We start from the raw sequence: 140,828 nt of genomic DNA, 5'->3' as shown, positions 1-140,828 counted from the left end.
ATGCAGTTATGTGGAGTAATATTATTTCAATTTTAAATAATTTAAAAATGTAATTTATTCCTGTGATCAGATCTGGATTTTCAGCATCATTCCTCCAGTCTTCAGTGTCACGTGATCTTCAGAAATCATTCTAAGATTCTGATTTGCTGATTTCAGATTATTATCAATGTTGAACACCGTTGTGCTGCTTCATGTTTTTGTGAAAATGAAGTTTTTGAAATGGAAGTCTTTTGTAACATTATGAATATAATTACTGTCACCTTCAATCAATTTATTGCATCCTTCCTACATAAAAGTATTAATATCTTGATTAAAAAAAAATCTTATTCACCCCAAACACTGCTGTTTATATTTCAGTATCATCTGTTTATCTGTTTTAACAGCAGCTGGCAAGTGTAAAATCCAGGAAAGTAGCGATGCTGCTTTTTGGGTGTTCATGACTTCATCTTAATTTCAGATCAGGTTCATTCAGTTCAGTTCACTTAAGTCAGGTTGACACTTTACCAGTATAGATTGTTCAGTTCAGATCAGTTCCATTAAACATCATTATTGCTGTTAACAGTAAAGAATGTTACATTCAGCTCATTTCACTTCCACTTCCGTTCAGCTGCTTTATTAGTTTTGACTATATAAATGGTTAAATTCAGCTAATTTCAGTTCAGCTTCACTGGTCATTTTAATATAGCTAGATATTTCAGTTCAGCTTCACTTTTTGTGAGATGCTTCATTTGTAAAACCTCTAATCGAACCACTGGACGATAAAAACAGCAAAAACTCTGTAAAGAACCAAACCTTGTTAACCAAGTCTCAAAAAGAAGACCCCAAAAACACTCGAAAGAGCAGTTCAAGAGATGTGTGTAAGAATCAGACACCAAGAAATACCAAAATATGTTGTTTAGTCATTTAATGACACGTTATGTTAATAGCACATTATTATATTTTTTTCTTTTACAGCTGTTTTGTGTGCAAACACTGCAAAACGTGATTTATTTATACCCTCAGTCTGACCTGCCAGTTTGCAGAATGCATAACTTTCTACATACAGAAGTAGAAATAGAAGGAGGTCAGTGAGAACTCTTCTGTAAGAGTTTTGCTGTTTAAACAGCTACTTTACAAGGAGGTGTTAACATTGAGATGCTCTGGATGGTCTGCTACTTCTTGCTGAGTTTCCTTGGCAAAACCAAAAAACCAAAAACTGTTTCCAAGTCCTGGCAGCTCACATCACAAGAGTTCAAAAATTCATCAGGATTCAAACAACAGATTGGATTGAATACATATGCATGAGAATATGCTAATTAGTTTCATTCTTGAAGCAAAAGCAGCTCCTCAGATATAAAATGTGCTTATGTTCAAATATAAAAAATATAGTTTTTAACATTCTTTTTCTTCCTATCCATCCATTCTCCAAACTATAATTATAATACTAATTAAGTAAAGTCACCTTTATTTATATAGCCCTTTTAACAATGCAGATAGTGTCAAAGCAGCTTTAAACATGAAAATAGTGTGTCAATAATGCAGTACACAGTAAGGCAGGTCATCATTGAATTCAGTGATGTCATCGTCCTGCTCACTTCAGTTTACATAGGATCTGTGCAATCAAGTCGACGATATCACTGCAAAACAAGGGATCAGAATCAAAATATATATTTTTCTTCTGAGTAACATAATTCATTAGTTTGTAACAACTGTAACAGCTCAAAGTTAACTTGACCATGTCTAAAAACACACCCTAAACAGAGCGACCACATAGTAACACCCTTGCAACCATATACTCTAAATCCTTGACACTTTATCTATCCATCACTGTTTTTTCTTTTCTTTATGATCACCCATAATAGATGCATTTTCTCCTAAACTTCCAAGAGCATGTGAATTGTAAATGCATGATGTATTTTTAAAGCCACGATTTAATAAGGATGCTGGAAGTCATATTAGGAAATATCCCTGTGTGTGTGTTTGATTTTGCTGTCTAATCTATGCTGATGCTGAGAGATTAGGTTGATTGATGGACAGGGAAGGCAATCATTCAGTCGGAGGGGCAGAATTGATCTTTGGGACACACACACATCTGAGAGTCATCAGTGGACTGTTTGTGTGTGTGTGTGTGTGTGTGTGTGTGTTAGTATTTTATGGGTGTGTTTCATATATTTTCACGTGCACTGTGCATCTCATTTTGCTTGTACAGTAAGAATATGCCTGGCAGTTTGCTTGTGTGTGTGTGTGTGTGTGTGTAAAGGCAAGATGCTTAACCTTTCAGTTTATTATGATTTTTTTTTTTCTGCTGTAGGAAGCAGTGCTGAGCTCAGACTATATCTGGCTCTAATGCACACGCACACAGTTCACACATGCAAACACACACACACACACACACACACACGCTCACTGTGTGATAAACAGAATTAATGGAAGTCAGTCCTAAACTGCAGAATTACCCAGTGTCTCTTCTCACAGACTGGAGTTTAGTTAGTGGAGCTTGTTAAGTACAGATTGCTGTTGCTTATGCTCAGTGTTAAAGCTTTGTTCAAATCAGGGTTATTATAGTTAATCTAAAGAAGCTTGAAATGTGCTTAAAAAAATAAAATTGAAATAAAATAAAACAAAATAAAAACGTAAACTTTTTTTATTTCATCTAGATGCCAGCCTTACTCATTTTTGTTTTAATTTGAAGTACTAAAATAACTAAAACTAGAAAAATAAATAACAAAAACTATATAGATATAGATATATATTTAAAAAGCCCAATAAAAATGACGAATGACATCAAATACATTTAAACTGAAAATATAAAGATAAGAATAAGATGTAAAATATTAACACAAAATATACAAGTATATCTGTGATACTAAAAAAACACTGGTTCAAATTGCTAATTTTAAGTATTAAACTTAGACTTGCATTGAACTTTGGACTTGAACTGTATCCAGAAAATACATATCATATAAATGTTTTTCATTTCTGATGATTACCTAAACAATTAAGGCATTATATATGCAAAAGCCACCATTTTTTAAACATGTAATAGGACTTAACTGCAGTTAATCAGACTTATATTTGATGTTTATTATTAATCGAAAACAATTACAGTTTAAACTAAATATGAACAAACATGAATCATCATTATAATTCACTCATAATAATATTTAGCTACAGAATATCATCAGATGATGTTTCTTTGTGATGGCTTTCATTATTTCCGTGCACATTTGCATAGAAAATAGTTTCTGTACGAGACAGCTATTTGCTAACATGTTATTGTACACTTTTGCACATTCATTTCCATGCTAAATAATTTATAAAACAGGTGAAAAACACAGATCAACATTTTAAGCACCAATCTGGCAACTTTTACACAGGCACCACTCACATTTTGATCAGAAAATGTAAAAATCTTGTTATATATATATATATATACAGTGTGTGTGTGTTTGTGTGTGTAAGCAGTATTTGCTTTGACACCAGCTGTTCGGAGAGAAAGAGGGCAGTTGATAGTTGGATTGTCGCACCATATTTAGCATTATATTTGCATAAAATAGCAGCAGTTGGTCCTGCGAGACTCTCCGTCAGTGACCAGCTGCAGTGATATGATGTTTCTCCCAGTAATGCGTCTCCTCTAGAGTTTCAGTGCAGTAGTTCTATTCATAAAGAATTTCTTATAAAGCAAGAATCCATTAAATTGATCAAAAAGTGACAGTAAGGACAATTGTTACACAAGATTTCTATTTAAACTGAATGCTGTTCTTTTCAACTTACTGATCATCAGTGAATCCTCTAAAAAATCAAATATATCAAAGTTTCCTCAAAATTATCAAACTGTTTTCAACATTGATAATAAAATGAAATGTTTCTTAAGCAGCAAATCAGCATTTTAGAATGATTTCAGAAGTATCATGTTGAGTTTTGATGCTGAAAACGCAGCTTTGCATCACAGAAATAAATTACATTTTTTTATATATTCGCATAGGAAACAGTCATTTTAAATTATGCAATATTTTACTGTATTGTTAATAAAAACAAGTCTTCGTGAGCAACAACCCTAAACTTTTAAAGTTGTGTGTGTGCATCTTTGGATGCCATTTAAATACCTTCATATTTATCAAAGTATTGTAATATTTCAGCTGAAGCCGTCATTGTACCATGGTAATGGGCCAGTGCTGCTTTGTAAGGTTTACAGTGTAAGCCTAAGATCATTAGTGATGAGAAAGCTGACATATTTTACTACTAACACCATATCATTGCTCAGATGTTTCTGGGCTCAGCCATATGGTGTGTATTTTCAGAAACCATGGCAACAGTGAGGCTCTTTTTAGCAGACTTTAGCAGCGGAGGACAGGCTTTGTTCAGGCTCATGTAATCAATGAAGAGCCCATCAGCTGCACACTGATGCTTCAGCACGGGCTCCCTGATAACACTCTGCTATTTACATGCTGGATCTGTGGCGTGTGTTTTGGTGATTTGTGGCGTGAGGTGACAGAAGTAGATCAGTCGCTGGCGGTGTTCACACACACACACACACACACACACACACAGTGTCAGTCTTTCTCGGGGTGACACGTTGGTAATTTGTTACCATGGTGACGCGGCAGCGGCTCTCCTCTGTGCTGAATCGCCTCACTAACTGATTCTTTCACTTCCATCCTTCTCTCCACATGTGTCTGCTGCTCTCATCCCTCCATCCTTCATCCTCCGCTCATTACACAGAGCCCTCGCATTCACCCGCTCGCCTTCCTCTTCCTCCTCCTCCTCCTTTCTTTTTCTACATCATTACAGGCTAGCAGATCATTTATTAGTTTATATGCTTCTTTCTTTCTTTTTCTTTCTTGCTTTTTTCTTGCAGTCTATTCATTCACTGTTTCTAACATTCCTTTCCTTCCCTTCCGTTTCCTTTCCTGTCATTCATTCCTCCCATTTCCTGTAATTTCCCTTAATTAATTAATTCATTCATTCATTCATTAATTCATTTGTTCATTCATTCCATTTTTTCTTTCTTCCTACTTTTGGTCATTTTCTTCCTTCCCTTTCCTCTAATTCCCTTTCCTTGCTTCCTTTTTTCTTTTCTTTTTCTTCATTCCTCATATTTCTTCTAATGTTCCTTCTTTCTTTCTTTCCTTCTTTCATGTATCATTCCATTTTTCATTCATTCCATTTTTCCTTTCTTCCTTCTTTCTGTCACTTCCTTCCTTCCTTCCTTCCTTCCTTCCTTCCTTCCTTCCGTCTTTCCTTTCTTTTTTTCATTCCTTCTGTTTCCTGTAATTTCCCTTCATTTTCTTTCTTGCTTTTTCCTTTCCTTTCCTTTCCTTCATTCCTCCCATTTCCTGTAAATTCCTTTCATTCATTCATTCATTCATTTATTCCATCTTTCCTTTCTTCATTCCTTCCTTCCTTCATTCATTCATTACATTTTTCCTTTCTTCCTTCTTTATGTCATTTTCTTCCTTCCCTTTCCTTTCCTCTAATTTCCCTTCCTTCCTTCCTTCCTTCCTTCTAATTTTCTATCCTTTCTTCCTTCTTTCCTTCCTTTCCTTTTCCTTCCCTCCTTCCTTATTGTAATTTCTTCTTTCTGTCTGTCCTTTCATCCTTTTCTTTTCCTGTCCTGTCCTTTGTTTTTCTCTAATTTCTTTCCCATTTTTATTTTCTTCCCTTCATTCTCACATCTTTCTACTCTGTTCTTCCTCGTCTGACCTTTAAGCTGTTCATTTTCCTTTTTCTTTAATTTTTTCCTTCATTATTTCTGTTCCTTTTACTTTCTTTATTTATTTTTTCTTCCTTCAGTCCACCCATCCTTCCACACTTTCCTCTTTTCCTTCCTCTAATTGTCCTTCTTTCCATCCTTCCCTTTCATTCTTTCTTTCTTTCTTTCTTCCCTCCTTCCCTCCATCCTTCCATCCTTCCTTCCTTTCTTCCTTCCTCTTCCTCTTTTCCTCATGTTCCCACAGTAAACACAGACAGCAGAAGTAGCCACGTGTGTTCTTCAGGGTTGTCTTTGCTGTTTGGTTCAGTTAGGAAAGTGCTTCAGGCTCATAATTACACACAAACACACACAGTAATGTGAAATACTTTGAGTGTGTGTGTGGCAGAGAGGATGACTACGTTTGAGTCACAATCGTGTTGCTGAAACTAGCTGCATATTTGTCTGACTCTGTGTTAAAGGGGCCAAGGAATTTTCTTGCTCAAACAGCTTGATGTACTATAAAGGCATCTTGCTGTTATTCAGTTGCAGAACATTCTGTAGACTCATCAATCACAGATTCATCCATGTACAGCGAAGAGATTACACTGCTCACACACTGGGAGTCATTCCGGTTTACGTTGAATGATATTGTTAAATTTGAAATGCATTATATATACAAATATACAAGCAAATGCACAGCATGTGTAGCATGTTACATGTATTTTGTGTGTAATAAACATATTTGTCTTGAATGTGTCCTGTATGTGAATGCATATTAACTCTGTTCTGTTGGTGTTCAGCTGGACCCAGAGCAGACTGGTTTTATAGCAGTGGAGAACTTCACCAGTCTAGCTGAGCACCATGAGTTACAGCTGGACCCCAGTAAACTGGAGATGCTGCTGGCGCTGGTACAGAGCAACGAACACGGACACGTCTGCTACCAGGAGCTCATAGAACTGGTGAGACGCATGCATTTTATTTATATGAACACTGAGAAACTCACTGTTTACCATGCTGAGAAAATTAGCACTTTTGAGGATGATTGCACCAACTAGTCAGTTAGATCTACTCCTAATGAATGCATTTAGTATGTGCAAACTAGTCATGGGTTACATGACTCACCTCAATATTTGCTTAAACTGCATCCCAGTATAACTGAGTGACATCTCTAATGACCAAATATATGTGAAATAATATGAATGTGACATCTGAGATTGGAGACATGTAATAGTCAAAATATACTATATATATATTCAGTTTTAACTATATGTTCTGTTTTGTTTCTTGAGCTACGCTTATGTTCAAAACTGAGAGATTTTTTCTTATGCTCGCCAAAGCTGCATTTATTTGAGAAAAAATACAGTAAAAACTGTTATATTATTACAGTTTAAATGAACTGTTTTTTATCTGAATATATTTTAGAATGTAATTTATTTCTGTGATCAAAGCTGAATTTTCAACATCATTCTAATATGTTGATTTGATGCTCAAGACATTTCGGATTATAATCAATTTAGGTTTTTTTAAATGAATGAATTAAAAATTGAAAAAAAAATCACATTTTTTTAGAAATAGAAATGACAGTAAATGTCATTGTCACTTGTTGTCAAATGTCATGAGTCCTTGCTGAATGCAGTGAATTTATTGGAGATTAAAAAAAATCTTCCCAAAGCCTTCAAATGTTATTTTATTGTTTAATCTTATTTTGTGTGTTTGTGTTTATGTGTTTTAATGCAACTGTATGGATCTCTCGATGCACAAATACTGAGTGTGACATTTGATTGTCATGTTATTTCTATGAGACCCAGAGCAGATGAATGCTGTGTGTGCGTGTGTGTGTGTGCTTGTGTGTGTGCGTGTGTGTGTGTTCATGAATGAAGCTCTTTCCACAGTCAGTAATAGACTGCAGGTCTTAGCTCTGTAATTTCTGAACCTCCACGTGCTTCCTTTACAAATCCAGCCATGTTCCTCTCAGGACCTTCTTCACTCTCTCACACTTGATACGAGGGGGCGTAAGTGTTTTCACTCTGGCACAGACAGTTGAATCAATTTTGCCGCAGGCTCTTTTAATACACACACACACACACACACACACATGACTGCGTTTCTCTGTGTTGACTGTTCTGGTTCTCTAGCTTGACTCATTTAGAGATGTGATACAAACCCTCACGTAATCACAGCCTGATACACGCGTGTGCACAGATGCTTTACCTTTTCTGTGGCTTGGATTCAAGACGTTCCATGATTTAAAACCATGTTCTACAGGAAGAGAGACTGAGGCAGAGGCAGAGAGAAAGCTATGAATTTAAAAGGATTTGGGTGAAGTGTAAATCTGGGGCATGTGGGAGATGGAGGAAACAGGGAAAAGAAAGAAGAGAGTGTGAGAAATCCTGCATACATTGGTGTAATCTGTAAGAAAGTCACAGTATTAAACTGTTCCGTGTCTCTGTATGTGTGTGTGTGTGTGTGTGTGTGCGACTATTATGATGGTGATACTTTTGTCAGGATGTTTTGATGAATAAAAGGTTAAAAAGAACAGCATTTATTTCAAAATGAAAACCTTTTGTAACAATAGAAATCTTTACTATCACTTTGTATCAATTTAGCACACCTTTGCTGAATAACAGTATTAATTTCTATTACAAAAAGAAAGAAAGAAATGTACTGACCCCAAAACTTTGAACAGAAGGGTATATTTTATATATATAGATTTTTATTTTAAATAAATGCTGGTCTTTTTAAGTTTTTATGCGTCAAAAAATCCTGACTAAAGTGTCACAGGTTCCAAAAAATAATTAAGCAGCACATCTGCTTCCATCATTGATTATGAATTGGCGTGTTAGAATGATTTCTGAAGGATCATGTGACACTGCAGATGGGCGTAATAATGCAGAAAATTCAGATTTACATCACAGGAACAAATTATATGTTAAATTATATTAAGATAGAAAACCATTTTTTTTTAAATTGCAATAATATTTCACAATATTACTGTTTTTTCTGTATTTTTGATCAAATAAATGCAGCCTTGATGAGCAGAAGAAACTTTTTTTTTAAACCAAATCCCAAACTTTTGAGCGGCAGTATATGTTGAATTACCCTACTCTCTCTCTCTCTCTCTCTCTCTCTCTCTCAGCTGAACAGTAAACGTTCCAGTAGTTTTCGCCGAGCCATTGCAAATGGGCGTCGCACCCTGCAGCGTGAGATCCTATTGGATGAGACGGGGTTGGGCGTGTACAAGCGCTTCGTGCGCTACGTGGCCTATGAGATCCTGCCATGCGAGACGGACCGCCGATGGTACTTCCATCAGAGCAGACTCTGCCCTCCTCCTGTGTTCATGGCCATCATTACCATTGTACAGGTACAGCTCACTGAGCTCGTCTGCCTCTTTCTTCTTTAGGTTGCATTATGGGTTTTTGGTTATGTTAGAAGATACACATATTACCTCTAAATGAACATTATAATCAAAGCTTTGCTAAAACAAAAAAAAATCTACTACACGCCCTCCAGCATCAGATTAATAGTTTATAATCACTTATTTTTAGTATAATTGTTTAAACATCTACCTTCAGGTCACTGTTCATGTGTCTTTATGCTATGATATCTGTACAGATTTTTCACAGAAGTAAACACTTATAACTTTTATATTGTTTGTAATATTTCAGGTTGTGCTCCTTCTGGATTAAAGCAATTTAGGCTTATTTAATTATCCATACATCATTTATGAAAAATAATGTTTAGATGTACAGTATCAAATATGACCATCAGGCTTTTGAGGATTGTTTATCTGTTCATCTTTTTCTCATCATTGTATTGCATTGTATTTTATGTTTTAAATGAAAACAACAGAGCTTTGGTCATAAAACTAAGCATTGAAGTATATTTTTAGGACGTTATACAAGAAATCAAAAAATGCATTAAATGTAAGTAGTCTGCTATATTATTCGAACAATTTCATTGATTTACATTACAAGCTATAAAAATATTGTCTTTAATATTGCATATTTTTGCTCAGTTTGTTCATCTTAAATTGAGTTTTCACTCTGTATTCTCACTATATCAGATATGTGAGCCTTTAAAGCCTGATGTATTAAATATGACCATGGACCACAAAACCAGTCATAAGGGTCAATTTTTCAATATTGAGATTTATACATATTCTCAAAGCTAAATATATAAGTGAAGTGAAGTGACATTCAGCCAAGTATGGTGACCCATACTCATAATTTGTGTTCTGCATTTAACCCATCCGAAATGCACACACACAGAGCAGTGAACACACACACACACACACTGTGAGCACACACCCGGAGCAGTGGGCAGCCCGGGGAGCAGTTGGGGGTTCGATGTCTTGCTCAAGGGCACCTAAGTCGTGGTATTGAAGGTGGAGAGAGAACTGTACATGCACTTCCCCCACCCACAATTCCGTCCGGCCCGAGACTAGAACCCACAACCCTTCGATTGGGAGTCCAACCCTCTAACCATTAGGCGACTTCCCCTTTTTTTCTTTTTTTTTTTTTTGCATCATGTATCAATTAAAATATAAGCTTTTAATTGATGCATGGTTTGATAAAATAGAACAATATTACAACCGAGATACAACTGTTTGAAAATCTGGAATCATAGGGAGCAAAAAAAAAAGAATTCGCCTTTAAAGTTGTCCAAATGAAGTTTTTAGCAATGCATATTATTACTCAAAAATTAAGTTTTGATATATTTACAAATGTAAATGTACGTGCACACGGCTACTATTGCATTCCCTCGATTTACTATTTCATTCACTTGATTTATAAATCATGTGCACGTTTTAGTACATTGAAGGAACGAATTAGTAAATCATGCGCACAATTAATTTATTTTTTCTTGCATGTCATGTGCGGGGCTCCGTACTTTTGTGCTCCAGTGTCACAAATATGACACTCAACAAAAGCCACACATGCAAACTTCTATAGATTTTTTTCCTTGAGTTTTGTATAAAGGTTCACTGAACTGTTTCGTTTCCAAACATGAGATTTTTCAGACTTTAATTTGACATATGAGGCCCTACAGTTTAAACACTGCTGAGTGTGTCTGTGTTTGTTCCAGATCATAGTGTTTATGTGTTACGGCGTGATGCTCAATAAATGGGTGTTGCAAACCTACCAGCCAGATTTCATGAAGAGTCCGCTGGTGTATCATCCCGGACACCGCGCACAAATCTGGAGGTTCTTCAGCTACATGTTCATGCATGTTGGGTAAGAACTTTGCGCAGTGCTTGACAGGGCCAGATGAACTCTTGTTTAGATCTCCATTTATAAATAAATGAGCATCAGCTGTAGTGCACTTGGTTAATTATGCAACTAGCAACTGTTCTTCGAATAAACAGTGTACGCCTTACAAGCTTTAAAGTCAGATGCGAACATATTTCTTCATGCATCTTCCTGGTTTTATTGTGCACGATTTGTTTATTTTAAAGAAAACTGTTTGTCTATGTCATCTTTTATCAAAATGCAATAAAATACTCCACCTCTGAAATGACTTTGCTTATCAAAACCATTTTTCAGCCCAATCATCTGTCATGTAGAGATGCTTTTCAATCTGCAATCAATTCCTAATGGAGAAAATTAAGTGCTGCCCACATTTTTCTGAGAAATACATCACATTACAAACTACAATGGCCTGGGATTGAACAACCATTTCACATTGATGTCGACTTTAAATGCACATGAAATCTCACTTTTGTTGTAACAGATGGATAATAGATTGCTTAACAGGTTTAATCTGTCTGGGATCCATAAGGCCTTTATGTGTTTTGTAAGCGTTTGAGCAAGAGACAAAAGTTTGACTTCGACTTCTAAGGCTGATGAGAATTTCTTAGTATTCCTTTGTCTAAATTTAGCTGTACAGACCTGTAGCTGCAGCTGATGTTTACATTCTGGATGTGTGTGTGTGTGTGTGTGTGTGTGTGTGTGCAGATTAGAGCAGTTGGGTTTCAACGCTCTTCTCCAGCTGATGATTGGTGTTCCTCTGGAGATGGTTCATGGGATCCTGAGGATCAGTCTGCTGTATATGGCTGGAGTCGTCGCTGGTGAGTGAGTTAGTGTGTGTGTGTCCGCATACGTCTTGCTGTCCTTGCACCCTGACAATTCACCAGAAGAATGTGCTCATATTTATGATGGACATGTCACCAGTGGGCAATGACCTAATCAATAATCTCTGAATTATTCACCCACACACACACACACACACACCATCTCTCTCTTGTGACATACACACCAAAGCCGCAAATATACCACACCTCTGGAGACTGTGTGTAGTGTAATAGAATACATTTACATTTTAATGCTAGCTATGTTTTTCTTATTATAAAACAGAGATATATATTGTCCTCTATCAGGGCTATTCCATTCCTAGAAGGGCCACGTCCTTAAGAGCGTCACGCCAACCCTAATTAAACACAGCCGAAACAGCTAATCAAGGTCTGCAGGGCAAGTGTATTTAATTATATATATATATATAATATACCCATTTAATCATCCTTGTTGATCAGCATGTAAATTCTTCAATTAATTTTCTTTTCATAGTAGTATTTGAATTTTTTTTTATGTTTATAGTAGAATTCTTATTTAATTATTTTGTTTAATTACAAATTTTTGATGATTCTGGATAAATTCAGAATCAACATTTGTATTATTTTTATTTATTTATTTATTGTTAAATTGTGATTCTGAAAAAAAATTGACAAGTAAACAAAATAACATGTAATTTACTAGAGGTTAGGACAAAATGTTCGTTGATCATTAATGACTTAAACAAAAGTATTACATTTTATAAAATTACACTTCTTAATTTAAATAAAATAAAAATAATACATTTAAAATTTCAAATGTAATTTGAAACAAAAATTTAAGACTTGTTTTGTTTTGTGTCTGTTTGGGTGAAATAGAAGAGACATAGATGATATGCAGTGCTTTTAAATTTAAACAACGTTCTGCTGAATTCAAAGCCTAATCAAACACATTTGTCTGTAATTTATTAAATAATCCTGAAGACCTTGATTAGCTGGCTCAGGTCTCTTTAATTAAAGTTCCTGCAAAACCCTGCAGGACGTGGCCCTTCAGTCCAGGAACAGAAGCAAATGATGGAACTACTGCAAATGACATGGACAGCAACATGCTGAAATTAAATGAGCATTATGTTTTATCATATATACTCAAAATATACCGGATACTGCAACTAGGCAGCATTTTGACATCTAGAAAGAAAAGTGTCCATGCTGCAGACACAGAACATGAGATGGAAATTAAAAGAAGGAGAAAATAGAAAAAAAGACTATATGTGAGAAAGAGATGAAAAGACAAGGAAAATGTGAGAAATGGAGTGAGAGAAATGTGGAGTATTGAGAAAATGTAACATAAAAAGAGCAGAATGATGAAGACGGTGGTGGAGGAAGAGTGCTGAGCGCAGCACTTTAAAGACTATCTGTCACACACACACAGAGGATATGCCAATATTCAATTATCTCACCTCCTTCTGCTGTATTTTGCATGCATGTTCACTTTCCTGTGAGATTTTAGACTACAGAATTAGCTTAACTCAGTGTGTTTTGTGCTGCTGTGAGTTTGAATGTTCTGTATTAAATTAAAGTCCACTTGGGAGTGGCTACCTAAAGAGCGCTTTATTATATTAATGAAATGGGTCGACAATAGTGACAGCTGTAATGCAGAAATACAGGTCAGGAGGGGTTTAGATATATACACATCATTTTAATGTGTTAATCTATAGTACTATATAAATCATAACACAATAAAAACTAAATCATGCCTCCAGAGCTGGATGTAAATTCGGTCATTTTTAATTAAATGTATTAAATTAAATACATTTGATGACATATAAATTTGCATTAATTTAAAACACCTTTTGCTATTATAACATTCTTCATGATTTATTAATAAACCACCTACAGGGGAAAAATAATAATTTGATTATATTAAACATGAATACATTCAATAAAGTTAATTAAAACTGTATATAGTTATTATTACATTTATTAAATACACAGTTAAATAAAAAAAACATAAAATGAATAAAGTCAGTAATATTGAATTTATTAAATTGATTAAATTAAAGAATCAATTCAGTAAATTATATAAAATTACATTAATTTATTAAATTACAAATAAGTTAATAAATCAAATCAAATTACAGTAAATAATTTAAAATAAGAAGTAGAAGAAAAATAATTTAATTACATCTATTTTATTAAAAAAAAATTTTATTTTGTGTGTGCATACATATATATATATATATATATATATATATATATATATATATATATATATAAAACGTCCTTATAAAAACTTTTATTAAATTATTTTTAAGGCATGTAAGACACTCTCTATTAAACTTAAAATAATCCAAAAAAACATGCAGCAGTGGTGTAACGGTCCCTATGCGGGGTCCCTTATGTCATTACGAGGCAATTATATTATGATTAAATTTGCCTATCAATTTTCTCTATTGGGCAATTTTACTCAATCGAGGCTGTTTGAAATCAGCAAATGTACAGTGTGTACACAAGTGTTTTAATGTTGCACACAAAACGAGAGTCGCAGGAAACACTGTATCACATGCTAGAATTTTCAAATGTATCAGTTCATATGATTCCAAATGGAGTCCCTACTTGTGGGCGGGGCTTTGTCATATGATTCCTTTTCAGGATTTGCAGGACAGAACCTATCAAATAATGCGACTCTTTGTCATTGGTGTAGACTAACCATGTGTCTCCTCAGGTTCTCTGACGGTGTCCATCACAGATATGCGCGCTCCGGTGGTGGGGGGGTCCGGCGGGGTCTATGCACTCTGCTCAGCACATCTCGCCAACGTTGTCATGGTAACCGAAACTAACTGCTGCCATGGCGACTTGTGTCAGAATGAATGAAAAGGGGAAATCAGGCAGAGGAGAGTAGAGAAACGAGGAAGGATAAATCTCTTTATATTGCGGCTTCACCAAAGATCAAAGAGTCTCTAATCGACCACACACACACACACACACACACACACACACACAGACATAAACAGAGTCTGCTGTGTGCTGAGGGATGCGTCTCAACTCTTACTGTTCCCTGTTCAAGTGCCTTTTAGTGTGTTTGTGTGTGGATTTGAGCTCTATGATGTCATCAGTGACACGCTGTCAGTCATCACAGGAAATCATTTTCATTGGTTCCTCAAGCAAAAATCCAAGTCCCACCCACTGATCTATAATATAGAATATAGAATATATTATATATCTATATATATATTAATATTATATATATAGATTAGTGGTCCCACCACTAAAAACAGCCCAAATAACTGCGCTTTTTTATTCATAAGAATTCATATAAGCACAAAGTCAAAATTTTTATGACTGGATATTCAGCAAAATAGGTTGCAAATGGCAGTTTTAGTAATTTTATTAAGTGCCTTTTCATTGTTTTTATTAAAATTTCTATTCATCTTTAATTTATTTTTGTTTACATTTTAGAAACTTCAGCCTAAACTAACTTTTAGATCTAAGTGTACATTTCATTTAACTGTTTATTTTTTATTTTATATCGGTTACCTTTTTAGTTTTAGTTAAAAATAACCACACTGATGGCATTTCACATTAGCTTTACATTTGAGCCTTTTAATCAGAAGTCCAGCATAAATCTCCAAAGATTTATTGACATTTTCCAGAATCTCCAGATTTGTTTAAGTTTTACTTTTTATGAATCATTTCAAAACAAAACACATGCATGGATGAATACAGTAAGAGCAATAAGATGTATTTGTAAAATAGATGGAGTGAATTTTCATTATGTTGACTTTGTAAAAGTCTTTGTTATGCCTTTTAACATGCATATGTTTGTGTTTCAGAACTGGGCTGGTATGAAGTGTCCATACAAATTGCTACGGATGATTCTTGCGCTTGTTTGCAGTAAGTAACTGGAGTTATTGCAGTTCTCATACTTTAGTAAATAGGCTTTGGCTGAATTCACAATAGCATACTAGTGCGTTACTGTGTACTATTGTGTTTTACCATTTGTTATATTCACAATGCAAGACAACAATATAGTAGACTATATATATATATATATATATATATATATATATATATATATACTAGATACTGCATACTTGAAAAATATTGTATTATATGTGCAATATGCAATGATTTCAAATAATTGTATGCTGCATTATTACTCGACCTCATCAATTTTTAATTCAACGTGTTTGTCTCCAATTATCTGAAAAATAAACATTTTTAAACATTTTAATAAAAAACAATTGTCGATATATTAAAAATGGAACACATTGCATCTTTTGCAATGCAGTTTTTATCTGGAATTCCATGCATACAAAAAAAAGAGACATATTCCAGAAGTAGTGTAAGTAGAAGAGTCGTATGCTATTCCAAACATCTGCCGGTCTCTTTCTCCGTCTTTGGCAGTGAGTTCAGAGGTGGGCCGTGCCGTATGGCTGCGTTTCTCCCCGCCCCTCCCCTCCTCCGGACCGCAGCCCAGTTTCATGGCTCATCTGTCGGGCGCAGTGGTGGGCATCAGCATGGGGCTTCTGATCCTGCGGAGCTATGAGGAGTCTCTGCATAAACAGTGCTCCTGGTGGGTCCTCATCTTCTCCTTCATCACCTTCCTCCTCTTCGCTATCTTCTGGAACATTTTCGCTTATGAGCTGCTCGGGGTACAGATCCCGCCCCCTCCCTGATGACACGCCCCCCTCTGGTGGCCCCCAAAAGCCACGCCCCCCTGTCCGACACAGGTCCCACCTCAATCTACTCCGCTCGACCAGCAGTGGAGACACGGACGTAAAAACCGGAAGGTGTGAAACGAAAACACATACTCACATTCCCTACAGAAGCAGCGAACACAAACGGCGTGGTATTTTTAATGAACACTCGGAGGGAGCTCAAGGGTCCGGTGAGCTTATCTGAACAGACCATCAGTACGTCATACACTCAAAACATGCACATACACACACACACACACATCAAATTTGTTGTGTATTTCAGCCCGAGGCTCATTCATGATGCCTTTCTGTATAGTTTAGATTTGACTCAGCCTGTTATGCATTACAGATGCCATCCGTAGTAGATGAAATCTCACAGACTAAACACAAAGCCTTACACTTGAAGACACAGCGAGGTAGTCCTCAGTGAGGTAGGGGGTTGATGCTGAGGTCATCTGATGCTGTTTGTTTTTGGATAATTAAGGATCGGGTTCGTTAAAATTATGTTTCTGAAGCTGTTTCATGCTTTACTTTGTTCCTAAACAGACAGAAACGGAAACATTCACTCTGTTCCAAATCATAGTGGGCTTTCTATGTGGGCAGAATGTAATAAGTGTTACCTTTTTCCAAATATGAGCACAGAATTTTCAAAAAAGCAATTCCAGAATGTATTGCAACAAGCTCCAAAAATTCTAAAAATGTTTATAAATATGTTTTTTGAAAGACGTCTCTTATCCTCATCAAGGCTGCATTTGTTTGATAAACAATACAGTATAAATATGAAATATTATTACGGTTTATAAAAAATATATATATTTTAATGTATTTTAAAATTTATTTTATTCCTGTGATGCAAAGCTGTATTTTCAGCATCATTCCTGCAGTCTTCAGAGTCACATGATCTTCGGAAATCAGAATAATATACTCATTCACTGCTAAAGAAAAATTTCTGATTATTATCAATTTTGAGAACAGCCTAATATTTGTGGAAACCATGAGATTTTTTATTTTATTTTATTTTATTTTATTGATTTTTTAAAAAACAAAACTGCATTTATTCAACTTTTTAAATTTTTTTACTGTCATTTTTCATCAACCGAATGCATCCTTGCTGAATAAAATAAATTTTTGACCCCTTTAGAACTACTTCAAAATAGACAACCTAATATTTTTATGCATATTAGATTATTGTTTTGTAAGTCGAATATGTTTTTGTAGAGCATTTCTAATCAGGTTCTGTTATGATGCAGCTGTAGAAGGGAGCTCACTTGGTTTGGGACAGACTGAATATCTGAAATGTTCCAGTGAACACACAAACACAGGCCAGTGAGAGACTCAGGAGTTTTACAAGCAACTCACTGAGAATTACTTCAGTATTGCAGTTGTTATGATAACTGCCATAACGTGATTAAAGATGCTTTTGATATAGAAACCAGTGTCCCCACCACATATACCGAATGTGTTGCAACTCCAGTCACGGTAAAGTTTCATCTGCCTACATTTTCAACAAATGATCATGACTGGATTTATATGAATAATACAACTCAAGATCCTCGAGACAAGATTGCAAAAAAAGAGCATTTCATGACCCTTAACTCTAAGACACGCAAATATTACAAAATTCAGTAGTGCCAAGTTATCATTCGCTAAGCTGCTAAAAGATAATTAACGGGAATTAATTGAATTGCTAAAGGAAAGATGTGTATAAGATTGCTGTTCTGAGTTTCTTTTCATTTTGGAAAAGCTTGACCGTGTGTCAGTTTAATGTTGTGGATTTTTATGCCATAGTCCTACATTTATATTTATTCAGAGTGGCTAACAGTGTTGGATTGTGGCGTCTGTAAAGATTGTCTTTAACTGAATCATGATGATGATGATGATGATGATGATGCAAAACCTGAAATGAAATGCATTTACACTCACAGAAACGGAAAGTGCTGGAAGCAAAGCAGAGAATATTAACAACACAAATGTTTAAATAATAAATTCAGCTGTGCCCAAAGGTCACACTTATGTAACAAAACACTAATGCTTTCCAGGGAACATCTAAGTTATTTGAATATTTTAAGGTCAGCATGAAATGGCACTCACAACCCATTAAAAAAAAGGATATTTGAGGACAATTGGCAAAAAACAAAGGCTTAGTGAATACATTTCAGTAGTAATAAAGTAAATCCTGTCAGTTTTGGTTTGATGTTGACTTGAAATGTTCTGATCTAGCATCCAAAAAAACTTTATAGACTTGATAGAGTTCCAGTAATATTAAGCTGGCTGGCACTTTTAGACAGGTGAAAAATGAAACGCTGATGAATATTTATCAGACACACGTATAAACTGAGAAAGAGAAGAGAGAAATGTTATAAAAAGCTAAAAACCATATTGGGATATGTGAAAGAAGAAAATGAGGCGAGAAAGACGGGACAAATAGCTGATAAAATTAAGGAAAATGGAGAGAGAGCAGTGAATGATGGATGTATTATTTTTTTGAACACTCATCATATGGATGCTGGAAGTGTGTGTTTGTGTGTGTGTGTGTGTAGTTGCTGGTTTACAGACTGTTATAAGCACACATACTGTAGTCTGTATGTGAGTGTGGGAAACACTGAACCTCGGTCTTAAAATGTTGGGTTGTGTTCGGAGTGGAATACTAGCGTATTTACTGCATACTTTGCCGTTTGTACTGTATACTGCCTAATATTTGTTTTTTATATATAATGTGAAACAGTATGCATTTTACAATCATAATGTTTCTAACAGTAGTATACAAGATGATCATGTGACATCGCTGATTAAATCAGCAAATGGTATATATTTATCATGTTTGAAAAACAAATATGAGAAAGTAATGTAGTAAAATTAACTCTTGTAGCATTCAAAAAAGACAAACTAAATATTAAAAGTTGATTATGTGGTTAATTTATTTTAAGAACTGTTATTTTAGTATTATATATGTACTATAGTTTATATTAATATTTTGAAGTAGCTTTTATTTTTAGATAGTAATTTATAAAGTAATTTATAGCTTTTGCCATTTTTCCTCTGCTTTTTGATATTTCTTTTTTTTCAGTTTTAGCTTTAGTCATTTTTTAGTTAGTTATTTTATGTACTTTTCTAATTTTATTCTAATTTTTTTTATATTAATGTTTTTATTTTAGTTTTGCCATTGTCATTTTAATACTTCAATGTATGTTATTTGTTAGCTGCTGAGGCAAAATGTTATTTTAAAAGTTTTTAATTTTTAAGGTTTTTTTATATAAATATTTGAATATATTTATTCAGCTCTATTTCAGTCGTTTTAGCAGTTGCTCAAGCAATTTTAAGTTTTTCATATATTATGTAAATTTTTACATCAACTTTATTTCAATTTACAAAAACAATTTTTAATAGTTTTTAGTTAAAAATAGCAACTCTGTTTCAGAATGCAAGGTCGAGTGCATTGCATCTTGAGATATGTTTTTTAAATACTTTACCCTGTATGCTGCACATTTTGGCAAATGTTACCAATAAATCATCCACGTATGATATTTATACTACTGCATTTACATAATATACCAGTGTGCATACTGCAAAAGTAGTATGGTTAGTATGCCACTCCAAACACACCCGGGGTGAAGAACTGTACTCAGTCAATCCACTTAAAACTGGGAACAAACTCATTTACCAAGGACCTCCCCCTTGATCCCACCCACATTACGTCCCAGCCAATAGCTGCTCTCGAATCTCATGCTTAACATCAGTAGCTGGCCAATCAGCACAGATTGCGGTGTCGTGCGTTTATTTTCTCCATGATGTTGTAGGGTGTAGTTCGCAAGAGTGTTGCTTTGAGTTCATCGCTGTGCTCCAGTGAGATCCTCTGTGTCACGCCACAATTGTAGTCCTACTGAGAATCGTAGTTCATTTACTGATTTAAAAATGGTGCCAAAAGACGAGATGACGACTCGTTGCAGTAAAATATTCTGTTTACAAAAAAGCAAAAGAAGCTAAAGCTGAAAATATAATGCTAATAGTTTTTTCTTGATCAGATGATGATAAAAAAGAGATGTAAATATTAATAGTTTCTATCAAATTCTTTATCATTTCATGATGTGTTGTAGCCTACTTCTGAAATATTGGGACTCGAGGCAATTATGTTAATGTAGTTTTAGTTTGTATGGTTTTGTGTTTGCCTTCATTTCTCAGCTGTATGAAATAAAGACCATACTGTGAGGAGATGTGTGAGTGTGAGTGTGTGTCAGAGCTCACAGTAACAATTTCCACCGATGGGGAACAAAGTATGAAACTCCTCTTGAACAAAACTTCCTTCTGTTTCAACAAATTATCAGGAGGTGCTTTTTTGTTTGGTGACCTTAGGCTAATATTATGTACATGGATTATTTTCATTATTTCTTGCTTTATGTGGGGTTTGCCATTTTTCTTTTTTTACAAATTGAATTTTATATACATCAGCATTGAAAACAGTTGTGCTACTTAACATTTTTGTGGAAACAATTAATTTTTTCCCAAATTCTTTGAAGAATAGAAAGTTCAAAGAACAGCATTTATTTGAAATATAATTTTGAAAAATGTGAATATCGTGAGTTTTTTTTGTAACTTATTTTAAAAAAAGTGAAACTTTCATATATTCTAGATTCATTACATGTAAAGTAAAACATTTCAAAAGTTTTTTTGTTTTAATTTTGATGATTAGCGCTTACAGCTCATGAAAGTAAAAAATGCAGTATCTCAAAATATTAGTATATTTCCTTAGATATATCAAAAAAGAATTTGAAAAAACAGAAGTTCTTTAAAGTATGTTAATTTATGCACTCAATACTTGGATTTATATACATACATATATATATATATATATATATATATATATATATATATATATATATATATATATATATATATATATACAGTATATGTAATTTCTAATTATTCAAAACATTAGAAAAAACACTTAAATGGTTGTAATTTTTACAAAAGTTTTATTGCTTTATTAAAACATTTATACGTAAACAATTACAAATTCAGAAAAGCACTTGTGAAGTGTATTTCGTGATCTTTTCTAATATCTCAAAAAGACATTCTTTTGCAAAGGAAAAGTGCTGAATATAATATTATTCAGATAAGCAGACAGAAGTGCTACTCTTCAGGATCTCTCCGTCTTCTGTCTCTTCGAGGGCTCATCATCAGCTGTCTTCCTCTTCTCTGGCTTCTGATTGGACAGAGAAAAGTGTGTTGCATCCATCAGACCAAACTCCTGTAGTAACGAGGGCTGAATCTGATTGGCCACGGCCCAGGCCCATAAACACTGCTCCACCCTGTGAGGAGTCCAGTCCCGCTGGCTGTCCGCTGAGACCACAAACATCAGGGTCGATCCCCATGAAGAACACTTGAAGATCAACATGCATCTTAAATCTCTTACCTTTATTAAGCTGGGATGTTTTGTTCAGTATTTTCTGGAGGAAAAGTGCATAATGTTTGGCCGTGTACTCGACCGGCCTGAGTTCAGCGATGCTCTCCACTGCTTCATCAGCCATGAAGGCCACTTCACCCGGAGCTCCAGCCGCCAGCACAGCTTATAGAGACCGATTAGATGCATATTAATACAGTTAATGCATGCATGCGTGATCTGATAGGTGTGTGTGTACCTGATGCCGTCGCTGGCCCGACACCTTTGAATTTGCACAGCTCTGTAATCGCCGCTTGGACATCAGGTAACAAACCGAAAGCTTTGCTGGTCGAGCTTTGAACCGCCTCCTCGCTGTTTGAGCCAATCAGCTGCTGCAAACGAGGCCTGAACTTCCCTTTCTGTTAGAGAGCATCCATCATGCAACCAGTGAGTCACTCGCCTATTTCTGGCATCATGGTTGTTGTTAATTACGTAGGGTGTGAATCTATTTCTGTTGTGCTTACAGTCAGTTTCCACTCCATGATCTTGACGAGCTCAGCGTGTGTGAGGGAACGCTTGGATCGGGCTGAGATCGCTGCCGGCAGCTCCTCCTGAAACCTGACAGAAGATTTACTACATCTACAGTTGTATTCTATTCTGATGCATGTCTGACACAATGTTCTTGTGATTTAGAAAAAAAATATATATATAATGCATGATTTAATAATATTTTAATTTCTATAGTTTATTATGCTTTTAAATTTGAGTCATTTACATAGACTGTACAAAGGTCATTTATGATTATTAATATATAAATTAATATTCAATTCTATTCTATCAAATAAAGGAAAATGTTAGTAAGACTGCATTTACGGCTCTGTCAATTTGCAAGTTTATGGTTAATTATGATGTGTAGGTCGAAAATATAAATTAAAAGGATGCAATTAATACATTCATTTTAAATGTAATTAATTTAACAATATTTAAATGTATTATTTATTTTATAAATACATTTTAGTATTTATATTTGTAATTTATGATTGTTTATATATAATCACATATCAAATAGACACTGCTACTAAAGTTGCATGGTTTTGACTAATTTTGATAATTAGGTAAAAATTAACATTATTACAATATATATTTTTATCATTTTATTTATAATTTAATAAAACAACATATAAAGTATTATTTTAAATGTACTGTATCCTTTTTTTTAGCAATATTGTAAATTATGTAATTATTATTAATATACAAATGCTGCAATGAACCAAAAAATGCAACCTAAAGCATTTGAAGTGTTTGCTTGTAAGAACTCAAACCATCTGTCCAGCTGCAAGAGTTTTCCTGATGTCTTCCCCTTCACAGCTGCCTTGGCTTCTACTACAGTCCAGTATTTTCCATGAACTGCTCTCCACACTGCTGGAGGTTCACAGTTATACAGGCTTTCGTTCACAGACATGACTGACACAGAGAGAGAGAAATAATGCAAACACAGAGTTCATAACATTAACAAACAAATGTTAGCAAGCGACATCACAGCATATTAACATACCGGGATGTGTTATGACAAATTTCTTTAGTGTGAGGTTTTAAAGGCGTTGTGAACATAGACAGTAAAAGAAAGGTTGTGAACAGATTATGCAGCTCGAAGCAGCGCGCCATGCGACCGGAGGTGACGTCAGCAGCGAACGTAAACAATGCTTCTACATCCGCTTCTCATGAACGGACACATTTGTTTTTAAAAGGGTAAGTTGTTCGCGGTTATTTCAGCGGTATCTAAACTCATATCACAGTTGAACATTAATATTCGAAGGCTGTATTACTGCCTCGTGCTGCATGAGTTATAACCGCTGTACTGAGCTGTTTTTAAAGCAGCGTAGCACTTTTATTAAGGCGCGTGACTGCACACCTAACGTTACATCTAATACTGCATACTTAATAAGATACAGCTATAATATCATTTTGTTATAATACTAAATGTTTTCTATTTTTATAATCTCGATTCTCGAAGCCCAGTATGCTTGAGGTGAATATGATGAACTGTGCAAAACCCTTATATAAAATAATTACATTTTTAATTGGTATTTCTGTGCATTATAATAACAAAGCACTGCTCTTGTTTTCCTAATGTTAATGAGAAAACAGTATTTATAAACTGGAATTATTGGCTGTGAACGCAGTCAGCAGCAGATAAAATATTTACAAAACATGCACTCTACCAATAAATCAAATTTGTTGTGTCTATTTGTCTCTTTCTATCACTATATATAACTTTTACAATTTCCCTTATTTTATTTTTATTATTATTATGTATTTATTTATGTTTTCTGGTATCAATTTTACACTTCATTTATTTAATGTCTTTGTTGCTGATATGTTTTTCTGCTGTTCTGCAGGTCGGTGTGTAATTCCGTGTAAAGATGTTAGCCGCGATCGCGTGAAGGTGTGCGTGACGTCACGCACCGACTGTCACGCGAGGTCTGTAATTTTTAGCTCGAGCTGTGAGCGAGAAACACAGACGGTGAGATGAAAGAAAAAAACACTTGAATTGTGTGTAGTGTTAAATTAAACAGTATAAAAATTTACTTAGATGTGTGTGCTTTTAACACAATAAATGTATGTTTGCATAAATTTACATTTAAATGTGTGAGTGTATATATATATATATATATATATATATATATATATATATATATATATATATATATATATATATATATATATATTTTTTTTTTTTTTTTTTTTTTTTGTGAAATATTAAAACACAATGAAACATGTTTTCTTTTTCTGACTTCATTTTCTCATAGGTTTTGAGTCAGTGAATGAGCAAGTGAAAGGTTATTTTAAAATAATAAACTCAACACAACGGGCTTTGGACACGGCTTAAGTGTGAACCTCTCACTTTATTACTTTATATTTTGACTTTATAAATGCACCTCATGGCTCGTGCCCGCGCTACCTGGAGATGTTCATTGCTCCACCTGCTGGCCAGAGAAGGTACTGTTCTAGCTACATCTATTCTTTTTCTTTGTGTTTTCACCTCTGTTTGCTCTCTTTCTCTTGATTGTGCAGCTTGAGATGGAGAAGATGACCAGGGTCAGCAGCACTATCAGTGGCTGTACCATGTTTTGTCACCTGGATGCACCTGCCAACGCCATCAGCGTGTGTAGGGATGCTACGCAGGTGAACAAATGAGATGAAAATTATATTCACAACACAAGCCAAAGAGACCAATTCAATGGTTGATGGTTCACATTACCAAAATGATCAATAAAGAATTTTTACAATAACTTTGACATTTATATAATTTATAATAAATCAGTATTTAAATGTATATAATTTATTCATTATTAAATGATTTATATGTAGTATTATTATCAATTTATTATTATTTAATATTAAATGTATATATTCTAGTTATTTACATGTACAAATTTATATTTACATTTAATTTATATCATATTAATATGTAAATTAAGTTGGTATTTATTCTGTTAATGACTAATATCGGTTATTAATAATTTAATTGTCAATACTTAATATTCACTTTCCAAATGCTATTTTTGGATATCATTTTTATAAGATGTAGTTAACCCTTGACTGATCAGAACATATTTCAGGTGATGTTTGATTCTCAAAATAATTTAATGTCTAAAATTTATTAATTCATGATTATTTTTATTTATTTGTTTATAATTTTTTATAATTTTTCACAACATGTTTCAAGTGATGGTTGCCATGCAAAATATTATAAATATTTTAATTTCAACAATTTGTCATTAAGATATATATATGTACAGTATATTGTTTTGCTAATTAAATCTAAAAAAAATGTAATCTAATTAAATTTAATCAATTTATTATTATTTATTAGTGCTGTCAAACGATTAATCGCATCCAAAATATACGTTTTTGTGTGTATACTGTGTATATTTATTATGTTAATATAAATACACACACATACAAATATTTACATGTATTTATATTCATATAATTTATATTATAAATATATAGATTTAATATTAACATATTTTTCTGAAATATATACATGCATGTGTGTATATTTATATAGGCATAATAAATATACACAGCACACACACATATATTATGCAAACAAAAACTTTCATTTTGGATGCGATTAATCGCTTGACAGCACTATTATTTATATTTATTATTAATTTAGGTATTGCTTCAGTATGTATATATTTGTCATTTAATTGATTAGTAGTATGTAAATGAATATTCAGTCTGTTATTGATCATCGCATGTTTCAGGTGGTGGTTGCCGGGCGGAATATTTTCAAGATTTACGGTCTGGAGGAGGACGCTTTCGTGGAGCGGCTGAACCTGCGTGTGGGACGCAAACCCTCACTGAACTTCAGCTGTGCGGATGTCATGTGGCATCAGATGGAGGAGAACCTGCTGGCCACCGCCGCCACTAACGGAGCCGTGGTGACGTGGAATCTGGCCCGGCCCTGCCGTAACAAACAGGAGCAGCTGTTCACCGAACACAAGCGCACGGTCAATAAAGTCTGTTTTCACCCCACTGAGGTCAACATGCTGCTGTCCGGCTCTCAGGACGGATTCATGAAGTGTTTTGACCTGCGCAAGAAGGAGAGCGTCAGCACCTTTTCTGGTAGATGAGCGTCTCTGGCTTTACTACAGCATCTGCACATGTGACCCGTGCTGGCAGAATGAGTGTGAATGCACACGGTCTAACTTTGAGCTACAGCCAAAAGAAGAGAAAAAAGGTCCAATTTAAGGTTTTCACAAAAATGAGTTCATTAAGTCCTCTTCTAGTGACCTCAATGCTCAAAAGTAATCAAACATCTGAAATGATCTTTAGTTGTATGCTTTCTTCTGGACGACTGCTGCTGCTTCTCAACATAAGTTGTAGGGCTGTTGTTGCAAAGTACTGCATTACAGCTTTGTGGATATTTATATTGAGTTTAAACCATGATGATGTTTGCAAAGCATGTGCATAATCTCCCTATTAAGTACATTATTGCAAAATATGTCTAGACGAGAGTCGCACAAACATAATCTGTTCTATCTTATCTGATGTGTAACATTATATTAGATCCATGCATTACAGTAGGTCCCAATGTTAATTACACTAAACATTAAAAGAATAGAGGCTCTTGATTAAACTACTGTTTTTTGTATCTTTGTTTCATATGTTTAATAACAAAGATAAAAAATAATAGCAATATTGTGATTAATAATATAGTCATTATTAAGAAAAGAAATGGAAAAAAAATATGCAATGTTGCTTGGTGATTTTATTCTTGGGAAAACTTTCACTCGATTTTTCTCAAAAGAAATGAATCTCTGCTGACTCTTGTAGCCTTCAAATGGCTGTAACTCTACAAGTCATACATCATTATCAATAAAAATAAAAAATTTTTGACTATTTCCTCATGACGACTCATTTTGCCAGCAGGGGTCACATGTCAAAAATCTAATTCTTTCATGATTTACACATATTATACATCTACAGAACATCACCCAAGAACCTATTTTCAACGAGAAGCACATCTGGAGTATTTTAGACACTAAATCTGACATTACACAGAGACTGTACACCACGTGAACACCAGTCTGTGTTTCGCAGGTCAGTCTGAGAGCGTGAGAGATGTGCAGTTCAGTATTAAGGATTATTTCACGTTCGCGGCCTCGTTTGAGAATGGAAACGTGCAGCTGTGGGACATTCGGAGACCCGACCGATACGAGAGGATGTTCACCGCGCACACCGGACCCGTCTTCTGCTGTGACTGGCACCCTGATGACAGGTCCATGCACAAACATTTAGGCTACAACGGCCGAACGTAAAAGAAGATAACTCGAGAAACATCTCAGTATTGGTTGTTAGCACAGTGAAAGTCACTGGTAACCAAAATAGCTTTGTTACCAACAAAATAGGTTCTTCAAAACATGTACTGCAATATAAAGGTTTAAAATGACATGAGGGTGAGCAAATAATGACAGAATTTAAGGAAGGTATTTTGAAGACTGTTGGTAATAAAGCTGTTTTGGTTATGTTAGATGACATACAGGACTGAAGGCAGGGAGAGTGCATTAACTTTGTAAAAAAAAAATGAATTGCATTATTTTTTATAATTAATTAATAAAGTTAACACGTTAAACTGACAGCCATAAATATAATATATAATATAATATAAAAGCTCAGAATATAACAATTAGCATACAATTATTATTGTTAATAATAATAATAATAATTATTATTATTATTATTACTACTATTATTATTGTTTTTGTTGTTATTATAGTGAAATTCAATTTAAAATATAAAGCTTACTCTTAATGTAAACATTAAGATGAAAAAAAATGAGGGAAATAATAATAATAATACAGTTGTTTTATTACAAATACAAATGTAAAAAAGTTTATATTATTATTGTTATTATAGTAAAATATAATAAAAAAAATTAAACTTACTCTTAAAGTAAATATTAAATTGAAAAGGGAAAATAAAATGAGGGAAATAATAATAATAATAATAATAATAATAAAATTGTATTATTACAAATACAAATTAAAAAATTATTATTATAAAAATAAATAAACTAATGACTTATGAAACATACAAAGTGAGCCTTTTTTTAAAAGAAGATAAAATGAGATAAAAAATAATAACATTAACAATTGTAAAATTCTTAATTAATAACTAAAGAAACTTTAAATAAGAAAGAAGATTTAAAAACTAAATAGTTTTAATTTGAAATAATTTCTTCAAAATTTCTACTTAATAAATACTCAAAAGCAACTTTTTTTGCCTAATTTTAGTTGGTAAAGGTTACACATTTTCTCTCTGGCTGTGTTTTGTATATGTAACGCTTGTCTCTGTCTTGCAGGGGTTGGCTGGCCACAGGCGGACGTGACAAGATGGTGAAAGTCTGGGACATGTCGACCAACCGCGTGAAGGAGATCTACTGCGTTCAGACCATAGCGTCGGTGGCCAGGGTCAAGTGGCGTCCGGAGCGCAGATATCACCTGGCCACCTGCTCCATGATGGTGGACCACAACATCTACGTGTGGGACGTCCGCCGGCCGTTCATCCCCTTCGCAACCTTCGAGGAGCACAGAGACGTGACCACGGGAATCGTATGGCGGCACCAGCACGACCCCTACTTCCTGCTGTCGGGGTCCAAGGACAGTACGCTGTACCAGCACATGTTTAAAGATGCCAGCAGACCCGTCGACCGCGCCAATCCTGAGGGACTCTGCTTTGGGCTGTTGGGGGACCTGGCGTTTGCTGCTAAAGAGAGTCTGATGAGCGGTGAGTGACCCGCCCGAGTGGACTGCTGCAAACCCTCCTGTGGTGCTGAAAAACTGGGTACTATTTGTGTGTTAAATTGAACATCACTGATTTCAATGCAGTTCACCATATTCGACACTAAAGATGCATGTAAAAACAAAAAACTATGCAAGCACAGACATTTTTTTCTTCACAATTGTGACTTTTTTCTCAGAGTTGTGAGATATAAACTCTTAATTGCATGTGATAAATATCCGATTCGCCAGATATAAACTTTTGAGAACATATCATACCCCCTCCCCAGAGTTTAAATCTCACAATTCTGTGAAAAAAAGTCACAATTATGAGTTTATTTCTCAGAATTATGAGTTTATCACACAGTACTGACTTTATAACACTCAACTGCGAGTTTATAGCGTGCAATTATATAAAAAAAAGTCAAAATTGTTTGATAAAAAGTTACCTTTTAAAATGTTTTATTCAGTGGCAGTAAAGGGCTTGCATAGAAAACTTCTAGTTTGTTAGAGACAAAAATTATCAAATGTGAGTTTTAATAATTTCCATCTATTTTATTGTGTTATTTCTATACGGGGTTCGATTTGACCAAAATTATTTTTGCATTCAAAATTAGCTGCACAGATACAAGATATTTTTTGTTATGTATTTATTGTACTTGCCTTGACTTTTTTATGTCTTTTTTTCAAACCCTTCTCGTGCTTTTAATGGTGTTCATTCTTTATAGCGCCACAATCTGTAGGGGACGTGGGGCGTAAAACCTACCCGGGGGGCGATCGGCGGTACCCCATCTTCTTCTTCAAGAAGCCGGATGTGACGGAGCAGTTTGCGCAGGTGTCGAGCGCGCTCAGTGTGTTTGAGAGTGAAGCGGGCAGCGGTGTCGGGATGGACTGGTTCATTAACACCGCACAGAGTTACCTGCTGAGCGGGAAACCCTTCGTCGAACTCTGTGAGCATAACGCTCAAGTCGCCAAGAGACTCAACAGACCGCAGGTACGGATGGATTTTAATGGGGTTTGGTTGTATTTTAACCTTTTTTGTCAGCTGAACTGCTACATATTTATTTTTTTTGAAGTACCCCCAGAGATTTTAAGTTAACATCTCAATGATTTTAGACAACATTTGCATGTTCATGGTTCTCTGTTCTCTTTTATTAAAAAACTAAAAAAAAAAAAAAAAAAATATATATATATATATATATATATATATATATATATATATGCAAGTTAACTAAATAAAATAAATATTTAAACATTAAAAAAAACATTTTGCAATTATATAGTGCATAAGGCCAGTATAAAATTATTTAATATAGGCTTCCATGTTTATTTTTTTAATTGATTGCATATTATTATGATTAATACTGAAAGACTAGCTTATCATTAATTCACAAATCCCCTGCAGTTTCCTTACAAACCCTGTTTTACAGAAGTTTTTATGTTATGTGTTTATACTATACAGGAATCGACCACATGGACCATGCTGCGAATCATGTTTTCAGAGCCGGCTAATCCGTCCTTGTCGTCCAATCACAATCTGAACAAATCAGGAAACCTCCCACTCGTCAACAGGTACTGACATTACCACATGTGATGTTTCATTTCTGAATCCTAACTCTGATATCATTCATCACTGTGCATCTTTTACCTGCGTCCTGCAGCTTCAGTATGAAGGAGATGAGCGCTGCTCTCAATGAGAGAAACAAAGAAAACAGACAAGACAACCTCCACAGTCTGGAGACCAACCTCAACAACAATGACGGTGAGACACAGACATATAAACACGCAGCCGTCCTGATGAGAGACCAATAACAGAGGAATGCAAGATACAATCAGCCAGACTGTGTTTACAGAGCAAACTTTGTGCTTGCTCTCTCAAAACGACTGCATTCCCCAAAGATATGTTGCCTTCAATCACAAAACGTTTACATTTCCTGAGAAATTTTGCATTTACACATAAAACAAATCGTCTTTACCAGAGAAACTTTGCTTTCATTCATAAAACTTTTGCTTTTTACCAATAAATTAAATAAGATATATGAGAAACATAACTTTTGCTCACAGAGTGTCCGCAATATTGTATTAAATTCCAACTTTACATCAAAGAAACTTTACATTAGCTTTACCAATGTGTTTCCACAATAAACTTGTTAACCCTTATTTTTTTCTTTGAAGCTTTGTGTTTGCTTGCAACTTTTGTATTTTTCCCGAGAAACCTTGCGTAAGCTCACAAAACTTTTGTTTCTCAAAAAAACTTGTTCGCAGAACCTTTTAATTTTCCAGGGAAACTTTGCTTTTCCTTGCAAACCTTTGTTTCCCGAATAAACTTTGTGTTTGCTTGCAAAACTTTTGATTTCCTAGAGAAACGTTGCATTTCCTTGCAAACCTTTGTGTTTTCATTTGCTCGCAAAACCATTCTGTTTTCCCATTAAACTTTGCTCGCAAATAACGTTTTTGCAAGCAAATGCAAAGTTTCTCAGGAAAACACAAAACATTTGTAGGAGACCAGATAGGACACCCAAAAAGAATAATTCTTTCATCATTAAGCCTCATATAGTTTCAAACCTATATGATTGACATTAAGCAACAGATTCAGTTTAAGTCTGTTCCTCTAGAAAACCGATAATTTTATGGTGCATTTTCAACTTGGAGCAACTTGGACATTTTGCTAAATGTCTCCTTTTATGTTCCACAGAAGAAATAAAGCCCTGGTTTCACAGACAGTGCTAAGACTAAGCAAGGATTAGGACAAGGCTACAGTTCAAGGTTATTTAAGTATAAGTCAAGGCCATTTTTATAAATGTGTCTTAGAAAAAAACATGATTGGTGTCCCTCTTGTTCTTCTTTCAGATTAAACAGCTCAGACTTACATTTTAGTCTTGAGCCTTGTCTGTGAAACCAGCGGATGGTTACACATTAGCAATGACCTGTAAATAATGAGAGAAAAATTAATTTTTTCAGTGAACTAACCCTTTAAAACTTCAGGGTTAATGAGCTGCCTCAGTTATTATAAAGATGGTTTGATTTGTGAATGCACAATTACTCCGTAAGTTTCTCCGTGGCCTTCAGCTGTCAGTCCAGATGTTTAGCTGCCAGGAAATCCTTACAAACGGTGTATAAGGATGTGTTTCTGTGTGCAGAGAACGAGGAGACGGAGGGCAGCGAGGGTCAGGCCGAGTATCTGTTTGGAGACGCTGAACTGGACGACGATGATCTCTACAGCATGGAGCACGAGAACCAGGCAGGTTGGTCAAGAAGCTGCAAATTGTTAATATTGCCTGTGAGAAGTCAACAAAACCAAGCATATCTCACAGGTGCATAGGTGTAAAAAGTGAAATGAAAAGCCTGTTCTCTCTCAAGCAGAGGAGCCCGAGTACCTGCTCCCTCAGGAGGCTTTCCCGTTACGCCACGAGATCATGGACCATCCCTCGGCCCCGGAGCCAGTGCAGGAGAAGCCCGAGTCACCCCACGTCAGCGGGAGCGAAGCCGAGAGCACGTGTCTGACTCCCATGGAGTCCTTCAGTCTCATTTCCGTCTCGCAGCTGCTGTTCTCGCCTCACTTGCCGCCCAAGTTCTTCTGCCCCATCGTAAAGGAGATGCTGTGCTACTACGCCGAGCAGGGCGACGTGCAGATGGCCGTATCCGTGCTGATCGTACTGGGCGACCGCATCCGTAAGGAGATCGACGAGCTCACACAGGTGAGGAAAACCACCCGCTTTGACAGGAAGTGTAGCTTTCTTCATGTGGGCTGTATCCGAAATCACCCACTGTACCCTCAAATAGGGAACAGTCATTTTTAGTGTTGTCCGAAACCATAGTGGATGTTTTCCAGTGCAAACGAGTACCACGATGTACACTAAGCAGCTAGAGAAAACTCATAATGCACTGATGCACATAATGAGAGTTCCTGCGTCTTGCCAAAAGATGGCGCTCACAGCTGAATCATCCATTAAAGGAACACTCCACTTTTAAAAAAAAAAAAGCTCATTTTCAAACTCCCCTAGAGTTAAATAGTTGAGTTTTACCGTTTTCGAATCCATTCAGCCGATACTTGGGTCTGGCGGTAGCACTTTTAGCTTAGCTTAGCATAGGTCATTGAATCTGATTAGACCGTTAGCATCTTGCTCAAAAATGACCAAAGAGTTTCCTGACTTCACAACTCTTAATTTTCAGTCAGTCTATCAGTACACGATGCAACTACAGAAGAGTCAAGTTTCAAATAGGAAAACTATGGAAACTCTTTGGTCATTTTTGAGTGAGATGCTAACGGTCTAATCAGATTCAATGATCTATGCTAAGCTAAGCTAAAAGTGCTACCGCCAGACCCAAAGATCGGCTGAATGGATTCGAAAACGGTAAAACTCAACTGTTTAACTCTAGGGGGTGGAATGAGCCTATTAAAAAAAAAAGTGGAGTGTTCCTTTAATTGGTGTTAAAAGCACCCCTCCATGCTATAATACAACACATGTACAAATTCATTGTAAATGGACTATTAAATTGTTTAACTAGGCTTTATACATAATTTCAATGACAGAGTTCAATATAAATCCTTTAATTTTACTACTGGAGCTGCCCATTTCAAATGATTATTAAACAGCAGGCAAACTATGCAAAAGCGGCAGTCCTTCCATTGCCCTCACTCACTCGTTTTCATTCACTCCTTCAAGTGAACTGTATGAGTGGACTGATGTAGGTGAATATTGAATGAGGGTACAGCCGTGATGTTTTAATCTGTGTGTTTGTGTTTCAGGAGCACTGGTACATGTCCTACATCGACCTGCTGCAGCGCTTCGAGCTGTGGAACGTCAGTAACGAGGTGATCAAACTGAGCACGTGTGGCCCCATCATGTGTCTGAATCAAGCCTCCACCACCTTACACATCAACTGCAGCAACTGCAAGCGACCAATGAGCAACAGGGGCTGGATCTGTGACAGGTACCACCTCCAATCCCAATCCCTTTTTGTTCAAATCAAAAATCAACTAAACTGTGAGTTTCAGTCCTTATTCTGTTTAAACTGTTTAAAGCTCATTTAAAGGTATATTTTTCTCTTTTAATATGGATATGGACAACTAAAATTAATAGATTTTTGTTATAAAATTTGTTGAAATTATAATCTATTACAAATGTATTATACTTTATCTTTTATGATATATTTATATATTATATACACAGTTTGGATCCACTAAATAAAATGTATATATTTAATTTTAAATTCTAATTATAAATAAATATATTATTATTAAATTGTATAATAGATGTAATAAATGTATCATGAATTTATTATAATTTCTGTACTATATATGAAATGATAATGAATTGTATTTAATCTATTAAAAATGTAAATAGTTTTTAGAGAATTTTACACTATTTTTATTCATTCAAGAAGTAAATAAAATATCTTGTATTTAGAATTATGGTTTATTTTGTATTATATATATACATTTCTATAAAAAATTATTTGTTATAACATACTATTATATCACTTAATTCACTTGATTTAATTTATTTAAATATCATTGTGAAATATTCCTAAGATTTTAGAGAACTTTGCACACTTTAGGCCTACTTATAAATAAAGAAAATTTATATATTTAATTTTAAATTATAATGATAAATATTTTTGTGTAAAATTTAAAATAAAAAAGGACAATAAAATAATGTATTATTATTATTATTTTTTATAATTTATTTAATATTATATCACTTGTCAAGTAATATATATATATATATATATATATATATATATATATATATATATATATATATATATATATATATATATATATATATATAAATGAATTAAAATCTTGTCATTTTAAAATATGTGAAATATATTGATTGGGCATTGTATGTATGTGTTTGAACTCTTCCTAGGTGCCACCAGTGTGCGAGTGTGTGTGCAGTGTGTCATCACGTGGTCAAAGGCTTGTTTGTGTGGTGTCAGGGCTGCAGTCACGGAGGACACCTGGAGCATATGATGGAGTGGCTGAAACAGTCCAGACACTGTCCGGCCGGCTGCGGACACCTGTGTGAATACACCTGACACACACACACACACACACACACACACACACAGGACTCTCTCTAGCAGAGGAGCGATCAGGCTGCTACTTATGAGGAAAAATATGTAGGACTAATGATTTTATGATAATCAAACACAAAGGGAATCTGAACGCAATCATATGTGTGCTGAAGATAGTCAGCAAAGTCTTTTTTTAGTTTTTGAAGAATTTGTTTTATAAATAGTCTAATGTACATAAGAGATGTACCTGCTTTGGGAATGTGTTTCATGTATCTTGAAAATATTCTTGAAAACTGTGTAAATGCAGAACACATTGCATTGAAATCAGATTTATTTAGAAAGAAACGGTGTTGTTTAAGAATAAAGCCAGTCTTTAATTATCATCTCTGTGGGTTTGTATTTATGAAGCCATGGAAACATATTAAAAGTTACTTTTTGGGGAGCAGAATTTGATCTAAATGTGAGCCGAGTTTATAAAACAATAATAATGATTTTTATTAGTTAGTAACTGTAGGGGGCTCCAAAGTCGCAAAAATACACAAAACTACATAAATTTGCTTTAAATGCTTTATTTCCAGACTGGATTCTTCTACCTTTTATGTTACACAATTACAATAAAGACTTTGTTTTCATAATTGATAGATAAGCTGATTAGCATTAAAAAATATTTTAAAATTGATAGTGTAAAAACAACAACAACGGAACATTTAAAAATAATTAATTGACAGTAGCTCCAATAATATGACCATAAACCTGGACATGAAACACCAGCAGAATTCATTTCTATGTGTCTTTTTGTTTTTAATCGGAGAACTAAATATTATGTTAAAAAAAGTTCTAATTTGTTACTGGATATCTTGAATTGTCTTGTAGAAGTAGCAAGAACAATAATAATAACAAACTATTGTTTTTGTTGCATATGCTCAGCTTTGGCCATACTTTTTTACTTACGCTCATACTGATAAAGCTATTTGAATGAACTGAACTGAATATGGCAGTTTGCATAACAAATGAATGATTGTATTTATAACATACACAGTATTTAAGAAAATATTAGACTAACAATTGTGAGTAAAGATCTTCTGAGGTTTGATTTTATGCAAGAAACTGCTTAATTATTCAGGATTTAAATAGGCTTATTTGAAATCTAATCTAATAAGAGGTTTGAGTCGTTGTACAACAATAAACAGTATTTGTGCTTGCAGTATCCACACACTTCTGTGTGCACTGAATTCCTGACAGGAAGTTCAAATCCTCTGGCTCCGCCCTGTCTGACACAGCTCTGTCTGTGATTGGTCAGTTCTCTTGATGAATGTACCACGTAACTGGAGCACAGGCGAGAGATGCTCTTCGCCCGCTTGTCATTTTTGGCCGCCTGTCGTCGTCTCGGTCCTCGTTCGGTCCATCATCTCCATCTGAACTCATGTTACCGGAGCATGCGACTCCTGCGGCCATCTGTGTTCAGGGTGGTTTTTCACCCTCCGTCGGTAAAAGCAAGTGTCCTACAAGCAGAAACACATCAGAAACACAACTTGAAAATTCAAGTTTCAAACATTTTTTATTGTAACGCACACTATTTTTCAAACATTTGGGGTTGCAAGATTTTTGTATGTTATTAAAGAAGTTCGTTCCGTTCAACAAGGCTGCATTTATTTGATCAAAAATGCACTAAAAATAATAATATTGTGAAATATTTCTAAATAATTTAAAATAAGTTTTCTATTGTAATATAATTTAAACTGTAATTTATTTCTGTGATGCACAGCTGAATTTTCAGCATCATTCCTTCAGTCTTCAGTGTCACATGATCTTCAGAAATCATTCGAATCATTTCTGATGATTATCAATGTTGAAAACTCATATTTTGTGGAAACCCTGATTTTTGATTTCATATAAATGATGTTCAACCAACCCATTCACAGCCGTTAGGATTCTTCCCAGTTTTGTGAGCGCTTCTCTGAAGTGCTGAGATGCTGGAGACTGTGAAGGATTTCCTTCAGACCGTCAGCTGGACAGAGAAACATGATGTGAAGTCACACGTCCACGTGAAGGAAACATTATACATGCACAGAAACAGAAGTCTTACTGAGCTCCGCCATATGAGAGTCCATCTTAGACAGCAGCTGAGAGCAAATCAAGCCATCACCTACCACAGACAGACATCAGAGCGCGCATCAGTACAGGCCATTCAAATGATTAATAGTGTTGATGACATACTTCCTTCAAGATGGTCCAAACAGAAGATGCATATGGCAAGTGATAATATTCTGTGGTTTGCTGTTAGAGTCGTGCATGTTTTGTTTTTGGCTATGCAAAACCATCTTTTTTTTTTTTTTTGATTCTCAATATAATATATATATTTTTTTTTTCAACTTTTCATACTGCAGAAATAAAAGTAAAATAGTGATAAATTAAATTGTTTAAATAAAAATTCATGAAATAAAAAATAAAATGCATTATACAATAATACTGTTAAAAAGTGATTAAATAGGAATCATGATAAAAAAAGTAAAAATATATATTAAAATAAAAATATAATTTTACTATAACAACATTTTTATATAATGCAAATTTTAATTTTAATAAACATTTATAATTGCATTTTGAATGCAAACTAAAGACAAAGACAAAGAAAGGTGTTCTGATTGATTGCAAGGTGGTTGTTAGGGTCTGGGTGGTTTGTAGGCAACCTGACAGTAGGAGTGTTTTCTTAAAAGTATACAGCTTTTCAATGATTCTGGTTGTACTGCATTATTTGCAATGCATTCTGTGAATTATAAAAGCATTGGCAGGTTCAGCACACCTCGAGCGTCCTCCTGCGTGAGAGTGCTGCGTAGAGCGTGTAGTTTCCCGCTCAGCGTCTGAATGCGTTTGCTGTTCTCCTGCAGCTCCGCCTGAACTCTCTTCCAAGACATCTTCTCCTCCATCAGACATCCCTCCATCACAGCACGCAGCTCCTTCTCCTGGGTCACCTGACCCTGCAGAGACTCCACCTCCACACAACGCTACACACACAAAGAAAGTCTTAAAGATGCACAATGTAATATTGACAGCTAGTGGTAGAAATGGGTACCGCAGTCCTCACAAGGGTTGCCGGATTTAATACACAGAACAGTAACGAGTTAAATTCACAATGGAAGGCAACAAGCCTTACACTGTAAGTATCTGCATTTTAATAAGTCTCTGGTCATAGAGCTTTTTATATGGATGCATGTTTTTTTTTAAGGTTGGGTAGAATGTACAACCTCTGATCCAGTTCATTTGCTGGCTTTTATGGCTGGGGTACAGTGTTTTCAACCAACTGGCAACCCGGGCTGTTGAAATCCTATTGGTTAAATTGGCCAAGACGAAAACAACGCATGTTTTAAAGTAGAATAACCGGTTGTAGCATGTATTGTTTTGGGAGAAACAAGTATGCAAATGAAGCATGCTTTTCCTAAATATCTCCAATGGTATTATCTGTTTATGCTTTATTGCAGACAAAAAAATACATGCAACTCCTTTAAGAGAACCACCCATTAACTACAGCAAACTTGCAGTTATTATGTGGTGGATTTATGACTGTTTTGTTGCCTGAACAGTACTGTTTTTACAACATCAGTTTTATTCATGGCAACCCTTGAGCTCAACTTATTTTGATGGACTGATTTTATAGCATGTTGTTCATTTTATTGCGACCTATTACACAACCAGATTGACTTTATACATTTACATGCAAAAAGGTAAAACCGGGTTATATAGTACAAACTCTACCTGTTTTACAAGATATGTCTTGTCTCTGCGTGCATTTTAGATTCGGTGTTGATGTCACAGTTCACACTTAATTACAAACTAGGTGCCAGTTACATGGCAGTTTCCTGACTTTAGATACAGTCATGCAATCCTCCTCACATGCAAATGAGCTTTATGAGGTGAATGGAAGTCATGCAGTCAGCACCTTATGAAGCTGAATGGCCATTTCCTGCATCTCGGCCTCCAGTTGGTCTGCATACGCCTGCTCTAACGCATCACTGGGTGGCCGTGCATTACTGTGCCAGCGGGCTATCGCTGATGTCATCTTCCTCTTAGGACCAAACAGACTATAGCGTGAAAAGAGTACAAATAAATAAAACTATTCAAATAAAGTGATAAAATAAAAGGAAAATTATATATATATATATATATATATATATATATATATATATATATATATATATATATATATATATATATATATATATATATATATATAGTAGTAAATACATAAAATCATTTAAAGTAATGCAATTGTAAAAATAAAAAAATGAATAAAATAAACATTGTACAGTACATAAAACAGTTAATGGGATCAAAAATATAAATACATTTTAATAAACCAAAAAGCACAATTTAAAGTGATAAAATAAAATAAAAAACACTGTATAAACAAAATGCAATAAATAATCAAATAAAAAATATATTTACAAAAAAGTTAAATAACTGAACAGGGATAATCAAATGGTAAAAAAATTTATAAATAAAAAAAGTAATATTAATGAACTGACAAAAATTAGTGATACAATTTAAAAATAATAATAATAATTTTAATAAAATAAATGCTTCATTTATTAAAAATATTTTAAGAAATCACTTTAATGAATTTTACATTTGATTAAAACACAAAATAATAAATAACTTTTTAATAAAGTGATCAGTTTTATAGAAATAAATAACAAATAAAATAAAATAGCAAACAGACTCACGTGATCCCGACTTCCTTGAGGTCGTTCTCAGTAAGTGTGAGGAAGATCCTCAGGTCGATGTCTTGTTCCTCCAGCAGGGGAAGGTACTTACTGAACCCGATCTGATCAAGGAACCCTGCGAGATCCTGCAACACATTTAAATACTCTTTATCTGTGCATGTTAACTCACACACACATGCACTGAAGGGACTAGATGAACACACACCTTTGGTCCAGTGTATGAAGGAGGAGGTCCAGAGGAAGACGGAGCCTCGCGGTAACCACTGCTGCTGTTTCCAGGACTCCTGCCTTTGGAGTGCTGGAGTTTGCTGGATCGACGTGGACAGCTCCTCTTTGCTTGATCAGAGTCCTGCAAACATGATGAGACGTTGAGAGAACAGTTTGCTGTGAGCTGCAGTGATGCATGATGGTTCGGACCTCGTTGCTCTCCAGTGACGCCTCCCTGCTGAGTCCGAGGAGATGAGACAGACCCTCGCTGCTGCTGGAGCTGCTCCTCATGGTGGGCATGTCGTTATCAAAGAACAGCTCATCTGCGTGCACAATCACATCGAATCGCATGTTGTCAGCAGATGCATTGCTAAGATGGACATCCTGCTGAATCTCTCACCTCTACTGCTGTTGCTCTGGCCGTCGAGCTCATTGATGGGGGAAGTGACATCACGATTGCAGATTCCTTCGCTCTGATCGCCAACGTCCCGAAACGTCACATATCCAGGGGGACTCACAGGAGCCTCTGCGGTGAAAAAACACATTATATAGATTCAACGTCCCTTTCCACTATTTTTTTCTATAAAAATGTTTAATAAAAAATAAAATAAATGTGAATATAATTTCAAAATTTACAATTTAATCAGATAACTATTTCTTTAACTATTTTGATTTTATTGAATTAAAATGTACTTTTTTAAATATTAAACATTAAATAATTGTAATTATATTTATTATATGCTATAAATATTTAATTTCATAAAATAACATTTCATTAAATATTTTTAATGCAGTGAAAAAACACTTTTCTTTGTCTGTATAAATTCAACATCCATTTCAACCATTTTATATTTTTATATAGATATATTCAACTTAAAATAACTGTGAATATGCTAATAAAATAATTTCAAAATATTTACAATTTAATAAAATATCAATAAAAACATCAAATACACTTTTCTTTGTCTGTATATAGATTCAACATCCCTTTCCACTATTTAATTAAAACGTACTTTGTTTTTTAAAATTAACTTCAAATAAATTTATAAAATACAAAAAATATATTTATAATTAAACAACTATTTCATTAAATGTTTAATGCAATGAAAGAACAATTTTATATATATATTTTAAATATATATAAAATTTTAAATAATAAGGTTTTCACAAAAATATGAAGCAGCACAGCTGTTTTCAACATTAATAATAATCAGATAATATCAGAACAGCAATCAGAACAGCATATTAGAATGATTTCTGAAGATCATGTGACACTGAAGACTGGAGGAATGATACTGAAAATACTGATTTGATCATGAGAATAAATTCCATTTCAAAATATATACTGAAACAGAAAATAGTAATCATATATATATATATATATATAGCATATATAGTGCGAGGACCGTGTTTGGAGCCGACTCTGAAGCGTGCGATGGCTTGAGGGCCGTCGTGAATGCTGGGTCCTCTGGTTCTGCTGCGAGCTGATCGGACTCTAGGAGTCGCACTCTCTTCTTCAGACGAGCTCAGCTCATCATAGATAGCTACAGACACAGATCAGCTGGGGTTATTTTCTGCATTCACAACAAAGAAGGTCAATTACTAAAGCTAAGGTGCGTGACTGACATGATTTGGCTCTCATGACGTGCATGTCGATGAGGCTGGCGATTTTAGTGTGTCCGTACATCATAGCCAGAGCTCTCGCCGTTTCTCCCTTCATGTTCCTCTCCTCCGTCCGGACGCCCTGAATCACAAAGAACCACAAATACTGAAAACACACGACACAAGCCTTTTTTAACATTTGGAGTGTAAATAGTTGCTCTGACTATGATTCAGTTATGATTATGTAGTAAGTGACACTATGTTGAACTTTAGCCTCTATAGCTATATTTAAATATAGCTGTATACTTTTATTTTTAAGTGAGTTTAACTAGAGAGTAAGTTTATACCAAGAAGAATGTTAATAATTTATTATAAGTTTTCATTATGGATGCATTGAGTTGTCAATGTCAGATTGATGCAAATCCATAATTATTCTACATATAATCAGATTTTTGAATGTAATGTAAGTCACGTTTCAGAGTAAGGTCACACTTGCATGGTTGAGCAGGTATTGAACGATGATCTCATGGCCGGACGCAGCAGCTTCCATGAGCGGGGTGAATCCTGACAGCGGCTCTCTGTGAGGGCAAAGGTCAAAGATGTAACATGTTTACTAGATGTTTAATCAAGATTATGCCTAGAATGAAATGCTAGCATTTACTGCATGCCAAGTAGTAAATACAGACAGTTAATGTATAAACTGTGATGTTGCTGTCACACAAGTGACGGAGAGTTATCATCTTGGAAATAAAAAGATAAAAATTCATAACTTTGGATGCAGTTCTGTGTGAGAGTGCAAAAAAGCTACCAGCAAATTTATGATCAAAATATACATCAAGAATCTGGTGATATCTCATCTAATTTTTTCACCATGTCGTATTTATGTAATCTGTTCCTGTGATTTAAATAATGGCTGGTGAAAATCCAGCTTTGCATCGCTGGAATAAATTATATTTTAAAATATATTCAAATAGTTGTGTTGAACTGAAATACTATTTCACAACATCACTGCGATTTCTGTACTTTTAAAACATAAACATAGCATAAATGCAGCCTTGGTGAACATAAAAACTAACCTAATTATTCCAAACTGTTAAAAGTAAGGAAGAAGGCGAGTTAAAGAACATAGATTTTGTATAAATGAATGCACATGTTACTTACTTGATATTTGCATTGGCGTGATGCTCTAATAAGAATTTGACCATCTGCTGGTGTCCAGTAGCTGTGCTGTGCAGCAGAGCCGTCCACCCGCGCACATCCTTACATTCAAGCTGCGCTCCTTGCTAGTGTTTAGAGAGAGCTTTCATTCAGTATTGTATAGCAAGCGCTGGCTTTTTTGCAATCTTGTAATGGTCACACAAATAGACAGTATAATGTAACTGGTTGATAAGAGCGGTTCATGTAACCCTGACCTGCAGGAGGAAGTAGGCGATGCTCTCGTTCCCGCAGCTGGCGGCGAGCATCAGAGGTGTGAGTCCTTTAGACGTGGTGGCGTTGACACTGACCCCCGTCTCCAGCAGCAGGTTAACAATGTTATCATGACCAATATATGCAGCGTACATCAGAGGACTCCAGCCGCCGACGTTCTTCCCATCCAGATCCACATCTCCCCTGAATAACCATTGATCAGAATCAGACACAAGTCTGTGTGCTGGCCAGTGTTGGGTAAGTTACTCAAAAAAAGTAATCCACTACAAATTACTAATTACTGCTCTAAAATTGTAATTTGATTACATTACTGATTACTGCATGCAAAAAGTAATCAGATTACTAATTACTTTACTTTCAAGTTACTTTGAAAACCTATTAAGCATACAAGGAAAAAAAACTACAAACAAAGTGAAACTCAGTTCTTTCCGTAATTTAATATTGACTGAAAAATATTAGAGAAATATGAAAACAGCAACTTGAATAAAAAATGCAATGCATTTCTATAACTTAACATTCTTAACATAAACTTGCCTAACAATGAAAACTGTAGTCTTTTTAAATGTATCTACAGTATGTCTTAACTACATGGGTGTCATTCCAAGGAAGCTTCTATTATTACAAGTCCAGATGTCTGCGGTTGTGGAGATATTCCAAACGATCGAATGTTTTTTTTTAAGAACATACTCCATATCCGCATAGGGCTGTCACTTTTCGTTCGAAAATCGATTGCACAATCGATCGGACCAACCAAAAAAAGTTTCGAAAATGAAAATAGGGAATCTATTTTGAAATAATTATCGATTTATTTAAAAATAATTAAACAATTACAAAAATATAGATGTAAAAAACTTGTGTTATGGCTTACTTTATATCATGTTACGCTGGCTCGGGCTTGCGCTCCAGTTTGTGAGGTAAATGAACGTTCATGTGATGTGTTTCGATTAGCGCGAGAAAGATGTGAAATGGATGCTGAGTAGATGCAACAGAGGCTTGCCTCTGGCGAAAATACGTTTTGGTTGCACCAGCAACTAAAGCAAAGTTCTGAGGTGTGGAAAAGTTTTGACCATGTTTATAATGAGAATGAGTGAATAATGACGCACCATCAGTGAGCGCAAGAACGCGCTGAAGACATATACAGTGGATTCAATCATTTTCCTCCACAAAAACATGTAGACCTATAGCCTAATCTCTGTGAGTAAAGGTTTTTCAAATGATAACTATATATTCATTTAGGCTTAAATGCATAATGTGGACTGAGTATTTACGCTAATGTTGGCGTTATTCTATTATTAAATGTCAGCTGATATGTGGAGAAGCAAACCCGGCGGAGCCTTTATCTTAATTTCGTTATTGCCAAATACCCATCTTAATTAAAAATGTATCTTAATTTAATCTGTTAAAAAAGACTCGTTTTTATTGGTGCGTTTTTTTATTTATTTATAGGTTAAATGAGCCTATGTCTAGAATGCTGAGATGTTACGATGTTACAGAGAACTTATTTTATTTCTTTATTCCAACTTCCAAGTGGCCTAGTCTACGTTAGTTATGAATAAATTATGTTAAAACATGTATAAATGACTCATTGTTGACAAAAGGCAAAAGAGCTGTGCGTGTATGCGCATATCTGAATGTCGGGCTGCGCTGCACACGGGTTCGGGCTATTAAAAAGCTGTCAATCAAAATGTACTTCTCGGGCTCGGGCCGAAACCTGTCGAGCTCGGGTCCTGTCGGGCCTAACTTTTAAGGCCAGATTAAAGCTCTAATGCCAATAAATAAGAAATATTGCTGACTTGTGCGTTTCCAAGCGCTCTATGTGGCAGCGCTTGGAAACGCACAAGTCAGCAATATTTCTTATTTATTGGCATTAGAGCTATTTTTTTTTAGACATGGAAAATCGATTTTACAATCAATTCAGTGAACACTTATGTCTTAAAAATCGAAAAAGCTTTTTACACAAAAGTGACAGCCCTCCATCCGCATAGCATTTATCTAGATACCTTGCAAATGTCTTTCGGTCCTGCAAGGGTACAGAGCTGTCCGTCACTATCATCGTAAGCAAGTCTCTAAATGACTGCGATTCCACAGTCGACAAGCGCAGCATTTCCTCCACCACATACGCTACAGCTCTCTTCACCTGTCCAGAAGTTACCTTCCCTCCCGATCTTGAACAAAAATCTCCGTCCATTTTAACAGCACGAGTTCTCCGGTAATTCATTAAAGCGCATGCTCAATAACTGACGCAGCCGCCCCAAAACGTGATTAGAAATGCATTTTAATTTATTTACTTTAACATTTTTTCTTACCAATACATTTGTAACGCAAGTAACGTAATTTTATTGACATCAGTAACTGTAATCAAATTACATTTATTTTAAATGTAATGAGTTACATTACTGCGTTATCACGAAAAGTAATTAGAATACAGTAACTTTGTAACGCGTTATACCCAACTCTGGTGCTGGCTGCTATTGCTCATGGTTGATAAATGAAAAAGACAGATGTCTGTCTCTCTGTCTATCTCTCCATTTATCAATCATCCATCCATCTCTCTCTCTATAAATAATCTCTAGTTTAGACATATTTCTTTAAACGTCCAAGCACACTGAACGAAGAGATGTCAAAAGCTGTTAGATGGAGACATGCACAGAAAGAACAGCAGATTCTTCCTCCTGACCTGCGGATGCACTCGGACACCACATCATACTGTCCGATGGAGCAGGCGGTGTGGAGGTCCAGCGGCACGTTCAGCTCCTCCGGGCCGATCAGAGCGTCTCCTCCTCCGGCCTGCCACACGGACAGGCTCGCGCCCAACAGATCCGACTCACTGCTCGCTTCGTCGCTCAGCTCAGACATCCTCCTCTGGAAATGAGGTGGGATATTAAATTTTACGATTATGTGCAATAATAGTAGCTAAAAACGTATGTATATCAAAAATAAAACAATGTATTTGATCCCTCTCAAAATAACCCTTTTTTTCAGTGAAATGTTCCGTTATCTGGTATCAGAACTATTATCCGTCAGTCAGTTCAACTCGGATAAATGTTATCTCAAACTCTTATTCATATGTTTATAGCATAGTTATGATGCAAAAAAGCTTTAGTTACAAAAGTTATAACCAAACTCTTAACATGGAAATGACAGTCTTTTACAACAACCGTTCATGCCACAAACGTATAACTCAGCAACCCAATAAAGCACCCGACAAATAAAAGCGAACAAACCTTGAAATAATTACAACTTTCCAAACTGGTAAATCAATGTTTTGTTCAGAAATTGCAACAGCAGCGGCAACTCAAGGAAGTTTCGTGTTGCAGCCGGGGCGTGTTGTTAAATGTGTCATAGGGAGTTGTAGTCTTTTGCCTGTTTCTGCTAATACAGTTTAAACGGCCAGTGCACACTACAAGACTACATATCCCATTAGGCTCTGCGTCAGCACTCATAGCTTACACGCCTGACGACATCAGAGAGTAACACGTTTGTTGATAAACTGCAAAATAATTACACACATAATAAAATATCTAAAAATAAAATGCTCGTTTTCACTGAGAGCATTGGTTTAAGATGAAATAATCCCCTTGAATTGTTAGAGAAATATCATGCCATTTCTAATATAAGCCTTTAAAATACGTTGCCATAGCAACTCTTACAATACATCATTCACACGCTACATATACAACATTTACATTTGTATTTTAAATCATCAGTATTAGACAATTAAAAAAAATGAAACCCAGTAAATTAAAATGTAAATAAATAATATAATAAAAATTGAAACAGCAAAGTTTTGGGCATAATTCATTTATTTTGAATTTTTACTTAAGTGTTCTCTATGAACATTACATTTAAAAAAAAAAAAAAAATGTATGCTTAAAAAAATGCATAGAGAACATATCGAAATATTATGCAACAGAGAAACATGATATCTGACCATGCATCTACTTTAGGCACAAATCCTGTTGGCTGATGTTACAGTTTCAGATCATACGTTGAAGTTAAAGCAAAACTCTTCATGTGTTTTAGTGAAAACAAAAGGTTTTGTGTATCCAGCAGTCTTTGTGTGTTCATTGGTCTCCTGGGGCTCTTGCAGTGTGTGTGTCTCCTGAGATCCGTCTCTTTGGTTTTTGGGGTGTGTGTGTCTCTCAGCTCGCCGGTGAAACACTGGTTTGCACTCAGAGACACTGGTGACCCGGGCGGAGGTCACTGCTGTGGAAAGAGACAGCAATTTTTGTTAAAATATTTTTAAGCCAGTTTTTTTTTTTTTTTTTATAAATGGCCCCTTTTGGAAAGTTTGTGTTTTTTTGAATGGGGACTGTTAAAACTGCCAAAATAAATAATTTAAAATACATTTCTAATTACCTAAATTAATGAATACACATATATAGATTAATTCTAAAAATATGTATTTAAAATTATTAAATAAATAATAATTTGATTTAAAATAAATGTATAATACATTTATTTTAATATAAATGGTTTTATATATTAATAATGTAACATTAGAAACTAATTAGTTAACAAATATTGTAAATTAGCAAACAAACATTTATAATATTTTGTAAATATTATAGCTTCCCTTTAATTAACCTGCTAACTGTCACTCACATCTACAAAGTGCATGATCCAAACCTACATTTTTGTAATTCATGACTGAAAACCTTTTGTAACATGATTTTGATGTACCATTTTCATGGTAATGTAATGTTTGAATTTAAAATGGGTAAAATTTTAAGTTTTCAAATGATATATATATATAATTTCTGATCATTTCTAAAGTGTGATAGAGAAAAAGGCAACAAAGAAAACTATTTTTTGACAAAGGTCAGAACTACTGTTATGATGTAGGCTTTTGATGTGCACTCTTGCCATAAATAAATCTATTACTTTTCCTACATCATTATTTACAAAAAAGATTGGTAAAATATCTATTTAGGAGTCTGAGACCTTTCCAACAATATATAGTTTGTCATGATTAGATTAGGAAGTGAAGTAAACATAGGTGTACCACCGAGGGGATGGGTGGCAGTTAACAGGTGAAAATATATATATATATATATATATATATATATATATATTAGACATCAATTTTCATTTCTGCCACTGCCTTACCTGACTGTATGAGTTTGAACTGCTTGGCTCTTTCCTCTTCCATCTTCTTCCTGTAGTCTCCAGAGACCGCTCGCATTACCTGCCTCTTCTTCACCAAGGGAGCTTTGGAGCTGTGTAACGTCTTCAGAGCGCGGCTTGCTTCTTCCCCTAAATAGAGACATACATGTAAACAAAACAGAAGGTGAGGGTCTCTTCTCAACAAATGTATTATTTGGAATAAACCCCTTGAGATGCATCATCTCGTTTTCAAGGGGGTCTTATTACACAAAAAAAAGGAAAACATAACACAAAAACAAACAATAACACACACACAAAAAACACTTTCTTTTGTCCTGGGTTTGTGTAATATATAGATGTTATATTTGTTGTGTGGTCTCACTCACGTTGTTTGCTGGAGGTTTTTTGAGTTCTCAAGCCGAGCTCGAGCTGTTCGATGCACCAATCCAACTCCTGCCTCAGCTGCTCATCAGGAGTCTAACACACAAACACACACACACGCCACAGGTTATAAATGAATAAATAAATACACACAATTATATATATATATATATATATATATATATATATATATATATATATATATATATATATATATATATATATATATATATATATATATATAGACACACACACACAAAACAGGGTGTATATGTGTGTGTGTGTATATATATATAAATATGCTTACCAGTTCTGTGGTCTCTTGTTTGGGTGTTCCCTCATTGCTTTTTACCCCTTTCTGTGGATTATCTTTTCCATCACCTGTTTTCTTTTTCTTCTTCTTGTGTTTTTTAGCATTGGCAGGAATGTCAGTATTTTGGACTGTTGTTTTGGGGTCCTCTTCACTCTGGCCGTCCGGGTTTTTCTCGTTTTCCAGTATTCTGGTTATTTCTGGAAAGCATTAACAAATTTAGAGCATTTTCAAAGCATTTAGCTGCACCTTTATTGTATGCTATTAAGTCATACAGTGCAAGTCAATACAAAAGTCTGCAAAATCACACGTTAATTCAATATATTCAGCTGATATGGTCTGTAGTGAAATCTTACCTGTTTCAGTTGATTCCTTTGCCATAATTGAGGTTTTAATCTCCTGATAACACAAATGCACTAGTTGTGTTCTTTCAAAAAAAAAAAAACAAAAAAAAAACTATCACCTATCGAGTGTGCAGCGCTTAAGGAAAATATAAATGTGATAGATTCTATTAACTACTTTTGCTTGAAGTGTTGGATTTTCAAATATATTTACAGAATTTAGCTATGCGTGTGTGACAAATCCAAATCCCACATGTGTGCACCAAACAAGAAGCTCCGCCGATAACACATCTACTAACTAAAGGTTCCTACTGCAGAACAATACAATTTGCCCTCTTTTTTAGGCAATGGTTACACAAAGACCGCACTAAAACGTACATACTGGACTGGATTTTTCGTTATTGTTTGCGAAACAACGATTTTTGCAATAATTTGCCAATAATGTTTTGCATTAGCTATTATTAAACGGAACCGTACGGCACGGTTGTTTTTACTTGATTATGTAATCACACCAAACTGATTCAGGGCTAGAAAAGGAAGGGTTTTGAAAGATTCTAATACAGACGTTTCACGGAGATCATTGATTAAACGTTCATATAACGCCATTTGAAATGTAAAAACTGATTCAGTTTGCAGAAACAGAACGAAAATACGTTTACACCAAAAAACGCGCTAAAACAATTATAAATAAATACTAAAGAAGAGTAAATCTGCCACTCTCTGCTCCAGCCAATGAAAGTACACATGGGCGTGGCTTAACCAGCGAACAGACTATAAATACAAGGCAGCTCGCGCAGCCCGTGACAGACGTTCCTTGTTTTGGCGTTGACGGATAAATCGATACAAAAAAATCGTAAGTATCGCTAACGGTCGGTGTTAAACAAACAGAAACTATCTTATAGTGGATTTAGTGTTTAAGCATCATGGTTTCAGACATTCTATAACATAGAAAATCTATTTAGACCGCGTTTTGTGTTAACTTCGGTTCATATACGGCGGATTTAGATTATTTTTGTCGCGGTAGCAACAAGCTAAGCTAATGAGGGCGAGCTCATATTTACTTCTGCTTTACCTCAGAAGTTCGTTAGCTTTTGTTAACTTTCAAATTCAGTTTTTAATACGTAGTCTCTCGCGATTCTCGTTGTTTTCTGTGTGTGTGCTTGTAGTCGACAGTCGCTGAATTGTTAGTGTAGACAAAGAAAAGGCTGTAATTGGTTTCTTGGGCGCCATGTTACACATAAAGGCAGAAACGTGTCTGTGTCTCGTCATGAGATGGTGGACTTCACTACAGCATTAATCACAGCTTCATCAGCTCAATTTACCGGTGTTTTCTCATCTTTCACCGTCATTGAATATAACGTGGCGTGAATGTAGTACTAGTAGCTGAATGGTTGAATGGAAGTCGCTGGCGTTTAATATATTTGCCTTCAGGCAGTGTGTGTATTGAATGGGACCCAGTAATGTGTATGTGTGACGTAGTGTCCTGCGGAGTTGTTCATGTTATCAGTTCTCCAATGCTGTGAGCGTTTCTACTTGTATACATATACGACTTTGAACACACTTTAACTAAAAAGTCAAGTGTTAACATAATATAATTATTTTGCCAGCTCATTTACCTTGAAGTATCCAAATCTCCTAAATCGCGCCCCCAAGTGGTGAAGCGGTTAGTCAGGGTATTGTCGTCATGGTGTCCTTTTTCCTAAACAGAATGTTAGTGCATGACTTTATTAGTGGGCGGGACCCATTTGTGGATGACGTCACGGTGCGCGGAGTTCCCCGCGGCTGTTGTTGTTTCTCATCCGGTTTTGTCTCTTTCTATCTTCAGGTCGCTTTATTAGAGTGCCATGGCACGTACTAAACAGACAGCTCGTAAATCCACCGGCGGTAAAGCCCCCAGGAAGCAGCTGGCCACCAAAGCGGCCAGGAAGAGTGCGCCCTCCACCGGCGGAGTCAAGAAGCCCCACAGATACCGGTGAGAAACACTGAACACGTGTAGTTGATCAAATTTATTTTTGTGATACACTTAAACTATTACAAATTATTTTAATAAAAATATTGCAAAATATGGCATGGCTTTAAATAAACACAAATATGCTATAGAAACCCTTTACTTGTCTTGAGCTTATACATTGTTTACGAAGTGAGTTAATGTATCAAATTGTCTAAGTTTAAGATATAAAACCTCTGTCTATATACACACATACGTGTGTACTCTACATATTTAGTAGACAAACAATAATGAAAGCTTTTAAATCTCAATATAAAATCCATAATATTGTGTTGCACATTGTATAGATGTGTATGCATAGTTTATATACTGAAACTTGCAAAAATATATGCATAATGTATATACATGATTGATAGATAATGTATTTTTTGCTTTCTCGGTGCATTTCACTCATTATCCTAATAACGAATCGGTAATTTATGGTTATCTGCTTGTTTCCCGCTCAGTCCTGGAACCGTGGCTCTTCGCGAGATCCGTCGGTATCAGAAGTCCACAGAGTTGCTGATCCGCAAGCTTCCGTTCCAGCGTCTGGTTCGTGAGATTGCTCAGGATTTCAAGACAGACTTGCGTTTCCAGAGTGCTGCCATCGGCGCCTTGCAGGTGCGTGTTCTAGGTTGTGTATGATCTACCTCATGCTTTCGTATTGTTTGGTCACTCCTGATGGTGTTTTCTCACTGGTTTGTAGGAGGCAAGCGAAGCATACCTGGTGGGTCTGTTTGAGGACACCAACTTGTGCGCAATCCACGCCAAACGTGTCACCATCATGCCCAAAGACATCCAGTTGGCCCGTCGAATTCGTGGAGAGCGTGCTTAAATGCTTTATGTACTCAACTTTTTTTTGTGTGGAGGAATATATGGGGATGGGGTTTGATGTGTGGGAGGGCTGGGTGGGAGGGACATCAGGGTTCTTACACTCTTGACATAAATGCCTGTGTAGTTTTAAGTTTATTTTTTTGTATTTTTTGGTAGTTGCGGTAGGGGAGGGGTATCTTGTGGTTCAAGTTGATAGAAGGGGGGCAGCGTCAGAACATTCCGGGAGCTCCTCAGGGTTTTAAAGTTTGTATTTTAGACTTTCATATACCTCTGCCTAGTCTGCATGCTTCATGATGAATTAGAGTCCTTTTATTTCTATTGTTATTATATTGGGTTTCTCTTCTATTGTGGCCATTTGGTTGTAAATAAACTTTCCACTACCTCAGTGTTGTTTGCTGTTCATTATTTCAGCTTTAGCAGTTTTTAAGGTGCAGTGTTTTTGACCTGTACAAGCTGTTGCTCTTACCATTTTAGGTCCTATAAGTGTTGCTTTAGTGAACAAAGCTAGTAGCATGTTAACTTAAACATTTGTCTCTGTATGAAGAACATGGAAAAGCAAGCCCTTTTAAAACCCTATAAAATTTGTTTTTGGAGTGACTTGTTTACTAGTTAATTGTCACTAGGTTTTATTTTCTGTGGTTCATAAGTCACAAGTAGTTTTTGCATGCCCACTTTAATTATGATACTGAAATTATTTCCTTGGCTGAAGAATGTTTTCTATGGTGACTTTGTAGGTGTACTCAATGGTTCCCTGATTGCATTCAAACTAAGACACACCACAATTACAAATTATAGTTTTCTCCTTTATGGACTCAATACAATGCTGCTGGCTTTACAGTCTTCACTATAAATCCAGCTGCAGATGATACATTCACTTTCAAGAGCACAGAATGTGGACGGTTGATTTGATCATTCTCAGTGAAAAAAAAAAAAAAAAACCCTGAACAATAAAAATTCCAAATCAAAAATGTCCATTTTAAGCCACTACGAGGGTTTGTTTTTGACACCGACTCCCTCCTGTTCTTCATCGGAAAGCAGTCCTGGTAAATGTTCATAGAGGTTTTTCTCCAGAGACTCGTCGACCTCGGTCTCTCCCCTGAAAAAGCACCAGACGATGAAGCCGACTCCGACAAGGCTGATGGGCAGAACCCTCCACCAGGGCCGCTGGTACGTGCTGCCCATCGAACGGTCCACTCTCCAGGTCCGGTGACTGGCTCTGCTGGTTGAGAACTGGATGGGCTTGGATGCTTCATTATCATCTGGAGGTTCTCTGGACTTTGCACTAAGCTTTGACGTTAAGCACAGCATCCTTGTGGTGCATGGTGTACAGAGATAAAGATGTAATGAAACATTACTTTTAAAATGAGAGAAATAGCATTGCATTTATTTCTAAAATCCAGTGGTGCTTGTATTTGCTAAAAACAATTAAAATATCATTCACACAGAGATCCTTCTAGCCAAGGTCAGCTTACAATTCATTAAAGATTGTTTAAAGAAAAATCGGTCAGGATTCTGTTCAAAATCAATTTTAATAATCAATTTAAATTAATTAAATGCTTGTTTTAATGAATGCACCATTCAAAGAAAATTGAGGTAAATACGAATTATTTAATAATCTATGCCAGAAAAATGATTCACTTACCTTAAATTCGCATGTGTTCTGCTGGGAAAAACATCGTGACCCAAAGAAAACCTTGATAAATGCAGGCAGACTTTTGACATCTTCATGGTTTCTACATAAATGCGTGAATCTTTCAGGTCATATAACAAGCCCTCCTGTAAATTCTGCCCGGAAGGAAAACTACAATGCACTGAAATATAGTTCCGCTTCGATATTTAGTCGTTTTTAAAGAATATAGTTTGCCTGATCACTTCATATAGCATTTATATTTTAGAGTTTATATCTCAAATGTTTTTAAAATGTCATCGCATGAAGCGAGAATCTTATTTTAGGATAACGTGACAATACATTTAAGAACTACATTTCCCACAATTCTAATTACCAACCAATCAGGGATGCAGATGCAGGGACGTCATCAAACCTGGTCGCTATTTTATTTCCATGGCGCTGCTCATCCACACGTGATAGTAAGGAAATATTTGAAGATCTTTGTTCTCCTTGCAAGTCACTTTTATATTTCTTTAGGTAAGTCATCTTTATACGTTACATCCATAAATACGATAATGACTCTTCTTAACTAGTAATATTAATTTATGTGTGCTGGCGAAGTGCATGATTACATCTAACATCTCTGACGTTACATTTAAATAAATTGCATTGTTTAATGTTTTTGAAAGAAGTTTCTTTTGTTCACGTGATCCTTCAGAAATCAGTCTTATATGCTGAATTGCTTTACATTGTTATTAATGTTAAATGGAAATCAATAGAAAGCTCAAAAGAGCATTTATTTTGTAAAACCGATCAGAAAACGTTTGTGACATGAATGTCTTTACTGTCACTTTTGATAAATTTAATGCCTATTCGCTGAATAAAAATATGAATAACTTTCAATTGGTTTGTTTTCTTCTAGAATTGCTGAGAACGTGAAGAAACTTGGTCGCAATCTGAAGGAAAAAGAGCTCAAACACAGTCTGGATGAAATGACACATGTACAAGATGAGAGAAAAAAGCCAAAGAAAGGCAAAAAGAGAAAGGCTAACGATGAGGTGTGTGATGTAGGGCACACATACATTTATTATAATAACACAGGCTTAATGTTTTCAATAACATGTAGCTTTTGAAAGCCTTGTCTTCCTGGTGAAAAAAATATATATAAATAAGTATGTCACAAACGATATACTGTTATGTCACATATATAATTATTGTTCTAAAGCAGTTGCTCCCAAACCAGAATTATTTCTTAATATTTTCGTGGAAACCATTTTTTTTCTTTTTCTTTCTTTCTTTATTTATTGATTTTTGAAAGTTCAAAATAACAGCATTTATTTTAAATTGAAATCTTCTGCAACATTCTAAATGTCTGTGCTGTCAGTTTTTTTTGATGAATCTAATGCATCCTTGCTGAATAGAAGTATTAAAATATTTATTTCAGTGGATAAAACCAAGGAATTATGCTCACAGTTTTAAAGCTGCTGTGTTTTAATGTTGTCGTCAAGTAGAATGCAGAGAGAGTGTTTTCCTTTTTTGAATTCGCAGGACTCTAAAGCAGCTGTTCCTGAATCAGATCTAGTGACGCCACAGAACGATGAAACAAACACACTCGCTGCTACAGGGAAAGCAAAAAAGAAAGCAATGATGAAAAAGAAAAGGAAAGCTAAGGTGAGTCAAAATAATACGCTTTTTTTCCTTTACAGTAAAACTGTAATATTGCATAATCACAATTTAAAACAACTGAATTCTATTTGAATATGTATTACAATATAATTTATTCCAATGATCAAAGCTGTATTTTCAGCATCATTCCTCCAGTCTTCAGTGTCACATGATCTTCAGAAATCATTCTAATATGCCGATTTGCTGCTCAAGAAACATTTCTGATTATTGTCAGTGTTAAAAATAGTGTCTTTTCAGAATCCGTGATCAATCAATCAATAGAAGCTTCATTTTAAAGGGGTCATATGATGCTCCTAAAAAGAACATTATTTTGTGTATTTGGTGTAATGAAATGTTTATGTGGTTTAAGGTTCCACATATTGTATATTATTGTTTCTGCTCTATGCCCCGTCTTCTGAAACATGTCGATTTATACAAAGCTTATGAGTCTGAAAAAGCGAGGTGTGCTGTGATTGGCCAGCTATCCAGTGCATTGTGATTGGCCGAATACTGTGTGAATCTTCCCACATTGTGATGTAGAGATGTGGGGGCGTGTTAGAAAGAGCCGTTATAGGAGGGCGCAGACAAGTCTTAACTTTGATAAAGAATATCTCTTTGGATTTCAGACTTTGTTACTTTAGAGATCTTCTTCATGCACCAAGAGCACTTTAAAGAGGAAGGAAAATTTTAAATCGCATCATATGACCACTTTAAATTATCTTTACTCTCACTTTTGAGAAATTTAATGCATCCTTATAGAATTTTTTTTTTTTTTTTTTAAGAAAAAAAGATAACTTGTTCTGTGTCAATACAACATGGCCATGTTTATCCCACTCTGTCACACACACACTCTTGACCCTCCTCGCCGCTTCTAAGGTCATGTTCTTCCTCTTCCTTATTCTCGTGTGAGCACGAATGGTGCGCATTTGTGCATGTTACACATGGACAGGGAGGTGTTGCTCTTGTGTTATGCTTATGCAGACATGGCACGTGGTGCGCGACAAACACCTGCAGTTTCCGTCTAAAGGTGTTTCCCAGCAGGCTGTAGACGAGTGGGTTCAGGCAGCTGTTGGCGCAGGCCGCTAATGTCACAATGTGTCCGGTAAGTGGATAACGCTGCCACAGATTATGGTTTCCACGTCGCCGTGAGGCATCCGTGTCCCCGTTTAAAAGATGCACGCTAATAAAGATGTTCTCTGGCAGCCAGCACACAAAAAACACGCTCACGGCGGCAACGATCATGCGCAGGGCTTTGGTTCGCTGTGGCCGTTCAGAGCGCAAAAGCACACGTGCGATTAAAGTGTAGCAGAAGCCCATCACGCAAAACGGCAACGCGAATCCCAGCGTCACTTCCAGCCATTGCACCTCAGCCACGCCTGCAAAACAGAAGCCACGCCCCCATCCGTGATGCACATGCACAGTAGCGAATGGAATAAGAGTGCACAAGGTGGCCGCTGCCCATATGGTCACACAAGCCCTGAGTGCAACACGCGAACGATGCGAAATGGAGGCATTTTCAGGTAGCGCTCGCGTTCTTAGGCCGGTCAGCACAAGGCAGCGGTCCAAACTCATCCATGTGAGGGAAAACACGCTGCTGTACATGTTGACCTGGAGGAAGATCGCCATGCATGAGCACAAGACCGCATCATCGTAATAGTGCGTGCTCAGGTTGAACACTTCAATAAGTGAGTCCAGAACCAACACTAGGTCGGCCAGGGCCAAATTAGTAAAGTACAGGTCCGGCGTGCTCATCCGCTGCCGGGGGTCAAAGTTCACCAGCAGGATCAGGATGTTACCCATGAGGCCGAGCGGGAAGAGCAAGATGGTGTAGATGCAGGAGAGGAGGAGGCTTATGACGTAAATGTCCGAGGAGGTAGAGTTCGTTTCGTTGATGTTAATAACGGTCCAGTGCAAGCTGGAGGAATTCGACCGGAAATTCGGCAGATCTTCCATCATCTTCCTCTCGATTACTTCCATTGGCACATTGCTTGGAAATATGCCATTTTCTGCATTTTGTTGTCCTTTCGAAAGTACTAAAAAACACAAAGATGCATGTTTAAGTGAGAATATCAACACTTGCTCTAAAATCATTGTAATTTTACTGGTGAAAAACTCTAAAGATGCTACAGTAAACACCTGTTACCTGGCGGTTAAGTTCCCTTGGGGTGTCCAGTTCAGTTTCTGGAGGACCACAGCTCTAATCCTAGTTAAACACACCTGAACCAGCTAATCAAGGTCTTCAGGATTACTAGAAACTTCCCGGCAGGTGTTTTGAGTTCACCAGCAGGACCTATCTAGGACATTTCATGTAGGTTTACAATAAAATACTGTGATCTTAAAATTTACAGTGAAAAAATTTACATTTACATTCCCAGAATTTCCTGTTTGCTCTTCACATTTGATGGATTTTCATTAAAAAAAAAAAAGAAAAGAAAAAAGGTTACCACTGTATCAGTTAATTCTTTTTTTGACTGTTAACCTAAATTTCAATCCATGAGACTAAATCTTTAACATTATTTTTTTTTTTACCATTAATTCTTGCAGAATTTATTTTACAATGGGATTTTCTGATGGTTTGCAATGAAGCATTCAAAATAAAGATCTTACCTTGCTTACTGTATTGTCCAAGTTGATCTGTGTGTACCTTAAAGGTCATTAAGAAATAAATGTAGAAGTCTTTGATTTGTAGATACTCTTTTCTTTCTCCTTTCGGACATATTGCAGAAGGAGACGTCTCTTCTCCTGAAGTCTTGCTGACTCATGTATAAATACGTAAATACAGGAGGACCAGGTTGTGCCAAACAGACACATACAATGGCCGCCTCTGTTTACCCCAAACAATATGATGGAGAAATGCTCCATTACTTCCTCTGCTGGCTGGAAAATTAGACAGATGGAAGATCTAGTGTTTCATAGTAAAAGACAATGCATGTATTTGTGTGTGTGATGGTCAGAAGGGCACATTCAATTGATCTAAAGTGACAGCAAAAACATATAAAATGTTGCAAAAGATTTGTATTTCTAATAGAAAGTTCATTAGGACTTTTTACTCCTTGAATCCTGAATGCAAATATTAAGCAACGTATGATTTTCCGTCTCAGAGTACTGAAGATACGGACACCTCACAGCAGCAGGAACCACCTGAAGCAGAGGATGAAAACGGCTCAGATGATGAGAAAGATCTGAGTCCTGAGGAAAAACGAGTCCTGGAGAGAAAGATGAAGAAGATTCTGAAAAAGGAGGAGAAGAAGAAACTGAAGGAAGAAGGCAAAAGCGTAGAAAAAGACAAGGTCCAGTCAAATCTTGCAGAGAAGGTGGCGCTAGAATACCTCACATGGTGAGACAGATGTAGTTATTTTTATGCATGTATGTATTTCCCAGTTCTACCAGAGGTTGTCAAACAGAGTTTTAATGGGTTAACTTCATGTTTGTGTGCTTGTTTAGCTGGTCTGAGAGACGGGACGAGTGGAAGTTTCACAAAGGCAGGCAAATATGGTTACTGCAGCACATGTATGACACCACGAAGGTACAAGAAACTTCACAATCATCATTGATCTCTTCAGCTCTCCACTCAACACAATAATAAAACATGGGCTGTTCTGCTGATTTTGTTTTAAATCATGCATATGGTTTCTTTTTTTTTTGAACCAAATAAGTACTTTTCATGAACAATTTTAACTGATTTTACTGCATATGCATGCATTTCTCTCTATTTCAGGTGAATGATGATCATTTCAAAGTGTTGCTAGCATATCTTGAAGGCATGCGCGGAGCGTCGCGAGACATCACATTGCAGAAAGCTGAAGCCATTTTGCGCTGGGAAGGACAAGGAGAAGAGGAAGATACAGCGGATGCTGAAAATAAAAAACAGAGAGCCAAACAGGTCGTCCAGTTGCTGTGATAGATCAGAATATTGTACAAATCATCAGAATGAACTGTTTTTGGTGCATGTATGAATTTGTAATTGTACGTTTTCATTCATTAAATGATTGCTGTGGTTTTTATCTACCAATAGGCTATGCTTGTTTTTTTAAATCACGTTTAAAATGATAGCAAAATAGGTTTGGCTATCATTTAGTATTACACTGACAGTGTTACTTTTAAAAGTAATGCATTAGAATATTGCATTATTGCCTAAAGAAACTAACACATTATCTTGTATGGAAAGCAATGCATTACATTATTTTTGCATTACTTTTTAAATAAGAAAGTTTAAAAATCTTCAGGAAAAAAAAGAAAAATGAAGCAAATGTAATGTCTAAATTCATTTTCAGCAATAATAATAATAAAAGAAACATGTCTAAATTCATTTTTGCTCATTAGTATGGTTGAATTGGATCATAGAAAGACAGCAGCAAAGACACTGGTTAATAAAATGGGATCAAAACATAAGGGGCATTTGTTATTTAATGTATTATTGCAGGTTTGCGTCATATTCTGAGTTTGCATTTCAGTTTTTACAGATTTTTAGAAATACTGAATTTGTTTTTGTGCAAGTAAGATGAGGATACGCATGTTCACATTTAGTCTAAAACTACAGTAAGCACCATGTTTACATACGTCTCTGTACTTATCTTAACAGTTTTTATCATAGCGTTCAAATAGAAAAAAAAGCTGACTACATTTCCCATAATGCCCTACGTTCACGCGTTCGTTTGACGTCACACGCATCTCGCCAGGTAGGTACAGAAGTCCATCGTGCAGAATGAAAACAACTGTTGCGTAAACTTCATTAATTACACGGAAGCAGATCGCACGTTTAAACGGATTCACATTTTGGGTAACGTAACGTGACTTTATTCCACGCTTTGTTTTGGTTCTCTCTCGCTGTCGCATTGCAAAAACGACGTAAAGCGAGAGGTTGCAAAATCTCAGACTTTTAGTAGATGTAGATTTTTAATCATCTGCTAATGTAATGTAATCAAAAGATGAGTTTTAACATGAAAATGACTTTTAGTGGTTTTTAATGTGCATTTTAGAAGGATCATGGCAGAGAAACCTCAGCTGGTCAATACTTCACCAGAGGACGTTGAGACTGATGAGTGCATGAGCACATACACACACCTCTACAGCCCTGAGCTTCTCATGTAAGCAAAATAAACACCGAAAGTGTCTTTTTTTCCATTTTATATCTATGCATTGTTAAATATGCACATATTCATGCATAGAGACAGACTTTTTTGTGTGTTTCCAGTGATCAGGTGGCCTTTATAACCGGTGGAGGGTCAGGTATTGGGTTTCGAATAGCAGAAGTTCTTATGAGGTGAGGGGTCAGTCAATTGTTGTTGTTTTTTCACACATTGTCCATGACTGAAACTCTCAGTTAGACTTTTTCAGTCACAAATTGCCTTTTTATAGTGACGTACACATTGATCTTTAACCTTGGTGAACTTTGGTTACGTAGTCTTTTCAAACCTGCATCTTCAGATTCATTTCAATATGTTTATGTTAATGTTTATAATCTTGCAAAAATCTTTTTGAAGCTTTTTTTATTTTTTTGTCCAGGCATGGTTGTGACACGGTCATTGCCAGCAGAAATCTGGAGAAACTCACTGAGGTACTTTTTCTACAAACCAGAATTACTTTGATGAAGAGTCATTCTTCTCATTGTGTGTGTGTGTGTGTGTGTGTGTGTGTTTTAGGCTGCAAAAAAGTTAACCAGCACTACAGGCAGACAGTGTTTGCCAATTGCCATGGATGTGCGTCATCCAGAGACAATTTCTACTGCACTGGATGAAGCCTTGAAGACATTTGGACGTGTTGACATACTCATTAACAGTAAGGCTTGAGTCGGTCAAAGATTTAAGAAAGCCAAACACAGGGCCTTAACCCGTAATAAAATCATATATTCTCCAAAACATGCAGTGCATTACCAAAGAGATCTTGATTCTGTAGATATAATGATGTCAAAGATCAACTAAAACATTCTTATCATGTTTCTTTTGTTCATTCTCTACTGTGTAATTAATTATACCCTATGCAAGCATATGTACTTATGCAAAAAGTTTGAGAGTTTTGTGGTTTATGATTTTAATTCCACAGATGCTGCAGGTAATTTCTTGTGTCCAGCTACATCATTATCATTTAACGCTTTCAAGACAGTAATGGAGATTGACACTATGGGAACTTTCAACACCAGTAAAGTCATCTATGACAAATGGTTCAAGGTAAAAATATACATTTCAAGAGTTTTATTAACTAAATATATCAATTCTTGGCTTTACTGTCACATGTTGAGGTCTCTATGTATTAAGCAGTAATTTATTGTCAGTGTCTTAAATTAAGTGGGTGTTTTCTCTTCATCTCAGGATCATGGCGGCTCCATTGTTAACATTTCCGCCACACTGGGATACAGAGGTCAGGCTCTCCAGGTGCATGCTGGGTCAGCGAAGGCGGCAAATGGTTAGTGTCTTTTTGGTCGATGTTCTGACATAATTTTCAGTTTGCAATTTTCAGCTATACAAAGTTTTATGATTGTTTTATAAACTTAAGAATATATAATAAGTATTTAATACGAGTAACTTTTAGAATGGCAGATGTAAAAAAAACATACACAAGACAACAATAGTGTGCAGATTAATAAATGTAATTAGTATGAAGATTAATATGTTCCTCATTTATAAATCAGACAAAAACGTGGAATAAAATGTATTAGATTTGTGGTTTAAAGATGGCATGAAATCAGTATATCCTCTTATTTCTTTATTTATACATTTTTAATTTATATTGCTGGTCCAATTGTGAACAATTTATACATGCATATAAATCTTTAACACATTTTTACCCCGTAATGTTGGATAAAATAAATTTTCAAGTCGACTTTGAGGATAACATGTTCTGTTGACTGAAAAGACTAATTTGGCACTATGATGAAAGTTAGTCAACTTTAATTTATTTTAATTTGACATAGTAAAATTACGGAGCCCCACACATGGCATGCAGGGAAAAAATTGTGTGCTAAATCATGCGCACGATTTACTAATTCGTTCCCTTACTGTACTAAAACGTGCACACGATTATTTGCGTTCCCTCGATTTACTATTTCGTTCACTCGAGTTATAAATTGTGTGCACGATTTAACAAATTGAGGGAACGAATTAGTAAATTGTGCGCACAATTAATAAATTTTTTCTTGCATGTCATGTGCGGGGATCCGTATATAAAATAACTAAAACTTAATAAACTAAAAATAATAAACAAAAACTAAATAGACAAATAATTAAAAAAATGACAAAAACAACAAAATTACATAAAAAGTGAGAACAAAATAGATATTAAAAAATCTAAATAAATAAAAAATATATATAAATTATACTAAAATTATTCTGGGAAAAAAAAGGAATAATTATCTGCATATGTATATGTTTTTTTAGATGCCATGACGAGGCACTTGGCGGTCGAGTGGGGCCCCTGCGGTGTGAGGGTGAACACAGTGGCTCCGGGGCCCATCTCTGGTACAGAGGGATACCGTAGACTGGGTAAGACAGTTGTGTGTGTGTGTGTGTGTGGCCTCATTTGTAGTGTCAATATACTTTTCTTTTTAAATATCACTGTGGTTTTTCAGGTGGCTCACATTCCGAGTCAGCGGGGGTTTTCCGCAGCATTCCGCTGCAAAGAGCCGGCAATAAGACGGAGATCGCACATGCAGTTCTTTTCCTGGCCAGTCGCGCATCTTCATACGTCACCGGCGCTATACTGGTCGCAGATGGAGGGGCGTGGCTTACCTCAGCCAATGACGTGGAGCGGCTGCTGGGTATTATCTCATCTCGCTCTGCTAAACTATGAACAGACAGCACTGCACACAGGTGTGTGTGCGCCTGTGCAAGAAGACAGTGTTTGCTAGTTATATAGGACTGAACTGATTAACATAAATTAATAATTTTAATAATTATTCAAAACATGCTTGTGAGAAGTCTTTTTTAATTCTGTGATCTTATGAGCAAAACATTAAAATTTTTGTACTGCTGTATGATTGACCTGTGAATATTTGGAAAATGTATTGGTATGTAAAATCTCATTCTAACTTTGTTTCTCTTATGTTTCTAGGTTTTTGGTCTGCAGAGAAAAGAAAGGATAAATAGAATGAATGTAGAGGATGAAATCAACAGCAATGAACCAGCTGATCGTGCCAACACCTGTATGATAATTGTTGAATTTTACAAAAACATCCATATTGTTTTTCTACATTAAATTAACTAAAAAATAAAGAAATTATGTTTTGTGTTAAAAAAAAATTAAGCATAATTTTAGGTCTTTTATAAATAAACCTATTACTCCCAAATTCAGATTTTCATAATGATGATGTACATTTTTTTAGTAGTAGATTCTCATTCGTTTCATTGGATTTTCAGCATAAATTATCATCAGTACAAAGAACAAATTCCAATTTTAATCAAATTCATGTTTTCCTACTTTATGATGATGAGTTTCTTTTATCTCTTTACAGAAATGACTGCATTTTTATGGAAATATATTTCCCAATTTTCTTCCTTTAATTTTGAGGTGAAATATGACGAACATGTTTTAGAATGTTATGAGATATTTGTAGACACCCTTAAACTGTGTCTTGCCATTACATGAAAGTTATTTACATTTCAAGCATGTTTAACCACAGAGTATTATTAATTATAATGTATTTACTTCTGGTATCATAAATGACCACTTTAGCACTACATTAATGGCGTTTTTTAATTTTCAGTTACAGTACATGTATACATTTTTAAACAAAAATGATTGTGTTCTTATGTACGTAACTTTTGTCATAATAAATCTTTTATAATTATCTTTCTCTAATTATATTTTCTGGGAGTATGTTGTTAGCTGTAATATCTTTGATCGTTCACACGGGGGCGCAAGAAAATCACAGGAACTAACTGAAAACAACAACGTTTGGTTAACAAATCAGCATTTATTCTAAGTAAACGTTATCTACTCTATTTCTGGCAAACTGTCTCGATTTTGTTAACCCTTATTTTCACCTCTAGCAGTCTTCAGTAGCAAACGATGGCATCATAGCCGTCGGTTAACTGATTCGCGGGAATGTGACATTTAAAAAAAAAAACGTCATAAATCTGCATTCCATCATCACCATCGCAACCAAAGGCACAGATAACCTCGCGAGGAATGATTATTGACGCCTGTGGTTTAAAGTTGCAGACTGCGGCGCCGGCGCTGCGCATGCGTGTTGCTGACGTGTGTGTGTGTGTGTGTGTGTGTGTGTGTGTGTGAGAGAGAGAGCGAGAGAGATAGAGTTTGAGTGAGACAGCAGGGGTTGAGTATTGCTGCTGATGAGAGAGAGAGAGAGATAGCTAAACACAATCCGTCGACTAAAAAAACAGGACCTCTCATTTAACCTTTGGATATCTGGTTAACGGATAAATCGCCGCAGAGGGATTAAAATAAAAGGATTCGCGCTTTATGGTGCGATTATCGGTGGTCTCGAGCTGATTTGATCCCGCTAACAGGCTAATAACAAGCGCAGGTGGATGACTCGCGAGACTCGACCTGGATGTTGTCCTGTTTTCGAGAAAGATGACTGGGGAATCAAACCGAATTAAGGATTTAAATCATCTCTGACGGGAATCAGAAACACATCACGGGTCTTCTTTATTTCGAAATGGAAAATCAAGCGGGGGTCGTGTGGGCCAGCTAACGTTAGTCGGCTATTTGGTTTACCTCAGATGTGGAGGATGCTGATGCTAACCGCACTAGAACAGTCTATCATTTAAGGGGTTTCGTTTTTGTTTTTAGTCTTATAACAAACTGACAGCTGTTTAGAACATAGTCTGTTGTGATTAACAAATAAAATAAGTAAAGCTTTATTCAATCAGACTGCGTGACAATCAGAGTGTAATAATTGAATACACTGCCTCGTGTTTATATATCATAACCAGACTTTAAAAATTACTATTTAAACCAGGGAAGTGTCAAGCCTGTTATAAGTGTGCACTTATAATGATTTGCTAATGTGGTAGGCACAGTTTTTTAACAGTAGGAAGTTAGGGGTTATGAATTAACTCAAATGGAATTTGGATATAGAGTCTGATGTTTGCACTGATGTAGCTTTCTATTTTATGTAATCTCTTATACATGTATAGTTTCTAAAATTGTATTTTTATGAGTAGCAATCTTAAGCAGTGAAGTAATCTTATTATGTGTTGATTAGGATGTGGACCAGGATGTGGATCAGCATGTTTTGAGAAGTCTTATGTTAAATGGATTAGACTTGACTTTGAATGGGGAACAGGGCCAACAATTTTTTTTTTTTTGGAGAGATTTGCATATCGGAAAAAAATATGAGCTGTATTACAGCAGTGAAACATTATCCCCGTGTCTACAAAAGTAAACAGTAGTTGATCATTTACAGGGAGGTGGACGCTTACCCATGGGTCTCGACAAGGATATTTATTTTGGTGCGTATTCTGGAAGAGTCCACCAACTGCTTTTGAATTCCGAACGTTATTACTTTGTGGGATCATAACAAAGGATTCGAATTTCTGGGATATTTCCATTTGTCAGAGGAGAGCATTCTTCTATTCAATGGAGCAAGTTCTCTCCAGCCCTAAAGGGTGTTCTGAGTGGGAGGTGAGCGGGAAAGCTGAGTGGGAATCCGAGCAGAATCCCCTCGGATTTCTCCTTATGGATAAAGACGACATTTCTGTTGGTGATTCTACTAATGAAATATTTCAGGAAAATGCCATAAACCTTGATGACCTGTTTTGGTCCTCTCAGTATTCCGGGCAGACGTATTCCTGGGAAAATGGTTTGGAATGTGTCTATCCCGAATGGACGACTCTGCCTCATCCTTCCCAAGGTCTCAAAGGAGAGGGTTCGCCTGGAGGTTCTGAAATTGTTGATGGAGATCTCATCTCTTTTAATTCTAGATCTACTAGTCCTACACTCTCGAACATACCCGTGGAGAACCAAAACAACTTTTCTGACCTTTCTGAACAGGTGCCTGATTTCCTGCAACCTGTGGAGGTTACTGCCACTTCAAACTCTCTAGATGTGTACACAGGTGAGATGGGTATTATTGACCCCACAATTCAGTCTGACAAAACAATACTACAAGAAACTCACCTCTTTGACAAAACAATTTTAACAAACTGTGAATTCAGCCATAATTCCTTAGAGGAAAGAACATTTGTGAACATGGACAGTCAGTGCTTGCTTCCGCACGGGACGCATCTCACTCTGGAATCTGAAGGTTTGTTGCCCGTTTCTCCTGTGGCATTGTCATGTACAGATACAAACTCAAATCCCAAACCTTCAATTATTTGTCAGACACCTTTATCTACACCAGAACACATCTACCTCCCATCCTCAACCCTTTCCTGTGAGGCCATCCCTCTGACGACCTGTACAGAACCAACTGTCATGTCATTTCACGAGGGTAGCACTCTCCTTTCACTGAATGAGATGGAGATGTTGTTACCTGGGCTGCTGGTTGGAGGTCTGTACTCTGAACAGGAGAGTAGTAAGCTCTCGGGTAGTAACGAGACCCATGACGATGATCTTCAGAGCCAAGACACAACAGACGCTAACATAGAAACAACACAACTATCTTCTGAAGCGGATACTGTATGTAGTACTCCATTAGGTGAGTCTTGCAAATCACCTGAACATTGTGAAGAAGTGTTGTGTGATTTATCCACAGAATGGACACCAACGGTTGGAGAAAAGATAGAGGAGGAGGTTGTGTCTAATGCTATAACTGAAAATGTTTTTTCTGAAGCAAAAACAGAACTCACACCAATTGCTTTTGGTGATATACAAGCAGAAGATCCTTCACCTGAAAGCCTGCTTTACAAAGATAAACATAAAGAGTCTACATCAGCCTTGTCAGTCGACACATTTGAAAATAATGCATTAATTGACCTCTCGACTGAACATGACATCTTATCTGAGGATCACAGCCAGCCCAAACATTCAGCTGAGGCTGAAGCCTTATCTGAGGTGTCTCATGACGGAGATATTCCTGATTCCATGTTTGAGATCTTAACAGACAGCATCTCTTGCGAATCTGTGCCATCTTTAGACTCTGTAATTCCACCTGTGACCGATGCAACGGAGCTAACAGAACTGGACAAATGTGATGGAAACTTACCTGATCTTGAATCGAATGCACTCACCCTTGAATTTCAGAATAATGTAAGAAATGTAGAAACAGACAATGTAAAGGGTGACCCTGACCCTGCCGATGTTAGACCCACAATAGGCAACACAGAAGACTCAGACGCACTCAAAGTTTTAGAGAGCTCAGATCTGCACCAAAATCAAAAGGCAACCAATTCTCAGAGTAAGTCGGACAGTTTGCAAATAGTTAATTTACACCTAGACGACAGTAAAGCTGACAACAATAAAGAACTGAATGCAATGAGCGAAACCTGTCAGGAGCAAGTCAGTGCTCAACAAAAAGAGAGCACGCTTGTGGAAAATCTCACACCTTTGGACCAACTGAATGACTCGTTGACCGCAAACTCAAGTGCAATTGTTATAGATACATCTGAAGAAAATGTAACAGCTCACAATGACGGTCTTAACACACCGCCGAATGTTGAAGAGAAACTTCACAGTTTGTCTTTACAGGGAGGGGAGAGATCAGATTGCAGTTTGTCTACTCAGAATCAAGTCGTACCTCATTGTGCAAGTAATCCTGATTCTTTAGAGTCCACTCCCTTCACCTGTGCAGGTGATCAGCTGACCGTGACGGGTGGACTTGTGGGGCCGGATCTTACAGAGACCACAGAGACTCCCAGCCAATTGCGTGAAGCTACTGGTGAGGGAGAGGCGGAGTTTCCTTCTCAGCTTACACATCAGGAGGATTTCCATCAGCTGACACTATCACAGATAGACCTGGCACAAGAGCAACAAGTGAGCTCAGTCGCCCCCAGCTCTCCTCCCTCACACAGAAATGTCTTTCCCTGTGGAGCCAGCCTGGATAGGGAGGCCTACCTGACCTTGATGGAGAATAAACCTGATGCACCCAACATTCCCAAACATGCAGAAATGACTCTGGATCTGTGCAAGGCCTCAGATGCTCTGCCGACCAAATCGCTCCATGACCAGAGAGTCCCCGTGGATTTGATAAACGTGCCTATAGTTTCCGCAACAGCCCATAAAAGCGAGGAGCAGTTAGCTCTTCGAGCGGTTTTCCAGGCTTTGGATCAGGACGGGGATGGATTTGTCCATATCGAGGAGTTCATCGAGTTTGCAAAAGCATATGGAGCCGAACAGGTCAGTTTTTGGCTTTCCTTGTCTATTTGTGTGAGTTTGTGGTGGCTTAGTTTTGGGTGGTGGGGGTAAATGTTATAAAAATGCTTTATGATTACAGGACAGTGTGTGTCTTCATTTGGTTCCCAAAGCTCAAAGTGAAACTTGATCATGGTGACACCCAAGAACTGCTCTTTTATTATTCAAACCCTCAAAGACTCAGAATACCACTCTTGTCCTCTCACTCTTGTCTTTCATGGCGTCTTTCCTTTTTAACTATCATTTGCTTTGCATCAGTTTTATCAAACTATGCAAGTAGTATTTAATTACATGGTAACTTGTCATAATTTCTGTATCTTAACTTGAACATCAACAGTTTAAAGGAATATTACCGGTTCAATACAATCCAGGATATATTTTGACTTATCCTAAAAACAGTTGTGGTTGCTGTGAGACGTTTACAATGAAAATGAACGGGGCCAATTTTCATTCAAAAAATAAAAACACCTACTTGCATTAGGCCTTCTTTTAGGAGTTTTGTCTGAGTTGAGCTTCCAAGCCTTTTCAATCATCCTTTTTATAGCTGTTTTAGGGCATTGCATTGTCATGGCGACAAAGTTGTAAAATAACTTTGCATAGGAATTTTTACACTAAAATCATGTTGAAATTAAATTTTTTATGGCTATACTATTGAAACAGGCAACTCGTTTTTTGCTTATTTTAAAGAAAAAGAGGGACAAGTAGCAATTAATTTAATTGTTATCAATATTGTCACATGTTCTGTTAATTTGATCTTCATTTGTAGAACAGGAATATTATAGGTAGTTAACCCATTTAAGCCCACTGGCAACAACAGTTACCACAGTTCATAGATGTCATTTAGTTCTTCATTTTTCTAGATGTTATCCATGTTTTATTTTTCAATGGCATGCAAGTAAACAACCAAATAAAGGATTTCAAAGAAGAAAAAAATGCATCGACTTCCTTCCTTTCACATGAGGCTGTCATCTTCCTACCCCTACTTCCAGGAAGCATGGTGAAGGCAAACCCTTTAAAACAAATGCAATTTTCATATTACTAATACATATTTTTTGTTGGCATATATATATACGTAATCATGAAGGTCTCTAGAATCATCCAAACAAAACAAACCTTAAAGTTTTTTGTATACTGAGTCAAAAGTCCAAGCAGCAACTATAGTTGCCAGTGGGCAAATGACTTGTAAGTACCTGTCATGTGGAAATTGGGTATGCTGTAGGTTAAAGGGGGGGGTGAAATGCTCGTTTTCACTCAATATCCTGTTAATCTTGAGTACCTATAGAGTAGTACTGCATCCTTCATAACTCCAAAAAGTCTTTATTTTTGTTATATTTATAAGAGAAAGATAGTCTGTACTAAAGAATCACGAGCACGAGTAGGCTTTTTTGTTGAGAGCGTTTGGAAGCTGTGAAACTGATCCAGAGGCTGAAATTTAACAAGAGCAGCATCAGCAAAGGCGTCTCTACGTGGTATGTACTGAAACTGTATATATTTGCTTAGCGGTTTTGGAAAATGACTAAGTTCCACTTTATGTCGTCTTTTTTTTTTTTTTTTTTTTTTAAGCTGTACATGTGGAAAGTGAAGTTTGATGACAACATCGCATGTTGTTTACTTGATGTGCTTACGAACTGATAGCTAAGTTGACTATATAAGTAAGACTATATGCATGAAACTATTCAGAAAAATTTGGGAACAAATGGGTTAACATAAGTAAAAATACAAAACCGTTCTAGTAAGAATGGATGTGAGTTCATTTAACAAAATATGAACTTCTGTATTGCTTGATGAGCGTTAATGATGTTTAACTAGTGTGTATTTGGCAGGTCAGTACACAAGTGATGCTAGATATTGTGAAGGAGGATTTCAGAATCCCTCTGTGTTTACTTTGCCGTTTAGATGAGAATATAGATTTGAGTTCCTGTTAACTCCTGATCCCCCAGACACGCGCCATTGTGTGTTTAAGAGAGGAGGGACAGTTAAAACTGCTGATCCGATCAGCTGAAACGATAGAGAGGGGTGCATGGACAAATGAACTCTTGTATTTGTCTTTTCATAATTGCTAGTCATCTTTTCTCAAATGCACTTGAAGTGTATGAACATATGACTTCTTTTTGCATTTGTCTTTTGAGTTTCTTGATTTTGCAGTGAGCTTGTGACGGGTTTAAACTTTAACCGCCCTGTTATGATAAAAGCAGCACATATTTGCAACACTAAGCAAGTTTGTGTTCTTTATAAGTTAGTTTATGGTTTCAGGGGTGAAATTGCAAACCGTCTCGGCCTCGAGGGTCATTCCTCTGTCTGCGTGACTGTGATTAGACTCCGTATATACGTGTACAGTATAAGTGTAATATAAGTGAATGTATAGTTTATGATTAAAAAGCTGGAGAGAAATACACTTGATGAAGAATCAGAGGGACAGGAAGTGATATGATGTCAAAAGAAATGCTGAGTTTGTGTGTGGAGATTTGTATTTGTCTCCGATTTGGTTCAGCACACATTGGTGAGATATTTTGTCTGTGCATTTGTTTTTCATTATGATGTCGTTTCCATGTCTTTTTTATCTGTATGATACGGTTGCTATGGGATCGTGTGACGTTAAATGCAAATTTTTACCCAGAAGTAGCGTTTTCCAGGAAGGAACTGGTAATTAGCATCAGGCAAAAGAGCAAACCGTCCATGTGTGTGACTCTGAGAAGGCTGCTACTGTGAATATTAAAATGTAAGAAATGTAGAAATTGAAAAGAGTAAATAGGAATAAAGAATAATTTCTCTGTATGGAGTTAATTAGCTCTCGGAGACCTAAAAACACAGTGTTTCTAACAAGATCAATGGCCTCAGGTTATTTCTGCTTTAATCGGCAGATGTTATTTACGTGATTCAGTATGTCACAGGTTTTTTTTTGATGTGTGAAATCAAAGTGACACCGCTCATGTGACTGATTCGTGATTCGCCAGTTTTCACACTTTGACTTGTGATGCTTTTATATACAGGGCTGAAACAGCTCCGTGCCTGACCTGCATTACATAAAGCACTCATTTGATTAAACAGTAAAATTCCAGGAATAATTACCTTTAAATGATTGCTTTTCATGGCAGAAGTGTTTTGATAACTTGTGTACAGTTATTTTAGTATTTTGTGTTCTATTGAATTGTTTATTTATATTTTGAATTGACATTTTTATATATATTTTTTCAGTTTTCATTGTATTTTAAGTTTTGGTAAATTATTTATTTATTTTTAAATATCAGTATCAGTACTTGACTTCTATTTCAGTTTAAAGTTCAGTTTGAATTTTATTTATTTATTTATTGTATTATATTTCAACTTAATTTCAATAAAAAAACTGTTTTTTTAGTTTTATTTTTGTATTAGTAAACAAAAATAACCCTGTTTCCTACAGTATTTTATTTTTAATTTTAAATTCCCTGTCATTTTTACTCACCATCATGTCATTCCAAATATGTAGGAGTTCCTCTCTTTTGTTAAGCACAAATAAAGATATTTTGAAGAATGTTGGAAATGAAACAATCAACGGTAGCCATTGACTTACAATGTTCTCTATGTGTAAATGAATGCCTTTAAGGACTAAAATATCACATACACAAACAGTTAAATGTTTAGGCAACAGTTTTATGTTTTGATGAAGAGGTATTTGTGGATGTTTGGTGTTTTTCTTTGAGAACTCTGATTCTGGAACTCACGACTGCCATCCTGGATATCAGTTCTGCTGTTGCCTGGTTACCAGCTGTGTGGAATTGTGTCTGTTCACTGGAGTGTAACATTACTCTGTGTGTGTGTGAGAGAGAGAGAGAATGTGTGTTTTACCAGTGTGTTTGGACAGACTTTTGTTTGTGTTTTGACTTTTCTTGAGTTAAGAATGAGTTTATATGTACATTTACATATATCCAAAGCGACCTACAGTGCATTCAGGATATATATATATATTTTTTTCTTTTTTAACAGTATGTGTGTTCCCTGGGAATTGAACCCACAACGTTTGACGCTGCTAATGCAATGCTCTGAGCCACAGGAACTACTAAATGCAGTATAATTGGTTGGAAAAGTACTAAAATGAGCCCACGCCATTTTTGAGTCTCCTAACTCTCAATTTTTTGATTATGTAATTTGTTCAGGAAAATTTTACTTCCTTAAATATGTGTAAATAATATCACATTTCTTTCCTCCTCCTTTTAATTTTTTGCTTTTCGTGGAAGAATCAGTTAATGTTTGTGTGTTTTGGTGTCTAATCAAATCTATGATAATGTAGTCTGTGATGCGTAAGTTTGTGTAAAATGAATAGTTTGTCGTGTTTGTTGAGTGCCGTGTGTTTGTGGTTTCAGGTGAAAGATCTGACACGGTTCTTGGATCCCAGCGGTCTGGGTGTGATCAGTTTTGAGGATTTCCAGAGAGGCATCAGTGCAATCAGCAATGAAGGTACAGCAGCAGCACAGACAAACACTCAAGGCATGCTTTAAATCATGTGGGGAGATTCCCTTTACATATGTTGCTCTTTTTTAGACATTAATTATGTTACAGACTATCCCAAACCCTAAAATATAACTTTAGTCGATTTGGCTAGGAAATTCATCATCAGTTTTGTCCTCAAAATAATAGCCAAGTCAGAAACACAAACATTTCGAGATCAGGATTTTCCTGATGGATCGTTCACATGATCTGAAATACTGTGTAGAAAAACAAAGTGCAAAATAATGAGTCAGAGCATCTGTGAATTACTCACCACTTTTAAATTACTCACCACTTTTAATTCACATCTGTGAATTACTCACATCTTTTAAAGACAAGAGTCTCATTTAGAAGAGCTTTTACTCGCCACACAGGAGCAATAACATGACTGATGTAATTAGATTTATAACTACATTAAACATTAACGAAATAGTGAACCATACCTTGACAGAACCTGGTCATAGCTGCAAAGATTATGGGACAAAACACACATGATCATCCTCCTGCTAGAGACAGATGCTTTACATATTTCAATCTGTACTCTAAACCTTCAGCGTAGTTATTCTGGTTTCGGTTATCATGGGCTGTGTTTCAAAACTTGGAAAACTCTCTTCCTAGGAAAGGAATAGTTTACCCCAAAATTGAAATGTGCTAAAATGTACTTGTCCACACAAGATGAGTTTGTTTCTTCATCAGGGCACATTTGGAGAATTGTATCATACTTGTTCGCCAATGGATCCTCTGCAGTGAATGGGTGCCGTCAGACTGAGAATCCAAACAGCTGTTAACATCACAATAATCCACACGACTCCAGTCAATTAACATCTTGTGAAACAAAAATACTGTGTGTTTGAATGTAAGAAACAAATTCAAAAATTTAGAACTTTAGGACTTAAAACCATTGCTTCTGGCTAAAATATGATTCAATAATCCATAATAATAACGCTTTCTGCAGAAAAACGTGGTCTAGTCTGAATTAGAAGAGAATTGTGCACAGATCAAACATTGGTGACAAGTGGGAAAAAGTCCAAAACAAATATACGGGTGTATTTTTTTATGTGAGAAGTCACAGGTGCTGGACTTTTTCACTGGAGCAAGCATCATAGTTGTATTTTGGCCAGACTATTTATAGTTAAAACACATTAATGATGGATTTGTTTCTTACAAACATGTTCCTTTTGGCTTCACAAAACATTAACTGATGAACTGGAGTGGTGTGGATTATACAGCTGTTTGGACTCTCATTCTGACGGCACCCATTCACTACAGGTGAGCAAGCAATGAATGCTACATTTCTCTAAATCTGTTCTGATGAAGAAACAAACCCATCTATATCTTGGTTGCCAAATGTTTACATGTATTTATTTAGTTGAAAATGTAGTCTTTGTTGAGTGCTCAATCACTATGTTTCAAAGCAAAGCCATACACTAGTCTTCTCATACACTCCTCATCTATCTTTAAACCTGTTACGATGATGCTGGGATAGCTTAAAGCACTCTGCTTGGGTTTTCTACTGATAATACTGTTCAGATCATGTTTCTAATGGCCTGCTGGGTGTCCAGTGTTTCACGAGTCAGATTTCTCTCTTCATTAATGGATGAGTAACTGGAGCATCTACGTCTCCCTGCCTGCATATTTCTACTCCATAGTATTTACCAGATTCAAGAACCATTTTTCAGGAGGAAAATATTCCATCTAGCTGAAACAGACTATTACATAAATATAGATTCCTGGACTCCAAACAGTGTGGTTGCTCAGCGCAAGATATTCCATGGTGACTGTTTACAAATGGAAAACAAAAAGAGAATGTGAATGACATAAACCGCTGTGTCTCCAAAACACCCAATAACCTTGTCCTAGTGATGTTGATCAACCCAATACATAGAGATAGATAAATACATTACATTTCGAATATATTCTCTTTTAAATCCTTTATCAGGATCTGATCCAGACCTCTACAAGACTCATCTCAGCGCAGAGGAAGTCAGTGGACCTCCAGAGGAATACGACGAGGTATTACACACCATCGCTGGGGTTATCGGGTCCATTTCTCCTCCCTGTCTTGTAATGACAAACATAATAAATCAGCATTTCAGGACCCCATTATTGCAGAATCGTGGAATCCAGACCAGCACATTCCACAAATTCCCCAAAAGATTGAAGGACCACAGACGAGCTCAGAACATGAGAAACAGAGCATGTTCTTCTCTCTGCTACAGCACCTCCTGCTGGTTCATGTGTGTTCAGTTCAGGCATTATTTACTCTGTAAGATACATAATAATACCTCTTTATATTTGCAAACATTCTTTCTGCCATAGATTGTCATAATCCAGTGAGGTTTTTGTGTGCATAATGAGTCAGACAACACACAGAGATCTGATCTCATCCAGTCTGTCTGGAATAACATTAAGAATCAGAACTCAATCCAGAAGAACTGTGGAGAACAACTTCTCCAAGATACTTCACGAAACCTACCTGCAAAACTACAGTACTTTGAAAAGTTTTAGGAACTTGTGTAAAAATGTTGTAAAGTGAGGCTGCTTTCAAAAATAATGTCAAAAAGGGATTTTATTTATCAGCTAACTTCTATTAGCTAAATCAAATTATCATCCTTTGCATTTATACTTGCACATAGTTTTGCAGGTAGGTTTCATCTTGGAGACGTTGCTACAGTTCTTCTGTTTTTCACAGTTTTCTCAGTTTGTTCTGTTTCAGATGATCAGATCAGATCAGATCTCTGTGTGGAGCACTGACTGTTGTCAGAAAAAATCTCACTGTTTTATTGCAATTAATAGCAAAATAAATGATTGGAAATGTAAACTGATTTCTCTTACTGACACTACAGCAAAAGATTATATATATATATATATATATATATATATATATATATATAAAACACACACACACTCACTTAGGGTATACTCTAGTTATTTTTTTCTAGTTTTGTTTTAGCCCTTTAGTTTGCTAACTACTTTTTTTGTAACTTACAGCATAGCTAACTTTTTTATATTTTCTGATTATATAAAATTCTGGTTAGATTAAAGGGTTAATTCATCCAAAAATGAAAATGAGCCCATAAATTACTCACCCTGAAGTCATCCTAGGAGTATATGACTTCTGGATTTGTTTAAAAGAAATAAGTCATACACACTTAGGATGACTTGAGGTTGAGTAATTTATGGACTCATTTTCATTTTGGAGTGAATTAACCCTTTAATCTGTACGCCTCAGTTTCTTTGTGGTCCAGTCTATTCAAAGCTTTAATTATAATTAAGGAGTAACATACATCTTTATAGTTATCTGCATTCATATATTTTGGCACTAAATTCATAAAGTGCAATTACAAAAACGTACTCTTTTCCAAACTGCAAATGTGGTTTATTATTCCCAGCAGTCTTTCAAATATTACTTTTGTAAATACAGAAATGTGCTGCTTTGGGTTCTTGTTTTTGCGATCTGATTTTCCCTTTCCTCATTTCTGTCTTCCCGTCACTTCTAATGAAACACACACACCTGTGTGTTTTACTGTGGCTCATGAATAGCTGGGCTGTTTCCATGTTTGCTTTAAAAAAACGCTGGGCGAGGTGGTTTGTGTAGCACCTCGTCTAGAGGACCGAACACACTTAAACACACACATATTGTTGACAATATACAGGATGGTGATAGATTTTTTTGTTACACACACACACACCTGTCGTTCATCAGAACATATGATTGTCGCAGCACATGAATAAGTGTTTTGTGCGCGTTGGGTTTGAAGTGTTAATGACATGAGAACAGATCAAAATGAATAACATCAATAGTCTGTTTTAAAACCTAGTAGGGTATCTGCCTAGAAAGCATTTTTGCAATGATAAAAAATATTTCTAAGTAGGCAGTGCACTAGACTTCGAGTCATAGTCACATAATGTACGCACACGTTGTGTTTGGTGTGTTGAGAAGTTCTGTTGGCACGTGAGTGTAATGTTAATTAAAGGGGAGTGGTCAGGAACACAGACTCCGCCCATTCCTGGTCCTCATGCCCTTCAGACTTTGGTCCTCATTTTCCAAGACAGCAGACTAGCAGTAATTTCTCTCTCTGTTGACCCTATGTGGAGACTGAGAGAGAAACGGCAAACAGTATTTGTTAGTTTTGAGGTTAGTTAGTGAACCTGTTTTTCCCGTGTGACGGTACTCAAGTAGGAAGAATGGTTCTAGGAATGTCCTCTCTTGTTTTAAGAGCTCCTCACGGACTCACACAGGTATGTTGGGCTCTGAGATGCAGGTTTTCTAAAGGAGTTTGATGTTTTGGTTAGAGCTTACTGACCAGTCTTGAGATTCAGTCTTATACTTTTGTCAATAATTTGTGATGGTCATCACAGTAGGTAAAATGTTAATCCAGTGTGTTTTTTAACGACTGTTAAGAAATTGAACAAAGAGTCTTGTAACTTCAGTTGTTAAAAAAAGAAAAGTTTATTTAGTTAAAGAGGATATAGGAAAAAAATCAGTGGAACAAGGTTTATACATTTTATGTCATTACTTGTAACTTTTTTTATTATTGATTATTTTTTTAAGAAAATGTATTACAAAGGAGGCAAAGAAGAAAATAAATAGTATAAAAAGGGGCAAAAATCCTGTTTTTGTCTTAACTTTTTTTTAATATGAAAATGTTGTGCATAATTAAAAAAAATGACAGAAAAGTAGAAAAAGGAGTATATATTTGTATTATTTAATTCTTATTTTTTTTTGTAAGAAAACAAATTCACCCAAAAATGAGAAAAACTGAGAAAATAAACAATAGAACAACAGGTATACATTCTGTGTATTATTTGTAACTTTTTGATTAAAAAAAATATATATATATTATACATAGCATAATGTAAATGGAAATAGCCATATTAGACAAGATGTATATTTAGTACATTTAAACTTGGCACTAGATAACAACAAATCAACTGTTTCTCTTGTGAGGGTCTTAAACCCTTGTTTTTGGGCAGTGGATGATTGACAGGTGAGTAGGCTGTTATCTGGACATGCACTTGTGAATGCATCAGATCATATTGTTCTGTAAACATTTACCACAAGCCTAAATAACTTCCATTTGTCTGTGATTGCATGTGAAATGGACAAAAAACGCCTTCCAAAATCTGCATTGAAATATATGAAAATTTCTCAACAGATTCTTCCAAAAACAAATGATCTGAGCTGTTAAACATGTTCATTTTATAACTCTATATTCTTACTGCATGTCAATTATTGATTCAGTTGTTCCTAGGAGAAACCTCTGAGATAAAGTTGATACTTGCAAAGTAAGCTAGAACACCTTTATGTCTCCAAAAGCAATAAAAGTTTTCTAATCAGTGTGTGTGTGTTGGCAGCAGGCGGAGGTCTCGGACAGTGCCTACCTCGGATCGGAGAGCGCCTATAGCGAGTGTGAAACCTTCACGGATGAGGACACAACGGCTCTGGTCCATCCAGAACTTCATGAGGATGTGGAGACCGACAGCGGCATTGAAAACACACTCACAGATGGAGACGATCGCAACAGGTAACACACCAGTACACAGTAACACACCCAAAGAGACTGGGGTCATAAATCACCCAGATTCATGCCATAAATGCAGTGTTTAAAGCTCTCAGGTCATTCAGAATGTAGATGAGTTTATTTATTAATCTTAACAGATTTGGAGAAATGTATAATTTCATCACTTGCTCACCAATGGATGCTCTGCAGTGAATGGGTGCCGTCGGAATGAGAGTCCAAACAGCCGAAAACATCACAATAATCCACACCACTCCAGTCCATCAATTAATGTCTTGTGCAACAAAAAGCAAACCATTGCTTTTGGCCGTTCCATAATATAGCTTTCTCCTTTGATTAAAGTCGTCTTGTCTGAAATATGCACAGATCAAGAACGTTTACAACTGAAAACATTCCAAAGCAATTCAAAACAAATAAATTAGTTGATTGTGATGCACTTTTTTTTTTTTTTTTACTGGAGGAAGCATTATTAAGGGTTATGGACTTTTGGCCAGAAGCAACAGTTAAAGCGAATTAATGATAATTTGTTTCTTACAAATACACAGTTTTTTGCTTGTCAAGATATTAATTGACGGACTCGCGTGGTGTGAACTACTTGTGGATATTCCCGGAACCTACTTGTGGTGATTGTGATGTTCTTATCGGCTGTTTGGACTCTCATTCTGACGGCACCCATACACTAGTGAGCAAGTGCTACACGGAATGCTACATTTCTCCAAATCTGTTCAGAAACTAACTCATCTAAATCTTGTATGGCCTGAGGGTGAGTTTTCAGCAAATGTATGTTTTTGGGTGTACTATATTCCGTTAACTAACACTATTAAAAATCATTGCACTTATTTAAATAAAGCTGAAACTTAAAAAGCTTTAATGAAAAGTTGAAATGTTTAAGAAATAAGCTAAGTTAAAGAAGTACTAAAACTTTTTAAAACTAAAACTAAAAGTTAAATAGGAAAGAAAATCATATTACGAACAAATACCAAAATGAAATTACACACAAAAAAATTTAAATGAAAGCTACAAAACAGAGCTAATTTAAAATAATAAAAAAGACTATATTAGTATATAAAAAAATACTAAAATAGCACCGCAGAAATGTGATGATGTCTAATGGTTACATGGACCTTGTGAACCATGTTGTTTCAGTAGCCTTGAATGTATCAGCCATAATCTCAAAATAAAACTATTTACTGATACAATGTATCACCGCTGGACTCAGTGTTCTCTGGAAAAACACTTTCTGGGCTTTAACTTCCCAACCTCCACAAAAGTGATTTTTTTAAATACATATTTGATTGCATTTGTCCCAAATGTTGTGCAGTAAGTGTCCAGTGTTGTTGTGCTTAAGAAAGTTAGTCTATTTGTGTTTATTCAAGAATCTGCTGACTAGAGTTTCTCATTTCCTGAGAGCGGCTAACATCAGCTCAGCTGATCGAGGTGTTCCTGTTTCCCGTGTTATCGCTGTCAGTCTTTATTTTCCTGTAGTCCAGTTGGAGGAAGTGTGGAGTTTGCTCTTTCTGCCTTCCTAGAGTTTATCCATCTTTCACTCTCTTGGGTCCGTTTCTCTCTCGCTCTTACTTGCCTTCTGTCATTGTAAACTGGCTCTCAGCCCTCTCATGTGTTTCTCTCGATTTAGCATTCCTGCTGTGTCAGGGTCACGCCGTCTCGCCAACGCTGACCTTCCCGAAACTCACATGCTGAGTTACGGAAAATGCATCTAATAGTTTTACGGTAACTTGCAGATTTTTCTCTGGATCTTTTGATTTCCGGACTCAGTTATCAGTACTTGGCATTCAGGGTTTGTTCAGATCCCTCAGACATGGTTTATTTAGTCAATTTATTAATTTCTGTGTTCAATATGTGTTTTGAGTGTCAGTTGGACAACGTTAAGTTCATGCATACGGAGATTAAACTGATTATAGAGCATGCCAGCACACACACTGGGTCACCGTTACTGAGCTCTAAATCAGATTAATACGCACACACATCTCCACCCAGCCGTATGGTTTAAGCATATGTAACTTTGCTTGCACAGGAGATTGATTCAGATTTACTGAGTCACAAACGTGTGGCCGGAATGTCCAGCAGATTAAACCCTACATGTAACCGCATGTAAAGCTAGGCTAGTTAGGCTAGATCGTTCTGAGTAAGCAGTGTTTATTATCAGTCGTGGGAGTTTGGTTTGCATTGACACGCTGTGTGCCCAATTGCTCCGGATCGTCAAAGAAAGGCCGAATCGCTTTAAGATGCGGTCACCGCCTTCACATGTGCTTTGTGTGACCAACCGCAATGTTATAATGAAACGAGGGTGAGTATTTGAGGGGTTTTGTTATGTCGAATATAACAGATTTCTTGTTCCTCTGTCTGTTTTTTTGTATTGTGTGTATGTAAATACTTAGGTCTTGGTTTGTCCTTCTTTTACAATCTCACCAAGGCTACATTTATTTGGTAGAAACACGGTAAAATACAGCAATAGTTTGAAATAAATTGTTTTGTATTTTTGTGGAAATTGTGATAAATTTTTTATGATTTTATGATGTGTAAAAAAACAGCTTTTGACTAATTTCTTATTTTGCTAAATAAGAAATATGAACAAAACAAAAATTCTGACTCTAAACTTTTGGTTGGTAATGTAATTAATGCGTTAAAAGTACTTTAAAAGTTCACAGAGTTCACCAATCAAGTGCATGCCCTGACCTGTCTGTCAGGAAACCAATGATCCAATCAGCTGTTAATAAACTGGAACTTTTGTGATGTTTTTCATCATTAATGTTGTTTTCACGTGACTTGCTCATGATCACTGTCCTACTTGAATCTGTTCACCTTCATGATCCCTTCTGAAAACACTGGCATTGTGCTGTTTTTGTGCGGTTTGTTTAGGTTTTGTGCTGTTCTTTGTTTAATCTAACAGGAATTCTCCAGACGTTTTTCAGAGCTGCTGAGAGATTAAAGTGAATTATCAGATTATCATCCTCAAGACAAACTGTTCAAGTTCTTCCTCACACAAAAACACATAACAATGTTATTCAAGGAAGTTGTTCTGTATTTTTATTGTAAGAATAAAAAAAGAGCAGACTTTGATCAAACAATCAATCAGTTGAAATTTTAAAGCTATTAGAAAGACTATAAATATTATAAATATTATAAAACAAAATGAGACAAATAATACTTTGATTCAGCAAGGATACATTAAATTAATAAAAAGTGGCAGTAAAGTCATTTGTAATGTTACAAACAATTTCTATTTAAAATAAATGCTGTTCTTTTGAACTTTATCAAATATATATATATATATATATATATATATATATATATATATAATTTTAATAAATAAAAAAAATCACAAAAATATTAAACAGTTTTCGGTGCTAAAAATAATAGTAAATGTTCCCTGAGCTGCATATTAAAATTATTTCTGAAGGATCATGTGACAAGACTGGAGTTATAATGCTGAAAAAATTCAGCTTTGATCAAAGGAATAAATTATATTTTAAAATACATTAAAATTTAAAATAGTTATTTTAAATAGTAATAATATTCGACAATATTATTGTTTTCAATGTATTTTTTCTTATCAAATTAATTCAGCCTTGGTGACCTTTTAAAAATATTTTAAAATCCTACAGACCCCAAACTTTTGAGATTCATTGTTAGAATTATAGCCCCAAACCTAAAAATACATTTTAATGTATTCATTAATGTAACAAACTTTCACCATTGTTTCAATTATAGGAACAATACTAAAGAGAAAATTATTATATTAGCTTGCTATTTTCAATAGCATTTACTGAACCCAATCAGTGGCTTGATAATTCATTATATTCCATGTGTTTCTGTTTTAGGTTCACATTGGGCTCTGATTTGAATGGCCACACCCTCGTAGCCGTGATTGGAGGAGAGGAGGAGCACTTTGAGGATTTCGGTGAGAGTAACAACACTTCAGACCTTCTGCTGGTCAATCAGGAGGAGAGAGGGGCGGGGCCAGAGGAGGAGGGAACTACAGAGCCACACCCAGAAAGCCCACTGCCCCGCCCCCTGATGCTGCTCTCGCCTAGGTAACACAAACATATTCTACAAATAGCAGATAGAAAAAAGTTCTCATACTGATTAAGTATCGTATAGCTTACACACTCCTTATATAGAAAACAGTGCGCCATTATTCTTTATCCCGAGCTAAACTTGGAAAGTGTAAACATAGGCACTGTAAATGTTTATGTGGGCTAGCTTGACACAAATAGACATACACCATTTCTAGATTCCATACAGTGCTGAAGAGAAGGTCATGTGCATAATGAGACCTTATAGAGCGACTTCCTGACCACAGACAAGTGTGTGTGTGTGTGATAGACAAAAAACCGCAATGATGTCCTGATGACTGCTCTATTATTTCTCTAGTGAGGTGTTATGATCAGCGTGTAAAGGTCGAGTTGTTGTGGTTATTGTTTAACTGTAATGCTGGTGATGTCAGGCGTATGTGATCCAGCACACTCCTAGACACTAGAGAAGAGAGTGTGGAAACACAACACACTCTCAAACCACACACACACTGCTCCTGCTGCGTTACTCCTGCACTGTAGTGCTCACCTCTGTGTAGATCCTCCTCCGTCCTTCTCTTTCTCGTTCTCTCCCTCATTTTTTCTTGTCTTCTACTAATGTCTCCTCTTGCATCTTCTCCCGTCTCCTCATTTCTTCCATCATATCTTCTCTGCTCATTTCTCCTCTCGCCTACTCTCTCCTCTTGTATCTTTTCTTCTTTACTAATTTCTCCCTTCCTTAACCAATTTCTCATGATTTTTTCCTCTACCAATTTCTCCTGTCTTCTATTTTTCCTCTCCTCTGCTCACGAACCCTTCCCACTGCTCATTTGTCTTTTCCTCTGCTTATTTCTCATCTGCTCTATTCTTTTCCCCTCATGTTCTCCATCGTACCCACTCCTCTCCTCTTGTTTCTCAGCCCCAGCTCTTTTCCTGCTAGCTTCCAGAGTTTCCTTCAGTCGGAGGCGCTGGAGTTTTTCTGCACTCACTGTCATAAGCAGTTCAGTCGTCTGGAGGATCTGTCCACGCGACTGCAGTTGCTAGAGATGAATAGGTAACAGGCCTGCAGCATGTGCACGCCTCCCATGTGTTTGTGTTGTGTTTGACCACTGCACACACACACACTCACCGTCTGCATGTGTGTGCTTCAGGCTTCATGTACAGTGTTGCATGACTCGTGTGAAGGCTCTGTGTTTGTACATTCTGTAGGTGAAGTTTGTGGTGAACATAGATGCTCTGCTGTTGTTGCTGTGGTGTGTGTTGTGTGTGTATTTGATGCATGCACAATAGTCTTTAAGTTCTTTTGAGATCAAATTTACCAATATAATACAGGCTACATAATATAAATTCAAAACTGTGTTGAAAGCTTTAAGTTTCTTAAATAGACAGTTCACTCAAAAACATCAGTGCTGTCTTCATTTGCTTTCCTATATTACTTTCTTCTTCTGTACAACACCAAAAAACCTTTATTTCATGTCCAGGGAGCTCTCTTCCATAGAACGACAGCATTCATTGACCAACAGATGTTTAGATTTCACAATTGAGATTTGAGAGCTATGGTGAATGGGGCTGTTTTTCAGTACACATTTGGTCTATTTTATTACTTTAGACGGCTTGGAATATAGCATCAAAGTCATAAAGTCTAGTAGCTTAAAAGTCATAAAGTTAAAATCTGTGGTTTTGGAATGACTTGAGTTTTCATTGTACTGTACCTTTAAGAACTGTATAACATTGTGTTATCATTCTACCCAAGTTTGCATAAAATATTAAATGTTTTGTTGCATTTGGTATAGTTTTTCCAAAATCAAGAAAGAAAAAGAGCCTTTTCCTAAATTTGGAAACACAATTTTAACATATTAAAATATGGCATTTTGTTTCAAATATCATGGAAAATCCTGGCTTGTCTCAAGCAGCGCTAGGGAACTTTTTATGTGGGTCTGTTTTTTGATTCTGAATAGAATAGACAAAGCCACTTCTCTGGGTTCAGACTTGCACAACAAGAACAGAATCTGTTTCCACACATCCACATTACACCTCCATAAATACAGTGTTTATTTCCGTGTGCTGTGAGGTCATTACCATTGAAGAGAGAGCATTGATTCAGCCTTCGAGTGTTTTTTGACCTGCGGTTCACAGGTCACGAAGGGAAAAAGAGTTTTTCCTCTTTTCCCACTCTCTTTTCCTAACTTGCTTCCTGTTTTTTCTCTTTTTTTATAGTTCCAGCAAGAGGCTATCCAGTAAGAAAGCAGCAAGGTGAGATCCTCCCTCTTAATGCACCAAAACGTTTTAAGGGCAATCTTTAAAAAGATATTTTGTGATGTGTTTCGTGTCATTTTGAATGCTTTTTTGCTCAAGTTTTGATTAAATTTTTCAAAAACAACACTTACATCTTAAGTAATCTTGCTTGCAAAATTAGTAAGACTTAATATCTTAAGTAGTAAATGTATCTTCAGTCAAGAATGTTTAGAAAACAAGAGAAAATACATCATTTTTCTTTTTTGCAGTGTTCTTTGACAGACTAAGTCTAAGTTTGCTGCTCCACCAGCAAGAATAAAAACCATGATGGAAATTCCTGCTGGTTTATGGTTCAGCAGGGAACATGTTGAAATGTTTGTGTGTTTTTCAGACACTTGCAGCAGTCTGGCACTCTGGATGTCATGGGAGATCTGTCTCAAGACATTTTGGACCTTGCAGATCGGGACATCACAGACAAGGTTCAGAAATTAATATGGACAATTTGTTAAACTGGTTCAAATGATGCATTTAATGTGGATTAGGTTGCTAGTTTTGTCATCAAATGGCAAAAAGTAATTAAATGGGTTAATATTACCATGCTACAATATTTTTTTCAACTTTATTTATATATCTCTTTATACAGAACAGATTGTTTCAAAGCAGTTTCACAGTAATAAATAGGAAAATAACAGAATCAATGATGCTACAAGTTCAGTAATGATTTAAGTCAGTTCAGTGTTGATTTAATTCAATGAACTGTTACGTTCATTTATCATGAAAAGTTCAGTTTAGCTCAAAGTTCAGTTATTATTCACCTAAAATCAGTTTAATGTTGAAGTTGCTAATAAATCCATTAAATTTTTTCTGCTACATTCTCAGTTTCTGTGCATCAAAATGATGCTTTATTTTTGCAACATGTTTATTGGATTAAAATAAAACTATTTTTTTAGTGTGCAGTAACAGCTGGATATTATGACAGTTTAAATTCATAAAAGACACTTTGGTTGGAATATGTTACTGGTGTAATTTAGATCTATTTCAACAGATGATTCCAAGAATTTGACGAAATTTGCAACATCTATATTCAGTTTAAAACAAAAATATATTACGCTAATCACTCATAATGCAACGCAGTTCGGTTCAAGTTCTGTTCTCATCCGACTGTAACAGTGCAGTCAAAAATGCTTAATTATTAACATGACATGAACATAATGGAAAAACATGTTTTGTGAATGCAAGAGTGATTTGCATGAGGAACGAAGGCTGTGTCTGTCCTGCAGGTGTTGCTGTTGGAGAAGCGCGTGTGTGAGCTGGAGAAGGACTCGTCGGAGAGCGAAGAGCTGCATGCACGTCTGCGGCAGGAGAACCTCACTCTCGTCCACCGCGCAAACGCTCTGGAGGAACAGCTGAAGGAGCAGGAGCTGCGTGAGGAGGACAACTTACTCATGCACACACGCAAACACAGAGATGCTCTGAACAAACTCCAGCGAGAGAGAGACCTGGAGATCGAGAACCTCCAGGCCAGGTGAGGCCAGACACAACAGCTTTAATGATTCATCTGAAATAGGATTTTGAGCAGATCTCCTGTGAGCAACCAACAACATGTCTCATGCAGGATTTATTTATATCTAGTTTGGACAAAATTGCAACAAACTTATCATGGTTCAACAGCAAAAAAAACAAAACAATTAGATTAGATTCACACTTTCCCTGCCACAAAAATGTACAATTATTTATAATTTAAATAATTATAACTAAATAAAATTACATTTTTATATGTCCTTGAAAAATATTTATTTTTTTTGCAATATTAATATGCAATACCAGCTTTATATTAGGACTAATGTTACTGGTTGACGGTGTTGGGTAAGTTACTGAAAAAAAATAATTAATACTTACTAGTTACTAATTACATCTTCAACAGTGTTATTAGATTACTGTACAAATTACTCTTTTACCAAGAAGTATTTAATTACTTATTACTTTCTAAATCCTATATCAATCTTGACAAGTAAATACATTATTCTGGTTACTCATATGGTCAAATGCTTACTATTAACTAACTAATAATTATGACTTTTGACTCAATTACTGCTCATTAATACTTAATTAGTTGTTAAGTTTATGAAGGAATTGGGTAGGATTAAGGATTTCGAATAAGGTCTTGCAGAATAAGACATTAATATGTGCTTTTGACGTAATAATACATAGCCAAAATCCTAGTAATATTCAAGTTAATAGCCAACTAGTTAATAATGAGGATTTGACACTAAAGTGTTACCAATATATTTATTAACTCACCAAAGTATTTAAAGTGAGAAGGGTACATTAAAAGCATGCATTTTAAGGTTAGACTTAAAATTTTGATGTTAAATCCACTGTTGTGTTGTGTATAAATGTTTTGCAGACTATACACAGTTTAATTACAGTAGATGTAACTGTTATTAAAATGCAGGAAAAAATAAGAGTCATCCCTTGCTTTACTTTTTAAGGGAAAGGTCATTAAATTAGAGTAACTCATTACTTAGTGATTCGTAACACCCAACACTGCTGGTGGGTTGGGGATTTTAACTGATGATTCCAAGTTTGTCTTTTTCTTTTAATTTTGATAAATCTTTATTTATATTATCCAGGTAAATATTGGTACTTTTTGCACAATTTGCAACAACATTCAGTTTTATTGCAAAATAAATAAAACATAAAAATTTAAATTGCGAAACATTTACAAGATCAGATGAGTTCAGAGACTTGTGTGTTTCTTAAGTCTTGCAGCACATACTGTTAAGCACATTTGGGGAGGTTTAATGATACTAACAGTCCTCCTGAGAAACTCATTAGTCCAGGTAATGTCTCTTCAGGGTCTTATAATTGCAGAGAAATATGAAGACGTGCATCACATGCAACAAACACGCTTTCTCACTCTTCATATATTCCAGGATGATTATACTGTTGTTATTGTTAACTAATACTAATTAAATTTAAAATAATAATAAATAACGTTTTTGATTTACACAAAACTGAAATATACAGTATATCTATTTTTAACTTTTAACATTTTGAAATGTAGCAGTTAAGTGAATAAAAGTAAGTTTAGTTTATGTAATAAAATTACTAAAACTAAAGTTGAAATAAAAATGAATTAAAGCTGCATAGAAAAAAATAGAACATTAATAAAACAAACTGGAAATATAAAAAGAAAAGCCAGTTTAAAATGTTGATAAACAGTATATAAATAATACTTAAAATAACCCTACAGCTGAACAAATTCAAGAACGCTTTAAAGGTTTCAGTGTTCATTTGTAACTTCTGTGAGAAGATAAGATGTTTGCCATCTGCCATCTAGTGGAGAACAGCATAAATTAAATTTGATTGGTTTGGTTTGAAGTCGCTCTGAGATTACTTGGCTTGACGTTTAATATAATCCGGCTGTGTTAACATGACTTTTGTTTTCTCTCACCCAGTATTGTGTCTGAATGTTTTCATTGTGCGCTCTGCCCCAAAAGAAAATAATATGGTGCATTTTTGTCTGTGTGCCCGATGTGTTCAGGTTGAATCAGTTGGATGAGGAGAACAGTGAGCTGAGGTCATGTGTTCCCTGTCTGAGAGCCAACATTGAGAGACTCGAGGAGGTACCAACACAATAATGTGTCTAATACGTGTCTGTAGATCACATACAGAGTCCAGCATGACCTGTTTGTCACATCTGCCAATGCTGAATGAATTAAGAAGAGTTAATGACCATCAAACCTAATTTAAAGTTATTTTTATTCATTGTTTTAGACAAAAAAAAGTCCAAGCGGTGTCTGAGGTGGAGTCTTTTTTTTTTCAGGAAAAGAGGAAACTTCAGGATGAGGTCGACGACATCACAGATCGACTGACTGAAGAAATCGAATCTCGCAGGAAAATGACCGACAAACTGAGCCATGAACGTCACACAAACCAGAAAGAGAAGGAGTGCACTCAGGGGGTGAGATGTCTACCGTTTGTCTATGTAGGTGCGGTCACATGGTTGTTCAGCACAGCCCTGACTGTTAATGGCTTCTCTGTGTGTGTAGTTGATCGAGGACTTAAGAAAGCAGCTGGAACACCTGCAGCTGTTTAAGTTGGAGACAGAAGCGAGAAGAGGCCGATCGGCCAGCTCCGGCCTGCAGGAATACAACACTCACATGAAAGAGAACGAACTGGAGCAGGAGATACGCAGACTCAAACAGGTACAAACACACTCAACTGTCAAACTAGTGTTTTAGAATTAAAAAATAGTTTATAGAACTCTTCCATACATTTGGTGGCAATTTTTATTAAAACGGACTTAAATCTCATTTTACATGGTATCTTCTTCAGATTTGAAATATAAACTCATGAAATGTCATGAATCAGTGTGGTACAGTTTTCCCTTACGAAAGGAAAATATATTTACCAATATATTTCTTAAAATTTCTTTTTATTTTCTAATATTTTATATATTTGAATACATTTAATAATATATTGATGGTACATATATTATATAATATATTGCAAAATATACAAATGATTGCTGCTTTCAATATATTGCAATATATTGGAAAAGAATAAATATATATAAGAATATATGCCTAATATATTACATGATATTTTCCAATATACTGCAATATATTTTTGTTTCATAAGGGTTCAGTGTCTATAACTTTTTTTCTTTTTCTTTTTGAGCATTATTAACTGGATGATGGATAGTAAAGACCAAAGGGTCCTCTTTTCAAAGACACCAAACACACATTGTGTGTGTATCACACTGTTGTAAGGAACTGTTACAATTTTAAATCATTTTCTGATTTTCAGAGTCCCGAAATGGGGGGTGCAGGTTAACAGGTTAAACTGGTTAACACAGACTGAAGCACAGATTTAAAAAAAAGACTTAAAAACAAAGAAGAACAAGAAAAACAGACTTTTTGGTAAAAAAAAAAAAAGTTTGGTTTAAAACAGATGAACCCAGACTCAAAAAGCTAAAAAAAAGATTTAAACAGGTAAACTGACTCAAAATGCTAACACTAACTAAAACAGCTAAACACAAACTCAAAAAAGAAATTCAAACATGTTAAACAGGCACAGAAAGGTAAAACACAGGCCCAAACTGGTCAACATAGGAGACAACTGGTCAATAAACACAAACCCTGAAGACTTAAACAGGTAAACAGAATAAAGTTATTCAAGATTGATTGAATAACAGGCGAAGACTGACCCAGGAATTAAACTGGTAGCTAACACAGATTCAAACAGGGAAACACAAACTAAAATAACTCAACAGGTGAACAGAATCAAATTAGTTATCCCTCAGATAACTACACACCCAAGACTGGTAAATTTAGACTAGTAAACACACTCAAACCATTAACAGACTTTTTGCTAAGTAGTCAACACAGACTAAAAACAGGTAAAGACTGACCCAAGACTCAAACTGGTTAACTAAGACTGATAAAAACCGGCCCAAACTGGTAAACACAAGCCCAGAAGCCTCAAAAGGGTAAACAGACACTAATTATTCCACATTGACTCAACAGATAACAACAGGGCCAAGACTCAAACTTGTAAAACAGGTCAAGTATCTATATTGTGGTTCTCTCTCTGTGTGCAGGATAACCGCAGTCTGAAGGAGCAGAACGACGAGCTGAACGGTCAGATCATAAATCTGAGCATCCAGGGAGCAAAGAGTCTGTTTTCAGAGTCACTCTCAGAGTCACTCGCTGCCGAGATCAACAACGTGTCCCGCGCTGAGGTCTGTATCACACTGTTATGCTTAATGTGCGTTCACACCAGACGCGACTTGCACTAATAAATCGCAAAATTTGCACATCACAACGAATTTGCGTCATGGGAGGGGCTTCTGCCAGTTGAGCTCACGCAGCATTGTGATTTCAACCACCATTTATTTGGATAAATTTCAAAATATTACTGTTATTGTGTCATGAAATGTAGTTTTAGAAGTATTTCAGGCGAGAATGTAGTTGTTTTACTCTCAAATATGACGTCACTACCAGAGCAAGCTCCTGATTGGTTAGCGCGGTGCAAATTTTCGCCAAAGTTCAGATATTTCAACTCGTCTCACCCGAAACGCTCAATTTGCACCGCGTCATTTGCGCGAATCACGTCTTTCACACCGCCTCATTTGCATCTTTCACACCGCAGGATGTCTTTGCATTGACTTAACATGTACATCACTCGCGCTTAACACTTCATTCGTGTCTGGTGTGAACGCACCATTATGTATGCTATTGATATGAACACTTTGTGATATTTAACATGTTTGTGTACAGCTGATGGAGGCCATCCACAAACAGGAGGAGATCAACTTCCGCCTGCAGGACTACATCGACCGCATCATCGTCGCCATCATGGAGTGTAACCCCTCCATCCTGGAGGTCAAATAATCATTATGGCAACGACCCTGATTTATGAACTGAAACGGGAGGCGAGAGGCTTAAAGAACAGACTTGCAGATGATATGAAGATTCCAATCATTATTTTGATCAAATAATTTAATAATTCAGAGCACTGTTAGTTGAATGTGTGTGTGTGTGTGAAGCCCTGTCCTTCGGTTCCTGTGACTTCCCTCTGTTTTGGGATCGAGGTGCCCATTCCCTCTGTATATGTGTTCACAATTAATAGACTGGATTTCATTGTAAGAAACTAGTTTAAGTTACCAGTGTAAGTCTGGTTTAGGCAGTCACAACGTTAGCCCGTGTGAGGGACATTTGCTGACCTGAGGGTTGAGCGTGTACGTACGATTAAAGCTCCTAAATGAGTTTTTTTTAAGAATGTTAGTGCTGTTTTCAGTTTCAGTTTAGTGGGTTTTTTTCTTCTTAAAATTCTTATTTATTACAATGATGCAGAAGGCAAAGGATCAAGAGAGGCCGACGCCCACCAAGGGAGCTCGCAGTGTTGCATTGTGGGTAAGGTAATCGGTCCTTTGCAAAAAAAAATGTTTGCGGAGGATATTCGTCAGCTGCCTCCTGTCGGATCCTTTCCAAAAGACTTTGATATTCTGTACAGAAGACTCTAAAACTCACTGGAAATGTTCATTGCACTCTGGTTCATTTTATTTTTTGAGAAAATATTGTTTGCTATTTAAATTTTTTGAAAGAAAATGAAGTTGTTCTATCGATGTTGTCGGGAAAATGAAGTGGACACTTGAAGCACTGAAGGGAAATCGAACCGTTAACTGACACGCGGGAAAAAAATTACTGGCTTCTTTCTGTTTTTCAAATTTTATCTCTCTAGTGAAATCTGGTGTAAATATCGATCTAGAACGTTTGTATTTTTCGTTCTTGGAATCGTATTTGTATGGACAAATGGAATTAAGATTCCGTTTAATTTTGTCTTCCACTTGATAGGTCTCTTTTCATCTGTTCCAGCGCGCCATTATGGAAGTACATCCCACTCATCCGGAACAAGCATGTTTGATTTTTTTTTTTTCCTCTGGAAAATCCAGTGGAGAGTTTAAATGAAAGATTTTTGGATTGTGGAAAAGCACGCTGCAGTTCACATTTTTCTTTCCCCACTGGTTTTAAAACCCATCCTATCAGTTTTTTCTTATAAGACGATGAACATTCGAAGACGCTGCTGTCACGTGACGTCTGTATGGCTATTTTAAAGCTACTGTTATGACTGATATACCTTAAAGCGCGGGAACGTTGCTTCTGTATATTTTGAATACGCGCGTTTCCCGCCGTCTGTCTCTTTCCTTAATTTCCTTACAGAGACAATTAGGAAAGAGCTGAATCTACTGCTCTTGACCTGTCTTGTGTTAAACAGCTGTTGTTTATGATTTAAGATATGTCAATACGCATTTTTAGTGTCCAAAGACAACATTTCACCGCTTAGGAGTTCTGCTTGCCACTTAGACTGTAATAAAAGACTAATGATAGTTATAAATACATGTTAATAAAACAAACAAAAAAACGACTCCTAGTAATGAAGGATACAATTGTAAAAAAATAAAATAAGAAATGTTTACTCGTTAAGGTTATTGTATAAATGAAAGATATCAGTATTGTCTTCTGTTGAATGTTTTGCTTTCTTTTGAAGATGCCCCCCACCATAAGATGTATCTTTTATTGTTCGGGGTCTTATAGATTTTCAAATAATTGTATGAAGGTTAAAATACAAGTGAAAATAAAATTAGTCACCAATAAATTAAGTGCAAATAAGTTATTTGTGGATGGTTCTTTTTTATGCATCATTTAGCCTACTTCACACAAAACACCAAAATAGAAAAGAATAGAAATACAAGTGAAAATGCAAGTCCTTATGCTTAACATTGATCAGAGAGACATTGTTGGGCCTATTTTGTAACTTAACACCATAAAATTACACACTCATGTACTTTTTTGAGCTTGTACAGCAAACTGTGCACATAAATGAAAACAAATAAAATGGAAAGACTTTTTTAAAAGCAGATGCAATTATTGAAATTCCTCGGCCTATGTCATAAACGGTCAAACTATTTGCGATACAAATCAGTGTGTTTATAATAAATTCAAACTATATATATATATATATATATATATATATATATATATATATATATAAAATTTGAATTAGAATTTATTAATAATTAGAATTTGGCAATATCAAGCAGCATGACGGGTTGTTTTTATACAAGTAAAAAAACTGGAAGCGGATGGCACCGGAAGTCTCGCCCATTCAAGTAACAAACAATACTGATCAGTTGCTTATTTTCATTAGTCACATGGGTTCTGTTTAATTCAGTTTCAGTTAATATCAACTAAATGCTGTTACCCATCATATAATACATATGCTTACATAATATATACATAGTGCATATATTAGTTAATTTATTAGTAATTAGTTTAAATATAGTTGATTAATTTATATTAATAATATAATAATTTCTATATTTATGCTGTTTATTCACATATAAGGGGAAAACTACTTATTTTTAAATACTATTCAGTTTTTGGGAAGTACAAATGGCTTTTTTAGGATTGATTTACTTATTCTTTATTAACTTGATTATAAATTAATTAACAAAAAGTAATTAACTAAAATACAATAAGCCTTAGAGGGTTTACGTGTCCTGTAGCGCCATCTAGTGAACTGTTATGGAACTGAGTTACTATAGGAACGTTTGTTCTGACGGTCTGCTTCTACACGGACATCTATTAGAGCGCAATCACGTGGAGCTATGTCAACACGTCTGACGCTGCCAGATATTTCATGATTTAATATAACGGAATGACTTAAACTATAACCAAGTTAACTCGGCAAGTATGTTTACTATATAGCTATAAACATATTAACATTATGCTATTCATATAGGGTGTATATAGATGTCCCATGAGGTGTTGCAGTTCTGCAGCTCTAATACGTTACTGTTAAGTCAACAACTGCATCTTGTGTTTTCATTTAAAATATTATATGTGACCCTGGACAACAAGTACTCAGTCATGAGTAGCACGGGTGTATTTATATTTGTAGCAATGGCCAACAATATATCGTATGGGACAAATGTATAGAATTTACTTTTTTGCCAAAAATAATTGGAATATTAAGGAAAGATCGTGGTACATGAACATATTTTTTAAGTTTCCTACCATAAATATAGCAAAAGTACATTTTTGATAAGTAATATGCATTGCTTAGAACTTCATCTGTACAACTTTAAAGGCGATTTTCTCAGTATTTAGATTTTTGCACACTCACATTCTAGATTTTCCAAATTGCTTTATCTCATACGTATATTGTATTATCCTAACAACCCATATATCAATAGAAAGCTTATTTATTCAGCTTTCCGATTTAAAAAAAACACCATTATGACTGTTTTTGTGGTCCAGAGTTAAATATGACATGGATGTTCATATGATCCTGATATGACCAGCCTTCGTCCAGCTGCTCAATTTAGGCGCTAATATCGTATTTATTCAGTTGCAAAAGTGATGCTGCATTGAACTGGATCTTCAGCCAAGCATCGGTTCCGTGACGTCATGGGCTCCGCTGGTACTGAGGTGGGCTCGTGCTTGAGGTCTCTCTCGACCTCACGGGACTCCGCGGAGATCGTGCACGCGCTGCGCACACTCGCGCGCTACCTAGAGGACAGCGAGTTCACGCGCTACCTAGAGGACAGCGAGTTCACGCGCCATCACTTCACTCACGCGATCCAGATGCTGGTGAGCGTGCACTGGTTCAGCAGGTGGTGTGGAGATAAGGAGATCAAGAAGCTCTGGGATGAGATGTTCCTCAAGGGTCCACCGGACCAAACACTGCTGCTTCTCCTGGACACCATCAGCTCCACAGGGTATGACATCACGATCTATCTATCATCTGTCTATCTGTACTAATGATGTGTTGTGTCTCTTTTCCACACACAGAGAGAGTGTGGGTCTGGAGCAGTGTGCGTCTGTACTGGAGAAGTTCCTCTCTGCTGGTCGTCTCCAGGTGTTGTTGTGGTCCAGATGTGAGGTGGACGGAGCCTATTCAGACACTGCCCAGCAAAGAGAGACCATCATCATCAGCCACCTTGCAGCTCTGCCCTCTATTACCTGCAACCATCTGCATGCAAACACACCTGACGCCTTCTTACCACAGCAGTACTACCTGCTGCTGGCCACCAGCATACTGGACACACTGGAGAAGACATGCCACGCTCTCAGAGGTATCACACACATTCAGGGTGGAAATACTTGTAAATAAAGGAATAAATAAAGTATCATTGCATCCGCTTCAAATTTAAATGCATAGTTGCAACCTCCACATTTGTAAAGCATCACTGCATATTTTAAAGCATCATAGCAGAAGTTGCATAATTTACAGAACCATTGCAACCAATATTTTTTTAGTGCATCAAGCAAAGACTACTCACATTTTAATGCATCATTGTAATCACTGCATATTATGCATTATATATATGAATGTATCATTGCAGCCACATAAAATGTTCATACATTGTTGCAACCGTATTCTATTTTAATGCATAATTACAGCCACTGCATATTTTAATGCACCTTTGCAACCACTGCATATTGTAATGAATCCTTAAAACCGCTGCAGATTTGAATGCATCATTACAACATTTGCATATTTTAATATGTGATGGCAAAACTACATGTATCGATGCAACCATTGCATATTTTAATGCATTGTTACAACAACATCAAATTTTAATGCATCATTATAACCACTGTATATTTTCATGCTTCATAATCACTGCATATTTTAATGCATCATTGCAACCACTGAATTTTAATGCACTGGTGCATCTACCGCATAATTTAATGCATATTTGATGTCCATCTATTTTTTTTTTTGTGTATGTGTATCTCTCTGGTATAGCGGGACATGACTGCTCTCTTGGGTTTGTGGCTCAAGTGTTGGGAAAAGTGTGTATTCAGGGATACAGCGGTAAGCTTTATTTTTAAGTTACTAATGCTTTTTTTCCACTGATTGGAACCAGTCTGCTGCATTAGGGTCTGTGTGTGTGTATGTGTGTGTGTGTAGCTCAGATTTTTGAGAGTCTGGCCCCTCGGCTCTCATCCCTGACCCGTGTGGACCCGCTGTGGCAGCGTGTGATGCAGAGACTGCTGGAGAAGGTTCCAGAAAGGTGCACAGAGTGTGTCATCACGGGACTCATACGCAGCCTCAGCGGGTAAAAGAGGAGGTCCATTAACGGTAATGAATGAGTTGTTAGTCGACTCTAACATGAGTGTGTGTTTCAGGGCGGCTGCTGTCTCCAGGCTGATGGGAAACCTGGTGGTGACCAATAAGAAAGCTCAGTTTGTTCTCACTCATAAACTGTTACTGCAGCAGTACCAGCATCCAGTGAGTGGAGAAATAAAAGAATTCTTTGTTAAAACACAATATTTTTATGAAGATTGTAATACCAGAAATCTTTGGTTTCTCCTTAAATTCAGACTCGGTTGTTAAAGTCTGTTCTTGGTTATTTGGCTCTGGATTCAGAGCGCAGGACGCTGCTTAAACAGGTATGATGATGGTCTGTTGTGTCACTAGTTTTAATTCTAAGAAGTCTTTTTTTGTATGTAATGCAAAAGACGTTGTTTAAGAGGAGTTCTAACTGGTGTGTGTAGGTCCTTCGGAGTGTGTGTCAGGTGTGGTGTAACAGCAGTGCCGTGAAACACACATCTGTCGAACAGCAGCTGTACGTCAGTAAAGTTCTACTGCTGTGTGTGTCTTTCCTCGACCACGCTGAAACACAAGAGCTACGGCAAGGTAATGCACACGCACACATTCAAATGCATGTACAGCTGCAGTTTTCTGGTTTATTATGAGGTTTTGTGTCCAACAGAGATGCTGCAGTGCATGCTGGGAGGTGTCCAGTGTCGCCTGGACAGCAATATTGAGCGTATTCGTCGGATAGGAATGGTTGTGGGCGAGTGTCTCAGTCTCAAATTAGACACACCAGGATCACAATTAAACTTCCAGGTGAGCCTTTTGGATCTTTAAACATTTAGATTGACTACAGTTGTGAACTTGAGAGATTTGTTTCATTCCTTGACACTTTTTCAATGCTGTTTTATGTGTCAGTATGAGCCGGATGAGGAGATCACAGAGCTGAAGTCATTGGTGGACTCTCCATCTGTTGAGGATGATGAGCAACACCAGCCTGATACCTCCACCAGGTAAAAACACACACTTCACATCAGCATCTTGTGTTTTCTAGTACATTTGTTAAATCGGCTGAAACATGCTGTGGCTTATATTTCAAAGCAACTTATATAATGCAGTTAATGTCAAGCAAGGAAAACATCTGGATTCATTCAGCATTAAAGTTTATTTGAATGGCACATCTCCCACAATCACTTGAAACACATTAGTTTAGTCTTGGGATTTATAATAAATGTCATTTATATGGAAAGCCACTGTAATTAGTTTGTTTTCACTACTATTTGTAATTCCTGTTCTGTTTACCTTAACATTTAAAGGATTTTTTGGTGAAGTTAAACTGCACATTTATTGCGTTTGTAATGTTTGCAAACGTTTGGTTATTTTTACTGGTTTTTGCAATAAAAAAAAAGTCATTTAGGCCGAACTTTTTTTTTTCTTACCATGCAATTTTGAACTTCTTTTGAAATATATATGAGCTCCATGTGACACCTTATTGTTGTCTCAGTCTTCCACCAGAGTCTGAAGTTGAGGGTTCAGCAGGTCAGTCAGCGGAGCCGGAGCCGGAGGCTGATTCTGAACTGGACAGGTACATCTACACTGTCATAAACACACACGAGAACTGTAAGTTCTGTGGTGTTGCTGGCTAATAACATTTCTCTTCAAATGTTATCTCTATGGTCTAAGTGATGATGATCTGACTCCATATGACATGTCAGCTGATCAGGAGAAGAAGAAATCAGCACCACCCCGTTACATCAGAGACTGTCTGGAAGGTGATCTACACTCTTTAGCATTATTGACCTACTATTATTGTTGTTTTATATATATATATATATATATATATATATATATATATATATATATATTTATGTTGTAGCTTTTATTTTTTACATATTTTCAGTTTTAAGTTTTTTCTTTAACACAAGTTAGATTTCATTTTCATTATATATGTTGTTTGTTCACTTTAAATTTTTATTTATTTTATTTCTAGTTTACAGCAATTAATTTTTTTAATCTAATAATATACTAATATATATATATATATATATATATATATATATATATATATATATATATATATATATATATATATATATATGTGTGTGTGTGTGTATATATGTATGTATGTGTGTGTGTATAATTTTAGTAATTTTTGTGTTTTAAACTAATGAAAATGTTTCAATGTTATAACTAACTGAAATGTAATATTTACTTATTTTTGCAGCTTTATTTCAACTAACAAAAATGTTTTTAATAGTTTTAGTTTGAGTTCAGGATAATAGCCCTGAGAGCGAAGATCTGAAAGTGTCTAGTTGCAGTTCAGTTTCATCTGAGAGCATTTCTCAGGTTATTGAATTGACCAGATCTTCTCTATTTGCAGCGTTAATGTCGTCTGATGATGCTGAAAGGGTTGAACTGAGTCTGAAAGCTGCGGAAGCTCTTCTTAGGAAGAACGTGAAGGCCACACAAGAGGTCAGAGGTCATCGCAGCAGACCTTTAATGGCTAAAACTCTTACAAATGTCATAATGACTCATTAGCTTGTGTGTGGTTCACAGGTGAGTGTTCAGTTTGGTAAAGTGTTGCTCCACCTGGAGGACAGATACAGCACAGCACACTTCCACACGCTCCGGCAGAACGCCATGGTGGCCCTCACTGTTACAGACGTCAAACCGGTGAGAGATCAGACGATGACATCAGACGATGACATCAGACGATGACATCAGTCGATGACTCAGCTCTACATAGAAGCACATGGAAGTGACTGCTTTTTTTCTTCTGTAGGTTGTAGATTATTGGACGACAGAGTTCTACTCTCTCAACTACAGCCTGAGACAGAGACTGGACATTCTGGAGGTCAGACCGATTCAAAGAATCCTGAAATAATGTCATATTTTCCACAAAATGATTAAGCGGCACATTGATAATAATCTGACATTTTCTTGAGCTCCAAATCAGCATATAAAAAATCATTTCTGAAGGATCAATAATCTATCACTTCTACTATTCCAGGTCCTTGCTCTCTCTGCCCAGGAACTGTCTGAGCCAATCACAGATAAGCACACTGGAGCTCAGCCAATCAGTGCAGTGATGCCTCTGGAGCAGTGTGATGACATCACACACTGGCGGCAGATCGTAGAAAAACGAATCCAGAGCAAAACCAGGCGAATTAGCAAAGTGAGACGCCCTTACAAAAGTGCGCTTAACATGTTAACAGTGAAAAGATGTCTAATATTGATGTCGTTCAGGGTGGGACTCAATCCGTTAGAGCCGTTCCCAACCGCTACGCTCCGGTCGCTGGGTACTTCTTCTTCCCGCTGCTCAGGAAATATGACAGGTCTGTTTGCGTGCACACAATTTCTTTAGCTTGTATTACATTATTGCACTGATTTCATGGTTTGTTATAGGCCGCAGGTGACCTTTGACCTTCTGGGGGGTGATCATCTGGTGCTAGGAAGGCTGCTGCACACACTTGGGCTGCTCATGCACCTGGCCGTCAATGCACCGGTACAATCATACACGAACACAATTTGCATTATTATTTTATAATTTTGCAGAATTAAACATGCTGCAGTATGTTACACTTTTTGAAAATAAATGCAGTAATTTAGCTTTTTTATGAATGCAAATAAAATTGTTGTATAATAAAATATAATTGTTATAGCACTTGTGTATATCATTGCTCTTTTGTTGATTTTGATTGTTTCCACTGTCCTCATTTGGATAAAAGTGTCTGCTAAATGTAAATAGAAGAACAAGTTTCAAAACTGAGAAATTAAATATTAAATATCAGTACTGTAGTTTTAATTTTATAATGTAATACAAATGTATTATTGTTATATTATTATTAAATGCTATTTATTTTACCGTGGAATATTAAAAAAGTAATATTTTGTATTTAGTTTTTATTCAGAATATTATATATTTTTATTAAGTAATAATAATTATTATTATTTTCTTATTTTATAGCCATATTGACATGCAATCACAAAATTTTGTCAATTATTTTTTCTATATTTCTCCATTTTATTTAGCAGTGACATTTAGTTTTTTTATATTTCTTTTATTTAGTATTAATAATTATTATTTATTATAATTAATCTATTTTATTTTACAGTCAAATGTTACAATAGTAATATTCCGTGTTGTTTTAATTTTGAATCATTCTATATTTTTATTTAGAAATAATATGAATTATAGTTATTATTTTATAGTCATGCTGATATATAATAACAAAATTTAGGCAGCTCTACAAACAAGCACAGCAAACGTGAAATTTGAAATAGCATTTTAAACCTCAGTTTGGAATAAAAAATGAAAAACTATTTGATTTATTCCCCGAATGGTGCAGTCCTGTTAGTGATGCGCACTTTATCTAATCACTGCTGTTTTTGCTCAGGTTGCGTCTCAGATGGGCCGAGCTCTGCTGGATTTTGTTTGGGTCGTGCGCTTCCACACTGACCAGTAAGTTTGTGTTCTAGGATGCATTATATAACATGTCTACATGATCTAATGCTCATCTAATGCTCTCTCTCTGGCTTTAACTGTAGGATGGTGCGGAGGGGCGTCATGTTTGCGGTTTGTGCTGTGTTTCTAAGCATGCCGGCTGAGAACTTACTCACTGAACTCAGTGATGACCTGATGGAGACCAGAGCCTGGCTAGCAGGTAAGATGGTGCTTGTTTGACTCTGTATGAGTTTTGGGTATATATATGTTATACATAAATGTCTTATTGTGTGCAGATGTGGCAGAGAATGATTGTGACGCAGACTGCAGGAGTTTGGCAGTACAGAGTTTAATGCTGCTGGACAAAAACCTCAAAACACAGCTGCAGATCCCAGATATGGAGACCTGAGGAGGGATTTAATGATCAAGACGTGCATCCCTAATTACTATGGCATTGTTCATGTTTCATGAAATGTTTAGTGACTAAAATAAAGAGCTTTGAGACATTGAAGACTTCTGTTTGCAAAACAACGTTGTTGTTTTTTTCATATTATGCTGTGGAAAACTAAATTTCATGCATCATTTGATGTCGAAGAAAGCATTTTAGTCTGATGTGAACAGCTGCAGATATATAGCAGGGTCACCAAATCCAACAAGGAATAAATAAAGGTTACAATAATCTCTTTTCAAATTACAAATAAAAGTTCAAAAAGGGTTGGTTGTTCATGACAAACTCCTACTGTCGAGCTGTAGTTAACCTAATGCCCCACATGAGCTCAAACCATAATAAGAAAACACACCTCATTAGACATTCCACTCGCTTCACCTCATTGGTTGAGACGCAGTGCTCACGTTTTGGCTCCGCCCCTTCACGCTTCTTCTTGGGGTTGTCTATACGTCTATGTGTATAGTTTCTCAGCAGTTTCATGTGTTCCGATGGTGTTGTGTGTCAAGAAACATTTCTGATTATTCTCAAAGTTGTATTGCTTATTGTATATTTGTATATTTTTGTGGAAACTATTATGCATTTTTTTATTGATCTTTCTTTTTTTCTTCTTTTTTTACAGCATTTATTTAACAGTTTTGTCTTTCATGTCTCTCATTTAGCAAATTCTTATAAAATAAAATAAAAAAAGCTAATAGATTTGATTCCCAGAGCAATGCACTTATTGATTAAATGTATTATTTGAATACAGTTCATGAAGGCATGTGCTAAAAAACACAAATGTAGGTGGTTTTACAAGTGTGATTTTGTTCAGAAGTAATCTGGATCTTTGTGTTTTCATCTGCAGAAGTTCTTGGGGTTGTGTGACATTGTGACTGTGGGTGATCAGAAAGGAGACACGAAAATACACTGGAAACTAAACGCCAGCAGAGGTGAAGTGAGCAGTGGCTTTAGATATTTAGGGATATTTATAACATTATGACATGTGATTGGTTACTACAGACCGTAGATTCTCTGGTGATTCTGTGAAAGCATATGATGTGTTCTCATTACAGCCAGCAGATGGCAGCAGTGCAGCTCACACCAACACAGCTCAGCCTGGCCAACCTCAGCACCTACTGTACTGAACACACACATCAGAGCCGTGAAAGTCACCAAGGGACGATACATTTAACGGTAATTCATTTTTTTTCTCTAAAATTTTTAAAGATTAAATACATGTTTTTTTTTTTATTTGGCAAAATTAAGTAAAAATAAATAAAGGAATATTTATTATGTAATTATAATATATATATATATATATATATATTAAAATGAGCAATAAAATGTAGGAAATTTAATAAAAAATTCCAAATTATTCTACGTTATTTTCATATTTGTTTGTATAGGCTATTGTGATGGTATGGAATGGTAAATATATCAATATGTATGTACGAGCCATCAGGACAAGTTTGTTTTTAATATGTTCATATATTTTTATTTCATAAATCATATTTAAGTTAATATAAATTGGGTATTATTCAAAAGCTTGACTTAAACACTAATAATCCATCACATTTTTTGTGATGTCAACTTCATATTTGGAGCAGCTGATTCATTATTTGTATTTTGTTTTATATGCATTTTTTTTTTGTAAGTTGAACTTTTTTTTTTGGTCCGTATTAGTTATGACTTATTATGTGAAATATTTTGCATAAAATAAAAACAAGTTCAGCTGTGTAAACTTAAGCTTCTTTTTTTTAAATTTTAGTCCCTGGAGTGTATGTGAGTTTACACCTGATTCAGAACAGACAAAATTTTGATTAAATCGTCTCTATCAAAAGTCTTTAAAAAAATCTGAAAAAATTAAATGATGTTTATTTTTATAGTCTTGTTTCAGTTTTTTATATATATGGGTGGGTGACGTGACATGGCAGTTTTGCTGTCTTCAGTGTCAAACATGTATGAATGCAAAATATATTTGCCAAAAACCTTCTCAATATTGTGCAGAACATTATGCTTTATGTGAACATATTCAACATTAAAACGGTTCATAACTAATTTTTTCAGAATTTTCAACCAAACATAACAAAACTCATATGCTGTGACTGTCCGGCACTTGTTTCTCAAAGTGAGAACTTGAATAAAACAAAAAAAAATAAATGCAAAAATTCTCAAAAAAATACAGACAAATAATACAGATGTCTATTTGTGAGCCTACTCTTTTCAAAGTCCAAGCATAATGTTTTGAGTCAGTTCTAATCAAAAAGATTTTGTCACACAAATCAAATTCATATGGTGTGACACTATTTTGGGATATTTGAACGGACAACTGTTTTGACACCCTTGGGAAGGAGAGGACCTTCTTCAGCAATGTTGTACAGAACTAGCAGTGTATTTCTACTGTTCAACCTGAGGTGAGTCATCATTTTTATTTTTACAATAAATCAGATCTTGTTGGCACTCTGACAAAAGTCCCACTTCCAGATGTCTTTTGGTGTGACACATTTTTTTATAAAAATGCAAAAGAAATGTTATTATTTTGTCATAATTATATGTAAATCTATGCTGCTTTGTTATAGCTAGCATGTTGTTAGTATGCTAATGTGTAGCTACAAGACTCAAGGTTGTGCTAAGTGCAGAAAACATCATATGGTGTGACATGTCTGCCTGTCACGCCATATGATTTGATTGTCACACCATATGATATGAATTGTAATTCCCTGCATATATAACAATAAATAACAAAGTCCAATGTATGTTTTGTCTTTTTAAACATTTATTTGGGTCAATCATCACATAAAAGTTGTTTAGTTTAATTCGGTGATACAGATTTCTAGTTCATCAGACAGACACCGCAGATCCCTTCCCAGAAACCTTAGAATGCTGTTTAAGTCTAAACAATGTTGTCTTCATCTCAAACCATTCATTTCCTTTTTTTTTGTCAACTTGAGGCAGATAATGATGACAAGTGCAGACAGGACAAAGAGATACAGGGAGATGTTTGCTACGTGGCCTAATGGTTAGAGGGTTGGACTCCCAATCGAAGGGTTGTGAGTTCTAGTCTCGGGCCAGCAGGAATTGTGGGTGGGGGGAGTGCATGAACAGCTCTCTCTCCACCTTCAATACCACGACTTAGGTGCCCTTGAGCAAGGCATCGAACCCCCAACTGCTCCCTGATTTATTTGTGGATCCACTCAGCTACGTTGCATGTTCACGGTTCATATGATATTAAAAAATTGGTTGTTTTACTTATTTTAATACATATTGCAGACCAGTTTTGAATTTAAATGAAATTTGATACACAAACATATGTTCATATGGTTCATACAATATTAAAACAATGCTTGTTTTATTGTTAAATATCAAATAAATCAATAAAATTTGAATATTGCTTTGCAGCATTTAAGAGTGGTTAAATATTTCCTGCCATATGAGTGATCAGTACTCACCAATAAGTAGGATAATACATGGTTTGCATTGACACATGGCGACATTATCATATGGTGTGACACTATATCATTTGGTGTGACATTCCAAATTGTGAAAATAACATACCTTTATTAATGATAAAACCTGAAAATGTTCATGGAATACATAGAAAATAGTATCAGCAAGAGTCACAAATATTTTTATAATTTTCTAGCAAGGTTTGTCACAATAAATAGAAAAAATGTTGAAAGACCGACGGCATAGGTCTCACATTGAGCAATGTTTTAAAAAATAATACACAAATTTAATTAATTTTCACAAAACTATAATGGATCACAGTTTAGTTATGATAAATGACTTTGATAAAGTGAGTAACTTAAGAAAGATATAATCCATTTTCAGTTTATATACAATTATTTTCATGTCACACCATATGACGATTGTAAGCACTAATACAACAAATTGTCACATAAATTCTGATTCCAATTGAAAATTTTGAAACAACATATGTTTCTATAAAGATGAGAGTTAGTAGAACAAAAGTCAACCATTTTTATGCCTGTTATTTGAAATTTTTGAAAAAACACTTTTTTATGGTACATATGTCACTGACCCATATATATATATATATATATATATATATATATATATATATATATATATATATATATATATATATATATATATATATATATATATATATATATATATATACTAAAAGCTATGCTTAAAAAAAAAAAATTATGTATCTCTTCCAGGTCAAAATAGACTTGAATACAGTAATTGATTTAAAGTGTATATAAAAGGTTTTGTCTTTCCTGGCAGGAGGACATGTTGGTGGTGTCGTTCTTTGTGTCACAGGAACACGGTGTCCTCCTGCAGGACTCAGAGCCTAAACCGGCTACGCTGCTTTCTCTACTGGCTTTAGATACACTGTATCACTATTATATCTACAAGGTACATACAAACAAGATACAGACACCCTTCATTCCCCTTTCTGTCATTCTGTATGCATCTCTATTTCTAACCCTTTTACAATTTTTATCGGAATGCATTGTTTTATTTTTTCTCATTCTTATTGTATTCTGATTGTTCTGCCACTGCTAAGCTCTTATTTCGGAGGGTAGGCCTCGTTCTCTCTGATGTTAGTACCCTCACAATTACCCAGCACTCATATTTCTGAATTTGTTTCAATAATCTACAAAGAGTCTGTTTGTTTTGATAAAGGTGTATCTTTAAAAAAATGTATTCTACTTATATTATTTCAGTTAGTTACCAGGCAACATTTCTTATTTTCAATTTTTTATATATAATATTTATATTTTATTTATATATTTGTATATTATTTTACTATTTCTACTCATTTTAGTTAACAATAACAGCACTGTACTGATCATCTCAAAATGATCTTCTCAAAATACCGGTCAATTAATGCCTTGGTGAATTTATAGGTGCGTCACAACTAAAAGTGCTACCTAGTTAGGCAGCTCACTGGGATTTAAAACACAGACGTTCCCCTTGTGTTCGACTGAGTCGAGTCAAACACTCTCTGCGTTCTGTGGAGGACGTGCAAGATGGCATGATCACCATTTACCATCCATTCCAGCGAAAAGGGAGATTCTTTGTAAAAACATCTCCGTCATAAAAATGATTTCCCACTGATAAATGTAATGGTCATTGCGCCGGATGTTTCTATTGTACGAGTGCTGTCATTGATTTCAGACACAAAATGAATTCCCTGTCATATTTCCAGAGAGGATGTTGTGGTCTTAACACACACACACACACACACAAACACTGCCGTCTCCCTGTTTGAATGAAATATACAGAAGTGGCTTTTAGGAAGGGTGTGTGTGCGTTTCATGTTTATAATGGGAATTGTAATTGTACTTTGCGTGCTTGTAAGGTTACTGATGTTTATATGTAGGTGTGTGTAGCGGCTTCCCAAAAGACGCCGGAGTGTATGAGACCACTAGCGTAGAAGACACAGATTTCCATGACTGTACGCCCGGGGTGTGTGTTCTGTACATTCCTGCTGTATTGTTTCAGTTCATTTTAGCAGCAGATGAAACGGCGAGAAGAGGAAAAGAGCTTGAGTTGAGTGATCTATTGATGCTTATCTTTAACAATCAGATTTTCTCAAGAACTGTGACGGATCCCTGTAGGGTTTGTCTGTGGCACGGACTCTCGGATGTGTTTATATGACTTTTAACCTTTTCACCTTTTGAAGTTTAGTTCACGAGAAAGAGTTCCTTTCATTAGAAAACTTAAAATAACTGTTTAAATATTTTTTCAAAAAGTAATTTCCTGTGATCAAAGCTGTATCTTCAGCATCATTCCTCCGGTCTTCAGTGTCACATGATCTTCAGAAATCAGTCTGATATGATGATTTGCTGCTCAGGAAACATTTCTTAGAGCAATCATGTTAAAAACAAGTTCATATACTTGCAGAATACTTTGTTTCATGATTCTTTGACCCTTTTCGGATGAGCTATCCATTATTCAAACCAGTAGTTTCTGAGCATGTAATGAAATGAATTCCTCTCATGTTATCATCGCTCAAGTGTCAGTCTGGAATCAGGGTCACAGTGGAGTGTAATGTGTGTCTCTGTTCATTTCCTCTCATTCAGACTGTCCTTGACTCTCTTCTGTGCTCACTGATCTCTCACACACACACACACACACACACGCAAAGTCAAACCCAGAAAATCCCCTTTAAGTGTTGAATGGCTTAATGTTTATTTCTTTAATAATATTATACCAGTCCCACTCAGGGTGAAATGTGAAATTTTAATAATATACTTAATATAGCTCTATATTATACTCATATGTGGGTACCACAGGCACAGGTTAATGTCAAATATTAATGTCTATTGTTTACTGAACTGATGTAGTTCCAGTCCATCACTTTCAGATGGTGACTATACAGAGTTTCCTCGTTGGCATCTTGTAGATTATGTAATATCAGATGTCAGATTTCAGATGAATGCACATGCAGAAGTCAATAAAATAATTTTTGGTACCAAATGACCAGACCTGCATAGAATCTGCACCTCCAGGTTTTCATCTCGTCCCCTTCACGTATTCATAAATTGAATATTTTGGAATCATTTGATAACACTTTTACTCTTTATAACACATTTGGCCATATATGGATGTCATATATATAAAAAATAAACAATAATAAAAAAAAATATGTTTTGCATAAACAAAATGAAGCAATTAAGCAAATTTTCATGGTTATTAATGAAGCAAAATGTCCCTGCTGTTCTCATTACTGAAAAAAAATAAAATCCATGATTTCTGTTTCATTCCCTCTTAAATTGGTAGATGAAATAAATTGGAGTAATTTGACAAATGTAAAAAAAAAAAAAGAAATTACATTTTGCTTGAAACGTAGCAATCAAGCATGTTTTCAATTGTGCATACTTGAGTTCTCATGACATTATTTCACGGTTTTATTTTATATATTTGTTGTTCTGCTTTAATTTATGGTTGTAATAAAATAAAAACGCTCAAAAGTAAAGCATTTAGACATTGAGAATATGGGGGGAAATGTGCTTATTTGTAATAAATATGTCATAATGCAAAATACTGCAATGTTTCTAAAAATAGATTTAGTTTTAGATTTAAAACTAAATAGATTTATTTATGCAAAACTAGATATGTTTATTCAAAACACACACACAAATGATTGAACATAGTTATATGAAAATCTTCAATTAGCAGAGAATGTATTCATGTGCAGATTCCATGCCGGTCTGTAAAGGACTGTATTCAGTTGACCTGGGAGCAATATTCAAATATAAAATCTGAAACTCCATGTTTCATAGAACTACAACAGATATTTGTGCATGCAAATGTGCTTCTACTTTCTCATTATGAACATAAACGTGTCAAGATCCAGCTTGATCTTTATCTGTCTGTTGGATTCATGGCAATCCACGGTGCTGCTTCTGTGTTTAAATGCGTTTCAAAAGTCTTCCATTTAGTCCGAATCCACTTTTTGCAGTCACATGATCACTGCCCTCATCATTCCAGGAGATCGGTTTGACTTAAAATGACAGAACTCCCCTCCAGGTGTATTTGTGTTTTGTCTCAGGTGAGATGTGTCTGTGTGTGTCAGCAGGGTGACTCTACGTAGTCATTGTCTAGACGTGGCCTGAAGGGTGTGGTCAGAGATCGGCTGATGAGGATGACCGACGGAGACATGGAGTCATCACGCCGATGCAGGATATTCCAGATGAGCATGGCGGCCGCTAGTGTGGCAAACAAGCAAGCGGCGATGTTAATGTAGCAGTCGTAGGACAGGTAAGTATTGGGGCCGATCCTGTAGAAGGTCACCAGACCGATCACCAGCACGAAACCTGCAGAGAGAGAGAGAGAAGCAGGGCTTAGTTTAAGAAGATGGTTTAAAACCAGCCAAAGAGTCAATCTTTAATCCTTGGGCTGTGCTAATATTCTTGGTGTGTTGGTTATAAATCTCTCATTATGCGATATTATCACTATAGCTTGGATTCTGTCTTTTCTGGCTTTTATTTTTGACCGAGAACTAAACAAGTGTAACAAGCACTGGAAAAAAATTACAAAATTATAAAAAAAAAAAAAAAAATCTTTTTTTTTTTTTAATTGTTTCATTCAGTTATGGGAACTTTCCACTAGGATGATTCATAGAATATATTTTATAAAAATACACTTTTTTTTTTTACACTTTCCACTAGGATGGTTTATAGAATATATTTTTATAAAAATACACTTTTTTTTCTTTCTTTTTTTAAGAAATCATACATTTAAGCATATGATACATGCTGTCTTTAATCAAAATATTTCTCTGAGTCGAGTTTTTAATGTGTGATGCTTTTTAAAACCTTTAAAATAGAGCATTAGTTTTATTATTATTATTATAATAACTATTTTTATTTCAGTCAAATATCTGTCAATTTAATGTCCCATCTAACAGCATTGCATTTCAATGGGTTATGAAGAATAAAACAAATCCAATTTTTGGATTTCTTAAGAAATTTTGGTTGTGTTGAACATAAGATATGACATGAGAGCATAGCATTTAAAAAAAAGAAATTACACATCATTAGCTGCACATTTTGCTCTTGAGACTCTTTCCCTTATTCATAAAAAGAAAACATTCTCTAGAAACCATCATTTGTATAATTTATTTTAACAAACCAAATGATTTCTTTGGTTTTTGAAAGCATGTCACATAGCTGACCACAGAGCCTGAAGCATTCCTTTAATTCATAGCTCAGTCTTCTTCCCTTTTGTCTGATACGAGTTGGTTTTGGCTGGTTTTGGCTAATAGGAGTAGTAAGTCTCCCACTTCCTGTAAAGACTCCGAGCACATGTGTTATTAATAACTGCGGCCTGAAAACACAGCAGCAGATTCCCAGAAACACAGAACGTAGAGGATGTGAGATGAATTCAGGGGCAGGAGAGCAACGGAATGGAAAAAGTTACAGTATTCAGATCGCGTTACACGTGCGTGTTTTATTTACGCAGAAACAAAAGCGAGCCGAGGTGTTCATTTGTTCTGTTTTTATTCTGAATGCAGCTTTTTTTGGCTCAGTGTCATCCCTTTTCCTTCCTTTTCTCCTCCATCCTTCCACTCTTCCTTCCTTCCTTCTGTTTCATTCAGTTTCATCTGACGATTCTTACTCACACTTGTACAATTGAACTGGAACATGATGTACAATAACAGGCTCGCAGTCTAGTGTATATCGCCATTTTACAACAGCTTTTCAAATGGCTTAATCAGATTTTTGATCCAAAACTATTTGTTGTATTATTAAAAGGATACTTCACCCAGAAATGCCATTTGACTTCCATAGTATGGAAAAATACTATGTCAGTGTCTAGTCAGTGCACTTACACAGTGAGAATATGGTATGGGTGTTTATAAGGAGTTGATGGTTTGCATGCATCTGATTGGTTTACTCAATGGAAGCAGTTTGTGTTTGTTTATAATTAATAATGCAGTATGAGGAGAACTGTTTTCATTTTGTCAGACATAGTCTGTCCCTAGAGATCGTGTAAACAGATGCAGTATTGCGGGGACAGTTAATCAGGACACTTGTTTTCTCCACACACACACACACTGTGAGAGATCCTAGACCCGTCCTGATGAAACATGCTCGTCCGTGGCGTCACATATATCCACATCTCTTTCTTCCCTATTGCTCTGCGCTTCTTAAAAGACAATAAATTCCCGTTGAAGTCCCAGTCTAATAACTCTGACACTCATTGGCCCCCTCCGTACTGTCACACTCCCCCTCCCCGTCTTTCCTCTGCGGCTCTGGGTTTGCATAACAGGTAGTTACAGACACTTCCCCGTCCTGAGCAGGGATATCCTGGCGCCTGACTGTCGCTCTCTGGAGCTGCCACTGGTGCTCTGGACCCCCGTCAGCTAAATATAACTATTGTCACTTAAAACGACACACACATTTTGCACTATTAGCTGGACTGATATACCTCACTAGTAACAGACCACCCTCGTAGCACAATCACAGCCATGGACGGCTTTGCTGAAACTTCTAAAACAAGACTATCTAGTGCTCATGATCTTACAGAGGAAATGATCAGAGTGTCTATAAAAAAAATGACCTGAGGTTAAGAAAACAACCTCTGTGATCAAAGTGAATGAATAAACATGAGTGCGTCCGTAACGCTGGGGTGTTGGTAGGACATAGCTAAGGTGTTCTTGCTAGTTGGTACTATTTAGGGATTGGGTAAGATTAGGGATGTAGAATAAGGCATTAATATGTTCTTAATTAGCACTAATACATGGCTAAAATGCATGCTAGTAATATGCATGCTAATAAGCAACTAATAGGTGTTAACTATTCTAAAGTGTTACCAAATTTTCATAATTCCAGTCACTGCTGTCAATATCACAAAAAAAACAAAACTAATACATGCCTGAAAAAATATAATAAGTCAAGCTCACTGAAAAGAAGTAAAAATAAAATAAATGCATGTTGATAGGCTTGTGGGAAGCTCTCCAACATTTAGCACCACTGTGATTAAGGGCGTCCCGAGTTCGAATCCCAACTTGAGGACCTTTCCCGAACCCGCCCCCTTATCTCTCTCCCACTTCACTTCTTATCAGCTCTGATCTGTCCTATCCTAATAAAGGCAAAAGTCCCCCAAAAAGACACTGCATAGTTTTCACTGTGTAAATGAAATTTCTCATTATTAAAGTTACAGAAGTGATTTCGATTTTCTCTCACTGTTGTTTAACATGAATGATAGACAGCTGGAATATTAGACTGCTGTCACTTTAAGAACTGCCCGGATCAATATACTGTTTCTTTCTCAGCTGTTTAATTTACTTAAGACCTCAATGACTGTGTTTATAAGAATACCTTCAAAGACGGGCATTTTCACACATATAAGTATGTGTATTTAACTGTTCAAACACAATAAAGCAACAATAACTTCTACAGCAACTGTCCATTTACTGATACTCCATAAACGTATTTATGTGAGTATGCAAGTTAGCAATTAAACATCTATGCATATAGTATAGTTATCCAGCAAGCACACACAATAAAACAAGATAACATCAGAGCTAGCACCCTTTCATGGGACGTCAACAGCAAGTTTTGAAGAGACAGGCTTGAGTACGTCCCGAATGGGAGTGGATTTAATTTGTGAGCGGGCCTCGGGCCAGGACTCTGTTGTTTCCTGTTGAATTGTGTGTAGCTTCAGGCCGCTGAGCTTTGTTGATGTTTGTTCTGTTACAGATCCTCAAAGCTCCATCGTTCCTTTCCCAAAAAGCAGAACAAACAAACACGGGACAATAGAGGCCGTATCTCTGAGGACAGACGGTCTGATATTGAAAATTAAAATGTTGTTTGAAGGTGGGTGTGTGGTGTTTGTGTCAGGCTTCTTGACGCTCCTCAAAAGGACTGTTAGTGTTTGTTAGTGACTGTAGAAGCGGGTTTAAACACTCACTGGCTAACTGGAACAGGGCAGCGATGGCTTCCTCCCACCACTGAGAATCCTGGGTAATGTTGGTTATCTCCAGTAACCCAAACAGGAAGATTAGCTGACCCACGGTCAGAGCCACCGTAGCCATCAGGTTACATGCTCGCATCATGTCAAACTGAACTGCAATCAGAGAAAATGAAATATGAATGCTCAAATGATTCGTTAAATATTCAGTTGACTTATTTGATTCACATATACATGCATAAGCAGAGGAGTGTGTGTGTGTGTGTGTGGGTGTGTAGGTAGAGGATCTGAATCATTGTAAGGAAGATCCAGCTGCAGATGTCTATAAGACACAACTGTGCCAATGTGGGTGTCACTTCCTGAAAGACAATCCTTCACTGTGTCCATCCGTTTCCTTTTTCTAAATCAGGGTAGATGGACAGACGTGCCAGGCTGCATGATACAGGTCAGCAAATCTCTGCTTGCTTGTTTTTTGTGTGATAGTTGCCATGCTTTAATTTAATTTTAGCCAGACATCAAGTCAAAATGAGCTCTAGACATCTTGAACTCAGATTAAAAATACATTTGATGTAAGATTTTAAGGATGCCAATTCATATGAAAGCAGCTCATTTAAATCTGTAAAAACGGACACTTTTTAGCAAATTGTCTTGTTCATGTTTTTAATTTTATATTTTTAATTAAGCGAAATTGTCAGAAAGAGAAATTGCAATAAAAAAACTATTTCTAAATTAAGAATAGTAAGATTAAATAATGCACAATATTAAATTGCAATGTATATATATATATATATACATATACATTTATGCATTAGCAGATGCTTTTATCCAAAGCGACTTATAGTGTATTCAGGCTATACTTTTTTTTTTTTTACCAGTATGCGTGTTCCCTGGGAATTGAACCAATGACCTTTTGCGCTGTGAAAGCAATCCTCTACCACTGAGCCACAGGAACTTACATGTGTATAAATAATATATTTCCTTTTTTATTACACTTCATTTTTATTATTATGTGTGTATATAAATATCAAAATATATAACAAATATATTAATAAAAGTTGTATGACATTTCTAAGTATTTCAGTGTACTTGTACTAAACATGATTGTTAGTCACACTTTCAGTGCTTTTCCACAACACAATAACTCATGCAATCAAAATCTGAAAATTATGAAATTATTTATTTGTATATGTTTAGCAATATTTTTCTATGACTGTACATTACCTAATGATCTGTTAAAAATATCTGTTAATAAAAGTATTTCTTTCACTGTTAAATAAAGTGCTGAACTGAGTTTCCTGCATGTATTCACCGGACACTCACGTTTGACGGTGCTGCGTGACTCCTGAGACCCCGCGAGCTCCGATCCCCAGCTGAGTCTCTGGCAGGCTGTGTGTTCATGAGTGTGTGTGTCCTCGTGTGCACACGCTCTCCAGAGCCCCACGCTCCGCCGCCGTCCGTTCTCTAGCTCCTGCAGCACCCAGCTGGAGTTGAACGTCGCCACGTTGTTGAGCACCAGAGAAAGCAGGGCCACCGCCGCCGCCACCACCACCAGCCTGCGCACGGCCATACACCCTCCTGAGCGCCCGAATTCCTGGAACGTACACGGGTACGCTATGCAGAAACGCAGAGCGGCATGAATGCTGTGAGAGGTTAGCTAGAGGACATCACCGCTCATTCTGGAGTCTTGACATGAGTCTCTAACCCTCTTCCTCAGATTCGGGGGTCACTGCTGCTCGTAAAGCTGGACGCTCGACCTCCAAGGCCATCACATAAACACGCACGCTTTCTTAAAATCACTTCTGCTGCTCTCTGCCCGTCCGTTCCTCCCCCTTTCTCCTCCAGATGTGCGCTGGCTGGTTTTTTTCTCCTCGTCTCCCTGCTGAGGAATGTCTGCGTGATGCGGTCTCTGTTCCTCGTTTTTTCCCACACTCTTTCCTCACTGGTTTTATCTCAGATTACTCAGTTTCCCATGTTCACGTGCGAGCATGTGTGTGCTTTATCCCTGAAAAGCTCAGAAGGACTGGGACGAGAGGGAAGGGGTGCTTGGGAATAAGTTCTCTCTCTCTTGGTCGGTGACGAACATGTAACTCCAGCTACAGGATGTGTTTCCTGGAAGGAAAGTAGAATGCAACCCTCGTCCTCTTTCTCTCTTTGACTTGGTAAGCTGGTTATAATTGGAGCGGGAGATAAATATCATCGATATCTCTGGGCTAGTTAAACTTAAATATTAAAGTTAAAAATAAAGGTGCTTGATTAGCATTGATGGTTCTGTAAAGAACCTTTAACATCCATGGAATCTTTCCATTCTACACATTCTTAAAAAGCTTCACTCTTAAAAATCCCAAAAGGCCGTTTTGACAAAGATGCCATTGAAGAACCATTTTGGGTTCCCCAAAGAACCTTTCAGTGAACATTTCTTAAAAGAACATTTTTTTTTTTTAGTTTTAGAACATTTTAATGATCTGAAGAACATCTTTCCACTATATATAAAAAAAACTTTTATTGAATGCTTAAAGGTTCTTCATGGAAACATCAGTTTAAAAAAAGAACCTTTATTTTCAAGCATGTTATGTTTTTTTGGCATCTACGGTTCCACGAAGAACCTTTAACATCCATAGAACTTTTCCATTGCATAAAAAGTTGTTTAAAGTGTTCTTTAGACTAAGAAAAATGGTTAAGATCTGTTTACTGAAACATTCTTTACGGAAAAAAAATCGGTTCTTCTATGACATCACTGCCCTTTTTTTTAAGAGTGTAAAAGTGGCAAAAAAGTTATTTAGACTACTAAAATGTTCTTTACATTAATAAACAGGGTTCTTCATACATAAATGATTCCTCAAATCATTATGTTGTTGACGAGAGGTGTGCTTTGTGCCACTTACTGGACTATAAAACAAAATGACAAATTCCCACAGATGCAGAATGAAGGAGCCAAGAGACTAGAAGATCGTTAAGATTCAAGGGTTTTTTCGACTTGAAACAACTCAGAACAATGTAAAAATGTACTTCATTTCCATGTGTTATCCAAAAAAGTGGAGGGGGGGGGGTCATAATTCTCTTTTTAATTTTCTGTTGTTTCTTTTCCAGTTCTGGGCCCCCAAAGATTCAGGGAATTTCCTGTTGCTTAGCTCTAATAAACGACCCACATCTGCATCTACTAAAAGCCGAACGGAGCGAAAAAATGAGAGAACGGGGGGATTTTGGATAAATAAAACCAGATGGGAGTGGATAAAAAGCAGGGAGGACACGAAGGGCCAAGCGAGTGGGAGAGAGGGAATGTGGGCCAGAGAGTTTTGGGTGTTGATGGGTCATTCCTTGCATAGCTGGGACGGTTCGCTCATGAGGCGGAGCAGAAACACTCAACGAGCAGCTGCTAAGAGATCCCACAAATATCAGCTTTAAAACACAGATCTATTGCTTCATGTTATGTTTCAGTGCACTTTTCCACACTTTTTTCAGTTTAAAGACAAGAAAACGGTATTTGGAATAATAAAAAAAAAAAAAGAATTTAAACCAATTTAAATGTATATATTTTTTCTAAAGCAGATGCATCAGAATCTCATTAAATAATGACAAAATATTAGAAAAGTGTGGTCACAGTTGTTTAGAAAGCTTATATACTTTAGCTTAAAAAAACAACAATAGTCTGTTGATTTAAAGAACCTGAAACATCAAAGACCTTACCAAAGAACCATAGCTACTCAAACGAGCCACTGTGGAACCTGCTTTACTTTCTTCTGTCTTATGGCCTTCTTTGAGACTCAGGCTTATGAAGTGAGCTGAATGTGTTGTGTGTATCAGCAGTGAGGCGGTGTGGGAGAACATGGTACGGATGTGTGTGAAGAGTCGCCGTCTGGACGTGGTGTGCGTGTGAAATGAATCATGCCAAATGGCATGCTGGTAAGAATCAACACTTTCCAAAGATGACCTCTTATGTCATATATATGTCTCACTCTGAAGTGAGTCACATTATGGAAGCCTAATACATTGTGAATGACGTTTCATGTCGTGTTTAAAGCACACAAACACAGCGTTGTCTAAATAAACCTAGAACACTTGGAGCCTCTCTGTCTCATTCAGTACAATAACAAGAACTAAACATTTGGATTTAAACGTTTGGGTTTATCACAGCATCTTGCTCTCTTTTTTTTGCAGGAGAGTGCAGAGCGTTTGTATAAGTCATGCAGGAGGTTTGGTTTATTGAATAAGTTTAATCAGGCGACTGGTCAGTGGCAGCAGGCGTTGGAGGGGGTTAGAAACACACGACCGCATTCACCTCGAACCACTTATTACAGCTACGCCAAACACCTGGAGGCCGTGAGAGACAAGATCCTAGCGCTGGTGTAGTGAGTGTCACAGCTGTGATACACCTCCGAGGTCCAACAAATATCAAAACCATGCCATCATTTATTTTGACATACAAGTATATGTCATTTTTGTTATAGTATAAATGCTATTGTTCAGAAGTTTGGAGGTAGTCACATTATTGGAAGAATTTCTTTGGTCAGAAATACAGTAAAATAGTAATATTGTGAAATATTTTTACTATTGAAAATGACTGTTTTTTGTTGTAATATAAATTAAAATATAGTTTATTTATTTGATCAGAAGATGAATTTTCAGCATTATTGCTCCAGTCTTCAGTGTCACATGATCCTTTAGTCGTCAAATTCTGATTTGCTGGTCAAGACACATTTCTGATTATAATCAATCTGATTATATTTTTTGAAAAACCTTTTTTCAGGATTTGCTGGTGAATAGAAAGTTCAAATGAAAAGCATTTATTTGAATAATATTTTTTTGTAACATAAATGTCTTTCATATTTGATCAATTTAATACATCACTGTCGAATAAAGGTATCAGTATTTAAGAAAAAAAAAAAAACTGCTCCCTAAATTTTCACTCCCAATCAAATATTTGGAATAATTAAGTAACAGCTGCATAAAAATTCAGTTTTGCATCACAGGAATAAATTGCATTTAAAAATATATTAAATTGCAAATCAGTTATTCTAAATTTTAATAATATTTCACAATATTTTTACTTTTAAACAACCCTTTTTTAAAATATAAAGAAAATATTAAAATTGTTGTAATCTCTTTTGTATCTCTGATTGAATAGTATCAATAAAAAGTAATAAATAAAAGTTAAAAAAATGTACTAAATGTAAGTCTTTAATATTTTTTTCTCTTGTAGTTAGTTTGTTTGTATATATGCATGTGTCATGAATGTATTGTATACATTTCCTCTATTCTGTCCCATTCTATAGTTTTGAGAAGTCAGACACACATCGGTTTGAAGTGCAGAGAATGCTGATAGAGGACAATCTTTCACTGGAGATCTACATCAATCAAATGATGACACTGTTATCTAGGAAACAACCAAGAGGTATGTTGATTAAAGTTCCCTTTGTGTCCAAAACAAAATGAACCAAACACTTCACAATGATCTGTATATTTGACAGGCGAGTGAGATACCCAATAAGACGGGCAACAGAGCAGAATTACTTTGGCACTGCTTAGCAATCCAGAAGACATGATGGACACAGCAATGTATTATAAAGAGAAAGCAACTCATGTGGGCCGAGCTGTTATGCTTTATCATGAGGTACTGTATATGCACCGTCCAACTTTACCACTAGGTGCCGCTGATCGCTTATAAAATACTATACCTGTTTTCCAGGCAGGTCATGTGTCTAAGGCTTTGAAGCTAGCTTTTGCCAGCTGATCGCAGAGGACCTGAATGAAAACAGTGACCCTGCCCTACTAGCACAAAAAGCTGTGGAATTGTTGGTGGCTGCCAAAAAGGTAATGCACACCATGCTCTGTCATACAATCAATCATTTCATATTCATATCATTTATGCATGCAAACCTGAACACAAAGGCAGTTTACAACAAGAACAATATTCGTAACTCACAATGACTTTGTTTATTTTAAGTGCAAGCTGCAGTTTTGTCAAATGATCAATCTCTCGAAGCAACATTAATTCTGATTGGCTGTCACTGTTTTATCATTCATAAGCTGGACAGTTTGTTCCAACCATATCATTCCACTTGCCATTATTATCATAGTTGTGTTCTAATTTCGTTCTCATGGAATTAGAATGATTATTAAAAGTTTATAGTAATAGTAGTAATAGTAGATTTATATAGAAATCACAACAGTGTTTCGTAACTGTATGCACATGGATTTGTGTGTGTGGTACTATGAGGTGCTTCAGTTGTGTTTGGACCAGAGTTTGACCATCACAGAGAGTCTGACGGTGCCAAAAGACTCGTCCAATCTGTCTGAGGCCGAGAGAAAGGAGCTCCTGGAGAAAATTACGACTTAGCCACTGAGAAATACACACAAGCTGGAAACAAGATCAAGGTTTGACTTGTGCATTTAATAATCAATGACAGCACTCATTTTGCCCTCACAGAAAGATTTCACAGAATCTTATGACATGGTTCTTGTGAATACTTGATTCTGATTCACTGCGTTTGCAGTCAGATATTTCTATATGAACAATAGAACAATAGAATTGATGGTTATCCCTTCCATTTTCTACACTGAGCTAGTTTCTCATGTTACGTTCTTCTTACTTAAAATATTTTCAACTCAAATGAACCCTATAAAGCTTGCTTGATTTCTCAATCGTCATTGTATTGCATTGCATTATATGATTCAATGTAGGACATAGAACTGAGCATCTCACTAAGACGTTAATGGGAGCTTTAGAGTTAAAACTAACATTTGTATGTATTAATATGTATTTTAGTAGTCTGATATACTCTTATAAGGTCTTATTGATTTTACATTACATGCTAACATAATTTAATCTTACTTTATGGCCATATAAATATAGCATCAGCCTCAACCAATTGCATATTTTTTCTTATTTGGGGCCCTGAAAAAATGCATGGGTTTTCACAAGCTATTTTTTTCCTCTTTTATATTTATTTGTTGCTTATTTATATATGCACTTATCCTGAAATTTCAGGATTGGTGAATTTCATTGGTTTCAAACTCACTTGATTCTGTTAAACTCATCTTCCATCATTACAAACATGCAAAGCGAGCATGATAGACAGCACAACGTGGGGAAATGATGCAGCATTGTGAACTGTCAATAGCATGAAGCCTTGCAAACGGATTCTTGATTGCACTCGCTTTGTCATCATTACACCAATACAGCTTATTTTTTTTGTGCACTCCCGGGTCTGAATGACAGCTTTTATATCACCAGTTTCTCATGTGAACTGTTCCAATGAAACTGCCAGACCCCTTATAATTTAAGAGAAAACATAGCCATACTCTGGAGGAATGGTTTTCACCATTATTTACTAGCCCTCATGTCATTCAAATCCCTCTCGATGCTGTTTTTTTTGTATGGAACACAAAAGGGGTTTGAAGACACTTTATGCAGGTCTGAAAACCTACATTTAATTCTCTTCCCAACACAAATGTTTTGTATGGACCCAAAAGTATCCGAATAAGGTAAAAAAGTTTTACAGGATAACAAATTAGATCACTATAGTCTCTTGCTTGGAATGACATGAGGGTCAATAATGTATTGTCATTTTTGGATGAACTATTCCTTTAAAATCTGTTTCTAGTTATGTTTGATAAAAATAAAAAAAAATTACTGTATTTGTATTAGGCTTGGAGTAAAATAGAGGAATTGAGATCAACACGAGCTTGTACGTGAGTCAGACCAGTCTGGAGGCTCTACAGAGAGACACACACTCATTCTGCCGAGGATGATGAAGAGCTGGAGGAAGATGAGAACGTCAATCATTGAGAGAACGACTTGCTTAGGAAGTCCTTCAATGCACACAACTAGCTTACAGAAGCCTGTCTGCCGGAGTCAAACCTTCCTGAGATTAGCTCACCCCATTAAAAATTTTTTAAAAGTGCCAGTCTAGTAAATGACGTCTTCGATAGGTGTGTGATTTACAGGTCCTTAAGTAGAGTAGCTTGTGTGTGTGGCCTTTGAACAAGAATGCCATGGGACCATTATATTTAAGTCATTTTGTACAACTTACAAATTATTTAATGACCCTGCTATCTTTGTATCATATATCTTGTATACATTTAATGTTTACTTAATCAAATTGAGTGAATTACATTACCTCTCTCTCAAAGTTAAATGTTTAGGTGGTTTGTGTATTTTGTGGAAGATACAATGTGTTTTAAATATTCATAATGTGTTTGATTTGATTTGATCTGTCCCTGATCTTCACTGATTAACATTATCCCTTTTTAAAATCAGTTAGAATAAAAACTAACGGCTGTTTCCTCAGCGAATCAGTTCGAAGAGTTTGTCTCAAAACGGGATTGTTTAAAGTTATTTGTTTTCGAGGTAAGTTTTATTGATAATGGCTTTAATTATAATTTCAGTTCAGTTTGTTGCATTCACGTTTAATTTCATAACATTATACTCATTTAAAACATGTTTTATATTGCCAGACTGGTATTTTCACTTTAGTTTTTGAAGTTTAAGAATTGTTTTAATTTGAACTGGTTTTTAACTATAAAAGTGGACAAAGATGTTTAGCGCTGCTGGTGTTCAGTTTAGTAAAGTTGACTCTTTTTAATGAATCTGTTCACTGATCCAGCTAGTCAATGCCATAATTCACTCGTTTACGTGTATTAGTAAGGTAAATATGCAGAAAAAAGTTTTTTGTTTTATAGTTTATCCTGCATCAGACAAATGAATCACGATTCAGTTGAACAATAGGCCTGCCGTAAAACGAAACAAGAAATGCTCTGGATTTACAACCTGTGTCTATTGTAAAGGACAATAGGCTTTTGGACTTTCACAAGAGCCCTTGATATTTACCAAACGGAAGGAACAATTCAGCAAAACTGTTTCCACAACAAAACAGATCTGATTTGTCTTCTGTTGTGCTGAGACTTGAGGTTGTTGTTAATGATTCATTTGTTTAGAAAACATTTGTTGAGCAGATCCAGCACAAATCATATCTCTGTACATATTTATTCAGTGTGTTCAGTATTTCTGTTATTTAACGTGCTCATGACATAACATGTCTAATCAGCGTGAGTTGAATAACTAAGCAACTCTGATGATTCAAATGAATCATCAGAAAGAATCGTTTACTTTGATTCACATGTCTTCCACAGTTTGCTGTTTCTCAGGGTGAGGATCATTATGAACGCCCATGGAGACTCGTGTTTATAGAAACCAGACATAACACACGTCTGACAGCTGCAGAACATGGACTCGAGCAATAAACACAGCTCAACTAACCAACTTCAGGAGCAAACTCACTCTCTGACAGACGAAAATGTAAGATCTTTTCTTGTCATCTGAAAGGAATTCATTAACTCTTTAAGACATTTCATTAAAAGCAAAAACAACAACATTTATTATCTTAGTTTAAAAACAGTCCATTATTTAAGCCAAACTGTTTATATAAATAAACATTTGGACTTTTATCTTTTATGCATTTTAAACAACTGGGTTGTAAAAACCCATGGTTTTTAATCAAGGTAAGTGAGAAATATATTCTACCACTCAGAAGTTTTGGGTAAGAGTGATTGATTTATTGTTTTATTTAAGAAATGATTACCTTTATTCAGCACTGACATATTAAACTGATTAAAAGTGACAGAAAGAGAAAAGATATCTATATCAAATAAAGGCTGTTCTTTTGAACTTTCTGAATCCAAAAAAATAAAAACCATTATACTTTCCACATAAATTAAACAGCAAACTGATTTCACCATTTATAATCAGATTATTATTATTATTATTTTTTTTTTTTTCAGCAGGAAATCATCATATTAGAATAATTTCTGAAGGATAATGTGACACTAAAGACTGAAGTAATGATGCTGAAAATACAGCTTTGATCACAGAAATAAATTACACAGAAAACTGTTGTTTTAATTTGAATTAACATTTCACAATTTAATTGCTGTTTTTAATGTATTTTTAAAATAATTGTAGCCTTTTTTGAATAATTGTAGACTTTTACCAACCACAAACTTTGGAACAGTAGTGTAAAAAAACATTTAATTTTATGCATTTTCATAATTTTCCTCAGTAATTAATTACAGTAAGTGTTACTGTTTTTACTGATTATTATTATTCTAAATAAAATCTTGATTATACTACTATACGTATTCTGGGGGTCACTTAACATGTTGTGATTGATGTACAGGTACAGCTGCGGGAACGAAATGAAGCGCTGTTTAGTAAGCTTGACTCGGTCCAGAACAAACTGGGTCAGCAGGCTGCGTCAAAAAGTGACCTGTCAATCAAACTGGTCCAGTGTGAGGAAGACAAACTGAAGGTATATGGAAATATGGGATCTGTCTGATGTCTGATGCATCGGTTCATATTTCATATTTCAAATGCTCAGACAATATTCAACTGAACAGAGATGACATCACTGAATTCAATGATGAACTGCCTTGCATTATTCACACACTGTTCTCGCAATGAATGTTGTTCAGTTGCTTTGACGCAATGTACTTTGTTGAAAGCGCTATATAAATAAAGGTGACTTGACTTGATGTGTATGTGTTTCAGATATCAAAAGACCTCGTTGATGTGCAGATTGAGGCTAATAAAATGAGAGAGCGCTATGAAGCGGAGATCTTTGAACTGAAAAACATGGTAAGTGCGTGCAATACCAGTTTTAACCAATAGTTGTGCATAACCAAAGCTAGAGAGTACAACAATATATATATATATATATATCCTATGTAATCATAGTAATCATCTATGATGTTACTTTATTGCAGTTATGTTATCAACAAACTTTGCATACGTGACAAAAATATATAAGCAGACAAAAATTTTAAAAAACCTTATGAGGTAGCATGACCTGGGACTCACACTTCAACCCTCCCAGTGTTCAAACCAAAACTACTGTACACCGTTGCACACTGAAGATCAAAATAATGATTAACACATTTATTTAACGCTTTCCTCCCCAGGTTCTGTCTCAGGAGGGCACCGCCTCGTCTCTTCAGACAGAGTGTGACCGGCTCAGACAGGAAGTGTCAGCAGCATCGGCACACTTAGAAGTCATCGAGCGAAGTGAGCGTGACCTGGCCGAAGAGTACGGCGTGCTAAAGAGCAACTTCCTGTCTCTGAGCAGTGCTTATGAAAGAGAACACACACACTCAGAGGAGCTCAGCGCCGAGCTGCTCGCCCTCGCACACACACACGACACACTCCTGCAGGAGAGAGAGCGCACACACAGACACACGCTGGAGGTGGAGAGGGTTCGAGCAATGCTCAGCAGGACGTCCCAGAACAGAGTCAGGGTGAGACGCACATAAACACGCTCATCCTCATCAGATACAGTACAGACCAAGAGTTTGGAAACATTACTATTTTTAATGTTTTTGAAAGAAGTTTCTTCTGCTCATCAAGCCTGCATTTATTTGATCAAAAATACAGAAAAAAGTAATATCGTGATATATTATTACAACTTAAAATAATTGTTTTCTATTTGAATATACTTAAAAAAAAGTATTATTACTATGATGCAAAACAGAATTTTCAGCATCATTACTCCAGCCTTCAGTGTCACATGTAACATCAGTCGATCACATGATCATTTAGAAATCATTCTGATATTCTGATTTATTATGAGTGTTGGAAACAGTTCTGCTGTCTAATATATTTGATGAATAAAAGGTTAAAAAGAACTGCATTTATAAAGAAAAAAAAGTCTAATAATATATATTCTAATAATATATTTTCTTTACTATCACTTTTTATCAATTTAACACATCCTTGCTGAATAAAAGTATTGATTTTATTTAAAAAGAAGAAAGAAAAAAAAAATTACTGACCCCAAATTACTGACCAGTAATGTATATTATTATTACAAAATATTTATATTTTAAAAACATAGCTTCTTTTTTTTATTTTTTTTTTTTATTCATCAAAGTATCCTAAAAAAGTATCACATGTTCTGAAAAAATATTAAGCAGCCGAACTGTTTCCAACTTTGATAATGAATCATCATATTAGAATGATTTCTAAAGGATCATGTGATAATGATCCTAAAAATTCAGCTTTGCACCACCGAAATAAAGGATAATTTAAAGTATAATAAATTTAAAAACAATTATTTTAAATTGTAATAATATATCACAATATAAAAAAAAAATCCTGTATTTTTGATCAAATAAATGCAGGCTTGATGAGCAGAAGAAACTTCTTTCAAAAACATTAAAAATAGTAATGTTTCCAAACTTTTGGTCTGTACTGTATGTCCTCGAGCAGTGTGTGTTGCTCTACACACTCCGAATGTATGAACCGTCATACAGCTTTGCATTTTGGAAAAGAAAGGTCTAATATTACTTAATTTGATGATGCTGAGTTTCCATCACGTAAAACTTCTCACAAAGTGAGATTGAAGATTTTTGGAACTCTCAGTATGAATCCGCTTGAATGCAATTATCAAAATAGCAAAAGCAGTCAAATGCCAATAAATATGTATTTAAGATGTAAAATTTAACTTCCAATCGGGAAAGGAGCAGAAAATGTGGAAATCAGGATTAGGCATAAAATCATGTCTTCAGAATCATTCACACACTCTTAAAAATAATAGTGCTTCAAAAGGTTCTTCACAGCGATGCCATAGAAGAACCATTTTTGGTTCAGCAAAGAACCATTCAGTCAAAGGTTCTTTAAAGAACCATCTCTTACCTTTTTGTAATCTGAAGAACCACATTTGTGAAACAGAAAGGTTCTTCAGATGTTAAAGGTTCTTTATGCAACCGTTTAGACAAAAGGGTTCTTCTATGGCATCGTGAAGCGCCTTTATTTTTAAGAGTACATGTGAAAATGGGCTGAGGATTGAACAAATAGTTGTAATCTGGCTCAGAGGAAGACAGGAATCATGTCTTTATTGGAAATTTTCTGCTGATTAAGGGATAACACAAGACTTCTTCACCTTACAAATGGTTATCGAAAGAAGAAATGCTATGAAATGCACATATTTTATGAAAAATCAACACCTCAGAATTAGTATGAAACTAGTACTGGATTTCAGTAAGCAAATATGATAATAATAATGATTGCCTTTACAAATCCTGCGTATACGTGAAAGGGAAACAGCAATATTTTTTAATGAACTTAATGAAGTGAATGCATACTGTGTTTTTGATGTTTGTTTTAACAGCCTGATGAGTTCGAACAGAGCAAAAGCCAACTGGAAAAAAACGTAAGAATATCAGCTTTATATTATTATTACATATTCCCTATTTTTTCAAGTCAAGACAATATCTTAATTGTTTATTTGTATATTGCTTTTCACAATACACACAGTTAAAAGCATTTTTAACTGAAAATCATGTTTTAATATCTTAAGATCTTCATGCATCATAGTTGCATTTAGCAGATTAAATCTGGGCAATAATATAGTGATATTTTGCGACAATATGAGATATTTGAGATATGCTACATAGCAGACAGTGAATACAGTATGAATGCCAATAATGTAAGGTGTAATTATATATCTGATGTATATATACATATATATAGATCCGGGCGATAATATTAACATTTTTTTTGCAATAATATCAATAGTCAAGCTAATGAGATTTGCTATATTGGATATATTGCAAGCTGTACTGTATTTATGTGGATAAAGCTGAATGCACTTATTTTTTCCAACTTTTAATAAATAGCCATGCAATAATATAGTTTATAGATATAATAATATAGTTTATAGATAAATAATCAAGCAGAGATGCGCTATATATCTATCAAGTATCACATTTCTTGTTGTTGTCATGTGCTTATCTATAATTGTTCTGTAATATGGTGTTTTTCTATGTTTTTCAATGCAGGGAGTGCAGAATAACTTGAGAGATGAGTTTGAGAAACTGAAGAAAAGCTACGAGGAACGCCAACGACAGCTAGAGGAGAAAGTGTGAGACACATCATGACATCTCGGGTTACTAAACACTAGTGGGCGGCACTAAAATTACAATAAACAGGGCCCAAAATGTTTTGTGATCACTGAAATATGATCACAATTACAAAAGAGCAACTGTTTACCTGTCAATCACACACTGTGCTAGAGTTTTGAAATGTTGCCAGATTTGTAAAGGAAGCGAAAGATTTCAAGCAACATCTTCAGTATGTGAAGCACACACACCTGAAGTTCAGTAAACAACAGGTGCTCAGTTAAAAGAAGAATGTAAATTAGAAACATCTGTTGTTTTTTTAGTGTTTTATAAACATGTTGATATAACAAGTGATGTTTGTACCCATGGTGTTATTGTTAACTAAGACTAAATCTAAAACTATAAAAAAAAAAAAAAAAAAATTATTATTATTTATTGGTTAATTGAAATAAAATGGAAACGTTTAAATGAAAATGAGACATTTTAAAATACTAAAATTACCAAAACTAAACCTGCCATAAAAAAAGATCAAAGTAATGCACGCCAAATAGAAAAATCGAAAAGAAACACTAATAAAAATAGCGAGCACATAACACAATTAATACAAATGGAAATTAAAATAAAGACTGAATTATAAAAAAAGCAACTCTATGTTGGTGAAACCAAACTCTGTGCACCTGAGGAGCGTTTATCTTTATGAGTGGGGAGGCTCTGATACATGTGTGCACTCGATTAGTCGTGAGACGAGGGCGCTGAAGGTCAGCTGATGTGTGTATATGTGTGTGTTATCTTCCTCTCACAGTGTGGCCATGGGGAGGGAACAGCAGGAGAATAAGAGAGCCATTCAAAGCACCCAACATGAGCTGTCCCAGCAGTCTGCAGTCAGTATATTATCACTCATTCACACAGAAGATGCTGTATATTTGTGTTTCTGGCCGCTGATTTATTCCCTCTACACGCAGACGCTGATTATTTCTCAACATCAGCTGAAAGATGCTGAAGCTGAGGTTTCTAAACTACAAAATCATCTGAAGGAGCTCAACAGAGAGTACAGGGCACGACTCACACGCTACATTCAGGACGTGACAGTACGTGTACAAGCCAACAGATATATGGTTAACACACACTTTTTCTAGATGTGTTTTCAGACAAACTGATGTGAGAAGAGACTTGTAATGTGCTGTAGGAGTGTCTCACCGCAGCTGGGGAGGGGGATTTGGAAAAGAAGTTGAAGGGGTTTGTTGAGTCCATGCTGGAGGAGGTGAAAACATCGTATCGCTCCAGAGAGGAACAGCTCACTAAAGCCGTCAGAACGTATCGCAAACGCATGCAGGGTCTGAGCAACACGTATCAACAACTACTCATTGCTTACAGGTGCTTGAACAGCCACTGGTTTGCACCTGTCGCTCTTAATGAAAACTATTAACTATTTATGGTTCCATGTGTTGATTCAACACAAGGATTCACAAGCCTTTGACCTTTAAAATATGCACTTAAAGTCTGCCTGAGATATTGCATGAATATTTTAATAATTTAACCACACATTCGCATGTTCACCGTTCTGTGGTGTTAGTTAATGGTCCTATGACATGCAGGAACACATCAAATATATAATATTATATATGGTATTTTAGTAAGTGTTTTATTTTGAGGGGAAAAACTCACAGTCCGTCTACATTTTCCTCATAGCCCCTATTTAGGGAACGCCTGAATTAGCAAGTGCTTTTAGTGTAGTGTTATTTTAGTATCATTGAGATGCTATTTTAGTTGCTATTAATATTTGAATATTTTTTATTTTTCATTAGAGTTTACTAGATTTGTTTCAATTTTAGTAGTTAGCTATATATATGTTTTAATTTCATATACATATATTATTAATAAAATATAAATGCTTTCAACATATATTTATGTTTATTTTATTTTAAATAATAATTTTTTAAAGGTTTTTTTTTAAGACTTCAACACTGAAATTAACCTAACATTTTTACCAAATACTAATTAGCTTTTATAAAACAAAATTTAACATGCTCCGTAAAGGCTTAATCTTTTTGGATGTGAATTCAGATAATTTTGTCCCTTTCTTCTGTATGGGCGTTTTAAGACATTTCAGCCCCCTGTTAAAGCGAAACCTGCCCCCACACACACTAGATCTGATTTGGTCTGATAAGTAGCGTCTCTGTATCCCAGACTGCAACGTGAGCAGATCCTGGCACTCCCTGAACACACTTTAGAGGCCGGACCCCCTGAGGCCCACTTCAGTCCCGCGGGGGCCGAACTGAGAGGAGAGACCGAGAGAGAACTACACAGACTGAGAGAGGACAAAGCCCGCCTGGAGAGCCAACTGAAACTGGCTCGAGAACAGGTGTGTGTGTGTGTGTGTGTGTTATTTAATGGATTAGTTCTGTGACTTGATCATGTGCTTGGTATTTCAGATGGCTGAATCTTCTCAGAGGTGAGTATCATTCAGAGTTATATGTAAAAATACTTTTTACTGTCTTATTTTATGTTTTGTTTTTAGCAGGGTTGGACTAACTCAAGACGCCTGGAATGATGTTCAGAAGCAGATAAGAGCAATAACCAGCTCCACACAGGTAACCAATAGCAAGTCAGTCCTGGAACCTTACATAAATGATTGGTTCAAGTTAAAAAACTTTGATGGGCTCTGATTGGGTTATAAAAAACGATCATGTTCAAGCACAATCAAATCTGATTGGTTTATAATGACGCTGATCCAGGATAGTAGTAGTACATGCCGCAATAAACCATTAAAGTTAATTAACCATAATAACTGATAACTATTGCAGTATATTGTATAAACATACACAGTTATCCCCACATGTAACCATTAAAACAGCTTTAGTATCATCACCCTGGTAAACACAGTAAATCTCCACCAGGAAGCTCAAGAGAGGGAGCGTGCCCAACTGATCACAAGGGCGACGGTTGCAGAGGAGCAGGTGTCTGAGCTGAAGGAGTATGTGGACAATCACCTGGGCAGGTACTGTATTTGCACATCCACCTGTGATATTAATGAAACTACTTTCTAGGTGGCATGTGATGCTCAGGTGTGGTGTCTTTGTGCAGGTATAAACTGGAGATAACGCGGCTGCGCAGGCTGCTGGGATCACAGGAGGGAAGATCAAATAGTGCAAGAGCCTATAAGCCCCGCCCACTTCACAAACCACTCAAAAGCAGCAGTTATGAAATATAATGAAGCAGTGCATAAGCCCTGCCCACTCCATAAATGAATCAAAGTCAGCAGTTTTTAAATATAGTGCAGGTCTTCATAAGCTACGCCTGCTTCAAAAGTCACTCTAAAATAGCAGTTATCAAATTATGTGCTGCTATCTATAAGCACCGCCCACTTTACGTGTCACTCACAAACAGCAGTTGTTAAAATATAGGACTTAAACCCCACCCACTTCTGATGTCACTCAAGAGCAGCAGTTCAGAAATATAGTTGGCAGCAGTGCATAAGCCCCGCCCACTCCAAAAATCAACCAAAAACAGCAGTTTTTTAAATACAGTGTAGGACTTAATAAGCCTTCCTCACTCTGTAAATCAGTCAGCAACAACATTTATGAGATATGGTGCAGTACATAAGCTCCGCCCACCCTGTAAATCCATCAACAACAGAAGTAACGAGATAAACCATTGAAATATTTTAGACATTTTTGCAGCCTGCAGAAAAACATGATTTGGTTAGTAATTTCAGCTCATAATATGAAACTAATGGTGTGATAAGCTTTCTTAGGCCTAATTAAAATAATCATAAACCGCATTAGACAACCACGAAGTGTTTACATGCACATCTTACGCCAGAAGACATGAAATGTCATTTAAATCATTTCATTTTAAAATTAGAATTTTTTTTTTTTTTTGCATAGAAACACTTTTATTATGTCAAGGTGTTTTTTTTCATGATGGGGTTTATTGATTTGCATGCAAACCATAAAAACAGGGTTATAAAATAGATTGATTTTTGATCATTATAAGGGTTTTGTTGTACAGTTAAAACCAACACAGCAATATGACTTTTACTCCGTGTTTCAATCCTTAAGAAACGTGTGTGTTTGTGTGTGTGTGTGTGTGTGTGTGTAACTGAATTTGCTCTTCCTTCCTGAGAAACTATGTGTGGAATGTTTGTGAAGCTTATGTCAATGTAACGGGCTGCGAGAATGAAAGGCTGCTGACAATTAATTGTCTGATGGGTAGTAGTTCACACACATGCTGATCTCTGGGAAACACACGACACTAAATGTGACAGACATGTTATTTGTACACGTAATAAATCAATTGCTGTGGTTTCAGTCGTATCAGTGTTTTACACACTCTGTTTTCAAGCTTTTAGGCATTTAATGCATTTAATGTTTTAGTTTAGTGTTGTTAGAATCAAAAATTCTTGTTTTTTAATATAATTTATTATAAAAAAGTTTTTTTTTGATTAATTATATATATATATATATATATATATAATCAGTCTAATTTTCATCTACTATAAAACTTCTTTCCAAAAAGAATTACATAAAAATGTAAAAAAAAAAGTAGAACTTTTAAAAAAAACTTTAAAACTGCCCTGTAATTTAAAATACTGCAGGGCAAACTTGAAAGCGTATTACTGGAAAGAAAAAAAATGACAGGAATTATCTGCAAAAAGAGAGCGTGGAAAAGACAGAAGGAAAGCGTGGGCCAGACAGAAAGAGGCTGTGGGCTTGACAGATAAAGGGAGAGGGTTTGGGAAATGGGCTGCAGACTGAGGGGCTTCGAACGCCTCTTTATGAGCCAGGGAGAAAATTCAAGATTATGCGTATGGGAAATGGGGTGCAGTGAGTACAGTGGCCCCTGAACCCCTGGGAAAGGAGCCGGGCCGGGGAGGGGCTTATGGGTAGTGAGGGTGATTGCTGGGGGGTTCGGGGGTGAGCCGGTCGGTCGACTGTGTGCCAGCTCACACTGGGTGGCATCCGCACAGACACCCTGACATCATGAGAACATAACAGCAAAGACCACTCTTTACCGCACAGATTTAGCCAGATTGTAATTTAAATAATAATGATTCATATTTATTATTGTATATATGATTTACATTAAAAGTGATTTATATTAATATTATATTAAAACAATATTAAACAGAATATATTTTGTGTATGTACATATATACAAATATACATACAATACATTTATTATTATACCGAATTGTATTAATAGTATATTCATTAATATATCTATCTATCTATCTATCTATCTATCTATCTATCTATCTATCTATCTATCTATCTATCTATCTATCTATCTATCTATCTATCTATCTATCTATATATACACACACAAACTCATTAAACTATATAAAGTAACATATAGCATTATAAGAAATAATTTTGCAAGACATTTTATTTTATATTTTTATGTTTTTTATGTTTTAAAATATTGTAAATATATATATTCTTATTTTAATTCTGTATTATTTATCATTATTGTTTGTAAAATGGGATGAACTGAGGTATCACCTAAATTCAATATTTGAATATATAACATAGAGTATCATATATATATATATATATATTAATTAAACATTATACATTATATATCTTGTGAAATGCTCGCGTGCACACACACACACACACACACATAATTATTTTATAGATTTTATATTAAGATATTTGCACATTATTCATTACGTTAATTATTAATATTGCTTATTATATATATATTAACTATAGATATCATATATAGCATTATAAGAAATACCTTTATAAGAAATGTGTAACATATTTGTATTTAAGAATTTATCATTTGTCTTATTATTTTTCATTATTGTTTTGTAATTTAGGATTAATTGAGGTGTCTTCAAATAAATTCAGTCTTTTAATAATTAATGAGTGTCATCAGATAGATTTTGTGTCTATATATATATATATATATATATATATATATATATATATATATATATATATATATATATATATATATATATATATATATATATATATATTATTTATATATTATATTTATATATTATAGATTATTTATTGTTAATTTTTATAATATTATTTTACGTTTTGTATCAAAACATTTACATATATTGTTGTATTATTTTATTATATTATTAATGACATTATTTATTGATTTTATTATTTTTTTATATTATTTTACGTTTTGTATCAAAACATTTACATATATTGTTGTATTATTTTATTATATTATTAATGACATTATTTATTGATTTTATTATTTTTTTATATTATTTTATGTTTGCATAAACAGTCAAACATCAGTAGTATAATGTAGTTGTTTACAGCAGTCATTCATGAATCTGTCTGAGACTGTTTGAGATCTACTCGGGAATGTGTGTCTGATACTTCGAGCAGTGGGAAAATTCTGAATGCCAAATAATATTCCAGCTGGGCATCAGGGTCCATCTTCAGCAGCTAGTTCTTAAGATTATAAACCTGCCTGCAGTCTGAATATGAGAAGCGCTGCTTCAGCCGTTTGTTTGGCCTTCACTGCTCATGCGATATGTGCCTAATAAACTCTGGCAGGCCGTGTTAGAGCGTGTGTGTGTGTGTGTGTGTGAGTGGATGGGACAAGCCTTGTGAACGGCAGTAATTCATGAGAACAGGCTGGGGTTGGGGTGGGGGGGTGAGACAGAGCAAGAAAAAAAGTGACAAAAGCGAAAGAATGTGGGACGCGTGAGAGTGGAATTTGAGCAGAACTCGACTATCAAATTAATGAGTGTGTGAATTCAGACGGACAGACTGAGAGCCAGCGAACATGAATGAACTTTTACCTTTCCAGAGTGCATATACTTTACATTTAACTAGTCTTTTTTTATATTTAAATGAATGTAATTATCTTGAGCTTGAGCATAGTTCACATGGTCATAGACAACCTGGAAATTGGGTTTTTTCACCACTTGAAATGAATACAATCTTAAAAGTCCTTGCAAATATATATATATATTTTCTAGTTACGCTCAGTCAGTAATTGCTCTTTTGTTTAAAATGTTCATTTGTAATCTCAACGTCCATTTCTCTCCCACTCTGTCAGAAGCAGCTGCTGGCTGATCTCAAGCGTTCGGAGAGAGATCCAGCTCTTCACCACGTCTGGAGAAGAGAGAGAGAGAGAGAGAGAGAGAAGGCAGCAGTTGAGTGGGAAAAGGGCCTGCGGAGAGGAGAGAAAAAAGCACAAGAGTTTGAGAGAAACATCAAGAGATTGAGCCGAGAGATAGAGAGAAACGACACGCTGAGCAGTTGAAGGCGAGTTTGAGAGAGGGAGAGGAGGGGTCCCGAGAGTTTTTCCCACACTATGTTCTGTGCTTTAATCCGTGTCATGATTGGGACAAAATTCAGACGCCCTCCTGTAGCCCCTCCACACAAAGAACAGGCATTTTTCTCTCTCACATGAACGAGCCGTCCCGTATCTGGACCGTTCCTCATGTTTTGGCCCCGTTCCTGGTCTCACAGTCCGTTCGCATGTGTTCACACATTCTGGCCATTATCACAGGAGTTCAGCAGCGCCTCTGATCGTACCTCAGGGAAACACCCCAATCACTGATGGCTTTCAGGTGCCGCTGCATGAATCTGGGATCGTAGGATTTGTTCTTTATTACTGGAGCAAACACTTTTCTGTCTCTCTGACCTGAGAAACAGGTCACATTTCCTATCTGTGTCTATGTTGCACAGTGATCACAGTTATTAGTACATCATTTAGTTAATTTATATATCATAAAATTACCATAAAATGAGGTTTAAACTGCATTTATTTTGTGCACCAAACAAATTTGCATAAATAATGACTGTTTTCCGACAGGTTTCTAAACTCGTCCTCCTTTAGTCAAGCCATTTTGAGAGCTCAAGGTTTGGCTGGTTAGCATTGTTACTACACAGTCTGTATTTATTTTATTTTATTTTATTTTATTATTATATATATATTTTTTTTTGTTATATATTTTTTTTTTACCAAAACACACTAATTTCATCTCTGTGAATATTATATTATATTATATTATATTATATTATATTATATTATATTATATTATATTATATTTAGTTACTTAATTGTTATTCATTAGTTAGTTTAATCAAAAATTATTTATTATATCATAGTACTTTTTTAACCAAAACATAGCCTGATCTATGTGCTACAAAATTGCATACTGATATCAGTATTTCCTTTAATACGCAAATACTTACCTTAATCCTACATTTTATTTCAGTATTTTTTTTTTTTTACCAAAACTCAATTTTCTGATCTCTGTGCTTAGAAATAACACACTAATATCACTATGTATTTATTTATTTAGTCATTCATTCATTAAATCACTAATATTAGTAGATTTTTAACCAAGACATAGTCTCATATATCTTTGATTAAGATGAATCGCTCATTGTATTGTACATTGTAAGTCACTTTGGATAAAAGCGTTTGCTAAATAAATACATTTAAATCAAGTTATGATTAGTAATGTGGTGGTGCGTTTGGTAACTCTTAATCGGATTTCATTTTCTGTCATATATGATTATTTAAAATCGATGTTTCTTATTTATTGAAATATAGTAACATGGTTCAAATGTTTGTTTCTCAGAGAGGTTTCTCAAGACATTGACTGATATGTGTGTGTTGTGCAAGTCGGTGTGATATGCGACGGTATGTGTTGTTTTTAATATTAGAGGAGGGTAATTGGTTTTTGGAACGAATTTCATTTTTCTTAGTTTTAAACCTGAGTGAACTCTGAAATTGAGGTAGAAAAGTGTAAAGCTAAAGGTTTAATGGTTGGTATATTGTAAGAAAACTCTCTATTTACGCTGTTAATGTCGTCAAATGATCATGTTTTTGATGTTGCTTTTCTGTGTATCTCCAATTGTGTTTGTTTGAGGTGATAATTGGTAATTTTGGCGGGAAATAAGAAAGACACTGCCCACCCCGACCTGAGGAGCTCAGCTCTACACACTCACACACACACACACACACACACTTGGGCTTCCCTCCGCATTTTAATGGGATTACAGCCATCTGCAGACCCTTAAGGAACAAAAGTGTGTTCCTGGAGAAGTCGTGTTCTCCGGGGGTTGAAGTGTTATGTCAGCAAGCTAACACACACACCGCAGGGATCTGGAGCCTTGTGAAGATAAAACTAAATCATGAACATGCTTTTTGGACAAACATAGTAATCTACGCAACTAGTAATACTATATAGATTTTCTAATGTTTTTGAAAGATGTCTATTCTGCTCAAAAAGGATGCATTTATTTGATCAAAAATACAGAAAGATAATTTAATATCATGAAATATTATTACAAATTAAAATGTCTGTTTTCTAGTGGAATATATTATAAAATATAATTTATTTCTGTGATGCACAGCTGTATTTTCAGCATCATTCCTCCAGTCTTCAGTGTCACATGATCTTCAGAAATCAGTCTGATATACTGATTTACTGCTCAAGAAACATTTCTGATTATTATCAATGATGAAAACAGTTGGGCTGCTAAATATTGTAGTGTAAACCATGATACATGTTTCAGCATTTTTTAATAAATAAAAAGTAAACAACATTTTATTGAAAAAGAAATCTTTAGTAACAGTATAAATGTCTTTACTGTCACTATTTAACAATTGAATGCATCCTTACTTAATACATGTGTTTACTTCTTTAAAAATTAAGATGTGTAGATAAAATAAAACAGAAATCTTACTGACCCCACACTTTTGAACAGTAGTGTGCAATATTTATATTTTTTAATATTTATATAAAAATTTTAAATGTAAAATATATTTATTTTATTAACATACATTTATTCATTCATTCAGTGAATGCCTGAATTAATCCTATTATTAAATGACTATATAAAGTATTTAAGTAAAAATGTGTAGGATTTACTTCAAAATAATTTTCACTCAGGAACTGCTAGTGAACTTCACAAAAGAAAGAAAGAAAGAAACAGCAGGGAACACATTAAATTAAATGAGAATTACATTTTAAGCAAAGAGACTGAAATATTATTGTATGGAGTAAGTTTTTACTCCGAAATATCTTTTTTTTACAATCTCGGAGAATAATTTTTGCAATGTATTCTAAAGGTCTATAATGACATAATGTCAAACTTCTACAGTCTTTTCACTCTTTATATTATAAGTGCTCTTTTTATTGCAGAGCAGTTTTGGCAACAGACACAGATTGAGCTGAATAGTGAGTTTTGTGGTTGAAGTGCAGTTTGTGATCTTCTGTTTGTGTGTGTGTGTGTGTGTGTGTGTGTAGATATAAATGGACACAGTCCAGGTCAAAGAGCCACTGTCTGTGGGCTGGGTCTCGCTCATTTCCTGTTCTATCTCTGGAGCCCTTGAAAGGCCAAACATATACACACTGTACACCTGAACACACACACACACACACACACACACACACTTCCACACACCCTCGACAGCTCACCAACACCCTTCCTCATTTTCCTGTTATTCACCTTACAACTACAGTAGGTTATACATATGCTAATAATAATAATAAATTAAAACATTGCCTATATGACAGCAGCACTTTTGGAATCAGTAAGAGTATCAAAAGTGACAAAAAAGACATTTATAAAAGAATCCTGAAAAATAAAATATATCTCAGTTATCGATAATAATAAGAAATGTTTCTTGAGCATAAAATCAGTATATCAGAATGAATTCTGAAGATCATGTGACCCTGAAGACTGCAGGAATGATGCTGAAAATACAGCTTTGATCACAGGAATAAATTACATTTTAATATATATTCACATAGAAAATGGTTATTTTAAATTGTAATAATATTTAACATTTTTATAGTATTTTGGATCAAATAAATGCAGCCTTAGTGTGAAGAAGAGACTTTTTTCAGAAACATTAAAATCAAACTCCAATCTAGTGTATTGAAAAGTATTTTCTTTGATTTATTTAAACTGATTTTCTATTTAATTGTGGAAAATAAGCTATTTTGGATTTTTCTTTTTACAATATCACATCTTGTTGTACTTTAATAAGTAATTAAGAAACCAGACAAACACAAATTCAATGATTTTTGTTCTTTATAAACAATAATTGTATATTTTTTTAACCAATCTTTCATACAAACTCTACAGTGTTGACATAATATTTCATCATCCAGTTTTAAAACTCTAAAACATCTTATATACACTGATATCCACACGTTTTTTACACCCAGCAGTCACATTGGTTTGTAAAGACATTAATAACAAACACTGGCAGCATAAAACATGGCAGCTTTGCATCTCAACTCACTCTCTACGTTTGGTTGATCCGTTCATTTGTTTAGTGCACATACAACACTGACAAAAATGGATATGAAGCACAAAATAAAGACAAAAGCAGTAGCAGATAACCAGAATTAGATGGAGGACCGTGTTTGCCTGAGACCAGAAGTCAATGCTTTGGTACACAAGTCCACAATATGAGCGTGCTGACAAGCTTTACAGAGAGTCTGAGAGCAAGAGATGATATTTCAGACCATAAATTCTCTTTATAGTTTATATCATAAGTACATACATCGAAACGACAAATAAAATCCAGATTCACGAGGATACCCTGTTCATGTGCGTTCACACTGACAACAATTTAACCGTCCAATTAAAGCAATTCAATATTCAGCATCACGTGACTTTACATTCTTCACTCCCATTGGTCGTTGCACTGCTGCTCATTTGCATAAAGCTGAGCTGCTCAACTTTGTCTAAATGCAAAAGTCTCAGACGTTAAATGAATGAAGAGAATGAATGTCGTTCGTTGTCAGTGTGAACGCAACGTTGAAAATAAAACAATTTCTCATCAGAGTAAAAGTGCTCTGAACGTGACGGTAAGTTTATATCAGCTTAGCAACATCAAAGCAAACTAGTGGTGATGTTAACCGTGTTAACTAGTTAACCGTGAGGTAATCAGCACGTGCTATCTATAGACACCAAATAATTAAATATACTATTGCTATTGTTTTCATTACTTGATGTTAGCTGCATGCTATCCTCAGCCTATAAGCATATAAACCATAGCTGATTTCATATTATAGAAATATATATTTATATAAAACATCTTTTACTATGCTACATATAGATCCGTTTTGGTTCTCAGTGCATGCAGCGTCCAGATATCGCCATCTTTTCCCTCTGTTCATCAGCGCAAATTTAGAAAAGAGAGGTGATATATATATATACACTCAATACAGAGTGTTTAAACATTTTTCTTTTCCTATAAAGGCTGACAAATCAATGTTTTTCTGTGGCGTCAAATACTGCAAAAGACGACTGCACTACATGCATTGCACACAGCTTATTTACCAACTTTGGATATTTCAGTGATATGATGTTCTTATCAAAGCGTCCAAAGACATGATTTCCTGAGTTTAAAAAAGAGGCCCGGTTTAGGACCCCAAATCTGGGTGGAATTAGACAGACATGGACACACAAATGTCCTCCGTCAGATATCCATCTCGATCCAGTGATCTCTGCTGAGATTTCCTCCTCCAGTGTCTCTGTTCTCCTTAACTTTCTTTCATTTGCTCAGGAGTTTCTCAGATCATCTTCTGCGACAGAATCATGAGTTTCACCCGCACGTGATCCTGTTTCCCCGTCAGTCGTTGACCAGAGTGCAGGGGATCGTCAGAGATTGTTTGGCCTGTTCATACACCTTCAGGAAGTCTTTATAGCGTGGAGCGCAGCCGAGCCACGCCTCCCCAAAGTGCACACGGCCGGTAAACAGGAAGCTGCCAGCGCCGGGACGAACGCCACACTGCAGAGGCGTCCGGATCTCACCTAACCGCGTCAGACGCCCGGATTCAGGGAACAGCACAAACTTCTGCCGATAAACCCTCGTCGCGCTCACTTTGATCACTGCTGCTTTCAGATTTGAGTCTGTATCCACTGAACGGATGTTTCCTCGAACCACTACAAACACAGAAAGCTCTGTTAGAACGATGGAAAACGAGTGTCAGACTTCAGCTTTTGCAACTTCGGTTGGTTTACGATTTCCTTCTAAACCAGAAAACACAGTTGGAAGCCACTAAATTAAACAGCTGGACTGATGCCAATTGGGTTTTGATAAATTGAGTAAATTAGAAATGTACTTTTATCCAAAGCAGTTTACAGTAGAAGACTGCAGAGAGTAACCATGTGTGAAGGAAACTCTAAAAATGCACTTGAAAAAAGTACTTCTAATTAATGTTTACTAAGCTGAGTACTAAAATAATAACTTTTATTATAATAAAAATTATATAAAAAAATAAATGTGCTAAAATTACTCATTAAAATTATAATATATATAAACAAAAAACTAATAAAAGTAAAAAAAAAAAAATACTAATTTTTTTTGTTAAATATGAATGCAACATTTAAGTTTAACTTGATGTATTAAAATGACTAAAACTTAAATAATTAAAAACTAATAAAAAACTAATAAAATAATAATTAAAAACAACAAGAAAGTGCAACAAATTGTTTTTTTTTTTAAATAAAATTAAAATAAAAAAATCTATATCTATGTCTAAATATATAAATATATGTTCCTGTGGCTCAGTGGTAGAGCATTGCATTAGCAGCGCAAAAGGTTGTGGGTTCAATTCCCAGAGAACACACATACTGTAAAAAAAAGAAAAGTGTATAGCCTGAATGCAATGCAATTCACTTTGGATAAAAGTGTCTGCTAAATGCATTAATGTAAACCTGATCTAAAATAAATAATAAAAATATAATTGATACTAAATTAGGGCTGACCCCTGTACTTGAGTTTGAACCTTTGACCTCCAGATCTTTAACTAAGCCGCTAGAAAATGTGGCATATTGGTAGCTGAAGCTTGTAGGTTTGTGGTTCTTGCTATCCTAGAGACATTTACACAGTTTAGTGCTAAAGTTATGCTGATTGCTTGGAATAAAAACACATTTGTCCTAAAAAGCAGAACAAAAAATACAAAAATTCAAATACTCACCGAAGTCACTAGTGCACACAGCCATCAGGATCTCAGTGTTATTGCACGGCCTGCAGGCTCCTGTGAGAGAAAGAAGAGAAGAGCATGAGACACAGAAGAACAGGAACGTAACTCGCAGCTCTTCAGCGGAGGTGTGATGGAGATAAATGACCTGCTGATCAAAGTCAAGACCCTAACACTTCACTCTTCCTCTCTAACGTTCATCTGGCTGATCTGGATGGGCTTGTGAAGTAAGAAAACTGAACAAAACCCACCCACACAGAAATCAAAACGATTCTCATTCTTCAAGTTTGTGTCAT

The 140,828-nt window shown here is 35.7% G+C and overlaps 15 protein-coding genes and 1 long non-coding RNA gene across 27 annotated transcripts in view; 9 read left to right on the top strand and 7 right to left on the bottom strand.

Moving 5' to 3' along the window:
• The window catches only part of LOC113042087 (rhomboid-related protein 1-like), an 18,440-nt gene extending 1,238 nt beyond the window's left edge, over nt 1-17,202 (top strand). The window contains exons 2-8 of the mRNA XM_026200662.1: nt 6,472-6,630; nt 8,808-9,032; nt 10,757-10,905; nt 11,626-11,738; nt 14,443-14,543; nt 15,551-15,611; nt 16,125-17,202. Of these exons, the coding sequence (XP_026056447.1) occupies nt 6,472-6,630; nt 8,808-9,032; nt 10,757-10,905; nt 11,626-11,738; nt 14,443-14,543; nt 15,551-15,611; nt 16,125-16,396 (1,080 nt within the window). The 3' untranslated portion in view covers nt 16,397-17,202. The remainder of the gene's footprint in view (nt 1-6,471; nt 6,631-8,807; nt 9,033-10,756; nt 10,906-11,625; nt 11,739-14,442; nt 14,544-15,550; nt 15,612-16,124) is intronic.
• A 4,189-nt stretch (nt 17,203-21,391) lies between these two features.
• LOC113042085 (uncharacterized) lies at nt 21,392-23,466 on the bottom strand. The gene is made up of 6 exons (XM_026200661.1): nt 23,350-23,466; nt 23,117-23,258; nt 22,319-22,412; nt 22,054-22,213; nt 21,828-21,980; nt 21,392-21,754 (listed from the first exon to the last, which is right to left on the bottom strand). The coding sequence occupies exons 2-6, from the start codon at nt 23,254-23,256 to the stop codon at nt 21,552-21,554; spliced, it is 750 nt and encodes a 249-aa protein (XP_026056446.1). The 5' UTR covers nt 23,257-23,258; nt 23,350-23,466; the 3' UTR covers nt 21,392-21,551.
• Nucleotides 23,464-35,561, top strand: LOC113042083 (GATOR complex protein WDR24). Of its 5 annotated transcripts, none has more exons than XM_026200655.1 (14): nt 23,464-23,543; nt 24,194-24,275; nt 24,605-24,794; nt 24,870-24,980; nt 26,072-26,432; nt 27,411-27,588; nt 28,672-29,096; nt 29,818-30,083; nt 30,552-30,661; nt 30,751-30,851; nt 32,230-32,334; nt 32,450-32,787; nt 33,840-34,024; nt 34,966-35,561. In XM_026200655.1, the coding sequence occupies exons 4-14, from the start codon at nt 24,876-24,878 to the stop codon at nt 35,132-35,134; spliced, it is 2,343 nt and encodes a 780-aa protein (XP_026056440.1). In that variant the 5' UTR covers nt 23,464-23,543; nt 24,194-24,275; nt 24,605-24,794; nt 24,870-24,875; the 3' UTR covers nt 35,135-35,561. The 5 variants fall into 5 exon arrangements, with proteins under 5 accessions (XP_026056440.1, XP_026056441.1, XP_026056442.1 ...); XM_026200656.1 differs by having other exon boundaries at nt 23,466-23,543; nt 24,194-24,318; XM_026200657.1 differs by lacking the exon at nt 24,605-24,794 and having other exon boundaries at nt 23,466-23,543.
• A 105-nt stretch (nt 35,562-35,666) lies between these two features.
• On the bottom strand, nt 35,667-46,400 carry LOC113042084 (ankyrin repeat and SAM domain-containing protein 3-like). Its single transcript, XM_026200660.1, has 16 exons — nt 46,296-46,400; nt 45,749-45,931; nt 43,056-43,254; nt 42,805-42,926; nt 42,140-42,221; nt 41,668-41,785; nt 41,448-41,585; nt 40,442-40,567; nt 40,252-40,364; nt 40,040-40,183; nt 39,835-39,959; nt 39,051-39,192; nt 37,917-38,118; nt 37,200-37,259; nt 37,026-37,121; nt 35,667-36,615 (listed from the first exon to the last, which is right to left on the bottom strand). Exons 2-15 carry the CDS (start codon nt 45,925-45,927, stop codon nt 37,039-37,041), a joined length of 1,833 nt encoding a protein of 610 aa, XP_026056445.1. The 5' UTR covers nt 45,928-45,931; nt 46,296-46,400; the 3' UTR covers nt 35,667-36,615; nt 37,026-37,038.
• A 462-nt stretch (nt 46,401-46,862) lies between these two features.
• Nucleotides 46,863-49,507, bottom strand: c24h8orf33 (chromosome 24 C8orf33 homolog). Its single transcript, XM_026200654.1, has 5 exons — nt 49,225-49,507; nt 48,866-49,068; nt 48,564-48,654; nt 48,181-48,327; nt 46,863-47,277 (listed from the first exon to the last, which is right to left on the bottom strand). The coding sequence occupies exons 1-5, from the start codon at nt 49,247-49,249 to the stop codon at nt 47,054-47,056; spliced, it is 690 nt and encodes a 229-aa protein (XP_026056439.1). The 5' UTR covers nt 49,250-49,507; the 3' UTR covers nt 46,863-47,053.
• A 426-nt stretch (nt 49,508-49,933) lies between these two features.
• Nucleotides 49,934-52,415, top strand: h3f3d (H3 histone, family 3D). Its single transcript, XM_026200651.1, has 4 exons — nt 49,934-50,062; nt 51,035-51,181; nt 51,664-51,817; nt 51,903-52,415. Exons 2-4 carry the CDS (start codon nt 51,054-51,056, stop codon nt 52,029-52,031), a joined length of 411 nt encoding a protein of 136 aa, XP_026056436.1. The 5' UTR covers nt 49,934-50,062; nt 51,035-51,053; the 3' UTR covers nt 52,032-52,415.
• On the bottom strand, nt 52,155-53,806 carry LOC113042081 (protein ccsmst1-like). The gene is made up of 2 exons (XM_026200652.1): nt 53,673-53,806; nt 52,155-53,339 (listed from the first exon to the last, which is right to left on the bottom strand). The coding sequence occupies exons 1-2, from the start codon at nt 53,756-53,758 to the stop codon at nt 53,015-53,017; spliced, it is 411 nt and encodes a 136-aa protein (XP_026056437.1). The 5' UTR covers nt 53,759-53,806; the 3' UTR covers nt 52,155-53,014.
• Nucleotides 53,807-54,059: 253 nt separating this feature from the next.
• On the top strand, nt 54,060-59,312 carry LOC113042079 (uncharacterized protein C7orf50 homolog). Its single transcript, XM_026200650.1, has 6 exons — nt 54,060-54,176; nt 54,562-54,697; nt 55,188-55,310; nt 58,406-58,641; nt 58,749-58,830; nt 59,023-59,312. The coding sequence occupies exons 2-6, from the start codon at nt 54,632-54,634 to the stop codon at nt 59,203-59,205; spliced, it is 690 nt and encodes a 229-aa protein (XP_026056435.1). The 5' UTR covers nt 54,060-54,176; nt 54,562-54,631; the 3' UTR covers nt 59,206-59,312.
• Nucleotides 56,066-58,399, bottom strand: LOC113042077 (G-protein coupled estrogen receptor 1-like). Of its 2 annotated transcripts, none has more exons than XM_026200649.1 (2): nt 57,448-58,399; nt 56,066-57,337 (listed from the first exon to the last, which is right to left on the bottom strand). In XM_026200649.1, exon 2 carries the CDS (start codon nt 57,279-57,281, stop codon nt 56,130-56,132), a length of 1,152 nt encoding a protein of 383 aa, XP_026056434.1. In that variant the 5' UTR covers nt 57,282-57,337; nt 57,448-58,399; the 3' UTR covers nt 56,066-56,129. The 2 variants fall into 2 exon arrangements, with proteins under 2 accessions (XP_026056434.1, XP_026056433.1); XM_026200648.1 differs by having other exon boundaries at nt 57,912-58,399.
• Nucleotides 59,313-59,961: 649 nt separating the features above from the next.
• Nucleotides 59,962-63,589, top strand: LOC113042076 (peroxisomal 2,4-dienoyl-CoA reductase-like). 3 transcript variants are annotated; one of them, XM_026200646.1, is made up of 10 exons: nt 59,962-59,983; nt 60,284-60,391; nt 60,499-60,567; nt 60,810-60,861; nt 60,947-61,082; nt 61,347-61,471; nt 61,613-61,706; nt 62,678-62,782; nt 62,869-63,057; nt 63,351-63,589. In XM_026200646.1, the coding sequence occupies exons 2-10, from the start codon at nt 60,291-60,293 to the stop codon at nt 63,383-63,385; spliced, it is 906 nt and encodes a 301-aa protein (XP_026056431.1). In that variant the 5' UTR covers nt 59,962-59,983; nt 60,284-60,290; the 3' UTR covers nt 63,386-63,589. The 3 variants fall into 3 exon arrangements, with proteins under 3 accessions (XP_026056431.1, XP_026056430.1, XP_026056432.1); XM_026200645.1 differs by having other exon boundaries at nt 59,965-60,084; XM_026200647.1 differs by having other exon boundaries at nt 59,965-60,084; nt 62,869-63,109.
• Nucleotides 63,590-64,544: 955 nt separating this feature from the next.
• On the top strand, nt 64,545-92,990 carry LOC113042075 (rab11 family-interacting protein 3-like). Of its 2 annotated transcripts, XM_026200643.1 has the most exons (14): nt 64,545-68,540; nt 72,896-72,989; nt 74,959-75,032; nt 78,378-78,547; nt 82,384-82,596; nt 83,495-83,629; nt 84,793-84,828; nt 85,202-85,289; nt 86,091-86,335; nt 88,358-88,439; nt 88,640-88,777; nt 88,866-89,021; nt 90,419-90,559; nt 91,098-92,990. In XM_026200643.1, exons 1-14 carry the CDS (start codon nt 65,844-65,846, stop codon nt 91,209-91,211), a joined length of 4,383 nt encoding a protein of 1,460 aa, XP_026056428.1. In that variant the 5' UTR covers nt 64,545-65,843; the 3' UTR covers nt 91,212-92,990. The 2 variants fall into 2 exon arrangements, with proteins under 2 accessions (XP_026056428.1, XP_026056429.1); XM_026200644.1 differs by lacking the exon at nt 83,495-83,629.
• A 975-nt stretch (nt 92,991-93,965) lies between these two features.
• On the top strand, nt 93,966-101,919 carry LOC113042074 (telomere length regulation protein TEL2 homolog). 2 transcript variants are annotated; one of them, XM_026200641.1, is made up of 21 exons: nt 93,966-94,067; nt 94,732-95,101; nt 95,175-95,458; nt 96,136-96,204; nt 96,301-96,448; nt 96,519-96,621; nt 96,714-96,782; nt 96,888-97,029; nt 97,106-97,242; nt 97,345-97,439; nt 97,931-98,011; nt 98,110-98,198; nt 98,807-98,898; nt 98,983-99,099; nt 99,209-99,280; nt 99,437-99,601; nt 99,673-99,761; nt 99,832-99,931; nt 100,824-100,888; nt 100,975-101,090; nt 101,167-101,350. In XM_026200641.1, the coding sequence occupies exons 2-21, from the start codon at nt 94,791-94,793 to the stop codon at nt 101,277-101,279; spliced, it is 2,457 nt and encodes an 818-aa protein (XP_026056426.1). In that variant the 5' UTR covers nt 93,966-94,067; nt 94,732-94,790; the 3' UTR covers nt 101,280-101,350. The 2 variants fall into 2 exon arrangements, with proteins under 2 accessions (XP_026056426.1, XP_026056427.1); XM_026200642.1 differs by having other exon boundaries at nt 93,972-94,071; nt 101,167-101,919.
• A 168-nt stretch (nt 101,920-102,087) lies between these two features.
• On the top strand, nt 102,088-105,881 carry LOC113042073 (uncharacterized). Its single transcript, XR_003275533.1, has 3 exons — nt 102,088-102,247; nt 102,371-102,491; nt 105,552-105,881. It is a non-coding gene; the product is annotated as an uncharacterized LOC113042073 (long non-coding RNA).
• Nucleotides 105,882-108,032: 2,151 nt separating this feature from the next.
• Nucleotides 108,033-114,564, bottom strand: LOC113042072 (transmembrane protein 204-like). Its single transcript, XM_026200639.1, has 3 exons — nt 114,015-114,564; nt 112,695-112,850; nt 108,033-109,093 (listed from the first exon to the last, which is right to left on the bottom strand). The coding sequence occupies exons 1-3, from the start codon at nt 114,259-114,261 to the stop codon at nt 108,849-108,851; spliced, it is 648 nt and encodes a 215-aa protein (XP_026056424.1). The 5' UTR covers nt 114,262-114,564; the 3' UTR covers nt 108,033-108,848.
• Nucleotides 114,565-116,314: 1,750 nt separating this feature from the next.
• Nucleotides 116,315-134,454, top strand: ccdc78 (coiled-coil domain containing 78). Of its 3 annotated transcripts, XM_026200636.1 has the most exons (20): nt 116,315-116,594; nt 116,850-117,040; nt 117,965-118,083; nt 118,160-118,302; nt 118,378-118,502; nt 118,909-119,066; nt 121,824-121,989; nt 122,867-122,998; nt 123,238-123,324; nt 123,648-123,980; nt 125,852-125,893; nt 126,522-126,604; nt 127,384-127,462; nt 127,544-127,669; nt 127,768-127,955; nt 128,769-128,943; nt 129,014-129,033; nt 129,100-129,172; nt 129,479-129,579; nt 133,626-134,454. In XM_026200636.1, the coding sequence occupies exons 7-20, from the start codon at nt 121,918-121,920 to the stop codon at nt 133,792-133,794; spliced, it is 1,680 nt and encodes a 559-aa protein (XP_026056421.1). In that variant the 5' UTR covers nt 116,315-116,594; nt 116,850-117,040; nt 117,965-118,083; nt 118,160-118,302; nt 118,378-118,502; nt 118,909-119,066; nt 121,824-121,917; the 3' UTR covers nt 133,795-134,454. The 3 variants fall into 3 exon arrangements, with proteins under 3 accessions (XP_026056421.1, XP_026056422.1, XP_026056423.1); XM_026200637.1 differs by having other exon boundaries at nt 116,316-116,594; nt 118,378-119,066; nt 129,103-129,172; XM_026200638.1 differs by lacking the exon at nt 133,626-134,454 and adding an exon at nt 129,666-130,949 and having other exon boundaries at nt 116,318-116,594; nt 118,378-119,066.
• A 3,154-nt stretch (nt 134,455-137,608) lies between these two features.
• The window catches only part of LOC113042069 (meteorin), a 6,856-nt gene continuing 3,636 nt past the window's right edge, over nt 137,609-140,828 (bottom strand). The window contains exons 3-4 of the mRNA XM_026200635.1: nt 140,530-140,589; nt 137,609-139,492 (exon numbers count right to left, since the gene is read on the bottom strand). Coding sequence (XP_026056420.1) covers nt 139,179-139,492; nt 140,530-140,589 — 374 coding nt within the window. The 3' untranslated portion in view covers nt 137,609-139,178. The remainder of the gene's footprint in view (nt 139,493-140,529; nt 140,590-140,828) is intronic.

Source organism: Carassius auratus, chromosome 24, assembly GCF_003368295.1.
Source record: "Carassius auratus strain Wakin chromosome 24, ASM336829v1, whole genome shotgun sequence".
Taxonomy (NCBI): Eukaryota; Metazoa; Chordata; class Actinopteri; order Cypriniformes; family Cyprinidae; genus Carassius; species Carassius auratus.
Note: the sequence above shows the minus strand (reverse complement) of the source record. Positions and strands in the feature narration are given on the sequence as shown.

Excerpts from the sequence above, each read along its gene's own strand:
- ccdc78 (XM_026200636.1), top strand. The coding sequence starts at position 121,918 with ATGGACTCGAGCAATAAACACAGCTCAACTAACCAACTTCAGGAGCAA. Across the intron at positions 123,981-125,851 it reads CGTCCCAGAACAGAGTCAGG|CCTGATGAGTTCGAACAGAG; the intron begins GTGAGACGCACA and ends TTGTTTTAACAG. Across the intron at positions 129,034-129,099 it reads ATGGCTGAATCTTCTCAGAG|CAGGGTTGGACTAACTCAAG; the intron begins GTGAGTATCATT and ends TTTTGTTTTTAG.
- LOC113042077 (XM_026200648.1), bottom strand. The coding sequence starts at position 57,960 with ATGACCTTTAAGGTACACACAGATCAACTTGGACAATACAGTAAGCAA. Across the intron at positions 57,338-57,911 it reads TGGACAATACAGTAAGCAAG|TACTTTCGAAAGGACAACAA; the intron begins GTAAGATCTTTA and ends TGTGTTTTTTAG.
- LOC113042075 (XM_026200643.1), top strand. The coding sequence starts at position 65,844 with ATGGAGCAAGTTCTCTCCAGCCCTAAAGGGTGTTCTGAGTGGGAGGTG. Across the intron at positions 84,829-85,201 it reads TCCAGTAAGAAAGCAGCAAG|ACACTTGCAGCAGTCTGGCA; the intron begins GTGAGATCCTCC and ends TGTGTTTTTCAG. Across the intron at positions 88,440-88,639 it reads ACATTGAGAGACTCGAGGAG|GAAAAGAGGAAACTTCAGGA; the intron begins GTACCAACACAA and ends TTTTTTTTTCAG.
- LOC113042081 (XM_026200652.1), bottom strand. The coding sequence starts at position 53,758 with ATGAAGATGTCAAAAGTCTGCCTGCATTTATCAAGGTTTTCTTTGGGT. Across the intron at positions 53,340-53,672 it reads AGAACACATGCGAATTTAAG|GATGCTGTGCTTAACGTCAA; the intron begins GTAAGTGAATCA and ends ATGCACCACAAG.
- LOC113042074 (XM_026200642.1), top strand. The coding sequence starts at position 94,791 with ATGGGCTCCGCTGGTACTGAGGTGGGCTCGTGCTTGAGGTCTCTCTCG. Across the intron at positions 98,899-98,982 it reads ACGTGAAGGCCACACAAGAG|GTGAGTGTTCAGTTTGGTAA; the intron begins GTCAGAGGTCAT and ends TGTGGTTCACAG. Across the intron at positions 99,281-99,436 it reads AGAGACTGGACATTCTGGAG|GTCCTTGCTCTCTCTGCCCA; the intron begins GTCAGACCGATT and ends CTACTATTCCAG.
- LOC113042076 (XM_026200646.1), top strand. The coding sequence starts at position 60,291 with ATGGCAGAGAAACCTCAGCTGGTCAATACTTCACCAGAGGACGTTGAG. Across the intron at positions 60,568-60,809 it reads ATAGCAGAAGTTCTTATGAG|GCATGGTTGTGACACGGTCA; the intron begins GTGAGGGGTCAG and ends TTTTTTGTCCAG. Across the intron at positions 61,472-61,612 it reads TCTATGACAAATGGTTCAAG|GATCATGGCGGCTCCATTGT; the intron begins GTAAAAATATAC and ends TCTTCATCTCAG.
- LOC113042079 (XM_026200650.1), top strand. The coding sequence starts at position 54,632 with ATGACACATGTACAAGATGAGAGAAAAAAGCCAAAGAAAGGCAAAAAG. Across the intron at positions 54,698-55,187 it reads AGAGAAAGGCTAACGATGAG|GACTCTAAAGCAGCTGTTCC; the intron begins GTGTGTGATGTA and ends TTGAATTCGCAG. Across the intron at positions 55,311-58,405 it reads AAAAGAAAAGGAAAGCTAAG|AGTACTGAAGATACGGACAC; the intron begins GTGAGTCAAAAT and ends TTTCCGTCTCAG.
- LOC113042083 (XM_026200655.1), top strand. The coding sequence starts at position 24,876 with ATGGAGAAGATGACCAGGGTCAGCAGCACTATCAGTGGCTGTACCATG. Across the intron at positions 26,433-27,410 it reads GAGCGTCAGCACCTTTTCTG|GTCAGTCTGAGAGCGTGAGA; the intron begins GTAGATGAGCGT and ends TGTGTTTCGCAG. Across the intron at positions 32,335-32,449 it reads GGAGCACGAGAACCAGGCAG|CAGAGGAGCCCGAGTACCTG; the intron begins GTTGGTCAAGAA and ends TTCTCTCTCAAG.
- h3f3d (XM_026200651.1), top strand. The coding sequence starts at position 51,054 with ATGGCACGTACTAAACAGACAGCTCGTAAATCCACCGGCGGTAAAGCC. Across the intron at positions 51,182-51,663 it reads AAGAAGCCCCACAGATACCG|TCCTGGAACCGTGGCTCTTC; the intron begins GTGAGAAACACT and ends TTTCCCGCTCAG. Across the intron at positions 51,818-51,902 it reads CTGCCATCGGCGCCTTGCAG|GAGGCAAGCGAAGCATACCT; the intron begins GTGCGTGTTCTA and ends ACTGGTTTGTAG.
- LOC113042072 (XM_026200639.1), bottom strand. The coding sequence starts at position 114,261 with ATGGCCGTGCGCAGGCTGGTGGTGGTGGCGGCGGCGGTGGCCCTGCTT. Across the intron at positions 112,851-114,014 it reads GTCACGCAGCACCGTCAAAC|TTCAGTTTGACATGATGCGA; the intron begins GTGAGTGTCCGG and ends CTCTGATTGCAG. Across the intron at positions 109,094-112,694 it reads TGCCCTGTTCCAGTTAGCCA|GTTTCGTGCTGGTGATCGGT; the intron begins GTGAGTGTTTAA and ends CTCTCTCTGCAG.
- LOC113042085 (XM_026200661.1), bottom strand. The coding sequence starts at position 23,256 with ATGTCTGTGAACGAAAGCCTGTATAACTGTGAACCTCCAGCAGTGTGG. Across the intron at positions 22,413-23,116 it reads CTCTTGCAGCTGGACAGATG|GTTTCAGGAGGAGCTGCCGG; the intron begins GTTTGAGTTCTT and ends ATCTTCTGTCAG. Across the intron at positions 21,755-21,827 it reads AACATCCCAGCTTAATAAAG|CGGACAGCCAGCGGGACTGG; the intron begins GTAAGAGATTTA and ends TTGTGGTCTCAG.
- c24h8orf33 (XM_026200654.1), bottom strand. The coding sequence starts at position 49,249 with ATGGCAAAGGAATCAACTGAAACAG. Across the intron at positions 48,328-48,563 it reads AAAAACCTCCAGCAAACAAC|GGGAAGAAGCAAGCCGCGCT; the intron begins GTGAGTGAGACC and ends GTCTCTATTTAG. Across the intron at positions 47,278-48,180 it reads GTTCAAACTCATACAGTCAG|CAGTGACCTCCGCCCGGGTC; the intron begins GTAAGGCAGTGG and ends CTCTTTCCACAG.
- LOC113042084 (XM_026200660.1), bottom strand. The coding sequence starts at position 45,927 with ATGTCTGAGCTGAGCGACGAAGCGAGCAGTGAGTCGGATCTGTTGGGC. Across the intron at positions 42,222-42,804 it reads CACGCCAATGCAAATATCAA|AGAGCCGCTGTCAGGATTCA; the intron begins GTAAGTAACATG and ends TTGCCCTCACAG. Across the intron at positions 41,586-41,667 it reads CGTCATGAGAGCCAAATCAT|CTATCTATGATGAGCTGAGC; the intron begins GTCAGTCACGCA and ends CTGTGTCTGTAG.